The sequence below is a fragment of the Chrysoperla carnea genome, chromosome 3 (assembly GCF_905475395.1).
Source record: "Chrysoperla carnea chromosome 3, inChrCarn1.1, whole genome shotgun sequence".
Taxonomy (NCBI): Eukaryota; Metazoa; Arthropoda; class Insecta; order Neuroptera; family Chrysopidae; genus Chrysoperla; species Chrysoperla carnea.
The window spans coordinates 58,729,871-58,863,091 of NC_058339.1; the positions used below are offsets into that span (position 1 = coordinate 58,729,871).

Here is a 133,221-nt window from a genome sequence, read left to right on the forward strand (position 1 = left end):
ATCAGTTATATTAGTTATGTTTGTGTGACATCTATGTATGTGTAATGTGATAGAGTAATCAAAATTGTCTTTACATGGTTTTTCATCAATTAACTCAGTCAATTGTTTGTTTTCACTCGTTTTAAATATAAAAATTGATAACTGATTTTATGTATGAACCGTATACATGTTTGTAAAACATTAATATATCATATATTTAAGTAAACATGATAAGTACAGTATATGTAATTATCACTGACGAGGCAATTTTAACGACTGCGACTGCTAACATTGTATGATTAAAAACACATATAACAATTTAATACAAGGTCTGTTTAGTTAGCACTAACACAAATTTTGGTGTTTCACGTGTTGTATTGTATCATGTATAGCTTATTCTGGATTCAATAAGTTTTTAAAAAATGCTTCAAGCAAGTTATTAATATTTTTAGAAGAAACAACTATTCAAAGTTTTGTAGCATCTTTTACACTTAATAAAAATTTCGGATTCCATTTCTAAAGGAAACCTTTACGGAGACATGCTCCTTATACAAAAATATTCAACTTGCATAATTTTGTGAAAAAAATACGTTTTAGGACATAAATCAATGTGTTCAAATAATTAAATTGTATATTGAATGTAGTTTAAAATAAAAATGAATACAGTTTGAAAAATGATGATGTGGGTGGCATTTGTTATAGATAGATATTTAAATAACGGATGTTAAATCCCAAACAAAAATCTGGAATAATTTTCAATATTGAAGAAATAAATTGTCAGTACATAGTCGGTGTGGTACTAAAGTCGAGTGAGTGCGACTCCTGTATTTCAGATTCTGTTTATTCAGTTTTTCCAGTTTTTTTTATTACCATTAAAAAACTAGCTCAGCTAATTTATTGGGCGAAAGAATCCGAACGAACATACCCATATACGTACACACACACACAGATATCACATTGAAAAGGTTTGATTCGGACATTGTGGCCTTGAAACCGCGGAAATATGTAAAACTGGAGATTTTCAAAATCGGTCCCATTACATTAACTTCCTCAGGGAAGTTAAAAAGCAATGTGTTCAAATAAAAAGCAACACATTCAAATGAAGCAACACAATTGGCATGGGCCCTCCAAGTAAATGTTAGCCATCCCGACCAAGTTCTTAAATCCAACCGAGTGTAGCCTAAATTTAAACTCACCTAGTACAATGCTAACTTTTACGATATGAAATATTCATACACATATTGTATTCAAGTTTTAATATGTGTGGGTATATGTACAAATGTATATAAATTTATTAACAATATTAAAATTATTTTATTAATTTAATTTTTTTATTAGAACATCATTTATTATTATTAGCTATATAGAAATTTACAATCATTGTAATAATAACTCAAATATTTAATTGTCGGTGAAAATAAAGAAAGGTCGTTATTTAAAAAAATCAATGTCATTTTTTTTTTATAATTTAATTATGATACTTGGTTGTATTCATCAAATATGTCTTCCAAGTTTTATGTTATTCATAAAACATTTTTATTGTCATTAATATCAACATTCTGACTTTTCACCTCTCAAAAAATAGAAACTGAAATGGGAAAATAAAAGTTGTAATTAGTATAGAATCCAATAAAAAATTATTGGCACTTACAAAGCGGGCGATACATATCTACAAATTTTAAACCTTGTCTAATAAGAAAAGCTTTGATATAACGACCTTGACAATAGCTTTTTAAATTTCTAATCGTTCAGAGATGTTGTTCAAATTTTAGCATACAATCATTTTTGCAAAATTTGTCATTATATTTTTTTTTTTAAATCGTAGGGCAAGAGTACTTTTTTGCTTATAACTGATCAAAAAATACAAATAATTTTTGTTGTTGAAAAAATTAAACAACCTCTTCCCCCCACCCTTTTGTTTATTTCTCTCTCTAAAGAACTTGATTGTTTAGACTTGCACAAATTACTTAGACTTATATAGTATAACTTCATAATTTGTATAGAACTATACTCAAAAAAAAAAACAGAAATTAACTGTGTATAACTCCTTATTCGTTGTGTGCATAGTCATTGTAGGGACAATAAAATCGATGCCAGCGCTTTCAGTGAAAAATTTTGGCGATAAAGGACGCTGTTATGACTAATTTGCAGTTCTTTACATGTTAATGTTATAGAAAATGTCAAATTGAAATTATTGAAAAATACTAATTACTTAAACTTAATTTAAATTAAAAATGTGTGAAAATAAGAAATCAAACTGCACAAATATTATTATTCAAATGTAAATTATCATAATTATTTATTTAAATTTGTGAGACAATAATATTAAATTTTCAATGTAAGTCATAAATGCTATTCATACAATTATATATGCATCCATACAATTCTATAATTAGTGTATCGTTGTCATGGAAAAGAAACTCGCGCACGGTGCGAATACATAAATACGAATCATCACACTGAATAATTTGGTGTTTTTAATAACACTTTGCAATCATACGACTTGTTAAGAACATTTTATAAATATGTTAACTTATTTGCCTCAAAGACAATTATTTCTTTTTACTAATATAACTTGCACGTGTTTAATATGTATTGCTCATTTCCGTTTAAATAAATGAAAGAAATGAATCATATTAAGCTATATTTATATTATAATACTTGTGCGGCAACTTAAATGACGCTCATCAAATTTCATTTACCCTTTAAACATTGAACTTTAAAATTCAGCCAAATTTGATCTTCAACTAGAACCTGTGTAAACGCAAGTTTTTACAGAATAAAATACAATTTTAAGTAACTGCACTCACTTCAGAATTGCTAAATTCGAAATTTTTTGTCCGTTAATTAAAAAAGATATTCGTTATTAATTCTTAATCTTTTTACATGGGTTAAATAAATCAATTGACTAAATCTAACACATTTTAAATCATACCTTAGAAACTTTTTTACAAATTTTATTCAAAAACAACTTATTAATATTTATGAAGAATTTTTAAGTACCAATAAAACGTTTTTATCCATCTTGTACAAAAAACAATTTATAAATATACAGCTGTGTATGTATAATTTATTGATGTATACAATGTCTAAGTATTATGTATAATAACACGACTGACATGAAATTCCTTTAGTCGGTATTATAATAATTATTATATTTTTTGAGCCATTATAGTCCTATATTCTAAGTTTCAGCAAAATATGAAACAAAAAATTGTTTGTGATTTGTCACGACTTAGTCTAAGACGAGGACCCCTTCAAAAAATCGGGAAGATATATTTGTTTCCGATTTGAAATACAAATTTTATAGAGAAGTTGGGAGAGTAGTTTCTGAGCTATCGACTTCTTAAGATATTTCTTCAATCAATTACTCAGAATCTTGTTGTTCAATCGAAAAAAAAAACCAAATTTTTTCTGTTTTTTATGAAAAGTTATTTTTTCATTAGAAAGTATTGAATTGTTCATGAAAACTTCCAGTTAATATTGTCTCAGTCAAAAAATTTAAAAAAAATTTAGACAAGAGATTAAACATGTATGTTTTGAAGATAATATTTAATAGCTGTAGCAAAATTCAGTAAATCATTTAAACTTTACATATTTAATTAATTAAACGTTTTGTCTGCGAAAACAAATTGAATTTATTCCATTCACAATAATATAATTATAAATTATGGTTATAGAAATTTTACATGAAAATCGGTGATTTAATGCCAAAGCAAAATAAACCAAAAACAACTAAAAACGTTATTTAATTTAGAAAATACAAAAATAAATATAATACATTTCAATAAAGTGCGAAAAAAATTAATAGGGTTCCCATTACTACAAAATCAAAAATCGAGGGGCAAATTCGCATGAGTTTAATTATAGTCTCCGAGAAAAAAAAACGCCACATTTACAAGAATTTTGATAGACGAAAAGGTATAACATGTGCCTAAACATAATGTAGGCGCATACTTATTTGTAAAGTGGTTTTTATCAATGACATCATAAGCTGACCTGCTGCGGCTCATTGATTAATAAGCATTAGTGAATTGCATCAATGGAAACGATTCTTCTAAAAAAAAAAAGCAAAGAAAGTTCTTTTATAAAACTAATTTTTTCATAATAAAATAAATATTTATTTTGAAGATTTCAGTTATGAAAATCAATTCATGAAGAAGCTCCATTTTCTCGATGAATTCGCCTGTACCCCTAGAAAAACTACCTAAACAATTGTTACGCAACAAAAAATTACCCGGTTTTTAAAAAGATTGAAATTTCTTGTGTAATTAAAGTTTATCGATATTTAAATTATATTCTTATCAAAAACAAAATGTCAGAAAATTTGTCAAATAAATCTTTCTTTTCAAGATATATAAATGTACACTCAATGTCATATAGATAATATGTTTAACAAATAGCTTTTCAATTTTTTTTAATTAAAAAGATTGGAATCTTTTGAAAGATAATTTTTATTACTTACATCATTGATAATTTATTATTAAGACAATTTTTAGACTTTGGATTTTATAAAATTTGATAAGACAAAATTATTCAAAACAATATTTAAGTAAAATAATTTTTTGGGATGGCAGTTCTAAAAACAAACGTCTTAATTTTTTACGTTTTCAAAAAAATCTTGTTCTAAAATAGTCCAAGCTTTTACAGCTATACTAGATTAAAATATATATAATATAGTAAATAGTGAAATTATGGTGGGAGCGCAGAGAACGAATTTTTTATTGCCAAAAGATATCCTCAATGGACTAACACGATAATTAGATTGATTAATAAAGACGTGATGATTTTCGCCATAAAAGTAAACAACCATGTGAAAGCATAAAAATCTTAAACTAATAAGCCAAATTATTAAAAAGGCGTAAAATGTCTCTTTATGGATGAGCAAATTATCTTGAATATTATACAAAATCTAATTAATTCTGAGTTGATCATAATATCAACATCGAAAGTGACATTTTTCATGATAAACTGAAAAAATCAATTTTTACATTAGCAAAATTACACAATTAATTGCAATCGAAAATATTCTAAAAACCAAACTAATGACTAAACCCTTGACTGCCGCCCCTATAATTAGTTTGTAATATAAAAAAAATTCTATTAATGAATGAATACATTTGACTTGATAACTATTATGTTTAGGTAAGTAATAGCAGATTTTATGGTCATTAGGAAAGTATAAATATTTATTCTTTTCAAGAATATAATGAGAGACTGCCTATAGTAAGTGTCGCGTCTGGTTCCCTTTACCTATTAAAATAAAATGTATATACAAGTTGGCCTTTAACAATAACTCATCTCGTTAATAACAAGTCATATCGCTTCGTATTGTAATCATGATTCGATGTTAAATTTTCAATAGAAATATCTATCTTGAGCATTGTAACTAGCTTTGGCGTGATTCTTGTACGTTCGTCCATAGTACATACATATACGCACTTATGCACGTATGTACACTCACTGTCAGAAAAAGTGCCACAGTTAAAACCATTCTAAGCGTACGCATCATATGTTATGTTATAATAGTAACACTTAGAATGTTTTAAAACGAGCATTTTTTGTGACATTGAGTATACATACTTCAATAATCTTTGGCTGTAGAATATTAAAGTTTTGTATTAAGGATCAATGGCCAATTTGGTCGTCGTAGTATGACCAATGAAGGCACGGGTACTACCCCACATTTAAAAAATATAAGTATTCAATGACTAATTCATTTCATATTTCCTGAGCAGGCGTTATATCAAAAAAAAAAAAAGGCAACCCCACCTATACACAAGTTCGCTCCATTTTAACGTTAGGTTTTAAAAATACTAAATATTTAAAATTATTTTGTTATAAGCAGTAAATTTTCATACCAAAACGTTTGGATATTGAATGGAAGGAAATTTTCTGGTTTTTATTTTCAATTGATAAGGACATCCTGTACCTATTTACTTAAATGAAAAGAGAAATTTCTGTACAATTAATTTAACAACTTTACCATAATTTATAAATATTTTACTTTGTGTGTTTATGTATTTGAAAGTAATAAAAATATTTTTAACTATTTATAAATGTGACAATACAAATCTATTTATTATGACAATAGTGAAAATATTATTATTAAAGGTGTTGTTCTTTTATGTCTGGTCTATTTTGTAATAACTAATAAATTTATTATTTTTATAATGAATTGATTTAATATGTCCATTAGACCAGATAAATCATACTACTGTGCCCAAAAAATAAGGTGACATTGTATTTATTTTGAAAATAATTTATTTATTCTTCCAAATCAATTTCATCCCCTTCAAAGTAATCCCCTCCCGATGCAATGCACTTATGCCAACGGATTTTCCAATCTTCGAAACACTGATTGTAGTCCCTTTCCGGGATTGTTTTCAGTTCCGTCTTCGCTGCGGCTTGAATCTCCTCTATCGTATCAAAACGATGTCCCCGGAGCGGTTTGAGCAGCCAGAAGTCGCACGGCGCCAGATCAGGTGAATGGTGGAATGATCACGAATTATGAGTGCAGTATGGGATGGTGTATTATCGTGGTGTAAAAACCATGAATTGTCTTTCCACAATTCCGGTCTTTTTATTAAATGACGCATAACGTTCAAATAATATTCCTGGTTGACTGTTTGGCCGGGCGGAAAGAATTCCTTATGCACAACAAACGCGTGCAGTTTAAATTCAAATGTCATCTTATTTTTTTGACACAGTATTATACCTATAATGTAACGTTCTAATTGTCGTAGGTTCGAGCCTTTTACGTTAATAATCTGATTAGACATAAGAAAAATTAATAATAACTTCTACCAATAAAAAATTATGTTTTATCTTTAAGAAATTATTAATGAAGTAATCTAGAGTAATATGTTTTTATCTATAAAAGACGTCACCACTTTCTAGACAATCGACATCGGTCATTCCCACTAATATTTCGATGAAACTAAAAATAGTGAAGTATAACCGTGTTTGGTTTGACTAAGAACTATATAATATAATAAATGCTTATTATATCATGAAGTGTTAAAAGAATTTGTAAAAGAAACACAGAAAAAAACAAAACAAATGAAATTTTTGATGCCAAAGCATACCAATTTAAAACTAAAAATACATATAGAGCTGCCACATTTGAATGTTGTAATGTGTTTAGAAGAACAATTTGTTATTTATTTTAAGATCTTGTTGGCTTTATTTTGAAATTTATTGCTATGGTTTTTTGTGTTGAGATTCTGTTTTTTTTTTTTTTTTTTTTTGTTTCTTCAAATTATAGAGGTGATTATAAAATGTACGGTCCCACATTCTTAATCGTTTTTTATTTAAATATTTAAATAAGAATTATAAATTTTGAATATAAAAAAACCTGACTCTTACATACAGAATGTTCGATTTACATCTAGGCATATCAATTTCACGAGTATGACAGAATACATGCCTTAAGCAATGCATCTAAGTGTTGTAGTTTCGATATGCGTTGAGATAGTTCTAAAACGCTTGGAGAGTGGGAGTTTCTTAGTTGCATAGATGAACTACAACAGATAAGCCACGATACAAGTCACTTTAGCAATTTCATTTAGCACCTATAATACCTCTTACTTAGACGCATTGCTTATCGTATGTACTCTGTCATTCTCGTGATATTTATATGCATAGATGTAAATCGAACATTCTGTATACAATCAAACGATAAACATAAGTAAACACATAAAATAATAACACCAATTGCTATAATATTGGATTCATTGGAAAGGTAATTTTATGCCATTTTTGTTTAATTTTCAGGGCAGAACACAGTGACTTAATAAGGACTCAAAACACACTGGCCGAATAAACCGTGCTCTAGATGCAAAAACGATACATTTCTTCACTGTTTTTAGTGTCAACTTAATATTGTACTAATTATTTATGCTTGTTTTTTTTTCTGTTATTTCACAGTTAATATTCCAATGCTTCAAAAATATGAAAAATGGCACAATAGAATTACCTCTTGTGGAATTTTGTAAAAACACTAAATTGCGCCGATTTCACACACTTTTGAAATCCAAAGCAAACTGTAATTTTATCGTTATACCAGTAGCTTCTCGCCAAAAAGTAGAACAGTCCCGTTCTTAAGCTCAATATCATATTAAAACAAACGAGGTATAGATTATATAAAGATTAAATTGTATTTAGACACAAATATTCAAATTTTTTTCGAAAGTAGAATTTGTTGTAACTTGAATACTGAACCCAAAACAGTTTTTTGCCCCCATTTTTGCTTATATAATTCATTCGGAAACACAAAACTCATAAGATCAATCCAGCGAAATAATTCATCAAATGTTTAAGATTAATTGATTAAACGATCCACAACCAATTCACTCTACTGCAGCTTCTTAGATTCCAATGTTCGCATAAAAGTTATAAATCGATTATAGTTCATTTTTCAGAACTTGTTTGAATTAAATTACCTACTTTAATTCGTTAAACGGCCACTCGTCTTTTTAGATTTATACATTATATTTGTATAAATATCATTTGTATAAAGATTTTCATATATTAGTAATATTTCAGTTCATAGTTTTCTTTATAGTCTCTAGCAAATACACAAATCATCTCTGCGATAGCCCAGAAATTATATACGAATTAATAAATAATTCACTACGGCTACTAAACATATTGTAACATTGGATTTTTAACAAAATAAACAAGAAAATCATTATACGCAATGTTATACAAAACAGTGAAAAAAGCATCGTATAGTTTGTATTCAAAAGCACATATTAACGTTTCAAACAAGCCGTGATGACAATGGCTTGTAGACTACCCTCGCATGGTCATTATTATTGAATCAATAAATGGTAAAATTCAGCCTTACACGATCAATATGATTAAAGCAATATTATTGAATTAAGTAGTACGACCGCCAAGATAATTTTAGATTTATCGTTGAAATGATTTGTACCATATTTTTAACTTTGATGATTTTGTTATAACTTCATGAATGTAGACGATAAATAAGAATACCCCCTAATATTTCCAGGGCTGATTTAGATTTAATTCATATTTAAAAAAATCAAAACTTTTATCCAAAATTGCCCCGGTGCTCGTACATCCTTAAAATATGGTAACATCAGGTCAATAATATTGATGCATAAAAATAGTGATTAGAAGAGAAACAACATCCATTGTAAAAGAGCGGAGTTTAGGGAAACCATGCGTCCGCATTAAATTAAATTGTTTTATTTTTCTTCAATATTTTTCGCATCATTGCTTTTGTGGCAACATACTCCTCATACCGTAAGGCTAGACTGAGTGACAAAAAACTAATAACTGTATGAATCTTTAACTAATTGTATTCATTGGTTAATTTAAGGAATGATTTAGAAGATATTTTGGTCAGATAAATATGTTCAATGTATATATTTTGAGAAATATATAATTTTGTAATTTTTATTTATTTTACCTTTTTGTTTGTTTCGTAGCCTATAGGCTTTTTAAGTAGGACTAAGATAGAAGATATTTGTTATTCATTTTATCACATTGGCTATAAATCATTTAGTACGAAACAAATGTGAATCGTGATTTTAAAATGAAAAGTCCTATTGACAATATTTGCTTGTTTGGTTTGCTTGAAAAAAAAAATTAAAATTTGGTTCATTGTACAAATAAAACGTAATTTCTAAGATTAGTCGATATTTCAGAAACTATTCTTCTAATCGACAAAAAGACCCAATTTTATTATTTCCTGGGTTAAAGTTGAAATTTCTTAAACAGGGTATTCTCAACAGGTACATTTAGGCCCAAAAAATTTTTAATTTATCGATTGTGTGAGTAGTTTTTAACATATAACTTAAAATCCTATATTTAAAATTCAAAATCCAAACATAAAATTTTCTTAAGAAGTATGTCACACACTCTCTTTTGAAAAGCTCGACCAAATTAAAAATACATTTTTTGGTTTGGAATTTCATGAAACTTTGTACTCTGTACGAAAATCTTTTATTTTAAGTATTCAAATTTGGCACAATTTTTGAACACCTCAAAATCAAGGATTTTATAAAATTTTCAATATCGATTTTCAGGATAAAAACAATAACTTCCTATCAAAAAGTTAATAACATACATATTCACGTTTTCCGTCAAATAATATCCAAGTAATTGGAATTTCACTTCTAGTGCCAACAGTAGATAAAAATAAAAACAAAATAATTATGTGTAGTAAGGTAAATTTGTATGTTACAGTTTTTTTTATAAAAAAAATAAAAATAAAGAACACTTACAGTCATTCGAAAACTGAATTGTAATAGCTTTGCACCACATAATATGTCAGACATATATGAATTCGTCACTAGTCTTTATAACTATATTACGATTTAGACTTAGGGGTAGAAATTGTAGGGAGAGGCAGGGCTGTCGTCGATGAAATTACTAAAAAATACCTACAATCGAGCAAAAAAAAAAAAAAATGAAGGAGAAATCTGGCAGGATCGAGATAATTGTGTCGTTGCTCGAAACTAGGGTCTGAATAATGTTAATACCAGTAAGACATAACGACTACTGACTCTTAAGAAGAACCTAGATTACATAGCACTGAATTCATCACGGAAAATTGTGCCGTCGTGATTAAGGGGAAAGGGAGGGTGGTTTGAAAATTTTGTTTCATTATTTAGCTTTTGATTTTTCGAAAACCAAGGCAGTATCGAAAAATTTTAATCTTATTTTTCGTGTACATACATGAAGTTATAACAAAATTCATCATCAAAGAGTATGAAAATAAGGTACAAATAATTACAACCATAAGTCTAAACTTGCCTTGGCGCTCGTACTACCTTAAAGGATAATATTGATAATAATTATGGTTCTTGATATATCAGAAGACATGTAGATCATATTTAAATCCATTGCCCGTCAATATTTTTCACCGTTAAACTTAGCTTCATATACTTTTGAATATTCCGTAAATGCAGGATATAATAATTTACGCAATGAACTTTCGGCGTAGACTTTGAGTTTAATTCTAGATTTGCTTATGGCCCATAATAATACACTATATGCACATTGCTGGAGACTTCAGATATAAATTAATACGTATTAAAAACGTATGCACCACACACACATCGTGTTAAGTGAGGCTTCTTCATTCTGGCCGTCGTATTCAATTTAATCATTAAGATTTGTACAATGATAAAATTGAACAAATTATGTATGTAATTGCATTTCTGGATAATATTTGTGATATCTTGCCCATCTTTTTTTCATTATTATTTCAGAAGTTTTTTTATATAAATTAATCGTCTCTATTTTATATGCGATACCTTATAAAATTATAATTTTTACTTACAATTGTACACAATTGTTCATATTTTATTGTGTTACAATAAAAATTATTCAAGATATTTACGCCAAAGCGAATCAATTTTGGAATGAACAATGTTTGAAAGAATTATAGAGAGTAAATATACAGTGCAACCTTAATATAACGAACCTCAATATAACGAATTCCTCGATTTAACAAATTTTTCGCAATCCCCTTGAATTGTCCATAAGAGTCAATATAAAATATACCTCTACATTACGAATATTTTTTGCGAACAGTCTCTTTATAACGAATTTCAACTATAATAAAAAATTTAAATACCTCTAAATAACGAAATTCGTCAATTCAAAACCTTTATATAACGTATAAAGTCCCACCAATATATGACAGTTAGTATGCTCCATAGTATGTAATTCATGTCGCGAGAGGTTCCGACACTTTTTTCCTCTTTATAACGAATTTTAGACCAACTTAACCTCAATATTACGAACCTCAGTTTAATGAATTACTTGATATAACGAATATTTACTGATTCCCTTCAGATTTGTTATATCGAGGTTGCACTGTATTTATCAACTTACATTTCATTATATGTGATTCAAAGTGTATTGTAATGAAGTCCGAGATTTCGATGGTGTAAAAGTGAGGTTAAGCTATTTTCTTATTACTTATTTGTTCAATTTCTCTCAGACGAAGTTTTCACTCGTAAGTCGTTCTGAAATTTCTATCGCTAGTCTTAGTGAGTCAAGGAATCTGATCAATAACAAACAAAATGAAATTCTCAGATTCCTAGCAATCGAAAAAAGTTTTTAAATTATAAAAGTCATGAGTTGTTTTCATCCATACAACTGATAACATCCTTTGGTGTATCACCCCTGTACCAGCAAATATCTAATGCGTTGCTGGATTACTAACTCTACATAAGTATTCGAAATGAATTACAGAATTGCCGTGTAGAAATAAATCCGGTAACTTCGGTATCGGAAGTTTAAAAAAATTTTGAACTTACGTCAATTTCCGAAGCCCTACATGATTTATTTCTGTAGGGCATTTATGTAATTTGTTTCAAATACTTATACAGAGTTAGTATCCAGCAACGCCCTACATATTTGCTGGTGCAGGGGTGAGACTTCAAGGGGTGTGCCATTCATATTCTCACCTGTGCTCACCTGTACTAACTAAAACTCTCGCCGTGCTGCTTAACTTCCTTTTACATATAGGAGCATCTCATTCAACATGATTCCTGGGGGTCATTCCATCCAAAAAATTTTAACTTGGGCTTGTAGTCTATCAATTTATAGTCATCAAATGGGAAAAGTGGCGGAACTATATGTATTACTTTTTCGATTAGTGGAAATGCTTCCTAGATATTTCATAAATAGTCTTACAGCAACCTTATTGTTGCATTATAAATAGGCAACAAAATTTATCCCATATTTTTCAAAATTAATGCCACTTTGAAGTTTTGCAAGAAACTTCCAAATCATTTTCAACCATTCGCTTATTTTCATACATATTCAACTCCATCGGTATCCTGCGCTTCTCAGATAGTGAATCTATTCAATAATATTCTGAAACATTTTGGTACTTTTCACAAGAAACTTATGCGTTAAGAAGAGATTTTCGACGTCACATTCCCAGACACCAACAGACATTTCGTTTCGAAGAACTCAAACGTAAAGCTTCACTTTTTGTTCTAAGTTTTTTACTATATAAATATATTATAAATGAATTAACTGCCCATCGCTTCCACCATTTCCAACAGGTTTTGAATATCGCAATACAAGCATTAATTTGAATTTACTCAGAAAATATCTTGCTAAAGGGAAATATAATTGTGTGTATGCCCATAGAAAATTGCTGCATTTGAAAAGTTCAGGTTTAAGGGAATAATTATATAATTTTCTTTCACAAAAGTTCCATAGATAAGCTGCAGAAAAAACTGTATACTTATCTTTTTATATACTTTTTGAAAGAAATTTCAAAGCAAGTTATAAAGTTTTCTATTCACTTTAGAATGAACATTGCAAAACTCCAATGAATAAAATCTATGACATAATTCAAAATTCTCAGAACCATGTTATGTCAACAGCTTTTTAGAATTACTTTAAAATAAAAAAATATAAAAAACAAAAAACGATTTTAATTGAAGATCAGAGCTCATCTTCAGAAGATTCTACTCAGAAATAAATAAATACTTGACCATCGCGATCGTCCAGTCAGTCCGTGGGTACATACATACAATGATAATATTATATATATATATATATATATTATTTTATACAAAATAAGGTATGTACAAATATTTTTCAAACAGGTTATATAAAAACGTTGGCCATAATTTTTATTTCACAAATAATATATTAATGTGCATTTTGTATGCGCAGTGGGACATTAATATGTATATGTATGTATGTATGTGATGTTGATATACACTCAGTTAATTAATATCAAAAAATCCTACCAAACATGAAATTTTTGATCAAGTTAAACCTGTTTCTAATATATTTTTGATTATTTTCTAAATATAGTGTACTTCGTTAGTATACCGTACCAAATTACAATTCAAATTGGGAACATTAACGAATAAATTATTTCACTGTGGCTCACTATCAAAAAGAGCTAGCTAAAAATAACCAATCTATCTTAATTTTTAACTTCCCAGAGGAAGTTAATATAATGGGGCCGATTTTGAAAATCTCCAATTTTACATATTTCCGCGGTTTCAATGCCGCAATAATATGTTTGTTCGGATTCTTTCGCCTCGATTATCTCGCGAACCAGTTATGACATTAACACGTGACTGGGACTGAAACAGTTTTCAGCAGAATTATTTGAGCCGGTTTTTATCGGCAATAAAAAAACTTGAAAAAACTTAATAAACAGAATCTTAAAGTGGATAAAACACATCATTTATCTATGGAGATAATGATCGTTTCAGCATAAGCTGCAGTACATGTTCGAAGAATAATCTATGAAGGCTAACAAGGCCTTTTTTCTAATGTTTTTCCCCCTCTGGGATGTTAGTCGTTTTGACTATGTACTGCCCATTTATCTAAAATTAAGATAAGCCCGGTTTGCGATATATTTTTAATGTCTGAGTGGGTATGATTCGTAATATTACTAGTCAAAGAACGCTAAAAATAATACAACAAAATAGAATTGTATGTAATTCGAAACTCAGAGATAACGATTCTACTATAAATAAATATTTTTTAAAAATAAGCGAACTCAGAAGTTCTATGAAAATTTTATAATTCTGTATTGATTTAAATTTTCGGGCCGAAATAAATTTTTAACGAAAAAGTAATGTTTGATCAGTCTAGTTAACGCGTTAACTTTAATCCAGTATCTACTTTTTTACTGTGAAATATGTGTGTGATTTACCGTCGTGTTCCCCGGAGTTTCGCTTCTAACAATATCTTAGACCGAAGAAATTACGAAAATGGAAACACTATTATTAATATTTTTAGCTAGTGGAAAGCTTACTGTACGTGGAATGAAAATTTTATTATTGAATAATTTTTTTTAAATTTCTAGTTCTACGCAATGAAAAATCTATCTAAGCATATAAGCAATTTATTTCCTCGTATTTGCAAGCAGTTTTTAATGCGATTAATGCCATCATCATTAATTATTCGAAGCTTGGCTAAATTGGGATGGCCTTCCAGTTCTTGACCCAATTTTTGTTTCACCTGAATCCTGGCTTTTTTAATCTACATCCAATTATTGTTTAATAACTAAGAATGATCTAAGGTACTACTTTTTACCCCATACTTAATACGTTAGACAATTATTAATTTTAATAAAAAATAAATTTCAAAATAATTTCGTTTTAGTTAATACTTAATATATCTTTTAAGAACGCTGATTACAAAAAGATTAATAATTAAGTGTATAATGATATATGTGTGTATATACGTATATATTAATGCTTTATAGATTGGTATATATTTGTTTATCAGCTAGCTTCTGATAAGAGTCATATTTTTAGATTTTCAAACCATGTTTTATTTTAAATCATATTAATAAATATTGATTTCAAGATTTGACAGTTTGATCTATGAATTTCATGTGGTTCGTGTTATCTATATTGTTTTTTCTAGATAAAAATGTTTGTGTATTTACCTCTATATTCAACCAAAAAAGTTCCATGTGTTCGATGTAAAAAAAAAACCTATCGATAGTTCTCTTCAAAAGCTATAACTATTAATAATGAAAAAAGCAACCATGTAATTGTTTAAGGTATTACCAACATGAAATCACTTTAACAGATTAACCCTATTTTTTTGTTCACATGCTCAGAATAATATTGGAATAACAGCTGGAAAGCTCGCAATTTCAAAATTTCTGAAACTTTGGGATTTAATAATCCTTATTCTTAGCCTGTGAAAAAAATTCGTTAAGTTCTGTCGAAAAGTGGGTTTTACCATTGTCTTAGCTGTATGGACAATCTATCTTTTGGACTGGACAGACTATCGTTTAACTTTTTAAAATTTTAAAAATACGTTAAATTATAAAGATTTACGTGTATTACTTGAAGCATGCGTGTTGTATTAAGGATTTAAATTTATGTTTGGGCTAAAAGTCTCAATTTCCTATATCAGTTTTTTGTATTTTATAAATACGTATTTCGACTACCAAGTAAGCAGAAGGATCATGCTCATTGGCCAAGCACTAGTCACCTGATGGAAGCTGATTGGCTTACGTCAATGACACTACAATTTGACAGATACTTTGAACAGTATAAATTGTAGATACACGAAAACATCGATGTGCAATCCGCCATCAAATTAGCAACGAATAACATAAGAGTAATTACGATTAGCTAATTCATACTGATGATGACTACTTGGTAGTCGAAATACGTATTTATAAAATACAAAAAACTGATCTAGGAAATCGGGGCAAAAATCGAAATTTATTTCGAAATATCCTAGAGTTCTCATTTATTATCGTTGATAATATTTATATCTGGATAATAAGTATATGCTACACATTAAATGAATAAATATTATAAACAAAAGTGGTATGTTTTAAAAAAAATAGAAAAAAAAAGCACTAACAGGCTGATAAGTCCCCGGTCTGACACATAGATGGCGTCGCTAGTATTAAATGCATATTATTTTTATATAGTACCAACCTTCAAATGATTCGTGTCAAAATTTGACGTCTGTAAGTCAATTAGTTTGTGAGATAGAGCGTCTTTTGTGAAGCAACTTTTGTTATTGTGAAAAAAATGGAAAAAATGGAATTTCGTGTTTTGATAAAATACTGTTTTCTGAAGGGAAAAAATACAGAGTCCGGAAACTCATTATCAAGCCAAGTTTTTGCTTCCACTGTATTTTTTCCCTTCAGAAAACAGTATTTTATCAAAACACGAAATTCCTTTTTTTCCATTTTTTTCACAATAACAAAAGTTGCTTCACAAAAGACGCTCTATCTCACAAACTAATTGACTTACAGACGTCAAATTTTGACACGAATCATTTGAAGGTTGGTACTATATAAAAATAATATGCATTTAATACTAGCGACGCCATCTATGTGTCAGACCGGGGACTTATCAGCCAACCTATTATCATCTCATTCTATATTTCATTATTCTATTTTTATTTTGCATGTTTTGCTTTCTTTAGTGTCAGTACATGGAGGTCACAAACTTTGTTTTTATGTGCCACAGAGACTATTAATTTTTATTTAATTTTTTTCTTACGATTTTACAATTTATTTAAAAAAAAAAAAAAAAAAAAAAAAAGCTTCATTTTTATTAAATATTTTATCTTTTCCTTTACTACTATCTGAATATGACTTAGTTAAACAAAAAAACTCAAAAATTTCCACAAATATTCGATATATTTTAAGCATATTTGGAAGTATTTTTGCCTAAATTTCTTCTTCAAATTGCTTCAGTTACTGAGAGAAAAAACCAAAACCTCTTGCCTTTTGACCATGCAACTTTGGCATACAAGGATGTTTTTTGCTCCCACAATATTTCAGAGAAAGCAGAATTGTAAATAGCAATTCCGTATTGCATAATTTATTATAATATAATAGTAATCCAGTATTTATTATAATAATAGTATTTTTTTAAGATTTGAATTCTTTATCGTTGGTTTAAACGGAAATCAGAACCCACTAATTAAAAATTCACTGTAGGTATAGTCATTTTTGAAGAAATTCTAATATTTGATAATAGTGCCAAAATTAGAGTCCTGACCTATTCTTCTAGCTAAATTCCGGTCTATAATTATTATGCAAACATTTTATTATCATATGAAGTACCTACCCTCTTCATTACAAACAGAACCTAAACTATGAAATAGAAATCAACTTCAAAACTAGGCAATGAACTTAAAACTAAACTTCCATTCAAACTCATTTCCTACAAATTATTTCCATTAAGAGAATATTTTTCAAAAAATTATTTAAAATGTAAATGTATAAATCTTTAAGAAATATCCAAAAAAAAAATATTATCATAATTCTTTATCAAAATAACTGGAAAGTTTTTAAAATAATAATTATTCTTATTTGTATAACACGCCAGATAAAAATATTAAAATCTTATCAACGTTTTAAAGTTATACAAGTCGAGACCCTAAAGACGAAAATCGTTCCAATCCATCATCATTATGCTCTTTGGCTTTTTACATTTTGAATTCTTATCGCTTTGTATATATATTATTTATTTAATATACATATATATTATTATAGACTTTGTTATTTTTACAACAGCAACGGGTACAAAATTTTATCACCACGAGAACTCAACATGCTACAAAAAACATAAATCACTTCCATAAATCAATATTGGCATTAACAAAATTTTTGGCTAAACTTTTCTTTTATCAACATTCCAGTTATTAAATCCTAACTATGTAATAAAATAAAGTGAAAAAATAAATGAGAAAGCACGCCTATAAACATTTTTACTTAAAATTATCAAAAAATTATATTTACGATCTAAAATACAAATAAAGAAGCGTGGGGTGCTGCCATATATTACTTAATTCTATTTAACAGGAAACAAATTAAAAATTTTGTTAAAATAATGTAATAAAATCTGTTTTCTTGATTGAACACAAAAAATAACCGCTCATACTAACAAAATATAATATGCCTTTCCATCGCCTCCACCATTCAGATTTCTACTTCGTATCATGTACGAATCAAAATAGAAAGAGGGGAGGTTGTTTTGTTACAATTTTTTTTTACTCAAAGCATTTCTTTTTTACTTTTCCTCATGGAGTTATCCTCATCGGATACCCCAGAATAATGCATATTTCAGTATGACTGTTTACTCTCTAAAGTAGCAAGTCAGTAGCTTTGATATAGCGTGAGTCCCTCGGGAAACTCAATATCAATCGAAATGAATTTCTAGTCCTATTCGAGACACAATCTTACGTTGGGTTAATAATCTTTGCTTCAATAATGAAAAAAAGCCTTTTTTGTCATTAACAGTTCAAAAGCTATTAACTCGACATTACATTGTGCCTCGGGCGAATGTAGAATTATTTCGATTGATAATCAATCTTCCCCAAAAGTCACGCTGTCCCAAGTCACTCCCAACAACACAAATGTCGAATAAGCGTTATTCTAAAGTCTTCGATGATAACAACTGAAAAAGATTTGCTTTTAGTTAAGAAATCTGTTGCAATGACCATATATCTCATCCTAAATATCAAATATTCTTCGATCATATAACATTAGATTTAAATGACCCACCCTGTATTTATGAACTCTGTAATGATATCAGGTACATGATAACATCATGTCGAATCCTAAAATCTCCACAAAATTGCATCACATTCATACATATATTAAGAAGCAACATTCTGTTTTCAAAATGGGAAGTGGGAAAAGAATTAATTTTCCCGAAATTTTTATTTTTGACTACTCATTAATTACAAGCTATGCCAAATTCAAATGATATACATAGTAATTGATAGCTGAAACTCTTAAATTGCAAAAGTGTTTTTATAAACCTTAGCACTTATTTGATATCTGGCAGGTGCTGAAAAATGTGAATATTTCAGTGATTATTAGAACCATTTACAAATTAACTGCGTCGGATTTTAAAGCGACTTAAGCTTAGATTCATTTAAAGCGACAAATAATAAATTTTCCTAGGAAATTGTTTTTTTAAAAAAAGTTCTCGGACCAAATCGTTTATAAAGTAAATTTAAATTTGGCAATACTGTGGCCATAAAACAATTACAAACAATGTTTAAAAATGTAAAATAAAACAATAATTTGAATAAATAAATAAAAAAATCCAGTATAAATTTTTTTTATTATAATGTGTGGTGAAGTTACTCGATGAATTAACAATTTTTTTTTATTTATTTATTAAATAATAGCTATTATCATCATTGAAGTAAAGACATTTACTTATGGTCTATACGGTATATGTATAATATAATATGGTAATATTTGACTAGACAAATACGACCCTTTTGCTCTTTGACTCTTATATGAATATAATATATCGTGTATATGTATAATATTAATATGTTTCTATGTGTGTGCACTCTTTCCCCCACTCTGATAAGACTACCCCACCACTAGCGCATGTGGCTAACTTAGTAGTTGTCGGGTGACACCGCGTTACCAATGCGCAAAGTCAACTTCGTTTAGATCAGTCGTTATTTGTTATAGAATAAAGATACATCGAGCCAATTACTTCACCAACTCCTACCTCAAAGTTTAGTGTACTTCAACTTCTTAACATCATTATACAGACATATAGTGGTGCTTCATAATTAAATTAATATGTGTTAATTACTAAATGTGAAATTATTTTTTATTATAATTTTTATTTTTTGTAAGTTTAAAACAAATACACTTCATCAATTTATTTATTTTTTTATTTAATTTAACTAATTAATTTTATATTTTTCTATAATTTTCATTTTTATTTAATTTAAATCTAAAGTGTTTTTCGCATTCAAGGAAGGATTTGTAATAATTAGTTGTGCATTTAACGTAATTTATTTTCGATGTGTTTTTATAACTTTTAACTCTCTCAATTCAACCAAAAAGGTAATTTTTTATTCAAATATTACTTTTAAATTTAAGATATTTTCTACCATAATTAAAAATTACACCTTCATTTAATGTGTTAGAACACTTCTGGACATAAACCTGAATTATAAACACTTGCTTGTCTTTAATAATAAAAGTAGAAAGTCGTTATTTATATTCGAATTGATACAAAACACCTACGGACATTTTTAAACAAGATTTCTCTGTATTAAAAAAGAAAAAAAAAAATTTTAAAAAAATAACAGACATTATAAATGAATAATAAATTTTGTAATATGAATTCAAAAATGTATATTTATATGCCAGGCTATGCTTAGCACATCATCAATCTGGTCGGGCTCTGCCTACGATTGTCTCCCACACAGAATGTTAAACACATGTCACCTAAATTTAAAACAGAAAAAATAATACAAAATGTTGCTTTTTTTCTTTTTTGAAAAAGGGCTGTGTATCAAACGTTTAATAATAGCCTAATAGCTGTATAGAAGTAGTAGCGTTAAACAATTACATGGTTCATTTATTTCTTTAACCAATTATTATGGATCAGAACGTGGTTTATTTAATGGTTATAATATTTGATCTATTGCTTTTTTTTACAATACTGTTACGTCATTTTTTCAAAATAGATTTTACACGCCCCAAAAAATGCTGATTCACAAACGTAGTATGCGTTCAGAATAAACAGTAAGACTCAAAATTGATTTGCTTTTTTTTTATGAAAAATTAGTTGCCTAAAAGCTCCGATATTTTTTGTGTGTACCTACATATTATTAAAAATTTTGTATTATTTTCATGTAATTTTGAAAACTTAAGTTTAATGAATTCTTTTTTTAGGAGAATAAGCTACTTACTATATATTTAAAAAAACTTTATAAAATTTAAATAATATATAGAATAACGATACACCTAGCTAATTATTTCACCAACTCCTGATTTCTATAATTATAAATCAGGTGAATGCTGTGTATATACACGGTACAAAATAAAAGGATTATATTGTAATGAAAAATTAAGAAGCCATTTAACATTTTACAATTATCAATTTTAAAATGTTAAAATAAGGTTAGATTGGTTTATGGGATTAAACAAATATTCTTAAATATTTGGCTCATTAACACACGTTAATTACGGTGCCACGTTAAAGAACGTGGCACCGTAATTTATTGGCGCGAATTTCCTGTGCTGACGGCCGATCGCGCTTATTGTTAAACATCTACCAAACAAATTCCAATTCTATGAACTACCTAAATCAATAAAAATTCAAAATCTAGATATATTAATCGATAATACAGCTTATATTTTCGATTTTTCTTGCTAGCGCTTTGAAAGATCAATAGCTGTTGGCCAACTGTTGAGACATGAAATATTTAATACGCTTTGATATGGATCAGGCTTAACGGTTGGAAATTTGAATTTTCGTTGTCCCGCCAATTTCAGGAATGAAGTTTGATGAATAGTTTAATTAATTATACTTGAACGTTAAACTGGAGTCGAATTTTGAGTTCTCGTAAAAGATAGATTTCGTTGAAGGTTGTCTTTTTTTCAAATATAAAAAGCACAAAACTTAAAATTGGGAATTTAATTTTTAAGCAATTGCCTTCCCTTCTCAAAACTTAAAAAGATTCTAACAATTTGAATCTAAAATCTACATTTCATATTGGAAAGTAAAAAAAATAAAAATTAATCAGCTTAAAAATTAATAAATCAAAATAATTTTGGGTTTTTATTTTCAATACAATTAAACAATTTAACTGAAATAAATCTAGCGAAATTTTTTAGTTTTTTTATAATAGGCAATAATAATAGAAAAAATGTTTTAAAAAAAGTTATAACCTAGATTATTACAGAAGATGGCCTTGTACACACGTCAAGTATTAAATGTGTGTGTATTAAATGGCGCCGACGCTACAAATTATTGCATTCAAGGTGTATACAATTTCTTACAGCTACTTTTTTTTTTAACTGCATCATATTAAACTATTAACTAACCAACACGTAAGATAACAAACATATTATTTCCAATACTAAAACACGTTTATGTGTCTTTAAACCATTTTTTTTAAGGTTATAGGGTCATTAAAAATAAATTCGATAAAATTTTTTTAATATAAATTCTTAATTTAGAATAATGATGTATCGCCCATCTGTATGTATGCACTAAGCCCGAAAAGGACTACCACTTAATAGGACTTTGAAATTCATAAGCTCGCGTATTTGAAAAAATTTTGATTGCATTTTGGCTTCTTTCTAACTTTACGAATAACATAGCTCCTCTGAACTAAACGTGTTGCCTATGTGTATAGCATTCGAAAAAATTACATATCCTTCGCACGAGTCCAAAAAAGGGTGTAAGGAATTGAATTTGCATTTCTTTTTGTCTAATGATCTCGGGAACTACATCTTCAAAAACTTTTAATATAGCTGTAAAACAGTGCCAAAAAAGAAGCTGGCTCTATATCTATTTAATGAATATGATGGTAATTGGTACTTAAGTAGTAGCCGTATAACATTCACACTTGATTAAAAACAACTCTGTTTGCATTTACTTAATACGGTTGTATTATATAGGATAAAATACGGCGTGAATAAATGTTTTTATTACGGTTGTTGAACTGAACAAGTTAATTAAATTTTTTTTTTCAAATTTTTGTTTAAATTTTTTTTTCTCAATTTAATGTGTTTTTACAAAACAGCCCATACAAATATAAATTTAATTTATGGTTGGTTAATATACAGAGAAGGCAAGCCCATTTTTGTAGAGAGATATATACCGGAAACTTCCCCCTGATTTGTATTTTGTTAATATTAAAGGTTATTTATCAATTTTATCAGATAAACAATAATTTTATGAGTATTTTTTTAAGTAGCCTTTTTCTGTTATTTTTTTTATTTTTTTAAGTTTTAAAATCTAATCAATTGGTAATTCTTTAGTTGATTGTAGCTTCAAAAATATTTTTTTTATATTTGTATTCGATAAGATAAGTCTACTCTTGGAATATCATAAATAAGTTAATGATCTCAGCAAAATTTATTTGCTTTTTTGGATTAATAGTTTTGGAAATAAAACTATTTAAAATTTATTCAAAATTTGTATATGATATACAGGTTTCGTTCCGTTATTAACGCCCGAATGAAAAGTCGTATAACATAATGTTAGACTATACACGTATGTTTTATGTTTTGATCTTCAAGGCAATAGTAAATCGCAGCCTTTTTTGTTTTCATAAATACGAGGTTTTGGTACGGAATACTAAAATTTATAGACAAATAAAATCTTGCAATAATTAGCATTGGAATATTTAATTCACTTTTTTTTTACTATTATTATATAATTAAGTATGAACGCCATTTTGATGATGCGCAATACAAATTAAAATTTTTCTAGAATTAAATAAAATATATTTTAAATTTAATAAAAAAAATATCAATTTGAATAAATAACCAGTAGATTCTGTACTTTATTTGAATATTTTGAATTGTGTAAACAATATTTAATTGTATAAAATCTTATCATTTTTTAGTCATATTTCGCGCCCAAAAATATAGACTTATGAAGGTAAACGGGGAAGGCTAAGAATATGTTATAAATCTTTTTTCATGGCCCCTAGAACACTATAAAATTATTTGTATCCCGCTACTTTTATGTATCTCCAGCGGCCCTATTTAGTTCAAATGAGCTAAATTTCGGAGGGTAGGATTATTTATTAGGTAGAACGAACTTATAATATATACAATTATGTTGGGGGTGGCAGGTGCTTTCAACAATTTTTAAAGGACTCTCAAAAGAAAAAGCACTTTTTCAACAGTTAAATTTTGCCAATCTTTACTGCACCTCCAAATTGAGCTAAAGGTTGAAAATTGAAATGTCTCCGTCGGTTAGATTAATGTCAAAAAATGCTTTTTACGGGTGTCAACTTACCAGTCTCTTTTTCCCATTTTTAAGAATGGGAAGATCAATCTCTAATAGAATTGATTAATATTAAGGAAAAACCTTTTGGGGTAGTGACGGCTTTCCGCCCTTTTCACACCTTTTATGTAAAAATTTCATGTTTTCGAAAACAAGAGAAGACAAAAATCCTGTTTATATATAAAACATTCAATAATAATAAAGGGGAAATATGACCGTCATGATGTAGCTCTTCTTCTCACGAGTTATTTTTTAAAGATAAAACATACTAAATTAATAATATTTTAATAAACAAGCTGTTTTTTTGTATTTGTTATCAATATATGAAAAAGGATTTAATTAAACATAACCAACAACTATTATGAATGTATATACAGTGTGCCCAATAAAGTCGGCGTCATATGGAAAACTTTTTTATTATTTGATTTATGAAAGAAAGTTATTCTTGATACAAAATACTGTATAATGTAGAACGCAATATGAAATAATCACATATCATTTTTTTTTCGTTAACGAGATTGGTCGACAATACTTATTGAGAAATGTCTACAATGGCGTGTAGCGAAATTGATACTACCCAGAATGTGCTAGTTCATCCTAGATTAAATGTCGATCTGTAGACATAAATTACCAATGCTTACTAATACAGAGAAAAGTTAGTAAAAATAACAAAATTTGTTTTTTCAGGGTAGATAGATAATATTGGATATCCGACCGTTGTTTTCAATTGGAATCAACTTTTCTTAAAGATTGTCGATATTGTAAAAAAAAGATACTTTACTCTTAAGCAAAATGTATATCTTTCGACAAACTTCGTATACGAATCCAAAAAATTGATAGATGATAACAGAACTTCTTTCCAGGAATAACTTTTTTTCATAAAAAAAAAAAAATACAAAACTTTTCCATATAGTGCCGACGTAATTGGATACACTGTATATGATATTAAAAATTATGAATTCCAATTAAATTCTTGGATATGTTATAAAACAAATAGTATTTAAACCCATTTTTTCTACTTTTAAAGTAACGATAAAAATGGTTTTATGAAATTCACTGACCCTTGTTTGAGGTTATTTTATTTTTAATCAAGATAAAAATTATATTATTTATTATCAATTGCAAAAAATTCACGCAAAAAGTAATTTGATTGAAAATACAGCTTATTTATAAAAAATAAAATTTTATAAAACTAATTAAATAAATTCTATACAAAGAAAAAAGATGATTTTTTTTGTAATGTTGTATGTTTAGTTTTAATGCATAAACTCGAAAACTACTTGTGAATTAAAATTATCCAGATCAGGATTTTCAGAAATAACGATTGCCATATCTGAAAATATATACATTTATTTGCGCTCCCTCCATATTTATGTTAAATTTTTGATAAATAAATAATAAAAAAACAAAAAATAAATAATAGTTAAAAAAAAAATAAAAAAACACGCTTTTGTTACTAGCTGAACAAAAAGGTAGAAAATAATTTCTTTAAATTCAAGAAAAAGCGTGGGGTTCTTTTTAAGATATTTTATAATGACTTTACTTTTAACAATATCTGCCTAGAAAATATTTACAACAAATAAAAATTTGGCATCTCACGCTTTTTTACGATAAAATGATTTTTTTTGTAATTTAAAGAAATTATTTTCTTTCAGCTAGTTACAAGAGCGTATTTCTTTAGTTTTTTTAAACTATTATTTTCATGTCTTTTATACTTAACTATAAATATTTGCTTACTAGCTTGTTATATTGCAGCCGCAAAAAAAAAATGATATGCAAATGACTCATCTTCACATGACTTTGGCACAACCATCATTTATTTATATATATTTTTTTAAACTGCATGATGACTGACTGACCCCTTGTTGTTTTTAGGAGACAAAACAAGTCATCAACATAATTTCAAAACATCACAACAAACATCCACACAAAAGGTTATAAAAAATTAACATTCCTTTTCGTTGCAATAAAAGAAAAAAATACACACAAAAAAATACTCCATGTCTACGACATTCTATTTCAAAACACTTCATAATTATTTCAGTTGAATCATCATAACATTTTTGTTATATTATAATAAATAATCTTAGTAATTTAACCTCGAAATTGATGAACAATCAAATTATTAAATTATATTGCAATATTTATGGAAATTTCAGTGTATTTGGACAAATCAATTTAATTACACATCATAATAAGGAAAAATTCTTTTTGACACAATCAATTCCCTGAATACATAAATTTTCAGACCAAAATTTCTAGAATTTCCTTTCTAAAAATTTAATTGCAAGAAATTCTCTTTGTTATATCATTAATATTATCGCGTATTATTTTTCTAATAAAACAAAATTATCGATTGTAGTTTATTATTAATCAGTAAAGAAAGCTACTTGGAATCACAAGGTTTAAGCCAGAACATGAAGATAAAAAAATTTAAGGAATATCCACTCATTACCATTAATGCCTTCATATTAATAATAAGCTAATACCGATGTTAAACTATAAAAGGAAAACGATATTACCAAATTTGACAGACAAGAAATTGGGAGAAGAATTCTCTTGGCAGTTGGCCTCTTTTGATATAATCAATTTAGGCATAAAGTTAGTCTTAAAAGCGACCATCTATGAAAATTTTGTTTTCATAGAAAAGATATTCATACAAAAGATAATTTCACTTGAGATTGATTATAACTTGTATGAATTAACGGGATGCAAAGTGACCATTATTTTTATCAAAGCGGTCTTGTACTCCAAAAAAATTGTCAAAAACCATTAAAACTGGAAAATTTGATTTCCATAACTTCAACACTCATCAAATCACTAAAATCTCAATTTTCTTCATTTCCAAGAATCATAGAGTCTTTTATTAATTATTGACTCAGCTTTCATGTAATGTAAACTTATTCCTGTCGATGCTATGAAGAATAAGGATTAGAGAGCATTTTCTTACTAACAGTGCAAGATTCATTGACAAGAAATATCGATTTGCAATGAAATGAATTTTTTGAAAAGCTTTGAAACTCAATAGATTTGTTGCTCCCTGTCAAACCCTGCCATATGACTGAAATACCTTAACAACAACGAATTGATGAGCGAGTAAAAGAACCAGACCAAAACCTCTTAGGAATGGTTTTGCATTACTAGTTTCATCAGACTTGGTCTTGCGAAAATAAGTCTTGGCCATGCAAAGTTTGGTCTCGGTCTTGCAAAGTTACGTCTTGCGTTTGATTCTTATTTGCTTGGAGCAAGCCAAGACTCGGACTTGGGACTTTGCGCGTACATGAAATGTCTTAGATCTTTTATAACAACAAAATAACAGATAGTGTCGTTGACTATATTTCTAACAAATTGTTTTGTATTGTGATTGATAAATCTCGTGACTAAATATGTAAGTCTTAAATTAGATCTGTCCTTGTAATATCCTTGATATAACGTAACATCCCACTTATTATTACTGTTATTATTATATGTAATTTCATATTTGAGTTGAGTTGAAAATAAAAGTAATACTTATGTAAATAAAATTGAATCAAAGAACATTTATTACAAATAAATGTGTTTAAAATAGGTGGTGTTTGCAAGTGGGTGGTATAATGGTGTAAATACATTTAAATAATAATGTAAGATTACTATAATATACTTAACCTACACAATCACAATTAATTATTAACAGTTTTTGTGATATAGTCTGTATTAAACTTAATGTTATGTTATTAATTTCTGCTAGAATATTATTGTTTTTATATTGATAATGAAAATAACAGATCGGATGTCAGTGGCGTAACTACTGTCGATTACCCTCTCCTCTATTAGACAAATATTATTTTGCGTTGAAAGTTATATATTCATAGAATACATATTTTTACGATTTTTTTTTACATTGAAAAGGCGTTATTGATTCGTTATGACTAAAATTCTTGTTGTGAGTGTTCATATACGCAAATACATAACGTCTCTCTGGAAACGCTTATATTTCTTGCTTCTTCGCTTCCTATAGAAATAATGATCAAAAATCTCAACCTTGTCCCATAATACTTCACAGATAATTTTTGATAAGTTTGAATTTCGAAAAAGATCTTTCCGTGCTTGCTACTCTGACAAGACTAATTATAAATAAATAACAAGAAGTATTTCTTTGAAACTACTGTAAAAGGAAATTTTGAATCAACAGGTATTCAAACATTTCCTGAGTCATTTTCATATTCAAAATATCACCCCTGAAGCAAGTTCTGAACGATAACAGTTTTTGGGGCAACTAATCTAAAATGTCTTCTAACTCTTGTAACCTTTATATACTTCATTGTGAATGAATAAAATACAATTAGAAAGATAAATGCTTTTCTTTTGGACAAGAAAAAACTTTGCTCACTTTATAATGAAATCTTAAAAGTGATAGACATCTTTGTTTGTAAAGAAATGCGAAAACACGGGAAAAATGCAAGTAAGCGATAATTTTAAGTGTACCAGTTTACTATTGAAATCTATTTTTGTCTTAGACAATAGTTTTAATCTTGCACACTTAAGTTGTAAGAAACTAAATGTATAACATAAAGAGAGTCACATTTTCAATCAGATGGTGTTATTTACGTCTTGCTCGTAACTAATATAAGCATAACTATTTACGTTTGGAATCCTAAAAGGATCATTGTATCAAAGAACTTTTGAAATGCTCACGCAATTTTAAATTTTTCGGTTGAATAAGATACAAAATTTTGAAATTCTTTGATAACCTGTTTGTAGAAATAAAATTTACAACTTTGAATTTGCTTAGTCAAAAACGCATTAGCGTGGGGTCTAAAGATCATCTGCACCACTTGTTTATTTAAATTCTTACATACAAATGTTTATTATTATTTTAAGTTAGGTACTTCATACACTAATGTTATAGTATAGTATGTATAGCAAGTAGAATGTGACATTAGCAATTATAATTTAATTTTAGAAATAACAAACTATAAAACAAGAGACGCCACCAACAACATTCTTTGGCATACAATATTAAAAAGCTTAAATGAATCATTTATATATTTTATTATTTTTTATTTCTTTTTATTATTATAATTATTATAAACTACAAAGATCTGTTGAATGTGTAATTCTTTTTTTTCAAATTAAATATATACAGTCTGAATCAGGCAACAACTCAAAGGTTTTGACCTTAATTTTATACATTTAGTCTTGGGTTTGGTCTCACAAGTTCTGAGACTTAGAAAATGGTCTTGCTCTTAGTCTTGCCACCGCAAGTCAAATCTTGATTTTACAGTTCTTGAGAGAAAACGAACAAGTCTGTTCAAAGACTTCTCAAGAGCATAATTATTACGTCCGCTATATGAGGTCAATGCAACAATTCACAAAATTTCAACACAATTTCAAATTTTGTGTCGTAAAACTTTGAAATATCTCTAAATTATAAACTTTAGCTTGTACACAAAAATGTAGCTTTTGGTTGCTTATAGTTTGTTATAGTTTGCAATTTGTTGATTTGCTTATAAGTTGTTTGTTGATTTGCTCATAAGACTCCAAAGATTGTAACCAATGGCTATTAATATTCATTTCATTTTGTTTGCTAAATTAATTGTAGCAAATCCTTTTCCAAAAGTTACATTCATGTAAGGAGACCCTAAAAAAGAAATCAATGAAATTTATAAACAAACGTCCACGGAAACCGAAATCTAAATCGTATTCATTGACACCTGTTTAATATTAGGTACAAATAATGAATGAATAAAGTATAGAAATTTTTTTAAATATGACGCAACACGTTTTGCGGTTTTATGTTGGCAATTGATTAATTTCTCCACATGTTATTTTTCTAAGACTTAGTTCCAACTAATGATTTTAAATGAATTTTCTCATTGATACATAGTTGTAATATATAAGTAAAGTATTTGAGATGTTCATTATACCCCCATATTAAAAGAAAATATGTTTTGAAAATGAAAAAAATTGATTAATTGAAAAATTACAGTCATACATATTATAAGTATTGGTACTACAATTGATTATTTCACCTTGAATATTCATTACACAACAAATAATGTTTTTCTATTTTTACTAAGAGTACAAACTTCCAATCCTTAAACGAAATATATATATATGCTATTTTATTAACAATTTAATTAACTTTCAATTCAGGAATCCAGTGGCTCCCTCAAGAATTAATTCACGTGATTTATAAAAAATTACCATCACACAGTGATAGGTAGCCGGCTTGTAATGACGTCCGTCATATTTTACCATCTTTGTCTAGAACAGACTTGAAGTTTGAGTCCTTGGGATAAAATGTCAATAAGTTATTATCAACAACTACTAAGAAAAATTGAGGTATTAAGCGTGATGCAAGTGTCAAATATATGGAAATCTTTCTATTTTCATGGTTTTGGAATTTGGTGCCATTTCGTAGAAGCCCTTTAAGCTTTACATACATTGCATATATTGTAAAAATCGATAAAATCAGCCTTCAAGTAGATTCTTAAAGCATGAAGCAATAACATGCTAGTTTGATAAATGTCTGCCTTCAGAGTTTTCAGTCTCTAATATCAAAGCTTCTATGGGACTAGGTATGGAAATGCCAATTATATATTTTAAATAATTTTTTAAGGGTCAGTACAAAAGATTATGTTGTTTTTTTCTTTTAATTTCACTTGTAAATTAAAAGCATTTTCTATTCGGAAAAAATAGCAAATATTTATTATATTCCGTTATTCTCATGAGTCTTTCCTCTTTACTTTCTGATAGAACTCGAAGTCAATATGCAGATCTTAATATTAAGGACTCAAGAATGTATAAGTAACTCTCCATTCTTTGTTAAAGATGTGCTAGTTCTGAGTATAATCAATGATCGAGGTTACTCAATAGTACCCCCATAAATTAATAAAACCACTTCAGTAAAGTCCACTTTAGAAAAACGCTTATTATGAATGGAATTTTGACACGGCACAAAAGTTGTTTTGTGGTAACCAAAATTAATTCATTAAAACCACATTTCTAAAGACTACATAGATATCAATTAAACTATTATACACCTACATTAGCTGTCATAATTGAAGGTATGCATAAATATTTTAATTATGTCATATGATCTTTTTTTGAAATCAATAAAAAGTTTTTTACACTTATTTGATAATAATTATAACAATATTAATGAAAATAAATAAACAATTAAAATAAAAAGTATTTCATATCACTTTATAAATATGTATAAATAATTTTTATGACTAGATAAAATAATATACAATATTACCAATTTAGAACAAAAAAGTATTTAATAACAGATAGCAAAAGTCTAATGTTGAAATAAGCATGCACTAAAATTAATAATTTATTAATATTATTAAAAATTTTAATGATAGGTGCAATAATTACACAAGGGTCCATTATTTTAAGACTTCTAAGGCCTCGACAACATACCCATTGTAACTTGTATTATGCAAAAATTTTATCCTTACAAAGTAATTACCAATTTTTATCGAAGGAAGAGATTTTGAGCCTTACTAAACAGAGGAAGTTTTTCCCTCAGAGCAGTAACTCCTCGTGTAGCAAACCTTGCCTACTGCCGATCTATGGCATTGTAACTTCTAGATAGATTGGAAAGCAATTTTACTTTTTTAACCCCTGCATAAGAATGAGAGATGCTATAAGTTTAACGTGTCTGGGTATCTATATGTTTTCTGTGGCATCGTAGCGCCTAAACGAATGAACCGATTTTGATATTTTGTTTTTTTAAAAGATAATTGATCGTTCTTAACTTCGTTTCAAGTGGAAGTTTAGGATTTCGTACCCAACGACGACTAGAAATGAAATAATGATCTTCAAACAAACAAACAAATAAAAATTGGTTAATCCGTTCAGGAGCTACAATGCCACAGATTAATCAATCCGACGTGATTTTAGGATGAGCCTTAGAATAAAATCGTTTGAAACAGCTTTTTTCATAGTTTTGCAATAATCTGATTATGAAATCACTGTTTTATATGGCAAATTTTTTCCATTAACTACTTGTAAAACTGAAGATCTATTACAAGATTACCGGAGATTTTTAATTAGATAAGGAGTTCATTTAAGAACTCATGAAAGCAAATGTAATTAATTCATTACGATTTCTATAATATTATTTTTTCGGGTTAAAAACCTTAGCTAAACTTTCATTTATCTATACAATTTAACACAGAAAAATTAAATTATAAATTTTTCTACTATAAACTCATTGAGCTATTATTGTACCTGTATTAGAAATAAAAAATTTAATCAGATTTTACAACGCGACCCTATAACCTTTTCTTTAGTTTTTTTTTTTTTGTTCTTTCACTATCGAATTGCGTGACTGTCGCTATATTATTGTAGGCAATATGTCTCCATGCGAACACTGTTAAAACAAAATGGTCGAAAATAATGGTATACCGTAGCATAGTAATTTAAATACGTATCAAAATTAAACATTTTAAATAAACATTAAATCAAATGCCACAAGGTTAACAAAGTTTATACTCAACAGGACAATAAATACTCTTAGAGTATTAGCCCTAACAGAATTAAACATTTTACCAATTCAGAAAGAGAGTACATTATGAAAAAATGAACTCTAGTTTTCAACACTTTCGACACAAAAATCATGGCATTTTCTTCATTGTCTCGTTTTCTATTTTACATGCCCTATGATCTTTCTTTTAATTTTTATAGCAAACAAAAAAAAATCTGTGTAAAACACCCAGAAATTCTGTCCCTGATCACTTGATGAATCGTAGCTCACAATGGAAAAACATTTATCGACATTTTATTTTTATAGACCTTAGCTTTTAAGAATATTTTCTTATAAAAGCACTTAAACTTTCCTGGTATGCATAATATACCATTCTTTAAAAACTGCCTTTGTTGCATTGACTCAGCAAGGAGAATCTTAAATAAATTATAAAAATATTTTAAACAACGATATTCTAAGTGAATCGTTTACTTAATATTTTATTAGTATTTAAACTGCTCGGTATTACATTAGTTGCATATTGCCGTTAAAAATATTATATATCCTTAATTATTAAATACAACTAAAGAAAAATTCTTTCAAAATGGATGTAAATATTTTTTTCATATAAATTCTTCTTTTTTTTATTATTATTCTTTTTAATAAATAATTATTTTAAAATATAAAATAAAACGCAACTTAAATAATATTATTGAATATATAATATATTTTTAAATTTATTACGTCATACGACATCTATGTACACATTATAATCATGCCTACACGTATGTATAAATATAAAACTTACCTCCATCTGAAAGAGGCTTCTCTAAAATGTATCATAGACGGTTTGTTATGTTTTCAATGAATGGAAACAGTTTTGGATTCGAGAATATAATTTTTCATTTTTTATTAATCATTTATTAGTATGTACGAATGAACAAAATATCTTAAGAAAACAAATTAGTTATAAATATTCATATTTATATCTCGAATATGCACCTACTACTATCGACCAACTGCGAAAAGAAACTGCTAACATAAAAATTAGTTGGTATTCTAGTTATTAATTTCAAGTACTTCACCGCGCCACCACCATAATTCGATAATTTTTGTATCCACAAGTTATAAAATCAATTCTTTTCTTGAATATAGAGATGATGTGATTATTTCTAAAAAATTTTCTTCACCGTTTTTAATAATATTAGAAATATAAATAATATTATAAATGTATATGATAGATATATAATATATTATTTATTTAAATACATCTGAATTGTTTACACTACAAAAATACACAATTTTATTTATTTAACATTAACATAAATATTATAAATGATCAGTTCAAATAACTTATATAAATTTTTATTACTTGTGTTCGGTTTGTTCGTACATTATTCGTTACTTTCTTGTTAACTTCCCAGAGGAAGTTAATATAATGGAGCCGATTTTGAAAATCTCCAGTTTTATATATTTCCGCGATTTCAAGGCTTTAATATCCGAATGAAATCTTTTCAATGTGATATCTGTGTGTGTGTGTGTGTGTGTACGTATGTGCGTATCTTCGTTCGGATTCTTTCGCCTCGATTATCTCGCGAACCAGATGATATGACATTAACACGTGACTGGGTTTATTCGACGCGTAATCGCGTATTTCAAACTGAAAGAGTTTACTGCAGAATTAGTGAGCCGTTTTTAAATGGTAATAAAAAACAAGGAAAAACCTAGCCAACAAAATTGAAAATTGGATGAAATTCGATATTTATGTATAAAATTAATGATCATTTCAGCAAAAATTGCAAAACATGTTCGAAACATGATCTATAAATGTTAACAAGACTATATAACTTTTTATTATACTGAGAAGGTTTTCTTGTGAACCTCGACGGTCGCACCAGACTCAATTTATTAATTTTCATTAGAAAACCCTTTTCGAATTGTAAAGATCTCGCACTAATATTATGGGAATTGGATTGAATCCAGATGCAAACGTTTTTGAGCTATGGGCATAGGAATTCCAATTAAAACTGCGTAAATATATAGACATTTAAAAAAAAGTTTGTGTTGGAGTATGAATATCATAAAAAATCATTCCTCTCATACCCAAGTACAAACTAAAATCTTGAATAATGCATAATTCCTTTTAAACTATGGTTATTGGCATTCCAACGCCCATAACTCAGAAATCTTGGATTAGTATCATTGTTCTCGTTAAGACTTTTGATCAGAATGCCAAGATCTACGAAATCCCGCTATAAGAGAAAATTTTACGGAGCTCAAACTCTCATAATATGAGCGCAAGGTTTTTTTAAAAAAATTTACAAAAATCAGTTTGTTTTACAATTCAAAAAAATTTTTATTATATGTGAATAAAAAAAAGAATATATATTTGACAGAAATAAAGATTATCAAAATATTCTTGAATTGCAGAACAATTTTTTACAAATATTTTAAAGTGTGAATCTAATCAACTCAACATTCATGTAACAATAAACGGAAGTGGTATAGAATTTATTATCAAATTCCAAAATAATAACTCAACTTTTTCCTTTAACATTATATAAAAAATGGTTTCATAAAATTTATAATATTCGTTTCTTAGCTTTACCTACACTGTTAAAAAAAAAAATTACGGGATTACATTAAACATGTTTACTTTGGCTGTTCATATCCTTATAACAGGTAAATATTTCTTGAGTCAACGATCTCCATACGTAATTCAAAAAACATTATTTAATTGCTTAAATATTTTATTAAGTAACTAGTTTTATATATTTGCATCTAGTACTTTTTTACTGTGTAAGAATAAGTATTCTATCACATAAAATTAAATATGTCAGACGTTTAAGAAATTCTGCATGCAAATATTTATTATTTAATAAATATTTCTCTTAATATATTAAATATTGAATTAGCAAAAATTTTAATTTAATAACATTTTATTTATTGCTGATTTAATATAATATTCATTTATCAAAAAGTAATATTGTGCAAAATTTAATTTATGATCCGTATATTTTTTGGGGGACCATTAAATAGGCTAGTATTTTTATACATCTAAAAATAATTCACAACTTCTTTATTTTCTATTCGGTTGCCATTATTTGCTGATTTCACTAAAACAGATAAATTTGATTGGTTAACAAGAAAAAATGTATGAAAAGTGATTTTATTGGTAAATTCGAGATTATTGATATAGAAAAAGATAATTTTATCAGTTTAATTAATAAACTGAATGTTTTTAAAATAAAAATACTTGCTTATTCATTTTTATTTGTAATTTCGATTATCTCACTTGTGTAAAACAGGCATGGGCAAATGCAAATGTGACTCAGAGAAGTCCCTCGGACTCCTCACTTAAAATACGAGTAAGACAGAGAAACAACATTTTTTTTCTATACCTATCTCATTACAATTAGAGAAATTGAGATAGGTAGAAGATTCGTATACCTGTCTCGCTTCCTCCTCTATGAGCAATGCGGTCTTGGATAAAGAGACATACAATAAAGTTTATGACACACAATAAAGTTATAATAATGGTGACTTCGACTTAAAATAACCCGCCCATGCCTGTAAAAGAATTGAAAAATGGGCAATAAAATTTTAAGTACCTATGCATATGTAATAATGTTTGCTTTTATTAACTTGAAATTCAACATATTTTATTTAAAAAAAAAAAAAAAAAAGATTCAAATAAAAGTTTATGCTTTTGGATATAGAACACATCAGCTTAGCCTATCTCTTTTCTGCTTTACATTATCTTGTACACAGTCAGGATAAAAAGACGAAGAGACTATTCGCTCCGAGCGTGAATTTCGTTTCCATGACAACGATACACTACTTTAATTATAGAATTAATGGATGCATATATAATTGTGTGGATTGCATTGAAAACTTACATTTAAAATTTAATATTCTTGTTTCACAAATTTAAATAAATAATTACGATAATTAACATTTGAAAAATAATATTTGTACAATTTGATTTCTTATTTTCACAATTTTTAATGCATTAAGTTTAATTAATTAGTGTTTTTCAATCATTTTAATTTGACAGTTTCTATATCATTAACATGTAAAGAATTGCAAATTAGTCATAACAGCCCACTTTATCTCCAAAATTTTTCACTTAAAGCGCTGGCATCGATTTTATTATCCCTACCATGACTACGCACACAACGAATAGCTTCACGCGATACTGATACTTTAATCATCGAGAGTCTTGTTTTAATATTGATATAAATTAAAATTTTAGTCTATTTTGTATTGGTTTGTTTGCCCGAGACTACACTAAAAGTAAAACCGTAGAAGGTGTTATATAGAAGTTTAGATGTAAAAATTAACAATTTAAAAATATCTAACATGTATCGATGAAGACACGTCTTGATTTCTGTTAATTAATATACAGAATTCTAGATGACTATGTGTTTCTGTGCTATTTTTAAACTTGGAAGAAGATTATAGACAATTTTCTGATACACATAGTGTATTAATAAAGTTATAAATATATGGTTTTATATATATAATTATGATGCATAAGTGATAATACAGAACAAACAAGTGTATTATTTCTTTAGTTGTGTTAACTATATAAAATAACTTAACTGTCTGATTTTCAAAATAATCATTAAAATAATAATAATATTAATATTATAATAAAGTCAACGTATTATTTTATTGAAACTCATCATAGAATTATTTTATAATTATATGCATATACAAGGTGTTTGCTAAATAAGTATATACTCACATCGAATGTGTAGTTTTATGCTTTTCAATTTTTTATGAAATATATAATATTATATATAATAACAACAATCATATATTGAAATATATTTTATTATTTTTTTTTTTTATAAAAACTAAAAACCACATTTCTTAAGAGAGAGCTTCTAATCGTTGCTTCTGCAACAAGCCGACAGAATATAAAAAAGACGTTTCGTTTATATCTTAAAATCTGTCTTCAGAATTGCTCTAAAAAATTCTTATTAAAATAAAAATTACAATAGGCTTTAGTCCACTTGGAATAAGTCGGATGGATAAGAGTTTCTTATGATTAATCATGATATGTAGATAACAAAGCACAAAATTATTTTTTATAAAAAATAAAGATTATTATTATTTTTAGAAAATAAATTCAGTAAAATTAGGCATTCAGTCATGTGACAGCAAACACCAAGCAGAAAGTGTTACGTCACGCCATGGCAAACACTGTTAACTTTTTAATAGAACGAAGTAGGTTACTTGATTTGTTGACTTGTAACCTTAAAACCACCATAAACAAACAAAAATGATTGTTTAGCACGTCGTGATGTCATTCAAGACGCCATGGCACTACACTGTTTTCGAAGTAAATTTGAACTGGTTTTTGAAAATGCAGAATATATATTTCAAATAATATTTTTTTTAAATATTACTTTTTTAGTGTAAATAAGATATTAATGTAACGTATAAACATATTTTTCAAATTAAGTACAAAAGCTTATTTAATGGAGAATAATTTTGAAGAAATGAAATTTTTTTAATGCGATTGTTGAAAAGACAAACAGCTTACAAATATGCAGTTGTGTGTGTACATTGTGGATATGTATATACACTACGTCTAAGTATTATGTACAGCAACATTACTCTTTTATAATATATTAGTGCAGGTATATATGATCATGTCTTTATTAACTTGACTATAATGGATAAACCACCGTAAAAAAAATATGATCGAATCCACAAAGTAACACTTTAATAAAAGTTATTTTTGCTAGCAAAATTTAAAATAAACAAATTATTTTCGTTTACTTACTGATTAAGTAAATATCCTGTATACATATATAAATAAATTATTCATTTTTTTGTATCAATAAGTCCATTATTTTGACATTGAATAGCAAAAAAAAATTAATTGAATTTAATATTTCTATTGTGCATTATATTCTGATTAAAATTATTTAATATTCTCTATAAGCAAGAATTTTTTTAAATAATTTAATATAATATATTCATTCAAAAATATATGCATGCGTAAGCATTTTTTTTAAATGTTACTACTGTTGCTATAAAAACTTAAGTCCCAATTATGATATAACAACTATAAAACCTTTTAAAAAAAATTATCGTTAAAAATTATCTAATTTTTTTTTTTATTCTAAAATAATAATTATTAAAATTTTGATAAAAATAATATATTTAAAAAAGCAGATACACATTTACTACTTGAAATGTAAATGTAATAATCCTATATTATTTACCATACTTAAATCACAAACCTAACACTCGTTCTGAAAACAATAGACGAAATTTATTTTGTAAGGATTTTATTTTCACAAATCGAATACAAAATTTGGTTGCTATCATTTATGTGTCAACTATGTTGATTTTCTTTTAATTTTACCCTCTAATCCCCTCCCCTATCATGCACATTATCCTCGTCGAGTATACTCGCCAAAATTAGCCCAGTTCAAGCACTCACCACCGCACTCTCAACTTACTTTGCCACAGCTACTTCGATAGTGAGTATAACGCTCTTGCGCTTAACCCAAACTTTGGAACTGAACTACATAAGTAATCACGAGAATGAGAAGATGATACTCTCCTGTACTCGCATGAATGTCTCTAGTTGCTTTTGACTTGGGTACCAAAAAAACGCATTTTTAGCGAAGTCGGGCAAGACGAGACGAATGCATGCAAGAAACCACAAGTATTAAATCCTGATTCTCGTTCCTCAACAACTTCGTACTACTTTGAGAGTATGTGGAGAAGGCTTCCCACCAAAAATTAAGAGTTTATAGGTATGTAAAATTATACTGATTCCAACTGTATATATACTACCAAAAACATTTACGTCAAAAAGAAGGATGAAGTAAAACTGAATCGTTTCTTTTGCCTGTCTACCAAAGACATAGAGAATAGACTGAGCAATACCCGCACAAAATTGACCGCTTATAGAAACAGGCAAAGCCACTGTGCGACCAATACCTGCCTCTTTTCTATAGGTCTGTAGAAATTCTAGAAAGAGGCGGCTACTGGCCGTACATTTGCTTTATGTCTCTCATAGTTTCTTGCCCTTATTTACTATACAGCTGAATAGGGAACACTCTGAATATCATACCTTACAAACAGATTAACCGAATATGTGTGTTTTTTTTTTTTTTTTTTTAAGTGTAATTAAAGTCTAATTTGGCATTTATAGACTTTATTTCCCTCTCTAATCTGTAGCGAACTCATTGCTAATAAAAATAGGATTAATACATTTGTTTAAACTAAAATTTTAATTTTCTTCCGGATTTTCAGGAACAATTAGGTAAGGTCTTAATCGATTATTAATTTTCACTTTCATATAATTTTCAGGAATCATCAGACAAAAAACAAACTAGAAATTGTGGGTACCTAATGAAGAATGAAGTGAACTGAAGAACTTGGCCACATTAAAAAGGAGTGTCTGTTAACATCTTACCGGGCAGCATTAGATTTTTGTATATAATATTTCTAATACTGTCAGGTAATGATGTCCTCCGAGCTCCTTGTACATCGCATCATCGCATCGATCGATCGACCTAAATAATATGCAAAAGCACACAGGTAGAAATGTTCATATGTATACGAGTAGCAGAAGAGAGAAAGAACTCTCTACAATATACGAGTGGTTTATAAAGATTGTATCAACATGCTTATTATAATAATAATATTATTATTATTGTTGACTATGAGTGAATAAATAAACACTGTTGATATTTACACGTTAACTTGTAAATATATTGTGTTCAATGTATAGTTTATACAGGGTGATTCAAGTTATAACAGCAGGACTTGGTACGGACACGTCATAATAGATCTAGTTATATCTTAGTGAATGTTCACTTGTTCTTCTGTATAGACCTACTTACATCGCAATTGATGTACAATAGTACATATGTGTACATCAACAGATGTCGTAAGGTAGACACTGATGTACGGTTATGAATGTTGATCTCGTATAGTACATCTGTTGATATAAAAGAAGACCAACACTGATGTACGCTTACGTACATTGATGTACTCTGCCCTTGGCTGACAATCAAATGTACATATTACTAAGATATAACTAATTATATTATGATCTCAGTTTAATCATTTTTTTGATCACAAGAAATCATATTGATAAATAATACAGTTTTTTCCGGGATATATGACCTGCCATTTTATGACATGTCATACTAGTGAAGGCTGTGCATGTAGTATTTACCATAACAGCATATTTTGTATAAATAATAATTGCGATAATAAATTCAATAACACTCTTTTTTATTATTTTGGGTTTTAGGGATTTATGACAAATAGTAAAAACGTTAAATAATGACAATTTCACAATAAACTTACAACAGGGAAAGCGTTCTTTTTTTAAATACACTGTATGCAAATTTTAGAAAATAAAAGACTGGCAGTCATGAGGATTGCGACACGACATGACAAAAGTGAAAACTTTGGAATAATTTTTAATTTTTAAATAGGTATAGTATGAATAATTAAAATTTCATACTTTATTAATTAGTTATAAAAACTATTATAAATAATAAAAAGACAACTGCAAAGTGTTCCCAAACGATCTCTCTTTCAAGTACTGACTGTGCCAAATGTTTCACTTCTGTGATCACACGTGAACCCGTGTTTTTAACGTGATATTTGTGTCACTTGGTATGCATGTCGCTTCTGAGGTAAAGCGAAACCATAATTTACCATTTGATGCAGTTCTGCTGTTAAAACTTAGGCTATTCTGTATATGTACATGTCGAGATTACAGATGGATAGTTTTTAACGTGTAAATTATGTGCGATACTATTTACACGTATATACACAAATTAAATGCCTGTTCTGTTTTGCCTCGTGTAGAAGGTTAAGAAGGAAACGAGTATTTAGTTTTGTGTTAAAGACTTTTTCTACTTTCATGAAAGTAATTTACTAAAATAAACAGTTCACTTAATTAACAGACATGTGTAATTTTAGAAAAAGGGCTTTAAATATATCAACTATTTTAAACAATGATTTTTATTTTCAGACTAAAAATTTATACGCGCTTCCACCAAATATATATTATTACTAAATCGAAAAGTTCTTAGAAGTTTTTTGATTCGATCATCATAAACGCTCCAATTGTTAAAATTTCACGAATGATATTATTTTTATAATAAGCAAAGTTGTAGAAAATAAATTTAAATACATATTATCCGAAAGTACACAAAGTATAGGTTACAAGGTTCAAAATAGTAGTTTGATGTTGTTTTTATTCAATTGAAAGAGGAAGTTTATGTAACAAAAGAGTGTTTGTACATGCGTTGATCGTTATAGCAGATAGTCCGGATTCTAATCCCAATGGATATTGATTTGCCTTATCCGATATGTCGTTCTTACTTCTTATAGTTCTTACCTCTTATTTATATAGAGATTCGGTTGGGACCTTCTATTTTCATCGTTATAACCGATTTTAACTGTGTTGAAAGGGAGGAATAACAAAAATCTAGTCTTAAAACACGATGTATTTTAACGTAACGTCACCATGGTTACATTCTCGTGTATATTAAACAAAACATTATTTTTACGTTAACGTATTAATAGACATTTCGATAAATAAATGCTATAAAACTGACGACTGAGTGACTAACTTGGTTGACTAAACTGAATATGGGGTAAAGTTACTAACAATAATATGTGTTATAAGTAATCATGAAACGTATATAAACATTTTAAATAATACCTATATTTACATTCATTTAATTCTCTACGCTCGATAACTATCAAAAATAATAATCATTTATTATAGGTAACATTACCTCTGTATATAGATTATGCAATCTTTAGATAATCCAGGTTATAAAAATGGATTAAAGTTAAGATTTTTGATAAACCCAGTGAATTTCTCATAGATAAAATAATAGTAGAATTTCTACATTGAAATCGCAAAGCACGATGTTAATCTCTTTTGTTGGTATGTTATTTTGGACCCAGCAAGGGAGTGTAAAACTACGTTATGCAAACGAAAAGTTGTGCTATTTATGCTGTAATTCGTACAAAAATTTCGGACTTTTTTGGTTTAAGCAATTCAATTTAATACCTACGAGCTTTTGGCATTAGTTATCATTTTGAGAGAATATTAAATTTGAAACAATTGAAGCCAGCCCACAGCTCCGTATGTCTAATAGTGTTGGAGATATGATGCTTCAAAAATTTGCATGGTTTTCAGAAATGTTAAAATTTTGTGTTGTGCTTATGTTAAACCGTTAGAGATAGAACAAAAGTTTAAATGTAAAAAAATGTTTCTTAAAAAAAATTAACAATTTTTCGTAAACATCATTGTGACACTTGCGAACAGAAATAGAAATTTAAATCAAACAAATAAACTACTGCAGAAGTTCTAGAGAAGATCATTTGGCTGACATCATTTTTCGTATTAATATTCGATTAATAAACATATAACTGAGATAATATTCCATTCCTTTTTTTAAATTATAGTTAAGAACCTTAATTTGGATCAACTTATATTATGGAGGAAAAATCTGGAAAATATTTCAATATCGTTTAAAATGGAAAACTTGCAAGTGAACTATGTGGATGATATGTGGAAAAATTTTACATTCTTGAAACACTTAATAATTGGCCATTAATAGATATTATGCCAAAATTTTTTGTGGACCAGATCAAATTTCATACTTTCAACAGACCAAACACTTCAAAAAATTTTCAAACTTGGGTCCTAACCTTAAAAAAGGTCCTTACCTCAATCTTTTTACCACTTACGATGTTGGAATGCGGAAATTTTCCCTGACTTTAAGCAAAATTCATATATTTTACTGCCCTTCTAGACAGAATCTTAATGCCTTTGAATGAAATATTAATAATTATAAAGCTAAAAATACTAAAATATTATTAAATATGTGAGATCGTTTAATAGCTCTGATCTATATTCAAAGACCTGCATTTCTTCTTTCTATATTATTAATTTACTCCTAGGGCAGTGCAGACTAAGTTTTCTTTGCAATAGAATAGTCTTCTGACCCTGCCGTTATCCATTTCTTACAACTTTATAAGTAAAATATTTTAGTATAATAATCGGTGGTTAGCTGAAAGTCTTCTTACGATCCTTTACTGCTACTAACCTGCTATTGTGATACATCTACATAGAGGTCATGTGAATATTTTTTGTAAGCTTATGTAATCGTAGGTATGTTATGTATATATAAAATACTTGAAAATCTAGGAACCGTAAAAATGTTTTGTATAGGCCTACTCCAAGTCAATGAAAATACATCTACATATTAATTTTCTCTTCAAGGGATAGTTTTTTACATTCGATTGGACAAAATTATCAGTATTGGCAAAGTTCAGGCACAAAGACGAACAGTAAATCGTCTAATACAAGCTAGATGGCCAAAACATTTTATAATTCGTTCTTTTTCCTATACTTTAAAGGGTTAAGTGCAAGGTGTATATGGTAGTAAAAGATAGTGGTATTAATATTTATAATAATGTGAGAAAGATAACATACAGAAATAGGTTATCGTGGAATTTGTACTCTCATTTTCAACTTGAACTTTAGTCCGTACACCTACCAGCAAAATTTTAATAGTAGACAAAAATTCTTTAAATAAATAAACCCGATCCATAATCAATTTTGTTCCCTACCTGAAACCATTAATAAAAATTCAAGAAAACGAAAGCAGACGAGAAACAGTGATCTTTACGGGCTTACTATGGGCTATTCTGACACGAACCACTCCTGAATAGCACAGGCAGCTGTCTTCATAATTACGGGACTCGACACAAGCCCTCCGACATAATTACGGGGCTCTCCAAGTTAAGAGATGAGTTAGAGGTTGACAATTACACTCCAAAAAGAAAACAAATGTTACAGTCTCACAGCGACATATTCTTAACGATCACTAATATCAATTATATTAACTACCGATATTTCTTCATCTTTGTTTTTTATATTTTAAAATTTTTTGATAAACCTGAGAAGAAATACTGGCGGACAAATACACATAGTTCAGAGTTCACTAAAATTAAATACACCACTGACGATTGTTTCAAATACGGAATCCTTATTATAAATAAAGATATAGCTTGTCAGTTAATTTTCAATTAATACGGATGTTGTTGCTGCACTCTACTGTGTAAAATTGACATTTGAATAGAATGTAGATATTTTAATGAAGTTATCGTTGCAACCCATATAAAGAAAACTTATGTGCATATTAAACTTTTATTAAAAATGCTTAAATTTCTATACTGTAAAAAATACCTTTATTTTAACACTTGTTTTGGAGAGCATACCCTTTTCGATCCATACCGAAACTACAGATGTTTTATTGGATTGAACTAATCGAACGTATAGTAAATTTCTTATAACTTTCGATTAGTTTCCAATATTTTTTTAGTTTATTGAAAAAACTGTTTAAAATAGCAGTAAACAAGGGTTTTAAAAGATATGCCAGAATTGACAACGCAAGATTTGAATTTCACACCATTTAGGTAGTAAGGTGATAACATCGAAAATAGAAACAATTGACATTTTAGGATTAATAAAAAACTTAACTTGCAATTTTTGTACAAAATATAGCCGGAAGAAATTCTTCTTCAGTACGATCTCAGATAAAGACCAACGAATGCAGTTAGACTTTGAACTTTGTTTTTGCCAAAAAAACCAATGACCACCCACCCACTGAGGGAAGAAATTCAACCCCGCAGTAATGAAATTTAATCACGTTTGTACAAAAAGACCATAGAAAGTTTCTAATAAGGTTTCACCCGACATGCTATATACAGTGCAACCTCGATATAACGAATCTGAAGGGAACCAGTAAATATTCGTTATATCAAGTAATTCGTTGAACTGAGGTTCGTTATGTTGAGGTTAGATTGGTCTAAAATTCGTTATAAAGAGGTAAAAGAATAGATTTATTCACCTCAATATGTATTACGTACTTATACTAATAAATGATAACACATTTTTATCAAATTACTACATATGTATATGTATTTGCTATGTATTTAAAAACAATTAGGTAGATAATAAATTCGTTATATAGAGGTTGTACGCAAAGAATATTCGTAATGTAGAGGTATATTTTATATTGACTCTTATGGACAATTCAAGGGGATTACGAAAAATTCGTTAAATCGAGGAAATCGTTATATTGAGGTTCGTTATATTAAGGTTGCACTGTACCATTTATACTCTCCAATTTTATCTATGTTTATTAATGTACAATTTAGCTGTCAATATTTTCATCTCAAGTCAGTTTTTCATATAATTCAGCGTGTTCCCATTCTTCAATATTAATATAAAAAAATAATGTGTGACAAAAAAGGACAAAAAGAACTTCATCAGAGCGACAAGGCATCCGGGTACCTGCAAAAAAGTTTACATTATGTAAAGCACCAAATTCTGTTTAGTAGTGAAGCAAAGGCACCCGGTTGCCTGCCACTCCATTATGAGGATACAAAATATTTAAGCTTCTTCAAAATATTATAAATGGGTTGACGAGGTCAAAAACAAAAAAATATGGTTTACAAAAAGTTAAGAGAACTCTCAGGAAACCACAGCTATAGACAATACGTAAAATTAACTTTTTCTTTTAATTGAAAATGCAAAATGTAACCAGGTACCTTGTCACTCACATAAGGGTCAGTCAGTGAACTCAAAAAAATGACTTGCCTACATCGGCAACACACCCTATATAGGTATACAATGCACATACATTTTGATAAAAATGTGTAAGATTTAACGTCCCGTGACTAACAGTAGTTTCAATGCCAGTATATATGTTAATCATGTTACGTAAACTAATTAAACATTTTCAAGAAATAAAAAAAAAACCAACAACACGATCATTGCTTATCATACCTACCCATTGAGTCATATTTTTTATGCGTCAAGCAACTCCTTAACCTCATTGAAAATTTCAATAAATTAAAAAATTATCTAAAATAATTTAAAACAAAATGTAGTTAGTATCTCACTGAAATAGTAAAATATGAGGTACCTGTATATACTGTTTCCGTGAACAAATGAACTCCTGTGGTGTCCTGTCACGCTTCAAAAGTACCCACTCTTTTCAATTTGGGGTGAATTTATAAATTCAATTGAAATTCAAAGTGTATGACCTTGAAGATATTCAAAGGTAAGTAGTGGATAAACTAGATGAAGAATAACAATTAAATAAGACTATTATGTACAAATTGATTGGCCTGAAACATTCCTTGATTGGCGTGAAACTATAATATTTTAAGAATCCTCTTAAATATTCATTGGTGAAAAAAAAATTATAAAGAAAAGCGGTTGTCCAGATAAGAATGGTTAAAGATACAATCGAATTTCAGCCACTGTGATTATACCCTTTACCTTATCGATTTGAAATTTGAATATGCTATAGATATTCATTCATATACTACCTGCCCTAGGTACTTTTAATTTTCCCATATTTCATTATTCACGCCCGTGTAATTATTTATTTTATTATTCCAATGAATTTGGATGTGAACTATGAAAATTGAGAAAATTAATACCTATAACATTTTCAAATCGATAAAGTAAAGGGTTAGCAGTGCTAGAAATTCATTTGTAGCTTTAACCATTCTTATCTTCAAAACCGCTTCTCTTTTTAAATTTTTTTTGTTTACACCAATGAATATTTAAGCGGTTTCTTAAAAAAATTATAAAGTTTCACGCCAATCAAAAATTTGTACGTAACAACCATGAGCCATGGCAAATGTCCCCTTAATAAATAAGATCAATACTGTCAAATAGATAAATATTAGTTCAATTATTTACTGAACGAGTTAATTTAAAATTGGAGTCACGTAGTCACGGTAAGTAGCTCGAACTGATCATTCACTCTTTGATTTTATAAAAGTTCAATATTTTGCATGAGTTGTTCAACATATTATGTCATTTTAAATGTTAAAATTATTTTTCTAAAAAATATCTTCAGCAGAAAATATTTTATCAGCATCACATATAGAACATGAGTTGGTGTCTCTATGACTTTTTCGTGGATAATTATTATTCTATCATCAAGATTAATTATTTTTCTATTCAATATAATAATCAAATAAATAAGGATTGCCCCGTTAGAAATCAATTCAAATTTATGCAAATGTTATTATATCTTAAAATGTTATTAAAAAGATCTTTACCTACTTATGAGTTACAACTCATACGAAGGTAATAAATAATAAACTTTAAATAGAAAATAAATTAAATATAAATAAATATTTTATTTCCAACGAATAGCATATTTAGTGTTTAATCAATTAATTAACACAAGTTTCCAATGCATTAGCCATAAAATATACTTTTTCTCAGCAAGTAGACTTTTAATCCTATGATTGATTAAAAGTGTTGCTTAGAAACTAGAACATTTCGTACAGTTGGAAAATTGCCGTCAACTTTTAGGTACACCTAAACAAAGTACAAAGAATTCAATATTTTTTAAAGTTGGAGAAAAATACCAAATACCATACGGATTTAAAAGGCTTTAATGCATTTTTAATCTTTATATATGTACACATAGTGTTCGTTACATCTAGGTATATAAATATCAGGAATATGACAGAGTACATGCGTTAAGCAATGCATCTAAGTAAGAGGCATTATAAATGTTATATGAAATTGCAAAAGTGACTTCTATCGGGCTTCGATGTCTTTTTAGCTAGTTATACGACAGATCTTCTGTTGTGTGCATGTAGAGAGTGGGGGTTTTTGTTGAATACAAATATTATTAATTGATTTGATAACACATGTATATAATACCTCTCTCTTAGATGCATTGCTTAACGCATATATTCTGTCATACTCGCAGTATTTATAATGTCTAAATGTAACGAACACTCACTGTATACTGTATGTAGCATATCGATAATTTTAATACAGGCAAAGTGTGAAAAATTGTAAAATGGTTATACAGACAATATATCTGCTTACTTTTTACATAATTAACCAAACAGAAGCAATGTGAAGAAGATCCAAACAGTCTACTATTATAACTCCAACTAATATCCACAAGGTTACGTATAAAGGAGTCTCTCAAGAATCAATCCTTGGACCCATATTGTTTGTAATTTAAACAACAAATTTTCTAAATCTAATAAATGACTAAACGAAGTATTCGTTTTACGAAATTTTTAGTAGATAACGATAAATTATTTAACGCGAAGAATATTATTTTTAAATTGTATAATTACAAAAATTTTAATAAAAAAATTAGAACTCATCGGTTTTATAAACTTAATAACTAGCCTTAAAAATTAAATAGAAAAAAAACTTATTTACTAAATTTAAGACCATACTGAACTCAAATTTCTATAATTCTGTTTGTCTGCTTTATTGATATATGGATAAAAAGTTGCATCACTTTTTTCAAATTGTTGTCACAAAATCACCAAAGGCGATACGAAAATAAAGAACTACAAGCGATAGCAGGTTAGCAACTCAATTAGCTAGCATCTTGATCTTATACCTTTTATATTGATAAGATTCTGTAAATAAATTAAAGAAATAAAAATAAGTACTTATTATCATTCTTTCATTTATAAAATGATTAAGTATACAATGAATAAACAAGTGCAGATTGCAGCTTGAATTTCAAAGCCACTTTATCATAATTCAGCTGTATAAAATTGAGATCAATTTTAAACAAAGAATCCAATATAAATATTATCGAAGATAATAAATGAGAACTCTCTAGGATATGTCGAAATAAATTTCGATTTTTCGAATAAGCTGAATTTTCGTACAAACCTTTATTTTGATAGCACAAATGTTACACAAAGCACAAATGTAATATGACCCTGTAATATTATGACCCTGTCTATGGCAGGATCAATCGTAAATCTTAGTATATTATGCGGTTTTTTCCCAACATAAATATTGAAGTACGTTAAGCCGATTGCACAATCTTCTGCGCCCTCTTGGTATTTCAAAAACGGTTCAGGATACAAAAAAAATTTTCTGACAAAATTTGTAGAAAATTTTATCCTGTACAACTTGTATAATAAATGTTAATACGATTTTGAAGGCAAAAGAAACGAGATTAACTTCTGTAGATAATCCCCATGGCTGGCTATCATTTTCTTTAGTATAGAATTTTAAAAGGTTCCTATTGCTGAATACCTCGAAATAATCTAACTCAAGTCAATCCTAAAATATGATGCTTTAAAACTTCTACACAGCATTTTTTAAATATTATAAAAAAGTCCTGTACGCTACCTTTACAATTTATGAACGAAATTTATTTAATTTTCCGGGTCGGGAGATAGTGAATTTAATCTAATTATGCCACCGAATTATAATTTTGTTCGATATTTTTGATGTTTTGTGAACTCAGTTTTTCCATAGTTAAATATTTAAATAAATATGTTTCAAGAAATTTAAAACAAGTGAAATTTTAATGTCCTCTTTTTTCCCTGATGCCACTGAGAAACATACAGACGCACAGATAAACACTTTAAACTTATAACACTCCTTCTTAAATCAATATCAAAGTGATGGTCAAGGACATCAGATCAGATGAAAAGGATACTGAGAGAGCTATCATTTTTTGGGACAAATTTTTGGAAACATTTTAATTGAGTTGACTTTGTTCTTTTGAATTTTTGTTTTGAATTAACTAATTATTTTACCATTTCACTTTTCGAAATGAATTGAACCAGGTTTATTTGACCATTTATTTTCATAGTAATTATTTATATGTTAAAATTATATGTCATGCCTTTTCCAAACTGAATCGATTTTGAAAATCATCGTAAATTTTTTAGTTTTTTAGGGTACAGAACCCTAAACTCGCATTGGTAACATTTCTAAGAACACTTTCCGTTAAATAACCTTTCAAATGAAACCAAAAAAATTAAAATCGATTCATATCCGTTTAGGCGCTAAGATGCCACAGACAGACAAACACACAGACACACACACACATAGCGGTCAAACTTATAACACCAATTTTTTAGGTTCGGGGGTTAATAAAAGCTGCTCAGAATTGTCGAATTTACCTGAATATGAAACAAATAATAAAAAAGAACTCTTTTTACTGAATACCTCCTTATACTGAAGAATATATGCTGATATCGAGAGTCTGGAGAGACAACACCATTTCGGAAGTATCTCGATCAAATCTTCAGAGGTGCAACCCATAATTTACAAACTGTATAAATCATTTAAAAGTAGAATTAAGCAAATAAAATTATTGTGTTCTATTATTCATCATATGAATGAAATCCGTTAATACAAAATATTAATTTGGTGGAAGTGCTGTGAAATAATAAAAACGAAAATATATTAGTCAATCTAGAATACACTATTACGTGTGATTAATGAGCATTTTAACATTTTATACCATGTATATATGAAATATACATAGTATATTAAGTTTAGTCCCAAGTTTGTAACGCTTAAAAATAATGATGCTAGGAAAAAAAATTTGTCATAGGTGTTCATAAAATCACCTAATTAGTCCATTTCCTGTTGTCCGTCCGCCCGTCCGTCCGTCTGTGGACACGATAACTCAAAAACGAAAAAAGATATCGAGCTGAAATTTTACAATTTTAATCTACAGCGTACTCAGGACGTAAAAAGTGAGGTCAAGTTCGTAAATGAGCATCATAGGTCAATTGGGTCTTGGGTCCGTGGGACCCATCTTGTAAACCGTTAGAGATAGAACAAAAGTTTAAATGTAAAAAATGTTCCTTATCAAAAATTAAACAACTTTTGTTTGAAACATTTTTTCGTAAACATCACTGTTTACCCGTGAGGGCGCCAATTAGGCGGAAATTTTATAATATGTACTATACTTGATTATCAGTTATGTATGTGTCACATGTTTGTATGTGTAATGTGATAAAGAAATCAACACTGACTATGCATGGTATTTCAACAATTAACTCAGTCAATTGTTTGTTTACACTTGTTTATTTTAAGGTCAAATAATTACCAATACCAATAGCAAAATATTATATGTAAGACTATTTGCCTATTTTCATCCCCTGAAGGGACTGTTTTTGAAAAAAACACGACAAACTTGTTTATTTATTTGTTGACAGGAGTAATCCTGCAAATTTTCGAATTGATACATCTATCTAATATAATTTTACCATACAATTTTTGAACCTCTTTAGTGAATACATGTCTTAGAGGTTGCATTTTCAAAATTCATTCTTAGTAGATTCCTGCGTCATAATATCCATCCATGTACCGAATTTCAGGTCAATGCAGTGTCTGCGCTATATGTTGATAGATCAATCTACCACGATTTCCTTTTATATAAAGAAACAAGTGAAAACAAACAATTGACTGAGTTAATTGTTGAAATACCATGCATAAATAGTATTGAATACTCTACAAATACATATATAATTTATATAATACATACTAAACAATTTACGCCTAATTTTTTGAAACAAAAGTTGTTTATTTTTTGATAAGGCACATTTTTTACATTTTAACTTTTGTTTTACCTCAGACGGTTTACAAGATGGGTCCTACGGACCCATAGGTCAAGAACCAATTGACCTATGTTGCTCATTTACGAACTCGACCTCACTTTTTACGTCCTGAGTACGCTGTAAAAATTTCAGCTTCATATCTTTTTTCGATTTTGAGTTATCGTGCCCACAGACGGTTGGACGGACGGACAACCGGAAATGGACTAATTAGGTGATTTTATGAACACCTATACCAAAATTTTGTTCATAGCATTAATATTTTTAAGCGTTACAAACTTGGGACTAAAATTATTATACATTGCATATGACATATATGCATGGTATAAAAAGAGGACATTAAAGTGTTTGTTGTCTTAATATTTTTTTTATTACTTAGACAAATAAATCGAATTTTAAACAATTTTGAACTTATTATATAACAAATTATTTAATTATATATCTAAAATAAAGTAAATCTCTTATGAGAATCTATCTGGAAGATAAATATATCTTTGTGAAACTTTGAGATGGTAACACTAAATTTACCAACGATCAAATCCTTTTTAGAATTTTTACAATCGTTGATCTTTGATAATATGGTTTCAACAAAAAAAAAACATAATGGATATGAAGTTAAGTATAAGTACAAGATATTATTTTAATGACATAACTATTTTAAATAATAATTAATAAAATATATTAATGTCACAACTATTCAAAAATATTTACAAACATTCATTATATATTTTTAAAAAAATAATATTATTTATAAACTTTCACCATCATAATAATATAATCATTCTAATAATAAATAAAAAAAAATTTTCGTACTAATTGATTTTTCTTAATGTATATTTAACATAATTTTATTCCTATACAATTAAATGGTTGGTATATACCTAACCTAAGTAAGGTAATTTATAAAATGGGGTACAGTGTTGTACCTTGTAACCTTGTATCTTAGGTCATTCAGCTTCTTGAAAATACTGCAAATATGAGATTGCAACTACATGAAGAGAAAGTTTATATACCAGAGTGAAAGCAATCGATAGAGTAATTATCGATGTAATTTTCTTTTCGGATACATGGTTAAGAAGAGAAAATGCGATTTTAAAATCGATAAAGTCTTCAATATTTTAAAATTATTTTCTTACCTTATCTTAAAATACATAAAAAAAAACATTTACGAAAATTAAATTATTACAATAGCTAATAACAAACAATAATTATACTATGTATATATGAAATATATTATAGTATATTAAGTTTAGTCCAAAGTTTGTAACGCTTAAAAATATTGATGCTACGACAAAAATTTTGGTATAGGTATTCATAAAATCACCTAATTAGTCCATTTTCGGTTGTCTGTCCGTCTGTCTGTCAACACGATAACTCAAAAACGAAAAATGATATCAAGCTGAAATTTTTACAGCGTGTTCAGGACATAAAAAGTGAGTAATCGTACACTAGTGGAAGAGAACCTAAACTTAGGTCTCTCCCTTAAGGGTTCATACTACATAATTTTTGGTGGTATCATGGATCAATTAAATATATGAACAGTTTTTATCGATAGAAATATATATATTAATTCTCAAAAAAATACTACTTGTATGAAAATATTGGTGGTATAAAGAGGATATTTAAAAAAAATGGCTTTAAAAAATGCATATAAATGAAATTTTTGTTATCAAGGCACATTAATCTCCCATAATAATATATACAAAATTATTATTATTATTATTATACAAATGAAATCCTTAAAAATGCTAATGTGACCTTATTTTCTAATAATAATGATACATAATTCCACTGTTATCAAAACTTAATTCCTTACCTAATACCTTTACCTAAGAAATATTTTATTTACATATACAAAATTTCCAACATAAAAGTATTATAATACAGGGCGATGTAAGACAAATCATCCCATCGGATTTATTCTCAGGTCCGTAGTTTTACTTTTAGGGGAAAGTGGTGTATAATGATCCCTCAGGGTAAGATGATTCCTCGTTGCTTTAAGTAAACCATTAAAGCCGTCTAGTATATTTATCGATAAATGGTTTATCCAAGCGATCAAATTAATCGTTCAACAAACACTTATGGTGTTGTGTAAGGCAATTTGTGTTTCGTAGCAAAAATATTAATTTTACTGCTTGTGATTTATGGCAACACAAATTTCAACGTAAAATTTCTTTTTTTATATTAGTTTTTGCCGGCTGTCTGTTTTTACTCTTGACTTTTGTTAACTTTTAATAATATTATAACACATTTGCATAGGCGTATAATAAATTTTTAAGTCAGTTTTTATGACGAAATTCAAATATGTCGTTAAGGGTAGAATGATCCCTTTTATATAGGCTAAAATGATCCTTATTTTGTGTGTAAAATTATAATAGATAAAATGATCCCCCATCATGTAACGGGTCTTGAATGTGTTGATTTAGATGAATTTACCAGTGATTTTTGTTTTCATACTAATCGTTGATGCAATGTAAAAGAACAGTTAATATTTTATGTAAACTGTTTGATAAAAAATGCAATGGGATCATTTTACTCACGATCTTTATAAAGTCGGTCAAAACGATCCCTTTTGAGAAATATTGAAAAGTTCTAAAAATTTGAACAGATCAAAATAAATTTACATACCAATATTGTAGCATTTGAATAAAGAACTCGAAAATATTTCGACGTTGCACATAAATCAAATAGTTGGGCTTTAAATTACATTTTTTCTTAGGGGGGTCATTTTAGATCCCCGTCCCCTTCACAGTTTATAAAAAATATATATAATACGGATGCAGAATCTAAAAGTTATCTTATCTAATTTTTTGTCATAGTGTAGTGGTGAAAATGCTCCTACTAATTATACCTAACAGGCTCCAATGGGCACGGACAATTTTCTTCGCTACAATAGTGCATTTTCGATGTCATCGCTGCAATAATACATATTTTATGCCGAAAAAGATTTTTTTGCCAACTTTAAAATTTTGAAAAATCATATTAGCTTACAAAAATAAGAAATGGCTTACATACATATCTTTATTTTAAAATGATAATCAGATTAGGTGACACAGAAATTTGGAATTTTTTAAGAATGAAGAACCATACATTAAAAATTGACTTTTTTTATTTGAAAAATATTGGGATTGATCTACAAGAGGGGTGTTGCAAGGGGTCTTACGTTTTTGTTAAATACTGATTAATATTAACAGCAAATTTTGAAAATCCGGCATTTTCAAATAATATAATTAATTGTGAAATTAATGTATCATTAAAATAAAATAGTTATAGCTGCGAAATATTATTTCCAACATTTTGTAAATAAAAAAGTTGTAAATAAAAAAGTAAACAGTGATAGTGATTTCTTCAATTTTTAGCCAATTTTCGCTTTCAGTGAAGTAAATTCAGCAAATGCTATTTCCACTAAATATGCCCTTATCAAAATTAAAGCTATCTTAACTATGTTTAACCTTTATATGTCTACCTATACATTGAATAAGATTCCATCCAGAAATTCCGCAAAGAAAACATTCCATCCATCTTTTCACTTTCTCCAATATGAGCCAAAAGTATTTTTCCGTATTTCAAGCAAATTTTCACTCTCCTCTACTATCGTTGGTTACAAAGTCTACTCATTGGCTGTGTTTTAATTATTGCTTGAAACACTCTGTAAGATACATGCTTTAAATAAAATAAACCAGTTTATTGATTTAGTCAAAGTTGTAATTTGAATATTTTATAAGATTAAACATACATAGTACATTGCAAATTAAATGTTTTTATTTTGTGATTTGTCAAAATGAGAAACTGGGGACACTTGATCTCCGCCTCTCTTTTACTTATCATTCCTTTCTCCCTAAAATTAATATTTAAATTAGTTGTTATTGAAAAATGGTAAGGAACGTTTTCGAGGTATATAGAAAAGTATCCATTTTATAGATACTCGGTACCTATACCTACAGCATGTAAATTATGCATTTTGATTGTTAATATCTCATTCCACAGACGGGGAATACATTTAATTGAATTCCTAAGAAAAGTCATTTCACGAGTGAAGAGCCTTAAAACACAACAATAGAAACTGGAAAATGCGAATCTAAATAAAAATACTTTACGGGTATTATTTATTTGGCAAACAGTAAACATATATATCGTAGATATTGTAAATATCATAGATATTTAATTTTTTCTTAAAATTTTACCACCCTCCACAAGTTCATATAAACTTTTCCTCATAAAATTGGCTCTAGAATATGCTTATAAATTTTTTGCTCTTATTTAGGAAACACCCTGTTTTTAATGAAAGTTAAGTTTGTACGTAGCAACTTTTCTTCCTAACTGTCCACCCTAGATTCTCGGTTTTGTAAGACTCAAATCATCCATTAGTATTGATCATAGAGATAATACTATAGAGTTGTAAAGCCGCGTATAGCTGAAAAGAGATAGGTAAAGACAGAAAAAGTGTCTCTTATACGCCTAAAATTTCTGTCTCTTTCTACCTCCCTGACTGCGGTCAAGAATTCACTTATTACGTTTCTTATGTCTATACAGTTCCATGGTATTATCTCTATGGTATTGGCTGCGTTAAACTGAGGTAAGCGATCAGTTAATTTATCGAGCGCATGCTAAAAAAGATATTATATTCCATTTTTTCTTTAAGATGTATGATGCAGATCAAAGTTTTGTAGAAGTAAGTCTTCATAGACCTTTTCATTTCAATTACGATTCATTATTGTTTCGGACAGGCAGTAGTAAGTTGTGCAAATATACAAGATATTTCTTATTCATTTGATCACATTAGCTTTTTAACAAACTGTCTTAAAAAAGGTAATCACTTTTAAAATGAAAGGATCTATTGACGAGAGTGGATACAAAATGGTGGAGGCAATGGGAAGTCAATATTAAATTGTTTACATTGCATTTGCAAAAATTATTTTGTAATATTTTTTCTATATTTCAAATAAGCATATTTTCTTAGAAGTTTTCATTAAAATTTAAAATTTGGAACAGTGTGACATCTATACAATTATGAATACACTACGCTATAACTGTATAATAGACCTCAAATATACCGACTACAGAAGTCAAGACTGAAGTATACAATTCACACACAAGAAACGAATGCTTCTCAACTTAGTGCAGTACGGAATGGCGTACGAGTACGGAAAATTTTGATAGGAGATTTTTTCCTTAAGTTTTCTTAAGAGGTCAATAAAGTAGATATGTGAAAATCTATATATTGTTGTAAAGTGGTCAAGTTCTCCCAACCATTGTGTCTAATGATTCACTCCCATTTTCAGTCAAAACTTCTCAGAAAGTTTCCAGGAAAAAAGTTTCCTAATTTCAGCCCATTCATTTTAGTCATTACAAAATTTGAAATGAAATACAACTAGGTAAGTTTCCCTTACATACAGCCCTTTTAGATATACTTATTTGAACTATAATTTAAAAAAAATTATTATGAAATTGTACTATATTGTTTATTGAAGTAATAGATATCTGCCAACATCCTACGAGATAAGTTTATAAAAGTTAATATTTAATACACTGAGTTTAATTTTCTTTTCAAATTATATTCGAATTAAATGGTTAAGTTGAGCTGGTGCGCACAGCGCCTTTTAGAACCTTACGTCCTGAATTTATAATCTAACTTGTTTTATTATCAATGAACGTTTCTTACTTACAAAAGCCTGTGACAAATTCAAAGATTAATAAAATATTCAATATGCCAATCTTCAGAAATATATGTACTTCATTTCATACACTTTATTGACCTCTTGAATTAACACAGAAAATCTTAATCTCCGTCTTCAATATTCCAAGTTCGTCTACCAGCTCACACTGGATTAAGTTAATTTGATATAATAAGTTCCAAAGACTTTATTAATCTTGTTTTGTTATTTTATATTCTTACTTAATTTTTATTCATAGCCATGGAACTTATTTCCGACTAAAGTATATTTTTAAATCCAATAGATTTAACTCAATTTTTTTTCTAGATTCAGTAAGGAATAAGGAAGTTTTCTTAAACACAATAACATAAGTTGAATATACCGTTATTTTTTATAAAATCTCTGTTATAATTTTTTTATTATGAGTACTTACTAAACAACTCAGAAACATTATTTGTTATCATTGAGGTTATTTTATGATAATTGCAAAAAAGCAATTCGATAACTTTCGTGTAGGTACATGAAGAGTATAGAAAACAAAATTTTAATGAACCTATTTTAATAATTTTAAATCAATAAAATCAATGAACGTATGAATAAAAATAAGCAATCTGTAAATTAATAGGTGAAGTTATTGTGTATCACGTGGTATGTATGCGTGTCGAAAGTAGATTGAAAATTGTTTCAAACCATATGCTTGGTTCATAAGTCATAACATAAACAGTCCAGCTGTAAGAATAAAAATATAATAATGGCTGGACAAAGTGCCACGTTCCCAAAAATATTATTACTTTTATCAATATTGTATTGTTTTTTACACTCGGGTGAGACGAACGATCCCAATACAGTTCCAATTACTGTTCCTTGGTATGAATCTCTTCCGGCCGTTGCTATGGATTATAAGGTCCATATAGATCCCGGTAAGGAAGACTGTTATTATCAATTTGTCAATCCCGGAGCGACCTTTTACGTTAGTTTCCAGGTAAGTAATATGAATACATCATTAATTATATCTTTATAATCCTTAATAACAACTGAAATTTGCATAGAAAAAAATCTAAAAATTTTTCTTTTATAATTTAAATACTTTTCAATTGTTTTCGACATTTTTTGTTTCTCGAGATTCAATAAAGAGATATTTTTACAAAAATACATAAAGAAAAGATCCCAATAAGTTTATAACCAAATCTACCGTGAAAATCATGCTAAACAACCCACATTTAATTACATAACGATCTTCGGATATAGAATTAACGAGAACTTATTGATAATAAATATCCTATAACAGGTACTTCGTGGTGGAGATGGTATGGCTGGATTTGCAGTCCGTAATCCAAAAGGAGAAATTGTACACCCATACCAATGGAAACCAAATGGCGAATATCAAGATCAACAATCAATGGGTGGTTATTATTCCGTCTGCATTGATAATCAATTTTCTAGATTTGCTGATAAATTAGTCAATTTATATTTAACTGTAATACGATATGATCAATGGGATCTCTATACAAAGGAAATTGAAGAAATGAACTTAAACATGGAAAATTTCACTGTAAATATCTTTTTCATAAAAATTGATTAGTTTAAACCGTACTTAAAAACTCAAATTAAGACCATTATATGAGATATATTCGTGGAGATTATGAATTAGCAAAATGGGGAAACAATTTTATAAAATTTCTCTAGTTTTGATTAGAATCGATACGATAATATGTTTGCTATTTGTTATGTTGATAATGATAACGGTGAATATAATTCTTTGGCCGAGCAAGACTAGAGTTGATACAAACTGGGAAAATCAAGTATTATTATAGGAATCAGAGAAATAGAAAAGCTACTTGGAAGCTGCTTAGCAATAAAATAATTTAGGATATGTAGCTAAGGTCCAAACACAAAAATCTAATGCATTTTATAACAAGATGAGTAGTTTTTGAAATACCGCCAGAAATGTTTTCTAAATATAGGATTTTCGGCGATAACACGCAAAATACTCAAATAATTCACTCAAAATTAGTGTTCAGTTTGAATTATTTACCGTGTACCACGTTATTTTCATTGGCATATCGACTTTGTATCGTTTGGTAAGAATTTTCAAATCAACCGGGGCAATAAATAATCAAAGGATGTTATCCAACCGAATCTATGATAACGAACCAAATCTATGCGTTTAAGTAATCGAAAAATTGTAACTTTCTTCATAGTTTTCATACACTTGTCACGGCTCATATCTTATACACAAGTGGTTTGATTTGAGCTCACTTATTTTAAATGGAAATTACTACTTTAATGGAATTTTACTAAATATATTAATAATTTTCAAATAAATTAATTTTTTAGGAAACAATTAAAACTGTGGAACGTAATATTAACGATATGTTACAATATCAACATTACACAAGAGGTCGTGAAGGACGAGACTACAATTTATTAGTTGACAACAATGCATATGTTCTTCGATGGTCTGCGATTCAAATTATAGTTATTGCAGCCACAACCGTATTCCAAGTATACTTTGTGAAGAAATTATTCGAAACAAAATCAGGCAGTAGTGGTACTCGATCGAGAATTTAGATAAGTTGTATGTGTAAATTATTTATCGCACTGGTTGTATTTTTTAATACATTCGACTCAACTTGTAATTTTTTGAAAGTTATTTTAGGTATAAAGCTAGTATACATTTTTTAGGCACATTTTTAACAAAAGTTTGTGTGAGCGTAATAACTTAAGTAGTCTAACAACACCGAGCAAGGGTGGTATTGATAGAGCAGATCTTTTTAAGTTATGACCCCGGCAAATATTTTTAATAATAAGTGCCTTTTCTGATTCTAAAAAGATGGTATTCTTCTTTTCGGCATTATGAAGCTTGGTCCGACACTCAACATGGCGGCATGTCTGTAGTCCGCAATTGTAAAAATTTTGGAATTTTTAAATTATCGAACTACAGGCACGTAGCTTTGTTTAGTGTTGAAACAAAGTCAGCCGAGTCATAGAGTCAAATACCTTCTTGTTAGAATCAGATCAAAGGCAAATGTTATTAAAATTTTCCGGGTCCGTAATGTAAAAGACCCGCTAAATAATTTATCTTCTTAAATAAAGAAGAATTAAATACTCATCAATGTTAAGCAGACGGGGAAATATCGCTCTTGTAGTGTTGTTAGACTATCTATGCATTAAGTCCACACAAATTTTTGACTTGTTCCAAATAAGTTCAACGCTGCCTTTATACCTATTTACATGTATAAGTCTGATAAAATTTAAGCAAAATTATATACGTCTACTCTGCCTGTGATTAGCGATTGTAAAAAAAAAGACCAACTTAACTATTAAAATAATTAAGTATAAATATACCACTATTTTTATATTGCGTTTTGGATTATCCTTCCAATGGAGCCAAATGGTGTAGCCCAATTTGTTATTGATAAATATTTTTAAATAAGTTATAATTTTTTAAAAATGTACGTTTTATATATAAATATGCCGTTTGTAACAAAAAATATATATTTGACAGTTTTATAAAATATAAAATATTTTATATTCGAATTTATTTCGTTTTATTTTTTCATCAAGTTCCAAAACAAATTTATAAAAAAATCTGTTTTGAAATTTTAAAATTTCTCCCAAAATAAATGGACAAAGGATATCATCCCAATTTGTTAATTATGGTTTTAGCTATTTTGAAGATTGACGTCTACTTTAGAAATATATTTCATAATTACTTGATGATTCCAGGATTTTTAATTAAATTTTGTAATACTTATTACCTTAGAAAATATATAAATTGTATTCAATAAAAATTCGTCAATTTTCGTGAAGCGATAATACAATAATAAATTAAATTAAAAAAACTTACCTTTTACCAACATTTCGAGGTGCAAAATTTGCGAAAATAATTAACCATCCCTGTTAACTACCTGTCAACTAAACTAACACTATACTATCTTAATTAAAAAAGAAAACCTATATTAAAAATTTAACAATGTTTATTGCATACATACAATCTCTTGGAATATTATTCTGTACAATATAAATATTAACGTAATATATAAAACGTGTATAATAAGTACAAATAATTGGATAATAATAATATTTTGTATATAAAATAACAAAAAATATATAGATAATACTAATATAATATAAATTTGATATCTATATACATTTATTGTAGTTTTAAAATTGGAAAACAATTAATAATACATCATTATTACCTATAAATTTGATATTAAAAAAAAAAAAAGACAACATAAAAATGTACTTTATTTTTTTTGTCAACCATTAATAAAAATTATCACAGTAATTAATATTGTTCGAACTAATTATTTCGTATATACAGAAAATTACTCAATTGGGTCTTGAATGACTATCAAACAAATACTACTAAAATTATTATTTTATTAATTTTTTCAATACTTATTGATTGCAATTGGTTACTGAAGTGATTTGGAATATGATCAACGACTTATCAAGGGATGAAATAGGAGAAGAGGCTAAGATCCTGAATTAAATACTGTAATGTTAAAATTAAATTTTTAGGAATTTCACGATAATATTAATAAATTTGTTAGGATACTCATGTTTCAGGATGAGTTTCTCTTTAAGTATTAACTTCATGTATAAATGCTTCTTCAAGAAAATCAAGTACTTTGGCCTAGGTTCTCTGCATGAATAACTGGAAAGATTCATTTAGAAAACGTCTTAAAAGGGTTAAACTAGACTATTTACTACTTGGGTTCTACAGATCCAATCAATTTTAGAGATCCACAAAAGAAAACGTCTTATTTTCTCAAATACAAAATGTTTGAAGATTAATGAAACCACACACGTTCATTTTCGGTTGTAAAAAAGGACGTGAAACTGTGCACTATAAGTTTATGATTACAAATATTTTCGTATATTTTTAAAATAAGTTAAAAATCAACAAAATAACTGCTTTTCCCCAAAGCTGCAATACGATATATATCAGTTCAAAACGCACCAAAAAATGCTTATTACATTAATACTAATTAACAATATTTATCTTACAAGCGCAACAAGAATCTTGCTTTTATTTCTTCTTTTGTGATTCTAAAAAATTTTGTGATAATGCTAAAAGTCTATATCTTTGTTTTAAGTTTTTCGCACGTACATGTGGACTTGCAACTTCAGTGACATGATTACCAGGAAACCAACCGCTCCTACCATCCCGAATTCGTTCTCCAAGGTACCAACCTATAAATTTATAGTATAAATGCTTAAAAATTGTTCAATAAGTACAAAAAATGATGCTGTTTACCATCTGTCATTTTTGTAGTAACATTAACAATATCGCCTGTATCTAAGGGCAATTCATCAGGTTGTTGAGGAATGTATTTATGTAAAACTATAACTTGAGGACAATCCCAACTTTCATATAGAATTTCATCAGGATTTTGTGAAATCGGAGGTATAAATGCTTCATACCAACGTTGTTTATCTGTAGCCGTACCACAACTGAGTAACTGAAAACAAGAAATTTGGTTTAATCAAATATTTAGTTTGGAATTGTAGAACAAATGAATCTCTGCAAAAATTCTCTGCAGATTTAAGCAAAAACTTCAAACAAAAGTTTTTTTTATTTTCAAAAGGAAGTTCGTGAACTGAAAACCACATTATTACCAAAACACTCTATAAAAATTTTTGCTCACTCTCTCTTTTCTTCTCTTTTTGTTGTTAATGCATTCATGGACAAACAGACAGATTTTTTTCCTTACATCAGTGGTTAAAATTTGGTTAATTATATGGTGGTTCCACTAAGCACTCACAACAATCACGCTCCCTACCGCTGTTTTTCCCGTTCCATTTGCTTGCAAGCGTTACAATCATAATTCCAAATGGAATAGATGATGCCGTTTTTGGATGTTGACGTAAAATTACAAATGGCGAATTTGAAAAATAAAGTCAAGAGGTTACAATTATTTGTAAGCCAGGTACAATTCAATTTTTTATTTTGGTGGAGTATTAAAAATAATTTTCGTTTAAATATAATAAAAATGTTTGCTGGAGAAATATGTAAGTTTCCACTAAAATATCTTTTTCCGAATCATAGCATGTAATTTTTCCTGTCGCCATATTTAAGTTTTAAAAATTGCGTCAACTTCTCACTCACCGTCCACTTTGACCAACCCATTCAGATAGACCTTTTTGAGCTTGTCATGAGTGAAAATCATAACGTCGTTAGGGTCGCCGCGACCTTAACGACCGTGGCCGTCATTTGGAAGTTAAAGTAATATTTTGAGCGTTGTGAACGCGTAGTGGAATGCACATTATAGTAGTATAAGTTAATTTAAAGATTATCACCATTTCAATTGTTTTCTTGTCTTGATTTTCTAAAATTGTAAGAAATAGTAAATGTTTCCCAGTTGTATCTTTTGTAGTTAATTGTAGCACTTCATTTGTTTGTATTTCCACAAAATTTCGTGGACAATAATGAATAACATTGTACAAATCTTCACTTCTGAAAACCCAAATATAAACAATTATTAAATTATTATTTTTGCTCATTTATCCTTCAATTTTTTTTGTAAAATTACGATTCAGTAACACTAGGTAAAGTTCACCTCAGTAACTTTAAATTGTAATGAAATTTTGCAAACACATTTCGTGTTGAAAAACCAATACAGTGAAATTTATCTAGTGTGATTATAGAAGATCAAAATAAGCATACCCTTTGCGTTTAGCTACAATAAATAAATTTGTAAATAGAAACAAATGTAACGGAATTTTTATAAATTTCTTTCCAAATGTAAGTTTTGCATCATCACCACGTGATATAAGTTGAGTGACCTCGCCAGATCGTATCAATTTGTTTTGTTCAAAATTAGCTGAAGGTTGTTTTGATGGGAAATCTAATTTATTCCAAATTCGTTTAAATTCAGTACGTTGTTCAACATTTCGAGCTGCTTCATTACATTGTTGTACAACCTGAAATATTTAAAAGATAGAAATTATAAAACTCCAAGAGAGACGTCAATCCTGAATTATCCTAATAAAATATCAATAAAAAGCATACCTTACTAACAGCAGCTAAAGCCGATTGACAAGATTCATATTCATCATCATCTGACGTCAATCTTTTTAGTATGGCATCTACGAGTAATGGAAGTCTAGTAATTCGTTGCATTGGTAACATTAAAAATGAATGTAAGGGTAATGATTGACAAATGGGACTAGATTCTAATTTATTAAGTACATCGACAAATTGTCCATTTTGTTCTCTGAAAAAGTACAAATAATCGTTAAAATTGTATTAATATTTTTTTTTTAATTTTCATACCTCAATTTTTTAAATGCTTGTTCCAAATTCACTTGATTTTCGCAATACGTTATATAAACAGAGAAATGATCGTTTGCGTGTTGTCTTAATATATCACATATTCCATGTAGAAGAATATTATCCTGCCAACAATTTTCTAAATCTGCTAATAAGTTTTCAGAACATTTTTTAACTGAAACATAAACACAGAAACAAGTTTCAAATATCCGGATATACGTAATATTTCTTATTAGAAATGGTTTCTAAAATATAATCTAAAAATCTGACACTTCACTAACGTCCGCACACAAGCAGCCAAGAATTTATGGTTTTGACGGCTTTGAATCTATCGCTTATCTTGCTTGACTAGATGGTCGATGGCAAGTTGTCGGATGGGTGCTTTCTATTCTGACTGCGGAGTGTAATCACTTTAATGGGCCTGATATCAATATAAGGTTTAATTGTCTTATGATCGACAACCTTCAAGGCTATTTATAATAAAGTGCACACAGATCCTTGTACAATCCAAATGATTGCCGTTAAAGTATTATGTCGCTTTCAATGGTAATGATTTTTATTTTCAAAAATCGATTATCTACTTAACATTTTAAAATAATTTCATCGGCTTACCAGGTTCAATATTTCCAAATAACGTGAAATGATCTTCATCGGGTAACAAATGTTCTCTATGAATTGTGTCTTTGAAATGATTACATAATACATTTAATGATATTAAATATGATGCTTCTGATGTGATTAATTCAAATTTAGCTTCTTGAAGTTTTTTCTGTTGTAGGGTTAGAGAATCTATAAAAGAAAATGATGTCAGAAATATGATTTCTTATATATTTTGATACAGCAAATTCAATTCTTTATTATCAGAAACCGAATACAACCGAATCTGGACAAGAGAAAAATCAAGGGACCGAGGGTAGATGCCAAGACATGATTCCTCCCTTATCATGTTTTCGCTTAACCAGAGTCGGTTGAACCTGAGAACTTAAGCACCGTAAGTGAATGCAGATAATGTTGAAAACAAAATTTGTATGCCAAAAACAACACTTACTTAATATATTAGATGAAATAACTTGTGGTACTTCACACCATAGAGTTCGGTTTTGGCCAGGTGATGAAGGGCGAATTAATTGCATGGCTGATGGCCGTGATTGTTTCTGGTTTGAAATTTCTCCAACTTGTTCGTAGCCATCACTATCGTCATCCTCATTCCACGATGAACGCAATATTCTCATTCCTGATTCCACTTTTTCAGCTGTATAAAACTGATATAGTGGCTCATCTTGAAGAAATTGTGGATGTATTTTTTCACCATTCTCATTTGGATCTTCAGCTATTCGCAAATGTTCTCTGTTTAAAGAATTATAGTATTTTCCATAGGATGACACACTGTCATTTTCGTCTTTAAGCGTTGGTGTAGTTGAAGATGAAAAACTATCACTACTATCCGCACTATTTTCAGTCCTTGTAGAATTATTGTTTGGTTGGGGTGAATTAGGATACAAGTTAATTTCAGCATACCAACATGCCGAAGGAGATTTGGCAGGTTTTATTTTATTTTCTAGATATATTTCATTATCAGTATACCACGAACTTTTCTTATTTGAATCTGAAAACAATTTTACATACATAATAAGTGAATTTATCCTTAAAATTTTTGAAAAATTTTGAGATTCACAAGAAATTAATGTGTAAAAAAGAGATTTTTAACACACGTTCTCACCCGCCCACAGATCTTCCAATTTTCAATTCCATTCCAACCCACTCATAAATATTGCAACTAAACTATCTTATCAGTGAAAAACCAAGAATGTTGTATATACGTTGATTGCGCATTCAAAATTTAGACCACAAAAATTCTAAGCTTACTAAATTTATTCAGGTTGTTTTAACTTATATTAATGCGGATCTCAACAATTATCGATGATATGTTGCGTGATAACGTGTTTTGTATCAAAATTTATCAGAACTGATTGTAGTGTTAATTAGGCAGCGAGACTGATCAGACAATGTATGGTCAACTCTGCCATGTAAGGGTTGAAATTTGATAGTGAATTGGATAGTTTAGGAGTCTTAATGCCTCAACTACTAATTCTTAGACTAACTATTGAGGCTATGCTCCTACTTAATCTCAATCTTACCTATTATTGGAGATGCAGAATTTGATTTTATTGGTAATGCTGGAACCGAGGATGGTTTTTCGTTTGTAATATTTCCTTCTTCAGTTCTGAAAAAAAATTATCATGAATACAATTAAACAATTAAAAATTCCTAAAATTTTTCATACTTTGGTTCTTTATCTATTTGTATATTGTACAAATAAAATGTTGATTGAGGCTTCTCCGGTGTTAAAGAATGTCTAGGTGATTGATGTGCACTTGTTGCAAGTATTTCGCCACTCAATGATAAACTACGTTTAAATTTTGTTGACCATTGTCGCTTTTTGGTTGGTTTTTCTGCACTAGTGTGATCAGGTGTTGCTAAAGCTGAATTACGATGCATTATTTTTGAATCTGAGGTACTTCGATTAGAAACTGACGATTTACGCAGCTTAGCTTGAGGCGATGATTCTAGTTTATCATTATCAAGTGTTGACTGTGCTGCAGTTTGATTTGATAATGATATAGCATTCTCATAAAATACCGAAGATGATTCAAGTTTTGGTTCAGATATTTCAGGAGGATTGATTTTAATTTCTGAAAATAAAAACCGAAATTTTAATTAAAAATTGATAACACACAGTTTTTCCGAAAGTTCGTTTTGTTTAGAAACATTTTTAATGCATGTATTTGCATAATAAACAAACACGGACGTAGAAAGCTGTTTAATTTGTTGTGAGCATTTTTTGTGTAGTAAATAATTTTATAATTTTGATTCTATTACTTTATAGTTTATTTCGTTGCAACCGGCACGACAAAGGCAAATTTTTGAGGTATCAACTGAAATTTCTCTGAGATACCACCTTCGAATATGATTTTAGTGTAAAACGGAGACAAAGGCAAAAAAAATTACCGGATTTCTTTTAATTTTCTTGAGAAGACCCCTTCGAAAATCAGGAAAAAAATTGGTTTCGGAATTTGACAAAATTTGAAATATAGGATTATTTTGATTTAAAAAGTAAAAGTCTAGTTCATTGAAAGAGTGGGGGAATTGTTCTTGAAATATGTCTCAAATTCTGTGCGAAAAGCTTTTATTTCGGTGCGGTTCTAATCTTATATTTAAAATAACTCAACCAATCGTCAATCGTTTGTTGGGTTTTAATTATCCTAAACAATTCAAAGACAACAAAATCTGTTTGATCTGTATTATAAACAAAAGTATTTACACCTACCAGTCTGTGTCTTCTTTCTGGTTATACGTCCTAGAGATTTTGTTAAATCATTCTTTGTCAAAAACCAATTTTTCTTCAATTTTTGCATATGTTTACCAGCTCTATTTGCAAGCCGACTTAACGAATACACATTTGCTTCCGGTGTTGGTGGTAATTGGCAGCTATCAAATTTATCTCCAGTATGATTCTGTTCTATATGTGTTCCTCCTTCAAATTCAGAATCACTATCAAATGAATCAACTATCTCTTCGAAATCTGATTCATGTTCATTGGACGATAAACTCTCATAAAGATGATCAGATTCATCGTCACCTGAAACAAGAATGTAAGAGATATAAAAATTTGTAATTAATATCGATGGTTAGTTAAATTAATAGCTATTTTCGAAAGTCAATTTTGTCATTTTAAAATCATTAAATCATTTTAGATCAATCTTCCTAAAATTGAAAGCGCCCAAATCTTCCGACATAATGGGCCTTTGTCCTCAAATTTTTTTTATTGCTTCAAAAGACGTTCGTTATCGAGTCAAAATATCGTGTAAAATCAATTTTTGGATAACACGAATAACTACGAAAATATGAAGGTACCTACCTATACCTTACGCTTACACATTATTTCCTTCTTTTGTACAAGTCAAAAGTAGGTAATTACGTAATCGATACTTATTATAACTTGACACGTATAATAAATGTATCGTTAATAATCTAATTAAAAAAATAACACAAGTAATGCATTAATAAGTGAAACAAATGATTAAGTACCTAATTATTACTAAGTCACCTTCATAAAATACACACAAGTTAATTGAAGTAAAAAAAATTGAAAGAAAAATTAATTAAAAACTCTTTTAGAACTGTAAATAAACCTCGTAATTTTGTTTTTACTTCATAAATCACGAACAATTGATTCGAACCTTTGAAATATAATGAAAAGTATGTATTACAAAATTACAAATCAACTTTATTATTGGTTTAGGTTTTACACCACAAAATAACTAGCGAATCATATAAAAAAATTAATTATCTTTTGTGGTGTATTGTTATCATTCTTGTTGCAAAATTAGTACATTTATTTAGATTTTACACGTTTTGGAAATGTTATTTCAAAATTATGTTGAAAACATTGTTGTTAACAATTATTAATTATTTGGGCTATCTCAAAAATTTTTTTGAGATAGATTATCCTACCGGGTTACCCACCGAAAATTTGCACTTATCATATGTTTGCAAATAAATGGCTGTAATGGCATATAATGTCTATTGAAATTTTTTTTAATAAATAACAAAAGGCGGATTTTTCCAAGTCTAATAAGTGCTATGTGGATGTATTATTTTTATACCATGCATATATGAAATATACATAGTATATCCCATGTAGGAACCGCCATAGTTGAACGACGGGGCCTAGCCTGGTCCAGTACTGGGGATCCCAGCTTTGGCGCCCCGATATTGGCCCATGCTTGAGCCAAGATGAAATAATTAGCCTTGGCCGACCCAACGATTGCCCGAGCCTGGGACAAGGCTGGGTTGCCCAGCCTTGGCCGATCCAATGATTATCCAAGCCTGGGCCAACATTGGTTTGCCATAGAACGGCCAACACAAGGGAGCCCAGTCTTGGGCCAAGACTTGGCATCCTAGCCTTGGCCAATCCAATGATTATCCAAGCCTGGGCCAACATTGGTTTGCCATAGAACGGCCAACGCAAGGGAGCCCAGTCTTGGGCCAAGACTAGGCATCCTAGCCTTGGCCAATCCAATGATTATCCAAGCCTGGGCCAACATTGGCTTGCCATAGAACGGCCAACGCAAGGGAGCCCAGTCTTGGGCCAAGACTTGGCATCCTAACCTTGGCCAATCCAATGATTATCCAAGCCTGGGCCAACATTGGTTTGTCATAGACGGGCAACGCAAGGGAGCCCAGACTTCGGCCAAGACTAGGCATCCTAGCCTTGGCCAATCCAATGATTATCCAAGCCTGGGCCAACATTGGTTTGCCATAGAACGGCCAACCCAAGGGAGCCCAGTCTTGGGCCAAGACTTGGCATCCTAGCCTTGGCCAATCCAATGATTATCCAAGCCTGGGCCAACATTGGTTTGCCATAGAACGGCCAACGCAAGGGAGCCCAATCTTGGGCCAAGACTTGGCATCCTAGCCTTGGCCAATCCAATGATTATCCAAGCCTGGGCCAACATTGGTTTGCCATAGAACGGCCAACGCAAGGGAGCCCAGACTTCGGCCAAGACTAGGCATCCTAGCCTTGGCCAATCCAATGATTATCCAAGCCTGGGCCAACATTGGTTTGCCATAGAACGGCCAACCCAAGGGAGCCCAGTCTTGGGCCAAGACTTGGCATCCTAGCCTTGGCCAATCCAATGATTATCCAAGCCTGGGCCAACATTGGTTTGCCATAGAACGGCCAACGCAAGGGAGCCCAATCTTGGGCCAAGACTTGGCATCCTAGCCTTGGCCAATCCAATGATTATCCAAGCCTGGGCCAACATTGGTTTGCCATAGAACGGCCAACGCAAGGGAGCCCAGTCTTAGGCCAAGACTAGGCATCCTAGCCTTGGCTGACAATATTCAATTATTGAAGGGAAATCGCAGAATAAATCGTCATATTATTATTATTATTATTATTATTATTATTAAATTAATTACATTGATGACATAAACTCCTGAAATGGACACCTTTGACATTTTAAAATACCTAATACCTGGAAAATTTTAAATACCTGATAACAAAAAATGGCATATACAACCAAAAGGTATACAATGCGCATGTGTAATACTGTTTATGGAGTAGGTACATGTACTTAAAATAACTTCCTCCTTCTCTGTCTTTTAGTCACTATCCTTTTTACAAAGTAATATTTATTTTTAAAACCTCTCACAAGTAAGATGTTCTAGTAATGTGTATATAAACATACAATGTTATCGCTTCTCGTCTCAATGACCTGAGCTCAACGTGCAATAAGTGTTCTTATCAACTCAATATCTGGTACGCCTCGCATTGCGAGACCAGTATATTAAACTATTATTTGGAACACGGTAGATTGTTAGGAGCTTGCTCCTCTTCTACCGCGGGTTGACACAGTGTTGCGGTACAGCTGGGATTGTCCCTGTCAAATAAATCACAAAATAGAATTCTTCATAAAGTAATCTTAAAACTCAACTATGGCCTAGCCCTGCCAACCAGGCATGGGCCAGACTTAAAACTTAACTATGGCCCAGCCCTGCCAGCCAGGCATGGGCCAGACCTAAAACTTAACTATGGCCCAGCCCTGCCAACCAGGCATGGGCCAAACTTAAAAATTAATTATGGCCCAGCTCTGCCAACCAGGCGTGGGCCAGACCTAAAACTTAACTATGGCCCAGCCCTGCCAACCAGGCATGGGCCAAACTTAAAAATTAACTATGGCCCAGCCCTGCCAACCAGGCGTGGGCCAGTCGAGGTAACCAGTCTTGGGCCAGCATTATCATTCCAGACTTTACCCAAGTCTGGGCCAAGTCTGGCTTACAAGTCTGGCCCAGAGTTCTGCATAGTTTGACCAAGACTGGGCCAAGTCTGGGCCCGCCATACTTTCCTACATGGGATTAAGTTTAGTCCCAAGTTTGTAACGCTTAAAAATAATGATGCTAGGAAAAAAATTTTGTCATAGCTGTTCATAAAATCACCTAATTAGTCCATTTCCGGTTGTCCGTCCGTCCGTCCGTCTGTGGACACGATAACTCAAAAACAAAAAAAGATATCGAGCTGAAATTTTTACAGCGTACTCAGGACGTAAAAAGTGAGGTAGAGTTCGTAAATGAGCATCATAGGTCAATTGGGTCTGGGGTCCGTAGGACCCATCTTGTAAACCGTTAGAGATAGAACAAAAGACAATCACGTAAAATTTTATATTTAAGAACTTAATGAAACTTGAAAAGAAACAATTTTTAAATGTAAAAAATGTTCCTTATAAAAAAATAAAAACTTTTGTTAGAAACATTTTTTTGTAAACATCACTGTTTACTCACGAGGGCGTTAATTAGGTGCAAATTTTATAGTATCAGTTGTGTGTGTGTCTATTTAAAAGTGAATAAGTATCTTTTGTTATTTACGTGACGTCGAAAAAACAAACGATTGCGCATCAACACTGTCTATACATTTTTGCATGTGTTATGTGATAAAGAAATCAACACTGACTATGCATGGTATTTCAACAATTAACTCAGTCAATTGTTTCTTTTCACTTGTTTTGTTTACAAAATACACTACTGATGTCACATTTTAATATCATGGACGAACGTGTTTTAAATTGATAAAGGGTTGATAATTTACTATAGCCAAAACAAAAAAATTTACCTACATATATCAATTAATCCCTGAAACTGATACCATAGAAAATAAAGAATATTTTATTTTAATGAAAGCGCTGTAATGGTGTAATTAATGGTTAAACTGGCAAAACCTGTAATGTAAACTTTTTAATTTTAATTAGATGGCGATTTTTTGGTTTATTGCTTTGTAACGATTTTATCTCTAATCTATCACATATCAAAATGGCAGACAAAGTATGTAATTTATTCTCGATGCAGTCCCCATTGTATTTATAAAAACAGTAGTAAATAATTCAAAAGGGGTTTTCTACTGCTTAAGCTCCAAAACTGATATAATCAAAAATAAGGAATATTAAATTTTAATGAAGCTCATGTTGCATTTAATGGCTGTAAAAGTGAAAAATAAATTTTTTTAACTATAAATAAGATGCCTAATTTATGTTAGAGCATACAATTTTTTCACGATACAGTTTCCGTTGTACTTATAAAAACAACAAATAAGTAATGCAAAAAGTTTGATTAAAATCAATTGAAGTAGGAAAATTTTTTAAAAAATAGTTGAGTTTATCTAACAGGGATGGCGAACCAATGGAAGGCGTGCTATTGATGGCACGTGACACAATATTTTCCATCGATCTCAAAGTTCACTATGAATTATGAAGTATTATATTAGGAACGAACGCGAGTGATCCTACGAACACGCGCTCATTTGTTATTGTAGTTACATTTGATATGACGGCACGTTGATCATAAAGGTTCGCCATCCCTGGCCTATAGGTATATAAAATAAATGAATTCAATACCTTGTTTTTTAGGTAAATTATAAGCGACCAATCGAACAATAAATGACCATAACGAAAGAGCAGACATTACACCCGCACTAAAAATAAATACTTGAAGAATTTTCACACCGTTGGCCATGATATGTATATTATTTATTAAATTTTATATTTTTTTCTAAAATTATTAAGAATTTTATATTTTGCATGTAATGAAATAATTATCAAAATTTAATTAAATTTATTAAATAGCATTGTGCTAAGTATAAAATTATTATTTTGTTATGGCACAATTAAACAATAGAAACATTATTTCACTTTCCTTGAAGATGATTCATGTTGATGAATTAGAAATTGTCTTTTCAAGTTTTTTTAAATTTTATTTTATTTTTTATTTTATGTGTTTTTGTGTCTCTATATATAAATTAATCGTGTTTGAATTACCTTGATCGAATAATTACTAATTAAATTATTTAATAATACATACTATCAAATTTTTTATATTTTTTTAAAGAATTTTGTTTATTTTTTTATATACCATAATTATTCAAGTATGTGAGAATTGTACGCTTATATTCATAAAAGTTGATTTAACTATTTGGTTTATTTATATTATTCGATTTATGGTGGCCCAACATTTATGAATAAACTTGGTCCTTGAAATAAAAGCTATGATGACTGATTTCTGATTATTTTAGATTATATTATATTTTTATGGTAGTACGAGAACCAAGGCAATTTTAGACTTACGGTTGAAATTATTTGTACCTTATTTTCAACTTTGATTATGAGTTTTCATAATTAAAGTTGAAATTTCATCATTTTTTTCATAATAAAATCTCCGGGATAAATAATAAACGATAACCTTCAAAAATAGTTACCCGTTAGTTTCAATTATTAAATTAACCTTGAATTGAACAACTATTGTATTCCTGGGAAAACAATTAATAGCTATTATACTTGAAAGGCAAGATATACATCTATGAAAATGATTATATCATTGCATGGAAATATGGAATCTTCTTGAGTAAAAGATTTCCTAAAAGCTACAATTCATGGCACTTAAATTATAAATCTAAACATTTGGACAGTTTTAATAAAAACAAATTAAACTCTATAAGAAAGTTAAAGTTAGTTTGTTATTTATACTTCATTTAAAAAAATTAAATTTGTTTAAATGATTAATAAAAGTTAAGTAACTTTGTAAAATTAGTTAATTAATGTAGCGTGTCAAATATTTTATAATTAAATTGAACAAATTTTTGTACAGACCTAAATAAACTTAATTAAATATGAACTTACATAATATCCCAAAGTATATGGCCCACGTACAAAATCGTGTAAGGCCTAATAGATTAAAATTCTGTGATTGTTTTTATTTTGTATCTTGTTGCGGAAGATTGATTAAGTTTGGCGATGTTGTCTTGCTACAATATTGCCAAAAAGATTTGGACTATATGCGCAGTTAGAGTATATGAACTTATGATAGTGAAATAAGCTACAATTTTTGTCTATACTGTACCACACAACTGTGTAAACATACAACACTCAGTGAGATATCAATCAAATTTCTACTATAGTTATTTCTCTTACAATACTCTAATATAATTGTTTCCATTTAACAATACAATTGTTTAATTTTGCGTTATTATATCTCAATAATGAAACGATCAATGATTTTTGTTTTTCTTTTTTTAACTCGTAATGAACAGTTAGTTTTATGATAATTTCTGGTACTTAGTTTTTTTTCTAGAATTAAAAATTTGTTAAAAACATAGCCTCCTTTTCAATGCTCTCCGAAATTGAATTAAATTTATCTCGTGTTAGAGACGGTTAATCGATTTCAATTTTTGATGGTAATTGTATCATAATATCATTAATAAGTACCTATACAACAATTTAGAATTTTCTGACACTATGCTCATAGCAAGATTATCTTAAAAAAGACAACTGACTTTTGGTAAGAAAAATGTTTAACTCCCTATGTCCGTGCGTCTAAAAAACAAAAAAATTTTGAAGCTAAAATTATTTCTTGTTAAACCCGAAGTATTTAACTTAAAGAGATATGCATCTCTCATTATTATTCTCATCAGATGTTCAATTTGTTTTTAATAAATTCATATAAACAGCTTTTTGTTATTAAAATTAATAATTCCATATAACACAACAGGGATTAGTTTGGTATTGTTTTAATAAAATAACATAAGTGTTGTCTTAAACAATTACATGCATTACGTGAGTGCATTTGTTTTGAAAGTATTTGGGACACATAAAATAAAAAATATAAACAAGATATTTTAATTCATACAATATCGTAGTCGCCACTATAAAGTGTGAATTAATCATTACCTGCGTTGCTATTGTCGCTAAACTAAATAGCGTTCCATGATTGTATACTTTATACAGTTTACAAAACAATTAAATATATAAAATATTTTTATCTACGATTCTTAGGAGTAAAATTTTAGCTTCGTTTTATCGACAAAGCTATGCCCTAAAGTATGCTTGTTTCTACGATATTTGTTAATCGTTCATCACTTTAAAGTTATCAAGTTGGAATTTGATTTTATATCGTTATAATTAAACCCTTGCTTTTTTTCATAATTATTTGGTCAAAACAGGACCAAGAAAAGTCACTATAATTTGTATTTAAAAAATCTATTAAAAAGTTGATGGACATTGTGTATGCGATGGAAAATGTGTGCCTTCTTTGCCTTTTTAGTTTAAACGCAATTTCTTTCTTTTTATATATGTAAATATGAAATATATTAAGGTATACAAAGTTTAGTCCCAAGTTTGTAACGCTTAAAAATATTGATGCTACGCACAAAATCTTAGAAGAGGTGTTCATAAAATCATCTAAAGAGCCCATTTCCGGTTGTCTGTCTGTCCGTCTGTCAGCACGAAAACTCTAAAACGAAAAGACATATCACATAAATGAGCAACATAAGTCAATTGGGTCTTTTTTTCAATTTGGGTTTACAAAATGGGTCTTACGGATGTTTATGGGACTATTAATCGGATTCTTTTGGTCCTATGGATTCTTATCTATGCTTTAAGAAGATAATCAACGCTCCGATACTATAGAGTGTCACACAAAAGTCTATAGTAAAAAACTGTCAATTAATCAAGTTGACTATATGTCCATATAAATTTTTGACTTGTTACAAATAGTCTAAATCTTGGGCAGTAGTTTTAAATCTTGAATTTAATTTAATTCGCGCAGACAAAAATTATTGAAATTCTTACACAATATAGATTCAAATTTACATAATAATTAATTTTTTAGAGAATTACATTGTCGGTGTATTATGTTAACGACAATCAATTTAAAATTTTAAAAAAATAATTAAAACTCAGATAGAAAGTTTAATTATACTTATTTTAGTTTTGAAGTCATACTTATTATGAAAACAAAAACAAAGATTATGATTATGAAACGGAAATAACATTTGTTGCGAAGTTATATTTAGAGGTATTTAAATAAGATATAAATTAAGTTTGCATATATAATTAATTATTAATTTATAGACGTTTAAAATTATAAAAATAATTTGTTATTATTTTTATTAGACAAAGCATTTGCTGCCACGTTATATCTTGAATTCTTGTAATGAGTCGCCCAATGACCTCCTTGAATAATTATTCGATTACCTAAGTACCACGCTACATATATTTTTGATTTGTGTCAAATAATTACAAAAAAAATACTTTATATTTAAAATATATTAAATGGGTCTTATATTATGGTAAGGGTCTATCATAGTATAGACCTTTATTCAAACACAAATATTATTTAAGGATGTACGAGCACCAGGGCAATTTTGTACAAAAGGCTTGATCTTTTTTATATGAAGTTGGACTAGGATTTAAATCAATTCTGAAAATTTTAGAGAGGAGGGGGGGGGTTTGCCCGATTACTTAAATAAATAAATGACTTCAAAAGTAGGCATATTTAACATTGGTCTTATGGGAAAATGGTAGGTGGATGATATGTTTGCATAGATTTCTCCAAAACTAGTAGGTGGAAATTTAAAAAAAAAAACTATTTAAATTAATGTTAAAACCTTCATAAATTCTTGAAAACAAAAAAAACTCGTTGTGCCCGACCAATTACGGATGTATGAGCACGGTTGTAGGGATGTATTTTCAATTTTGATGGTGAATTATGTTATAGTAACTTGACAATATGACGAAAAGTAAGAATACAATTTTTCGATATCTGAAGTAATTTTCAAAATATCGAAAATTGTAAAGTTTGTTTAATTATTTAGCTTTCAATATTTCGAAAACCAAGATTTATTCGTCTATATTCATGAAGTTATAACAAAATACATAATCAAAGTTGAAAATAAAGTACAAATAAATTTAACTACAAGTCTTAACTTGTCTTAGCGCTCGTACTACCTTAATAATGATCTTTTTGTATATTGTAATTGTTATATGTACTAAGGTTATAATTTAATTATAGGAAGTCATTTTCAATAATTATTTTAAATCCATAACATTTTAAATTTTATATCAAGGCTAAATTCAACAAAATGTTTATTAATCATGTAAATAATATTGAATTTATGCATTCATTAATTTTATAATGAAATTTTTATATTATGATTGTTACATTACCGGTCTGGTCACCATTAATATAATCCGGTATTGCAGTGAATTTTATTTATATCGGATACACTTGTCAACTGTGAAAGTTATCATTTTTATTTAAATTATATTATATTTAAATTATATTTGTTTTCACCAAAGAGTAAGAATGACACGAGTTGGAACTGGTATCATAAGGTGTCTGCATAATTTAATTAATGAGTGATTTTCAAACGTTTTGTTAATTGTTTATAGACTAGCAATTCAGTCTTAAAATTGAATCGAAACTTTAATATAGGTATTTCCAGCTTACTTTAATAATTTTCATTGATGTAATTAATGGTAAATTAAAAAATTTAAAACGTTCTAGTTCGAACTAAACGCGAATAAAAATTTTATTACCAACTATTTCGAAAATTATTTCATTATATAATTAAAAAATCAAAAGTAACATTATTTGATTAAAAAATCCGATGTTTTATTATGTAATAAATTTTTTACTGATTTAGGAAGAAATTTTGTCACTTATAAAGTTAAAGTTATGGGATCATTAATGTTACAAAAGTCAGGGCCGAAGGTAGAGCTGAAAAAGCCGCGAAACAAAACCAATTTTGAGAACTTCATCCAAAAATCACTCGTTCTAATAATATTGAGGTAATGCAAAGTAAAATAACAGTATTTCGTCGATTAAAAATTGTTTATTCACATCTTATATTAACTTGTGGAAACAGTCATAATACTCATGATATCCTCGCAATGTTTTATAAGCGCTTTCAAAGCATTTCGTTACATAAAAATGCAAAAACTTATAACTAAAACCTCTTTTTCCTAGATTTTGCAGTAGCAAATTCTTTTATAATTGAAGTTAATCTTGCACGTTCTTTTATTTTCGATGGTCAGGACCGCTAAATTACTGAGTCTATCTCGTCCCATTGAACTAGGTAAAAAGTTTTTGATCAACTATAATTTAGAGACAGTCCATTTGGCTTTCGCAGAAGTGACAGGGGCAGTTAACAACATCAGAATTGCTGTTCATACATTCGGATAACTGGAAGGCAATGACGAATTGTGCATTATCATCTATTTCCTTCCAGGGGCCAGGGGCCATTGTCCCAGTTACCCTTTTGTAGTTTCGGCCCTGATAAAGGTATACAACTTTTTCTATTTTTTTCTAAGTAAACTTTTCTTGTTTTTCCAGGTTTTTTAGTTTCAGCATATCAAAAAAAAGAAGTCATATGATTAAAGAAATAAAATAATGGTTCTTGTTGATTGCAATAATTGCACGTTAGTCATTCTTAAATACATGATGATAAATATTGCTCCAAGGAACAAAACTTTCCCCTATACTGGTTTTTCAACTGTTACCTATTTATCATATACAAGTAGTTAATGAGTTTTAAAAATTATTTTAAATATTTATATACAAATTTTAATAATAAAATAATCAACTTGACAACATATTATAATAAATGAGTCAATCAACACTTCAGTTATGCTAAAATCTAGTCAAACAAAGATCTTTACTAGAACAAAAGAATATTTTCATATATATTTTAGTATAGATATTATGTTCGCCTATCGCTACCCGAAATATTATTCCGCGTTTTTACAACAAATAGAGTTCATTTTTTAAATATCACTGAATCATAATTAATTTAAATATCTCAATTTCTGTAATGATCTTTATAAATTTGTCTAATACAGGTTTTGATTATAATGTAGTCCTGATAAAATAATCGCCATTATTCCAGAGACTTATTATACGTCACTAATTTAGTGCCTTTTCTATTTTAAATTTGTACCCCATTTCATTTATTTGTGAATGTTAAATTTTAATTAATTAAAGAAAATTGAAAAAAATACAGTCGCACTAGGAGACGAATCCTGACATTTTGGACAAAGCGCCTCAGCCAATTGGGCTTAGGACCAAGAGAAAAATGTCTAAGAACTTTTTTTATCCAATTATATCGGATTACCCACCGGCAACCTTTACTATTACGTTCAGGAGCATTTTTTTTACGGGATCCTGGAAAAAATTTTCCAATACGAAAATTATTCATGTTCAATGACGAATTTTACCGGGTCTAATTGTAGGAAAGTCACCTGTTTAAGGTTATTGTAAACCTGCAGTATTGTAAACAATTTTTGGTCTATTGCACGGTACATACATATAAACCAAATGCATGCTTTGTAGTAAATTAATGAGTTATTTTTGGCTTTACAATACCCTGCAACTATTAAAATATATAATATATTGTGTGCCAGTGATGCTTATAAATTTAATAATATAGATATCGTTCTTCAATCATCAATACTCCAACTATAGTCGTCTCTGTTCATCAAATGATGGATCTTCATGAAATCATAATTAAATTAAAATTTTGTTTTTATATCATCGGCAACCTTATATTTTTATGGTATTTTTATAAAAGATTTTTCACTCTAGATTTTTTGATATAGTAATATCCAATTGAAAAGGATAACCTATATGATCATTTTTTCAGCCAACTTTGAACGATAAAATAATAATAAAAAGCCCGGTGACCTAGAAATTTTTTGTGATTTTTGGAAACTTTGTTAATAAAAAGTATTTATAAAGTTTTATTGAAATACCTAGTATTATTCAATCCTACCATATCTCCTTAATAAAATAAATATAAATAAAACTATAATTTTTACCAATAAATAATGTTATTTCTTGATCTTCAATATTTCCACGTACAATATTCACTCTAATTTTATTATGATTGTTGCTACGTTGATGTTGTTGTTCATGTTTTTTATTTTTACACAATTTTCCAACATTTTCATATTTATTATTATACACATCATTGTTATTATAAGTATTGTTCACACGATTGTTTACATTATGTTCATTAATATCTTCATGATTATTATTTGTAAATAAATAAACATGAGATGGTGATGATATTAAAACAATGTCGCCACATTGGGGACGTCGACGACGGTGCACCATATTTAATTTTCATTTGGATGTATTTCATTTATTTTTGAATAATTTTATAATTCTTATAATAACTTCACATTTTTAATCAATCACAATTTTGTTTTTGTTTATAATAATTTTATTTACATATCTCTGATGCAATTATTTTATTTTATTACGTTATTAAACATTATTTTAGTTGTAGAATTTGTTTTCATTTTGTCTTTGATAATTTTAGATGTCTAAAGTTGAGTTAAAAATCTGGATTAGTTTTGAATTTTAAAAATTATTAGCATATTATACTCGTATATGTAAAGAAGGTGTTTATGGCTTGGCTAATCGACGAATTAACTTGCATTATTTGGATGTTAAAATTTCAAATATCGATCTTCGGTATTTGTTCGATATTCTTCAGATAAACAAAACATGAAGGCTGTTCTATACACATTTTTGATTAACGTGAAATCATTCTTTGATTGGCGTGAAACTATATAATTTTTTTAAGAATCCTCTTAAATATTCATTGGCGGAAAAAATTTTATAAAGAAAAGTAGTTTTCCAGATAAGAATAGTTAAAGTTATAATTGAATTTCAAACACTGCGATTATACCCTTTTTACTTTATGGATTGATGAAATTTGAATATGTAATAGATATTCATATTCTACCGGCTATGGGTACTTTTATTTTTCGAAAATCCTGTTTATTTTCCAAATTTTCATTTTTCACACCACTAGGTATAGTGGAATACGAAAAAGTACTTGGGTGTGAACAATAAAAATTGGGAAAATTAACAGGATTTTCGAAAACTATTCGGTAGAATATGAATACCTATAACATATCTAAATTTCAAATCGATAGAATATAATCGCATTGCTTAAAATTTAATTGTAACTTTAAGCATTCTTATCTGGAAAACTGCTTTTCTTAATACATTTTTTTCCACCAATGAATATTTGAGAATTCTTAAAAAAATTATATGTTTCACGCCAATCAAAGAATGATTTCATGCCAATCAAAAATGTTTATAGATCAGCCTTAAAAGTAAATTTATTGCAGCCCTACATTTATGTTTATTTACTGTTTTAATTTTTTTTAAACATAATATCCAATTCTTAGATTCCGATACTATATTTTTTTATCAAGTTTTATTTTATGTAAGGTACTCCAAAATTAATTTGATTCAAATCTATTATTTTCATATTTTCATCAGCGTATACGGCTTTATAGTTTCCCTTAGTTTTATCAAAATGTTTTGAAAAACATAAACCTACACAAAAATACAGCTTTAACAGGAATAAATTGATGAAATATGCGATTGAATAAACCAAAATGTACGTATTTAGTATCTCCAGTACTTCACTATCGATTAAATTAACTTAACATTTAAAAAAAAATAGCTTCGATTGTATGCAATAAGATTTTGAAATTTTTGTTGCGCTCTAATTCAGTATTTTAATATAAAAATATATATCACATGAATTTTCTGCAAAAATGGTAGATGATATTTTAAAACACAGCATAAATACTTCAAAAATATTTACTATTATATTATTAATTTTGAAATATTTTTAACAAACTTAATACATTATTTTAAACAAATTACATAATTCCTTTTGTATAATTCCTACCACAGCGTATTTACGATTTTAGGAAGACCAAATAGGGCCTTATTTAATTTCTTCTAAAAATATAAAAATATCTACATCTTTATGAATTTACAAATGCCTCTTCGATACACATTTCGGAAGGCTCGCTTCACTTGCAAAGTAGGTATGATATTTAAATTTATACACCTTAAAAATATTTTAAGACGACTCAAATATGCCTAAGAAAAATAAGGACTCTCTCCGGGAAAATCCTATCAAAAACCGATATCCGAGATTAGCGAAACATACATGCCTACTATGGCAATTTTAACGATACGAATTCATTGCAGGTAATATTTATACACACAAATTCTAGATTTTAAGTTGTAAATACCTAATACAACTTTTCAATACAAAATTGTCTAGCCCCATTAAAGTCGTGTCCCACTAAAGTGTTTCTCAAAAACATGTATTATGATTAAATCGTTAAAGTTATCAATTAACGTGAGTGGAGATCAATAAATGCAATATCTCCAAATAATTTTTAAGAATTTGTTGTTATTTAAACGTAAAACTGAAAGTAGTACTATCGGGAATAGACTTTGCATTCAGAATTTAATGAAACTTGGCATAGTTTTCCATTATTATATCATAATTAACCAGTTAAATGGGAAATCACAGATTTTATTTTATTTCACAAAACTGAACGTTCAGATTCAGACTGGACGTTCAGTTCTCTGAAGGCCCCCAAAAATTTAACTGGTTAATTATGATATAATAATAGACAAAACTATGACAAGTTTCATTAAATTCTGAATGCGGTCTATTACCGATAATACTACCTTAAACTGTAAATAATATTAAATTTGTTCAAACGGTTTGACTACCGTGTAGTCTACAATCGTTTTAAATAAAAATAAATATATTGATAAGAGAAAATGAGATCAATTATTAAACAATAGTACTGTTTTTTTTCCACAAATAAATTTGTTTTTATCCTTAATTTTTACTTTTGAAAAATGAAATAGGTCATGCTAAATTTTGTTCATATATAATAAAAAATAACACTTTCCAGACGTTGAAAATCGTAAATAGTAAATGAATTCTTTTCTCAAAAACAGTTAACGAAAAAAAGTATAAAAAGGCATTTCTTTGTTCGTTTTAGCTCAAAAAAACAAAATAATTTTTTCAGTATAGAATTCAATTGTATATAATTAAACAAAAAATTAGTTCCAAACCCGCCCAGGACCATTTAATCTCTATGTTGATTTAATTTTGACAAGAATCCCACGCATTTGCATGCTCAATTCCGCCTAGAGTCAATATTAAAAGCAAAATATTATCATGATTATGATAATAATAATTGATAGCTGGGTTACCCTCGAACACATTATGATAGTGTCATTGTTTTGGGGACTAACATTATGATTAATTAATATTAGTTGGAATCCTTAGGCAATGTAATTTTTGGGATTCCTTGTCAGCCGTTTGAAAATCATCAACTCTTTTCAAGTAGATGAAAGGATGTGAGTAAGATGAGACGTATTACAGTCGCTCGTCGTCTTGCCGATTTTGTCAAGGTTCTGAAAGTTTATTTAAAAAAATGCAGAACTCTTATCCCAATTCGTAAGTTTTGAAATACAGAGTAGAGTTTAATTTTTCAAACTAAATCACGGTCACTCAAAAATCGCAACAAGTGTTTCGAAAATTTTGCTTATCATATAATTACACTACGTAATGCATCTAACGAATCGGGGATTCCCTCATTTGAATGAAGTCTGGTACTCATTCAGTCGACCGACCACCCGCTGCGTACCTAATTAATGGTTGTTCTTTATAAAATATCTCTAGCACTCTTATAATCAAATTACGGGGCCTCTAGGCAGTTGCCTGCTCTGCCTAATGGTTAATCCGACCCTGATTATGTATAATTAATTAATCATTTTTTTTCTCTTTGAAAATTCTCGTAATTGGGGGCATTTCTTTCAGGTTCTTGGAAAAGCTTTATTACACAACGTGATGTTATGACAGTTCGTCGATAATTTTCAACTTTATAGGCCACGCGTAATTAAATCTCACAATAATTTATACCGTATATTAAATTTACTATAAGTGTTGCCAACTTTGTTCAGCACCCAATGTATACAAGACTTCACAGTCTTCAAAAGTTCAGTCATAAAATTTTAAAAATAATAATTTTAAAGGAAATATTTTTCAAATTCTTTTAACATTATTTAGACATCATATAATAAATCAAAGTGTTTAGACAAATATTTTTTGAAATATTTGAGGATTTTATTGTGCGTGCAGGCGTATTATGTTGACATCATCGCATAATGCTATGTAATTAATTAAATAGTCAAAGTCCAACGCAATATCGCAAAAAAGTAACAACGTAATATCCAAATAAGTTTTGAGTAATAAATTCCTGCTTGATCAGAGTATCTATCTAATTGCTTGAAATTTTAATTCATTCTGGAATCTACAATAGTTTCTTTGAATTTTATATTGTTAATTTAATATATTTAAAGCCCCCTTTCGATTTGATAATTTTTTGTTTGTTTTCTGCTGGACATATACCTTACATTGTGCCTGCAATTGTGAAACATCCAAGAATTTCAGAACAAGGAGCAATATTGCTGTGCATTAGATTCATTTGCAAACTACCTGTATTAAACTCGACCTTAATATGAGGACGCATAAAAACCACAGAATGGCCCCAAGAGTATACAAAAAAAACTTTACCGGTATAGATGACGATTATATGTATTTAAAATATTCATTTACATTAAAATATATTCATTTCAAGGACTCAACCTGTTTTCAGTTGAAAAAAAAATTATAAAAATTTTGTATTTTGTTTCCAAGTATATATAAATTAATTTAATTATAAATACAACAAAAGTAGAGATAATCACTTTTCTCACATTATTTAATTGATAAGGACGAACGCTTATTTTGAATTAAATAAAAGTGGCAGCGAAAACAATTGTAAAACATAATTATATTATTAAAAAACGAACCTGAAGATTTATTGTCTACATTTATAATGCACCCAAATAGGCTCTCAATACATTAGGTATGCGAAATTTTCACATTTAAAAGATTTGTAGATGATGCTGGTCAATGACTATTTTCACAAAAGATTTTTTAAGTATGCCCATATAAATCTGTTATTTATGGCTACACTGTTTAACTTAAAAAGCTGCGACTTATTTTGAAGAAATTTACTGCTAATATAAACATTAAAATGAAAGTCTTAAAGACAGAACGCCAGTCATATTACTTAAGGGGTTATATATAAAATTAGAATTTTCAATGAATAGATTTTTTTAATTGAATTTCCGGAATGTGTATTTTAAGCATATTCTCTGAAAATTTCAAGTCGATCCACTAAATATTCACGAAGATAAACGCAAAAAAAAAAAAAAATTAACTGAGTGTAAACTGGTAAGCAAGATTTTTCCAAAACGGCTGGACTGATCGGTTTCGAATTTTTACACAATGTTCTTAGATATTTTCCCCAGTTATTGATCGGAGGAATACGATTTATGCAAATTATTTCGATATTTTAGACCACTTTGAAATTGGAAGTTTTCTGAAGAAGTTGGAAATTTTCTGTATTTATGTACCGACTAAACAAATTTTCTAGATGTTTTCATTTTGGATAATCCAGACAACATTTTTTTTTTTTGAAGTCTTCCAGGAGATCGTCTACAGGAGCAGTACCATATCAAATGTATAATATTGGACAACGGGATCTTAAAATTGCTATATGCTTACGTTTTTTATATTTATTTATTAAAATAATCGAAACTGGATATAACCCCTTAAATGTAAAAATAATTGAATAGTTGTCTTCTTTGTTAGTAAAAGGTAACCATATTTCTTAACTAAAGAACGTTGAGGTGGTAATATTTGGTAACAAATTTTTAAATACTATATGGATTTATCAAATTTAAAAAAATATACCTATTTGAACTTATATATTATGTAATGCATATACTCTGATCGTATTCGTTTGTTTAGCATGGTAGCTGCTAAGCGGATAAACCGAATCGAAGTAGTAGCGCCTAAACGGATGAGCGAATGATTTGATTTTTTGTTTGTTTGGAAGATAAATTGATCGAGAGTGTTCATAGCGATGTTTCAAGAAAATCTACTAAGCCGTTTGAAGATCGTAATCTCTTTTTATCGGGTACGGAACCCTAAAAATAGATGGTACAGACAAACACACAGATACACAGACACGTTAAACTTATAACACCCCTGTCAACAGTTGTGGATTAAAAATAAAATTTTAGTATTTTTTTTGGGAACAAGATATTTGGAAAATTCTTCTTGATAAAAATAATATTTTAAAAATCACTTAAAAAAAGAATCATTTAAAAAAACAATTTAGTTATATATTTAGCCAGCCTTTACACGTAAGGTATAATAATCAAATAATATTATAATAAAAACATTAATTTAATAAAATCATTTATTTGGCTATCATAAAATCATTTATTAAAAACATAATAATAAAATGATAAACCCAGACATTGTATACATTATGTTGTTTATAGTATGAGGTAACATTAAAAAAAGATAAGACACTCTCACTTTTTTTTTTCGAACACACAAATCACTATAGAATTAAACAATAGAACACTGGATAATTGATTAGGATTAAACACACATAGAAACTTCTAACTAAATTTTATCTATTCCATATACAGGTGTGTTTATTTGAATAATAAAATTGAAATAAAAATAAAAACACTAAACAGGTACAACAGAATAGAACGCACACAGAATGGAATACTATGTATTTGGTTTGATCTACACGTATGTATATTGTACGTACACGGAGGAGACACACTGAATAAACAACAAAATAAAATATTATTATACGCCATTGTGAAAGTTATTTTCGCCTGACCTTCATTTACCCATATTGATATTACTCGACCATAATTATTATACTTTGTGTTGTTATACAAGGTGGTCTACCATTAAATACATAATTGTTTTCTATTATTAAATTCTTAATAGTGATTATATATATATCGGTATTAAGCTGGAAAAATGAGTCGGGGTTGTGATCGTAACGCTGGTTACGTTAGGTTAGAGTGGCTGTCTAGGGGTGAGACACACTTAGTACGTTGTTATACCGCAAACTGCGTGGGAACATTCCCGATCACTATTCCATGAATCTTTGGAGTTGTTTAGAAAAAACAAGAGTGCTTGGCGTTAACGGACTTCAGATAGGAGAGTTCGTCAAAGAAGGGTGACACAAATGAGCCTCTCTTCATGCAAAAGTTGAACAGTGGCACAGAAGATGATGCTCCCCACTTTCACAGCTCTTTTGATTTGGCTTATAAAGGCCCTTTGAAGCAGCTCACATCAATTATTGAGATTCCTTCAAAAACAGATCTAGTTTACTCCGATAATTTTCATTAACGTTTACACCGAAATATAACAATCCAGAAATTTTGTTTCAAATTAAATCGTTTTTTATTTCAAAGGGGTGTAGTTAAAACCCATGAAATAAATGGTGGAAACGCATATAAATCGTGTATTACGTTACGTCTTACTATTCAAATGTATTTATTTGCGCTCCCACCATATTTATATCTAGAATTGTGAACAGTTATTTGAATAGTATTGAGGTATCATTTATTATTATTCCAGTATTGTGAATAGGTATTTATTAGAGCTATAGGCGACCACGCAAGCTGCGTTGCCCAAAGGCAAGTTATTCCAAAATTTTAATTTTTCACTTCTGTCGATAGTCCCTATGACTGACTATCAGTATTCAGGACTCCATAAAACCAGGGGTGTTATGATTACTGGATTTGTTCCGATAACTAGGCTTGTATGGAAAAATTCATTATAAATTAAATAAAGCATTGAAAAGGCATTATTTGAATGTATGTATTTAAGCAAGATTGTATATACAGCATTAAACACGTGTTATTGTGATGCTATTGTGTATATACAAAAATAAATAATACCATTTTGAGTGGTAGAGAGCGATGTGGACGTTTCCGATTTTCGAGACTCTACTGTAGTTATATTATTTCCTCAGAACTACCTCTTGAAAGGAATGAAAATCGATATTTATAGGTAGAATACACCTATTTTTTTTTAATCACAATTCTAATCATTTTGCATAGCACGCTCATTTGATGTGTCTCCTTGGATAAAAAAGAACATTTATTTTTCCTTCTTGGAATTGTTTGATATCCTTCATTATCCGGAGGAATGATCACTGGAACAGCAAATCGTTTTGTTTCGAATTTTTTACCCTATCGAATTATTTAACGATGTTCCAGCATGGTATTTGCAGTTTCTATGTTAAAGCAATGGTACAATTTTTTTTTTCGACAGAATTTAACGAAAAATTAAATTTAAGAATTTAATAATGCTTACTATTCCCAAAGTTTCAGAAATTTTGACCGTTTAAAATGGGAAATAATTATGCCAACGTCCCAATTTCGATCAATTTACGTCAAAATTAATATCTCGAAAGTGAAAATTAATTTCTAAATTTTTTTTTTAGAATTTTATTGTATAAACATTTTTTTCTACTTTTTCTTCAATATATAATAATATCATAAAAAATAGTTGAAGAGACCGGACATTTTACATGCTTTAAATGGGACATGACCCTCAAAATCGCGAACTTTGTCTTTAAATATCTCGCGATCTAAACGGTCAAAAATTATGAAATTTTAGGAATTCATAAATAAAGCTATTATAAACCCGAGAAAAAAAATTCGGCCAAATCTGTCGAAAAGTGATTTCATGCTGGTACTACCTTAAGCAACAAAATCATCTGAAATATTCAATAACTGTATTTTGTTATTACATTTATTATCCGCCAGGGTTTTTTTTCACATTAATTTTATATTTAGAGTGACGTCCTGTAGTGTTATTATTACCAGATACAATTTACAATTATTATGTACAATAGTAACATTGTTTTGAATACTAAATGGTAGTATATGCAACAGGTATTATAAAAAATTAATCATCTTAAGGTAAGTTAATTAATTAAAACAAAAACAAATTTCTAAAAGAAATGTACGAGTATGTGCGTCAATTGACGCCAAGAATAAATACATTATTCAAATGTGAGACACATTCAAGTGTATTTTATTAAATAACAAAGTAAATTTTAAAATTGTAATTTCTCCTTTTTTGCATTGTAAACATTAAATGTAAAATGCAATGTTCTTTTAAATCAATCAGTATGGTTCAAGGAAATCAAACAGTGTGTAAATGCTAAATCAATGATTTTTCCCCAAGAATTGATTGAAGTTCTAAAAAGTTGGAATAAGTTGACATTTCATTTATAGCAAAGGACATCACAATATTAGATAGGAAAATGGCTTTCTGTGAAATTTTTGTAAACCCACTGTACAATGTTCTTTGGATCATTTTGATAAAAAGCTCTCACGGCCACAAAAACTTTTAAGGATCAGTTTGCAAGCTACGGGCGACTAAAGCTACGAATATATTATATGTATAGTTTTGGTATATGACTATGAATATGGCTTTCTGTGAAACTTTTTCAAGCCACCTCCAAAGTGTTCTTCAAATCTGATCAAAAACTCTTACGGCCACAAAGGTTTTTAACGAATAGTTTTCGAGCTACGGACGATCAAAGCTACACATAAATTATATACACCCATATCACTATGATAAAGGCTTTTTGCGAAACTTTTCAAAATCACCCCAAAAAGTTTTTGGGATCGTTCTGATCAAAAGCTGTCATGGCCACAAAATTTTTTCACTTAGTTCAATGAGTAGTTTTCGAGCTAAAATCCTTTAAATTATAAGTATATAGGTCAGTGATAGAACGAATCATCTCTTTTTTCGAGGATACGAATACGATTGTGAAAATCCAAATAATAATAGTATCATCGCGGGAGTCGGTAATAGTCGAAACTAAAAGAAATAAACATGCTATTTGCTTCTAATGAATTTGAATGAACTAAATTTAATATCTCCGAAATTTTAAAATTTAAAATCAAGGATCAAAAGTTTCTTTTATACAAATATCAAACAGTTTTGTCATTGTCATTTCATGAAATATTTACTTTTATCATGCGAAAAATGTTCGCACAATTTCTTTTGAATTTTAATACATATTCGCAAATTTTAGTTAATAGCCTTTAAAGAATTTTTCGCGAGAAACTTGAAAACTATAAATTTTGTCAAAATAATTAATAAAGGCATTCAAATGAACAGCCAAAAGGAGTCGAAGTCGACTTTTCTTAAAGCACATAAAAAGATTTCCCAAAATATTCTTAATATTTACGTATCTGTCTGTATATAAAATTAAGATTATTGCCTCGTTATGAGCATAGTGGCAGAAATTTCTAAATTTTGGACTTATAAAAGATATAATAATAGAATTACCATAAAAATATGTAGTTGATTGGCCGTCTCTAACTCGAGTTAAACTTAATTAAAGTTCGGATAATTAACATAGAGACAGCAGGTTGTTTTAATTCTAGAAAAAAAACTAACCGTCAGGTATTTTCAAAAAACTAACTGAACATGCTTTATTATTGAGATATAATAACGCAAAGTGAATCAATTTTATTGTTGAACAGAAACGACTATATTTAGAATATTCATTAAGAGAGATAACTGTATTAACAAAATTTTAACACTTCGTAGCCTATATATTATATGAGGAATAGTTGTTTGATACATTAGAGTTAAAAATTACACATTATTTCACTACAAGGTACATCTAGTCCAAAACATTTTTACAATATTGTAGGGAAGCTCCTTAAAGGGGGCTAGGATGAAAATAAAATTGTCATGGCCAACAATTTACTGTAAATACATGGAGGTAAAAATTAAGTTGTATACATTATCGCCAACCAATCAAATATTTAAAATAAAACATTATAATATTAATACTTAATATAATTATTATTACCTATGGACTGAATGGTATTGGCTGTATACACGATTTTATTTTTAAAAATTTAATAATTATTTAGACTAATGACGTAACAACCTGCTAAACGAGATCTGTAAATGCATACCAATTAACCCACACAAATTGAGTGGGTTTTTTGTATTAAGTAAATAAAATTTTATATACCTACTTAATATATTTTATACGCCAAATGAATAATAATAATAATACATATTTTGATTTAATTTAATATTTAATAATAATTGAATAATATTATTTTAATATCTTAATAATAAATAAATAATATTTTATGTGTTAATTAATTAGTATTTTAAATTGATTCTGGTAATTATTTACAAAACTAATGTTATTAAGACTGTTATGTACAAATTTTAAACATCGGCGTGAAACTTTATAATTTTTTTCGAGTGTAGTACTCTCAAACAAAACTACACACAAACAAAAACTTCTTCTACCATTTTAATGGGAGGGTATTTTTACCTGTTATGGGACTATAGAAATTGTTCTTATCTAATTGTACCTAGGTGTGAAAATTAAAATTGGGAAAATTAACAGGAAAAATAAAAGTATCCAGGGCAAGTAGATTATGAATACCTATAACATATCCGAATTTCAAATCGATAGAGTAAAAGTTATTATCGCAGTGCTTGAAATTCAATTGTAACTATTTTTATCTGAAAAACCGCTTTTTGTATAAATCTTTTTTCCACCAATGATTTTTTTTAAAATTATTAAGTTTCACGCCAATCAAAAATTTGTACATAACAGCCTTGGCTAGACATGTCTTTCTGTCATGTTTTTAAAAATTTATCGTTGGAATATTTATTTTGTTTTTAAGATATTGCCCTTTCTCAAAAGTTCTATTTTGTTCTATATCTTAAACTACCGGTATAACTAATTGGCTTCTCAGTTTGTGCGTATTTTTGAAAAATATTCATGAAAATTTTGAAGCTACGTCTGAGAAAACAATATGTTAAGAAAAGCTTTTCAACACACATTTACACCCACCCTTAATTACTCACTGATAATCTTAATTAGTGTATATAGCCTTCCACATATTTGCCGTTTCTATCATAAGATAGACAGATACTTTACGCTCAAAGAATTAAAATAAATTAGTATACCTACTATCGCTATACTTCCTGATTTCGTAGGCCCCCGTTATTTTCAAGGGCTATCTGCCACCACAGCCGTGAATCGACGCACTGAATAGAAGGAAGGATACATAGTATTTTTTTTTTTTAAACTTTAAAAATTGTATGCAGGTAAACATTTCAAGATAGTATTATGAAAACACCTAAAAATTATTTATACAATAAATGTTTGTGTAAATAAGCAAAATCCAAAAAAGTGAAAATGAACAAATTCTAAATAAAAGAATATTCATTTTAAACGCATTTGCTTTAATTAGTTACATATCGTTTCATTTTTATGCAAATTTCAAGCTTTAATTTATAAATTTACTGTTCTATAAAGATTTTTTTTAATTAGCGGAGAACTATGCAAATTATTTATGTTTTTAATACACAGATAAATGAGATACAAATTAAAAAGAATTAGCAATTTTCAGTAACAATAAATTATCCGCGCACGTTCTCCACAGCCTTAAAGATCTTTAAAAAGTCCTTCAAAATGGTTAGTTAGATGATATTTAAGATTGGACTGCTTTTCGTTTGGAAATAATTTGATGAACTTATAATCTAAATTTCGGGAGGACAAAAATTGTTCTGAATAATTACTAAGTAGTCACAGTTTGAGTGATTTTTAAAAGGTTTATTACAATTGTAAGCCTCGGTAATCTAAAAATCTCTATAATTTAATAACATTTTTACTCTTCCTCTCAAAGCCTAAAACCTCTTTTACTTAAAATACAAAGCCTTTATGACTTAAAAGAATAATTTTAATAATTGATATTGGATCTCAGTAACTGTTTTGGCTACCTCAAGAACTTAAAGCATCTATATTTTTATCACAATCATTATCACCTAGTACTTGGGTGTATAATGAAAATACATAGACATAACAGTTCATAACACCATAATGTATAATCATTCAACAAAGAACATAAATAAACCTCACTAAGTAAAAATATGAACCATTAAAAACTCTTTAATTTAAACTCGGTAAATTAAAAACTTGATAATTCAAATTTAACATTTCCCTTGATTTTTAACTTATCGAGGTTCTGCTGTATGTTCCGAAACAAAAAATTATTAAACGACTTTAAATGCCTCATGACCTTTTAATAGATCCTTAAGTAACCTGCAACAATCAATTGTTAGCTTTGTTCTTTCAAATGTTAAGAATTTCTCAATAACGATCGACAGAAATTTATTACATTCATTGTTAAATATGCAATTACATAATCTATTACTTTTTTATATTAGAAGATTACACTAAAAAATATTTCTTTTATTTAGTTTTAAATGAATACAAAGGTATCCCGGAAATAATCTTGGATAAATCATTCAATATTATGTTGCAAAAAGTATGAAAAGTTAACTTCCATATACACGTATAGGTAATAAGGACGTGTAATTATATTACGTAAATTGAAATTCAATCGAGATCCTTAAAGCTCTGAACACGTCTGCAGAGGTAGTTTTTCATTCACAATTATAAGGGCGACTAATTGAATACACTGTCGTTAATGAATAAGAATAAAGTAACCGTCTATTATTGTAATTAAAATAATGCTACTTAAATAAAAAACCTCGATTTGAAAGAAAACAAGAATTTTTAAATCTTAATTAACCAAATACGTTTTTAAAATAACTTTAATTTATGATTAATAAAATCTTTATAGTTTTAAACATTTAATTTATGGTTTATAAAGTAAAAATTTATGGTTTTAATTTAAAATTTTAAATGAATATTAAAGCCGGTTTAATCAAAATTCATTAACATTTGGAAAATTTAGAAGAAAGTTAGATTTGTAGTTTAACAGTTTAATAAGCCAGCTTGATACTTTAATAAGCAATGATGAAAGTGAAATGCGTTGAAAGTTATTAAAGCATAAAGCTCGGGTCTAACTACAATAAATTGAACAGACAATTATTGATAAGATGGTGGAATAATAGGGGGTATTAAATGGGATATATGATTATAATTTATAAGTATCCTGGACCATTGCTGAATATGTAGCGCATATTGAAAAAATAAATTTCCAAAAGAAGCGAAACTTTTTCTCCGAATAAAAAGTAGGCCACATGGTCTAATTTATCTCCAAATATCTCTGGCTTCTGAGCAAAAATTTTAGATAATGAAATCGAATCACCTACCCATGGAGGTATCCAAAACAATGAAAAATCGTCGAATTGCGATTTTATGCGGTCAAAACTACGGGACTAAAAATAAGGGGATTGAAGAAAATGAAATTGTCGAGTAAGAAATTCGATTTATTCACCTTCCGTTTTTTAGACTCTTTGTGATTAACAGTTGAGCGATTACTTTTACCTCATTACCGCATTCAAAACAGTAGAACGTTCAGTAGGTTTATTTAAAAATATTTAGCAGCCATTTAGGATATTTTTCAAATTGCTATTTAACATTTTAACTGTTCATAGCCCACATAGCAAAGTTTTTCTCGTCAATTTTATAACCTATATATATAGAGGTAATTGAAGTCATTAAATCACTTGTAACTGTACTTACTGTCTTAGAATTAAAATAAACAGCAGGAGCCCTCTGTTAAATTTATTAAATAATAATAAAATTCACAATAGTACTAAGCGGGTTTCACGTCTATACCATCATTCAAATATTATTTTATATAGTTATGCAACTTTAATAACAAAAATGATACAAACGTGCCTATATTTGCTACAATTATAACAGTTTGAAATCACAATCATAACTTTTCAACCGTTAACAATATTATCAATTACTTATAAGTTATATGTAACATTATTGTTTTTTTTAATTACTTTAGAAATACGTATGTGATATGATTTTATTGTGTAAGTAAGTAAGCTTTCACTCAATCAATTCAATAAAAGAAAGTTATTAGTAATTTATTGACTAATTGTATAAGTCTTATTATTATTATTCAAGAACTATTCTCATAACAAGAGTACTGTCTTGCCTATAAATTACACTTTTTAGTAACATTTATGAGGACTAAATATAGTCAGATTTAAATCTCTAAAATGTGTTTAACAGGTATTGAAGATGAAAGCATACTTTCATTAAATTGAAAGTAATGAAAATTATACTAGTTTGAAAATGGTAAAATCCTTTTATAAAGATATATTGAAATCGCGAAACTTGAAAGTTTGAAGCACCCGAAGAGTTAAAAGTTTGAAGATTTTTTGTGTTTGCGTGTCCGTTTGTGATGCTCTATTAACACAGCTCTCAGATCGGCTGATTTCGATGTAATTTCTTTAAAAGCTTATTAAAGGATAGACTTATTAGAAAGATATTATCATATTATCAGAAAGCTTATTATAATAATATTAACACAAATTAATGCACATCTTTTTTTTAATTCTGCATCGAGATTAACATTTTATTGTAGTGTTGCTTAAAATGAATGGAAATTAGTGAGTGTGAACATTTATATCTAAAAAAATTTGTTTTCATTTTTTTGCGTTCTTAAGAATACTTCTGTCTTAGAGGTGGAATTTTACTAAAATATTAAATAACTGTAGAAGGACGAAAAAAAGTTGAAATTACAAAGTATATTACGTATTTTTCGTAGAAAAATTTCGTAAAAATATTCCTTCTATGTTTTAAGTTCAATAAATTTTATTAGAGTATTAAGTAAGAAAAATTAATATAAAATGGGAATTAAGAAATGAGTTAGTTCTATTTTTTGCTTAGTTTTGTTAGGTTGGCTATCGATATTTATCAGCTTTTAATTTTTTTTTGTATATTTTTCCAAACATTTCATACATATAAAATTACAACTTTTCGATGACAAATCAATTTTTAATGGGTTTTTTTTAATCATATGCTTGGTTTTATATTTAAACGTTGAATCATTACTTGAGCTTTTGTGGCAATAAGTTGGTAAATTTATGTAAAGAGGAAAAAAATTTAATTAGGAAATTAACTTTTGTACAATGAAAAGATTAATAATAATAGACCACCACACAAATTAATTTCCTCTAAAATAACCAAAATTTTGTTATAATTAAATTTGGATTTTTAAGATTTTTTTGTAACGCTTGCACGCAAAAACAACCAAATGGATTTGAAGGAAACTGTTCAATAATATAGCTCATACATCAAACTAGCACATGAACTATAATTTATAAAAATATATTTTTTTTAAATCAAAAATGTAAATTTAGCCTATGACATTTCACTACATCATGTATGAACATCATTTTGAACCATAGTAAAGATTTCTGTAAAATTGTGCACGAGATTCATCGGTACATTTACCTGTGTAAAACAATCACAATTCCTTCCCCTATTTAGGGGGATAACGAAGAAAATTGAGGCTATAACGCGGTGGTCTTTACTTTTAAGCCCGGCGAAGCGGGCGGGTATCAAGCTAGTATTTTATAATTTCTTCAAGACACAAATCACCTCACTTTTTTGGAAACTTTCAATTATAATGCCAAATAGTGTGTGTAGGTTATTTTGATTAAGAGCATTTCAGTCTAAAAACGCACGAAGAAAAATGACTCACCGGATGTACATACGCAGAACTGGTTTGCATGTCTTTCAACTCAATTCAAAAACACCTTACGCAATTAAAATTAACCTTAAGAAAAGAGTATTGTCGAATATAGTGCATTATATATTTATATATGAATCATAGGCTATTATTAAATTACTAATTAATAACATTTATGAAATGACGCGTCTATAAAATAAAAATTACAATAAGTATTGAATATTTATTTATCTCGAGGCGAATTTTATTTTATGCTAATATTAATTATGCAGTAATAATTACAATATCGAGTCACAAAGTGTAAATAAATGTAATAGAGCGTGAGCCCACAACAAGCGAAATTTCTATGATTCTTTTTGTCGGCCATTTGGAGGGTAGATAAAAGTTTGAGAGATCTTTGTCGATTATCTGATTTTGACGAATATTTTTTGTTTGTCGTTTGTATTAAAACAAAGTCAGTGACTACACAATTCTCAAACAAAAATAACAGTAAGTTTGTAACTGCTAAAGGGGTTGATAAAATATTTCGAAAAATCGAAAAATTGCACTTCATTATTCAACCTCTTCAACTTTCTTTAATATTCGGAACATAACCTAACCAACTCGAATATTGAAAGGTCTGTGTTAAATTAGCAAACTAAAGAATGCAAATTATGAGGCGAAATTTTTTAATAGTTTATGGTGTAACATGTTTTATGATTTTTTAGAAATATATCACCATTTATTCTTAGAAAATTGTTATCAAAAATTTATATAAATTATTATTTAACATTATAATCATAAGATAAGAAAAACTAAAATAAATTTATAAAATAGTACTTATTCAAACAAATCGTTAATCAACCTTAAGCCAGAATTATAAGTTGGTATTCTACCGTCATATATTATGATGTGGATGGAATCGTTTACTTCGTTCTTATTCTAGCGGGGATAGTGTGATCAATTTACCGCCCAATTAATTATAATTGATCAGACTGCCGCTGCTTGGATTCGAACTCCTAACCTAAGTCTAAGTAGTCAAACGGTTAAAGTCGATTGCCGTTCAACTCGCTCGGTCACTTAGACTTTTAACTCATTTTTATGTACCTATTAAGGTATTTCTATCGGAGTGAGCGAGAAAGCGATAGAAACAGAGAAAATATAGCTATTTAAATAGTCGTTGTATTAATGCAATAAATCTGTCAACGGTACAACGCATACTATCATATATTGCTCATCTGCGTATACGCTATAACAAGCAAGGTCAAAGTTGCCGCTTGTACAATTCACTTCTAGATTAGACTAAATTTTGACGTTTGTTTATTATTTTTCGTAAACTAAACGGTCAATTACATTCTATTTAGGCTCAAAGCATCCTTTATTTTTTTATTTACGTAAATTTAGTTGTGTTAACAAAGTTTCTTTGACTAGCAAAAACGTTTACTAAAAATGGTCAAAAAAGTCTTCTAAAAAGTATGAATTACTATCCCTTGAGTGTTAAATATCGACAACTTGTAGCAAAATTTGTAGCCGCCAACAGAGATGGTGATTGTTGAAAACCACTTCTTTGCACAATTTCGTACAATAACTACTTTTAGTCTCTTGTCAGAAATACCTTAAATGTGCAATTCCTAATCCTAACGTTCAATGCCAACATGTTTATTTACTAAAAATAAATATAAGAAAAATCTATTCGAGATAAGAAAAGATATCTACCCTTTTTTAACAAATCCCCGAACAAAACAATCAAATAATTATTGCAGAGATCTAGTTATAAATGTTTTATTAACAAAACATTATAAAATTTAGATTCATAAATATTACAATCGCTATAAATAATATTAATGTTTTGTTTTTGCACTGATTAATTTATTGAAATTCAATAACTTAGTTTAATTTTAATTAACTTTAATTAGACTTTAAAACATCTCTAATAAAATTAAATGGAATAATTATATTTACCTTTTGAAATAATACTTTTTGAGGAACTCTTTTGATTATGACAACGAACTTTATCTGACCATGTTTTTTCAGCTTTTTTCTGAATAGGCCTCTCATGAATGCTGAAACAAACAAAATAGTTGTATGATTTTCAATTCAATACTTTTTTATTTTGCTACCCGTAAGACCGTCAATGGTAATTTGATAATTACTATACTTATAAATGCGAATCCGGAACATTTTTAGAGAGGATTACATGAAAATTTTTTGAGTAATTAATAGTTATATACTTCTCATGTTCTGAATTTTTTAGTTTGTTACGTTGTCTAGTGACACTGGATCTGTAGTTCGGAATATAGGTCGCAGACATATTGACTGAAATGGCTCCGGAATATCTTCCCCTTGTTTGCGATTTTAATCGATATCTCAGAAACTAGTCTTCTAAGCGTTAAATAGATCCAAATTTTTGTCAAATCAGAGACAAAAAAATATTCCCAATTTTCGAGGAAAATCGAGGCAATCACATTAAAAGTTTTATTTCGAAATTTGTTGATATGTAAGTTAACCCTGAACCAAAAAGTAAAAAAAAATCGAGTTTATTTAACGAGTTTTTCGTTTTTGAAATATCGCCTAAAATCCGGCTTGAAAAGTTATTATTTCGAGGCGATTATGGACATATCCCAAAAAATACTTCTATCTAAATACCCTTAATAATCAAATGACAAGAATTTGGTTAATTTTGTGATTAAACAACAAGTTGATAATGTATGTCTGAAGAAATTTATTGGGAATTGCACTCCTCGCACACGATTGTAGCCGTCTCGGTTGCTACATGTTCGATTGTCGAAGGGATCAAATTTTGTATGTTTAGAGTAAAAGCTATTTGAGATATAAATGATTCTTATTCTAAATTTGAAAATTTCGTTATTTTGTATCATTTTTATGGAAAATTATTTGTAATTTTCTTCTTTTAGAGCTTTTCTTCTTTATTATTATTTTTCTTTAATATTGTACTTTTTAGTTGTACATAATGTACGAAAGTAACAAATTGCAACTAAAAATCGTCACGTGAGATTGCATCTGAAATCCCATACACATTATACCCGTACCCTTTCCCGTCGAAAATGCCGAGAGATTGCATAAGTGGTTAAACACCAAATATTATCGGCGGGAAAAGTAAAACAGTAAATATTGATTCAATTAGAGTGGTTTACCATCATGGTACATTAAAATTCAGTTAATAGTTACATTGAATTCCAGATCAGATTTCTAATTGATTATTTTAGGAATACATACATTATAAAAGTAGAAGATTCTTCATTATAATAATCAGTTTTCGATGAATCCGAAACATCAACCCAATCATCACTTTTATCACTATAACTAATATCACTCTCAGCTTTACCACCCTCCCAACGTCCATACAAACTATTACTTTGTTGATCATGTGAAATAGTTGAATTACATCGAGATGTATTTCCTCCACATATACTTTCATAATAATTGGACGGATCAGTTTTATCCTCTTTATTATTCGTGACATTATTATTATTGGTTAATGAATTCCGTTTAATAACATTTGCTAAAATCTCAACATCAACTCTTGGTGGAACAGACGGTGGTATTGATTTTGTTTCATTAATAATTGTTTCAGTCTCTGAACCAATTTGTTCATATAAATTACTTGCATCCTCTTCTTCTAAACGACTTGTATTTAAACCAACTTCCTCATAACTTGAATCTGAATCACCAGCTGTATTATTAGCATTAATACGCTCAACAAATTCATAATTATCGTAACTATGTGTACTAGAATTATCATTTACATGTTTTGAATACAATTCAGATTTATATTTTGTTATTAATGCATCAGTTTTTGCAATCATTTTCTCATATTTTTGTACATAACTTTCTGATGATGAAACTATTGAAATACTATCAATATTCTCATCAGATTCAGGTACACTTAACATTAATTTATCATATACTTCAGCTGGTTTACGCCATAAAAATGATGTATTTGGTGCTATTGGTTTTTTGGTTATAATTATCGGTGTTTCTTCCTCTTTAGATTCAATTTCATCAATACTTTGGATTTTTATAATATTATTTGTTAATTTTATTTCATTATCTTCTTTAACTGGTAAAGTATTTTGGATTTTTTCTGTAACAATTGTCGTTATATTTGGTTTTTCTTCTACAATTGTCGTACTTTGGGTTTTTTGTTCCTGAGATTCTTGTTCATTTACATTATTTTTTTCATTTTCAGTACAAATATTTTCTAATGATGAATCGGTTGATGATTTTAATTTAACTTTTTTCTTTCCTAATTCAATTTTTTTACCATCTAAATGATCCTGTGCTTTTTTTATTGTTGAATTTCTTGTTTTTAAACTATCAATATGTTTTAACGGTTTATGAAATTGCGATGTGGTGGTATTACTTTTTAATTTTTCAATTGTTGATGTAATTAAAATTGTTTGTTTAGCTTTTTGTAATTTATTTACAGTTGATGGCACATTTTGTTCAAATAATTTAATTGTTTCACTAATATTTTTTGATGGTGTGATACGTATAAAACTTGGTTTCCTTTTAATACTAGGTTTCTTTTTAACATGTTCGATTGTTTTGGCAGTCATTGGTTCTTTGTTAATTAAATTTGTTGTTTTAATAATTTTTGTGTTATACTTTTTTGGTAATTTTTGTTCATCAATTGTTGAACATAACTGATTAAATTTTGATGTTAATTCTTGTACACGACTAGCACTTATTGTTGTAATATACATACGATTTTCTAATCGTCTGGGTGGTAAACTTTGTTTAATTTTAAAACTTATACGTCTATTCACATTTTTCGTATTTTCTATCGTTGATGTTGATGATGTTTCTAAATCTTCGTTATTCTTTTGTCGAAGATTTTTTTGCATACTAAGTTTTCCATTAGCGCCATGTTTTGTTTCCCCATGAATTGTATTATTTACTTTGGTACGTGTAGTCATTATGGTTTATGTGTTATATCAATCGCATTATGCTTTTATTTTTGAATGTGTCACATTATTAATCTGTAACAAAAAAAATTAATATTAATATTAATGAATCATTTATTAATTGTTTTGTTATCAAATAATTTATTAAGTTTAAGTTTACTTAATAGAAGTGTTGTATCAAATATGTTATTAAGTTTAAGTTTACTTAATAAAAGTGTTGCCGGGAGACAATATAGATGCTTTAAGTTATTGAGGTCGTCAAAACATTACTTAAAATTATTCGGATTATTCGTTTAAGATATAGAGGCTCTGTATATTAAGTAAAGAGTTTTTAATCTCTCAGGGGAAGGGAACATTATAGGCATTTACTTAAAACAAAACGTTTCTAGATGATATTTAATTTTTAACTTATAAGATATTGTATCTAAAAAAATATTTAATAAATATATTCCCGTTCCATAAGTCTTTAGCCCCAGTTATTTTGATTCGAAGTACATGATGATCATTCTCAAAATTTTACATTATGTTTAGAAATATGACAAAAGAAGTGATTTAGATAGAATGTATTCTTTCTTATCTTATTTATTTATTTAAATTTTTCAAATTTTGTGTATCATCAAAGTATTTTTTATGAGCATTCCATATCAAGAAAATATATACAGTGTGTATCCAGAAAATTAAAGATTGTAATCTATTAGAGATTTTGCAATCATGATATATGTTTTATCCAGTAACTATCTAATTTAAGTGAAAATACACATACGGGAATTTGTTCCTCATTTTCCATTTCCCTTGTTTTATTGTGAAGGGTTAAACTTCATTTCTTGGTGAAATATACTGATTTATCGAATTTTCGATTAAATAGAAAGTTATTAAGCCCTCATATATGATTATGAAAATAAAAAGAAGATTTTTACAAAGTCTAACTAGCAAACTAAGACCAAAACTGAGAACAAAATTAAGTATAAAAGCAAGATAGCAAGATCAAGACCAACACTAAATATGCTAAATAGGCACTCGAATTTCGTTTTAATCCTCAATAGTTTGATTCCTGAAAAACGTGGTATATTTCTGTTCCTCTCAGATATTGACTCCAGAATTAAATTTTCTCGTTTTGAAAAGTCAATCTTTAATAAGTTGGGTGGCCAACCGGTAAATTAATTCGTTTTTTTTCTTAAACCGTATATAATTATTTTTTAAATATCATACTATAAATTTAAAAAAATTACCGCATTTTTACCTTATATGATGAATAAAAATTTAAAAATAAATATAAAATACTACTTAAAAAAGTTCAAGGTGAACAATTATATTGAAATAATAATCACAAAATATCATTATTGATGAGGATACTAAATTATTTCCTACATTTTACAATCATATGATCTTTTAATGGGTGGCCTAAATGACCGTCAAAGTTAAATTTTATTTGATCTTTTAACAAAGTCAATTCTATTTCATTTTGTATCATATTGCCCTGCATTGCTTGAATAAGTTTTTAAATTATTTAAAATCATTTGAATAAATCCTACCTAAGTCTTCTCAAGAGTTGAGTGATACTTTCACAGTGTGTAAAACTTACAATTTAAGCTGCCAGTAACACATACAGTTCAACCTGGTGATGACTACCTTGCAGTCGAATCATAAGGCGGATTTGATCTTTTATTTCAAATACCAATAGATAATTCCGACGAAATTTAGATATGAGTCTAAAATATTGTCCTATCTCCAGTTTTGCTCCAAGATTCGGTCCCATAGCCCAGTGAAGAAATATAATTCCCCAAATTTGAAATAAATTCGGGAACTCTTTTTTCATATATGGTTACATAATGAAACAAATAGAAAAGCAATGATAGGCCTACCTACCACTTTGAACCACTTGTATCCAGCTTCCTTCGGGAACCCATGAACTTTAGATACATATATTTTCCTTCTGATTGAAGGTAGATAGACAAAATTTGATGAAAAGTGGTAGGTGGATGCCATCGCTACTTGTTAAGCCACGTTTCGCGAGACAGCCATGTCCAAAAAGTCTCTTCAAAAATATCTGAAGAGGCATGAAGATGGCATTAAAATCTCCAGGCAATCGTTTTGTACAGTTTTTATATAAGAAAAATTCCCTTGCTCACATTTTTCTGAGCTAGATCAATATTTCGCCTACGTTGAAGTGAAAAAAAAACTATTCAGCAAGTTAATAAAAGGGTGTTCCCCAACAAAATAATGAATGTTTAAACAATTTGTCCTATTTCAATTATTTATAAAGTTTGTTAACCGTTAAGTAATAAAATTTTATAAAAAAAATATTATGAAGGTGTAACATGAAGTATTAATATTTTAAAATTGTTTTTATTTGATACTCATTCAAGTGTAATTACTAACATACATACATACACATACAACGTGCAATGTTTGTTATGTGATTAATGATTTATTGATATTTTCTATTTTATATAATTTACATACAGGATAAACATTTGTTATCATTTAATTTAAAATAAATTGTTATCTAAGCATATTATGTTATCTCTAAGTATTAGGTAAAAACTGGTTGAATAACACATAAATTAAAAATTTAAACAAACCCCCGACACAAAATCAGGTCTGATCGATTCGTTTGTGACATCACCTCTTTTCTAGTTGTTATCGAGTACGGAACCCTACGCACTTGAATCATAACTTAAAACATTCAAGATAAAATTACCACCCAAACAAAGAAAATGGAAATTGGTTCACCTGTTAAGGCGATACGATGCCACAGACAGACATGCAGATACACAGATGCGTTAAATTTACCTCTTTAGTCGGAGGACTGAAAAAGAGTTGTTTTGTTGTAAAAGAATGACAAAAGCCATTCTTTGACTTGCGTGCACCAAGTAAAAAAATTTCCCTTTGACCTCGCCAATTGCGATAAAGACATTCCTTATGATGTACTTAAGAAAGATTTTCATGAACATCTAGTAGATTCCTCAGAAATACCAAGCAACAGCAGAAAGCTTTTGGAATATGAGAAGATTTCTAGCATCGGTCAGTGGATATTCCAAAGAATTTAATATCTAAAATTCTCTATCATTCCCGTTAAATAGCATTACATGTCATTTATTAACAGAAAAGGAAATTCTAATGAAAGGAAGTGCACGACTATCTAATCGATTTTATTTTTATGATTCTGATTTAATATAAAAATGTTTTAACAAATTCTTTAAAAACTATAATTAATTTTTTATGAAAAACTGCCTATAATTAGAGTCTGTGGTCTGCGACTTGATTCGGAGAATTTAAATAGCTAAAAAAAGTTTTATAAATACTTATTTACGGCAAACATTTATTTTACATAATGAACTAGAAATAAATTTTTATGAGCTAAAAAATACAAAACGTTTTTTACCAAATCAGTTTCCTAAACATTTTAAAGAATCGGAACGCCTCCAGCATCAGATTTATAGTTACACATGAGTAACTAAGAAAAAAAATTATTTTCTACTTTAAACTTAAATTTTTTTGGGACAAAATTTTAATATCTCATAAATATCTGGTAGAAAAGTCTAATCATTAATTTCAAAAAATATTTAATTATATTATTCAGAGAATCAAATCTTCTGAAAAACTTTTTTCCTGAACAATGGTTTTCTGGTCCTAAAAATTAAGCGTATGTAAAAAATTCGTTTCAAAATAAGTAGATTTTTTACTCAGAGAAAAACTTTTTTAATTTGTTTTATTACTATGACAAAAGTCTAACAATGAAGAAAAGTGGTTTGCGTTTTTTAAATTGTTTTTATGGAACGATAAATAAAAAAAACTTTTAACAAAAAGAAAACCGACTTCAAAATAAATTAATATGCACTAAAAGAAAAAAAGATAATATAATGTAGTTAAAATTACTGTTATTTATGGAGACGGTGTCAGCCAAGGAAACAACTTTGACAGAACAATTTGCTACATTAGCTTGGCTGACACCGACTCCAAAAATAACAATAATTTTAACTACATTATATTATCGTTATTTTTTTACTTTTATTGCATATTAATTTGTTTTGGCAAAGTTTTTCTTTTGAAGTCGGTTTTCTTTTTGTTAAAAGTTTTTTTTATTTCGTGATTTTTAGTGAATCTGAAGTACACTAACTAATTAGTCACTAAAAAAAGAATCATCAAAATATGTTGGCATGATATTGAGTTATTCGCCCTCTTGTCGTGCATACTTAATGCAAATTTAAGACTTTTATGGTTTTCTCATAAATGTCGTTGTCAAAACTGGACCAAACTGAAATGGGAACACACGGGAAGCACCAGCTTTCAAATAGATAAAGAATCATCAAAATTGGTTCAATCAGTCGAAAGTTCTGAGGTATGATTATCCATTTATTGTCACCAGTTATTATCCTATTTGACCAAATTATTACTAGTGGAGAGTTAATTATCTTCTTTGTGTACATTGGAAAAACATTTTTTTCGGCCATGGAATTTAACAAAGCAAATTCAATACACACGGTTATCTATAATTGGTAAGTATTTCAAGGTAAATTCCAAAAATAAACAAATTATTGAAAATTTTAATTATTGATTTTTATTCACTTTTATACCACAAGTATTATACGTTTTATCCGTGTTTAGAGTCAGCTATTATAACAAAAACATGTATTTGAGATTAAATATTGGACACAAAGCTTGATAGATTCAAATGACTCAATCACACATTTCTAATATTATGTAATTTAATATTATTTTCTAATAAAAAACTTCGCCTGCGTGACATACAAATCCCTAAGAATGAAGCAGCTTTCTACGTTAAAAAGTAGCTATTTTTGTCTTGCCATAATGCAGCTATGTAAAACACGACTGAGAGATATCCCTCAAATATGAAGAAAAAATCAGCCGTTACAGGAAAACAAACATCTGTGCACTCAGGCGCATTGATATTACCAACTAATACCCGTATTCATATGCCACATTCAAGTCCTTAAATCTTCTGAGGCATCAAGTATTTTTTTCTATGCCCCTAACCTACTATCTCTGCCTTAAATTTATTCACTATTATAAGTTGCCGGAGTAATCAGGATAATACTTGGGCAAAACGGAGATAAAATTATTAAACTTTCATACGATTAATAGAAACATAAGTATATAAGCATTAGTACAGTAAAAGATGTAACAAAAATCGGCTAATAAAAGAAAATGAAATAAACCGCTTTGCTGAAACCTGGTAGAATGTGTTTCTTAGGGGTCAAATATCGTTCGTAAACCATGAGTAGAATCCGCAAATGTTTCTATTTGTTAATAAACACTAAATTCAAAATAGTTAATTAAAAAAAACTGCCCATGTAACAGTAGAATTAAAAAAATAATAAATAGGCAACTTGTATTACGCATATATGTTATAAATGTATAAGATCGTGTTTTTCATAGCTGTGTGTTTGTCAAATAATCGAAAAACTCTTATACATGTATAACATAAACGAAGTACTAGTTACCTATTTATTCAACTCTTTTAGCCATTAAGTCACTTTAAAGGCTAAGAGAGTTGAGGATTTATTTGGATTTCGAAATTTCCTTGTTCCGCGAGTGGTTCTCATATTGAGTCAATATATTCATAGGGATTACATACTCTCACAAAAGAAATAGTTTTCTTTTCATAAACATGAAACGTGACTCAGTAGACAAATTGTTTGTTGCATATTTCTTGTTCAGCGAGTTAAATTTTATGTAAAATAGTATTCTGGGTTCCAAATTTTAGTAATAGAAATGTAATTAAATTGTTTGCCATCAGGTGTTATATGATGGCATGTTATTATTTAATTCTTAATCGAATCATTTCAAGATTTCAAGTAGTTGTAAATAAATATATCTGGTTGTAATTTTACTTGTAACACACGTAACAATTACACCTAAATCAACTGCCTACACCCAAACATAAATTTTAATAAAAACAAGGTTTATATTATTATATTATATACACAAATATTGTACGAGGTCAATAATCTGTTATTATTATAACGTTTGTTTGTTGACAGAATCTTATTTTTAGCATAATATTTGTTTACAAAAAAACATGAAGATTATTAAAATTAATGATTATGTTTCTTATAACTTATCGTTGGTTAATCAAATTATCACTCTTACGTATAACGTGTTAAAATTATTGTATGCAAATGATAATATAACTTTATTTCTTACTCTCAATTATTGTCTTATTGATAATATTTATACCTAAATATATGATCATCCTAAATATCACTATCTATGTGTCTAAATATTCGCCAAAGATTCAAAAATATTAGTTTATCCTTTTTATTACAACTTGAAACATGATTTTTCAGAATAACACGTATTGGGAAATATTAACCAATCAAAGGAAATCAACGTTTTGACAACACCTGATATATTTTTTATGTGATAAGTTTAATTTCAAAGCTCCAAAATATAATTGTTGCGAGTTTAAATTATTACGCTTAAGAAAGTTGTAGTGTTGGATGTCGGACATCATGTTCTGACATCAGATTGGACCTACTTTTCCGGGTTGCTTTAATAGTCAATTTACATTCTAAAAGGTAAGAGATAGAATAACACTATAAATTAGAAAGTTGATGAAAAACTAACTTCTTTTCTTTTTAAACATTTTTTCGAAAATCGTTAGCTTTCGGAGGAAATGCGACTGAAAAATATATCATTATTGCACTTAATCGAAAAAAAAAACACGCTAGTTACATAAAAATGCTTTAGCCTAAGTTGTCAAGGGCAATAGAGGACTTTCGCCTGTGTCCAAGACTTTGACCTACAATTCTAGCTTCAAAGCCTTTTTACGTTGATTATCAAATGATCTTGAAAATTTACTTGGAATTAAAAGTTGGTAACATAGACGAATGAATTTTATTGTCCTTGATGACAAAAACATTTCATCTAAAACATGTTTTTGGCCAGATTTTTGACATTACCTCGAGAACTACTCATTAAGTTGTCAAATGTTGTCAAATGAACTGGTAGTACAGGCTTCTTTACTTTGTATATTGAAAAATTGAGACAACTAGTACCAATCGATTTGAAATCTCAATTAAGTTAACTAGATAAACGCTTATAAAAATAAGATTAGATTTTTGTCAATTATAGAAATATGTAAATACTTTCTCTACAATTATTATGATATATCTGCAGTGTACTCACAAATATATCGTTATGAGAAAGTAATTATAAATCTGAATCATTTCGGTATTTTATTTAACAATTACACCTGTTTTGAAACGATTGTAAAATGAAACACTTTCTAAATTATTACATTTATAATAATTATATGAATTATTTTTATTATTTTTATTTTTTAATATTATAAGAATGATTTGAAGTATCATTTCAATGGAGAGAGAATGTTTTGTCTCATATTAAAATATTCTATTAGCACATATTAATGCGCATACCATTCATTAAGAAAATGGATAAATTATGTCAAGGGATCATATACGTATATCGTACAGGATGTGTCACGTAGGTGCCAAAAATTCTGAATACTTATTATATTCCAACATACAGGATGATTTATTTCTAATGACACTTCATAGTGAAGGTAACGAATAAAGGCAATTCATAATAAAGGTAACATCACCATATCGATCTCCGAATATGCGCGTTTATTTTTGTAAAAATTTGGCACGATTTTTACCCGACTGCACCAGAAGAAGGTTTATGTTTTTCGAGTATGTGTATGTATGTATGTGTCTGTAGCCTAAACGGCTTGGTGGATTTTAGCTGGAGAGGTGTCGTTAGATTCGTCTTATTGCGGGAGCGACACTGGTTATATTAAAATTATAAAAATTGAATGACCTATTTTTAGCGCCGTATTATCCGCGTTTGATCTCTAGAACGTCAAAAAGGATATGAAATTCGGCGAAATATGTAGGGTGAGGTATTATGGAATAGATAATGATACTTCACTTAAGATAGTTCGATGTATATGTTTGATTCTTTGTGACGCTTTGAAAATCTATATTTAAAAATCCTAACTAAATAGTATAAAATTAAAAAAAAAATGAACTTAAAAACCCGACTGCGATATATAGAAACTGAAACCAAAAAACAAAACACATAGCGACTTGAACAGTTGGCTCATGAATTATTGGAAAAATTTTAGCTGGTCTAGTTTTTAACGGATCCCGGCTGTTAAAATCGCTATGCAATAGCTATATAGCTTCTGTCAGTTACATAATAAAGTTACCTTTTCTGTGTGTCTTCTACCTAGCTTCTATTTGTCTTTCAATTATATATTGAAATAAACACGTGAAATAATAAATCAAATATTTGAACCTTTTAGCAATATTACTCATTATCAGATCATTTTTTAATTGAATGATATCAAGCCTCTGGTGTTATCTATATGTGAGTGAGACATCTTGTATGAAAGACAAAGATGCAGTAAGCGAAAGAAAGAGAGTCATATTAATAATTACAATATTAAATCAAACGTGATGGAAACACGCAAAAGACATCATGTATAAATTCTTTTTTATTATACAGGCGTGTAGAATTATAATCAATTGTCTTACCTAATATTACAATTTCCTTTTACTTTAAGGAAGAAACTTTTTTAAATGGCGTGATACATGTAGAGAGTATATTGTACACCAAAAAGAAAAAGTTTTCATTATAACCTTTCTGGAAAAAATAATTATTGATATATGTGTACATCTTAAGTGAATTATGAAAATGTCAAAAAAGTTTGAAAAAAAAGTGCGTTCGTAGGACTACCCCGTTAGGAACGAAGTTTTTTTAAACTCAAATTAACGACCTATTGTTTGCAACGGCAGTAAATTAGAAATACCTACTATTTAATTTATAGGTGTTTTCTAGATGACCCTTTGATTTACATAGGGATTTACTAATAAACTTCCTTTCTGTATTATACAGTCAATATATACCCTTCATATTAAAGTTTTAAAATCATTTATATTATTAATTGTAGCTTGTAGCAAATCTTGAACTAAATTTCTAGGAGCTTTAATCGGTTCGGACCTTAGGCGATTAATCGGTTTCCGTTGGTCTATAATTTTATAATTATCCAATCCATATCTCATTTTCTTACGTGAAAATTTTTACCAGTTCGTTCATCCTTGCAAGCCACGTTAAGGAACTTCATTCCAATAATTGGAGATTGATATAAAAAGTATCATTTTTTATATAGTTGTGATCATGAAGATACTAAGAAGGAAAATAAGATTTAGGTGGTTAATTATGTGCTCATGTCTAAGTACTTTTAATGAACACAGCTTATTAAAATATAGATTTGGAATAAGATAATAAAGACCAGTCTCACATGAAATGAAACATTAAATGGTTCAAATTAGTAACATTCTTCATAGGGCTCCTGCTTGAATCTAAACTTACATGGGCATGAAAATGATTTTTTTTTTAAATGTCTTAAAATAAATTGAAAATCAGAAATTTTTAGCTTTTTTTTCGGAAATATGCACCAGGATACGAAACCGCTCTTAGGTGCCAGACGTACTCCATCTCTAGAGAAGAAAAGAAAAATCAGAAATTCCGGCTTTATGAATTCTTATGTATAACCAATTGCATTTTTTTTAAAGCTACATTTGAAATTTCTCATGCACATAATAAAATCGTCTGCATTAACATTCATTTCACAATTTTACATGACACTTATATGTGGTTAAATGTCTATAGATGCTTAAGTTTTTTATGATAACAATATTATTATCTACCTGTGTTTAAACATGATATACAAACTGTCTTTTACAATATTTGATATACATTAATACACTACTTGTTTGGATACCAATTCCTGCAAGACAAGCGTTTTAATATTTTGGGTTAAGGTTGTCTAAACGAGGAAGAATTGTAAAAGAAGGTCAACACAGCCTCGTTTAACTTAACCAAAATATTATCTCGTCGCTACTCACTAAATCAAAAAGAAACTTTTTTCATTTAAGCAACGTACTACCATATCTGGAAACTACTTGATAAAAGGAAATATATAGTCAAAAATAGAATAAAAACCTCTTACACACCAATTTATTGATCGTCACCGTAGCATGACGTGTTTACTTAATTGAAATAATCATAGAATGATTAAAGAATTAATTTTTCATTTCGAGAGCGGCTGTAATAGGGGGGAGGGTGGCTCAGATGTTCGGGCCATTCAATACCTGTGTACGGATCACAAAGGCTGATTATGGTACTGTCTCTGACTGGTTAGGTGATCAATATAAATGACGCGTGACCTGCGGATCATATCTGGTACTGTCAACCGTGCCATGGTCTGCGTATATTTCGGAGATATTACCAGTTACTTCGCATTCCTATAGTTCTGAGCTAGCCAGAACCCGAGCGATGGCCAAGTTGGTTATATTTTTCAAGCTTTTGCTGCCGAGCTACATCTAGGGCATCTGGAGCACCCTAAAATGGAATACAGATGTCTTTGATTTTCACTTCCTTACTAGTCTCATCCAGGATCATCAGGTCAGGATGAAGAGTACTCCTTACGCCGAGTACTTGTCTGTTGATGTTTAATAAACAGGTTTGGCCCCAATTTTAATCGGTGTATATACATTAGACTTGGCCAAGACTCGAGAAAAATTCGAGGAAGGCTGGACTACAAATCCTTGATTTATTGCCATTGGCCGTGTGTTAACATTCCAAAGATCGGTTTCGTAGGCGTGAAAAAGGATTTGGCAAAGGTTGGTAAACCAATGTTTACTCAATGTCCTCAATATCAATTCTATCAAGTTTAGCACATCCTAATGGATCTATGTCAATGAATTGATAATATCAATATACATTTTATCTATTTCGCAGCCATATAGCGCCGTATAGGACCCAAACAAAAGCGTGGATTACGTAGATACTTGGAGTGAAGTTGGAAGAACGATATTAAAACATTTTATTTATTTATTAAATTATTATATAATATAAAAGACATTAGGTAGTTCAGAGTTATCTTGCAACGAATGTCATACACAGTTATTATAAAAATGTTTTGACGTCATTGAATTTTGTATTTAGGTATTACCTAATATATTCTTTATAAAACAATAATTACATATCTCTCCTAGTACAATATGTTTTTATATGACTGACCTTCAACATAAAACAATACTTAAAGAACACGTACATAAGAAAATTGAATGATCATACATCGATTAGAAGAGTACGTATAAAACAGGTCACTAATGTTAAAATAATTTATTATATTAGTTTTACATCCTGCATTCAACGTGCTTCAACAATTCAATATAATATGACAAGATTAGTTAAGACCATCGATCAAATTAATGGCAAAGTCGGGGAAGTCCATGATGTCAAAAAAATTAGTTTTAATTAACTGATTTTCTGGCAATGTGTAGTCTTAAAAGCTTGCAATGTATAAAGTCAGGTCAGAGATTAACAAAATAGAGCATGCAATTAATGATTTCTGAATCACTAATTTTTATGACTCTTTCCAAATAATGGACTCAATAGAATTATTGTATATGAAGTTCGTCAACTATGCTTTTGATTTCTGCTTATAAAAAGGAATTTGAGAAATTCGAGCAAACTGCTAGAAAGTTCTGATTTGCTGAATACAGCTTTTTGATTGGATAAAAAAAAAAAAATTCGTAAATATTTATGAAATTTTAAATCAATGATATAACTTAAAAGCAAGGCAATAAAAAACAACACCACTGGGAAAACATATCTTCCATTTTTCCCCCAAAAAAACCTTGTTTATTTTGTATGAAATTCAAATCTAAAGGGGAGAGTTGTCTTGGTTGGCATATTGTCATTTTCGATTAACTTTCATGAAAGTTGATTCTTTATTTGGCTTTCCTAATGGTACTTTTTTCGTACCATTACAAATTTGGAAAGTCTTATTTTTACTTACGGTTCGCTTACGGTATCAGATTCATACTAAAATAGAAATCATCATGGTAAAACTTATGAAGGTGCAATCAGACGGTAGTGTGGCAAAGAGACTGCTAATTTTCGTCAAGATTAGTTTTTTTTTTTAGTCAGGGTTAGCCGATCTATTTTTTTTTTTGTGGTCATAAAAGCCATAAAAGTGAAAGGTCATTAAACGCACCATGAACTTCATTGCGGCTGTATTTAGAAAATGTTTCGTCATTTTCTGCACATAATAATTTCAACATGTATTTCGTCGATTTTCAGCGTTGGGTCTCAACTCTCAACGTAGGCAACAATGGGTCTAGCATTAACTACATTTGTTCATTTTTAAATAGTTATTACTTTTTATTTTTCTCCAATTTGGGATTTATGGGTAGATACTCTTTCCCCAGACCTTTTATGTACCTCCACCTATCGGGCCAGTTTTTTTTTTAATGTTCAGGAAGGTCCATATATCAAAATCTACATCTAACTTCTTGCCGCTAGAAAGTTTGGCCATTGCTATGGGCCAAAAAAGCCCATTATTATAATAGGTGATTTTTGAAAATTTCAAAACTAGAAAAATGGGCCAGAAACGTACATTTGAAGGTTTTCGGGATCGCTGATCACTATTAAGAAGTCAGAATTTCGATATTCTTCCCCCTTCTTGGGGTAATTCACCCCGCTGGGGGGGGGGGGAGATTATATCGAAATATCGAAATTCTGATTTCGGAATAGTGATCGGTGACCCCAAAAACCCTTGATTATACCTTTCTGGTCCATATTTTCAAGGTTTTAAAATTTTCAAAAATCACCTCATGGATTCTAATGATTAGCCTATTGGGCCCATAGCAAAAACCAAAACTTTCTAGCGGCAAAAAGTTAGATGTAGATTCCGATATATGGACCTTCCTGATAATTTAAAAAAAAAAAAAAACTGTCTCGATAGGTTGGAGTACAAAAAAATTCGCTATGAAATGGTAAAATGACACGACTAATAAGTCAAAAGCATATAGAAAACCTTGACAGCCTTCCCATATATACGATTGTAGTAAGTTTAAACTGAATACATTTTATTCAATATTGAATTATTGTATTCATTTCTCCCACATTATTAATTACATGTTATCATAAAAACTGTTTTATGATGTATGGAAGAGCAGCTCTTTGTAACTCTCACTTGATTTTTTTTTTAATTGTAAGATGAATGCAACGTTTTATGGTTTTGTAAAACACTAAAAACGTGTATTGGAATAAAGTCATGAAACCACGTTCTTTTTGTGATTTTTTTATTTGATAATGGATAAAAAAATCATTACATTCGTCTCGGCAAAGTGATAAAAGAATTTTCACCATATAATAATTTTTGTTCACAGAATTTGTAATTATTATTTGGGTTTTTCCTGATTCGATTTCAATTTATCATGTATAAATAATCACTGCACAAAAAGAAATCTAAATCTAAATATAAAATTCTTCTCGGCATTTATTATGTCTTTTAACTTTTAATCAAATTTCTCAAACTGTAGATTCTGAAACTCCTTGATGAGTAGATCAAAAGTTTCTATGAAAAAAAATTTCTACGCAGGATGACAGCTTAAACATGCAATACTAATGGCACAAAAATTAAAAATTTTTTTGAATTCTCGCCACAAAATCATGCTTGATCGATTCGTTTGTGACATCGCAGCTTCTAAACGGGTGATTTATTTATTTTTTATTTTGTTTTTTATGGTAATTTGATAGAGATCGTTCTTAGTTATGTTTAAAGAATATAATCAGTCGTTTGGAGATCATCACCTATATATAGTTGTTATCGGATACGGTCCCCTAAACTCGAACTTGAAATACAGCTAAGAACACTTTCGATCAAATTACCTTTTAAACTGTGTTAAACTGTTTAACTTATAGCATCCATCTTAAATAACCCGAATATTTGGATAATAAATAACCCAAATATTTAGGATATTATAAATGAGTAGATTTTGAATCCAGTTTCAAAAAGTTTGATCGTTTACCATTTCCAATAATGAAAATAAAGGATCCATAAACTCATTGTCAACAAAAAATTTTCCAAAATGCGCAAAACACGTGTAACAAGATCTTTTATTGCCTATCGTGCGTTTCCATTACATTTTGTTACAAACTAGTCTTTTATTTTTGAAATAAATAACTTGTTAAATATTTTGCAGACATTAAAGCAATCCTTCAAGTAAATTAGTATTCATATGTTCTATTTGACATAAATTAAAATACCGTTATACTGAAAGAATTTTAAAAACAAACAGGTCAAAGTTTACATTATAAAAACAAATATTTAAAAATAATCTAGTAACTTTTACTGCCTAATTTCTCTATATGAAAGTTTTTTTCTTCATTAATTTCATAAAAAAAACTCAAATGATGAAATTATTTAATATTCAATATGTAATATTCAATATAAATATTATATTCTTAGCTAGTAATACTTTAAAGTATGAAAACATTATTAGACGCGGTTGAATAATGAATTTATCAGTCAATCAATATATAAGTTGTTCCATAAAAATCGCCAGTGTAGTTATTCTGTAAGTGAAAATTCCAGCTAACGGGGTTAAGTGTTAAAATACTATATAGAAGATACATTAAGTATTACGAACAAGTAAACGATTACATTAAGGATTTGACTTTAAGTTTAAATTATGGCAAATCTATAGACTTGGAAAAAACACGTTTCAAATAAAGGTCAGCAGATAAATGTAGCCAATCTAACACGAAAATGGTTATCGAAAAAGTAGCTGGTAACCGAAATTAATGAAAATTAAGTGCATTCGACCTGTTGCAACATCTTTGTAATCATGATTTGTATGAATCGTTTCCTAATGTTAGTATAGCTTTAAAAATTTATAATACACATACTACCAACGACATTTGCAAGCTGTGATCGAAGCTTCAGCAAACTGAAAATAATTAAAACCTGTCTGCGTTCAACGAAGATACTACTTTTAAGATGAACTTTAATGACCTAATACATTCTTTCGCAGAAACAAAACTACGCCGTGTACAGCTATAGTAAGATTAGAGAGGGAAAAATACCGGATCGTAAAGATGATTAATTATCAGTTTTCTTTCCTGGTTGCATATTTTCTAGGCCTAATTTTATGTCGCTCAAATAAAAATTATTAGTAAATAGATATTAAAGAGTGCTAATTTATTAAAGGGTTTTTATTTTCCCCAGTGATAAACACCAAGACTAAAACCAGACTAATTTGACTGTCTTTAGCTAACTCACTTAGGCTTGAACTATGATGTGTCTTAAACATTAGTCTTGGCCCTTTTGTAATAAACTGCTTCGGTCTAGCATACTTGTAGTTGTACTTTAATCTTGCACTTACACATATGCAAGACCAAAAAAGACGTACAAGACCAAGGCCAATGAGTAAGACAAGGGCGCTAAAATCATTACACCAAATTCGTGAAACAAAGATAGGGAAATACAGTTTTGGTCTTGGTCTCGCTCATCACTATTTTCCCATAAAAAATGTCACTCATTACTATATATTTTTTTTTAAACAATTTATCTCAAACCTTGGAGAAATGAGGGCACCATTATCAAGTTCTTTCCCCGCTTAAAGAAAACGTAGATTCGGGGCTGATTAATTTTTCAAAATTTTTTTTAGTTATAAACTTTATATTAAATTAAAAATATCTCTGATATATTAAAATAAATATATGTAGGGTATAAATAAATAACTAATTATTTCAAATCAGCCTATATATATTTATATAAGTACTTTGAAATTGTCAAAAGAGAATAAAAGAATTCATACGTGCCAAAAATTATTGATTAAATATATTAAAAACATTTATTTTATTGATCATTATATTTGGATAACGTTTGAAGGGCTCATGTTTTATTTTGTATATACGTGTATTGCAAAGTGTACATTTTACAATAAATTTTTTTTATAATTCCATTTTTTTAAACATAATATCAAAGGCCCTTCGATAGAATTTGCTACGGTTCCCGCTCTTGCTTAATCATTCAATGCCAAGAGTCTATTTCAATCGGAATGAAAAATACCCATAATTCATCAAAAAAATATATATAATTCTTCCAAACACAGCCAATTTAGGTAGCATTTCAAGGAGAGTAGAACCTTTAGTTACGAAATGAATTATGCTAGTAATTTCAATTCGAAATTCGTTATCTGTGCTTTTGTGAGTATCTGTTAAAATATATTAATTCTCAGTTGTTAGTTTGAAAGGGTCGTTCGACACTGCCGACGTTCATTAGATGGTCTGAAGATGATTTTGCTACCGTGTATAAAAAAACCAATAACCTCTGTTAAATCTTCTCTTTGAAGCATTTTTCAGATTTCCAGACTTTGGAATACATTTTAACCGCCTCTTCCAGACTATTTAAAATTGTTGGAACGCCGATTTTCCAGTGACTGTTATCGCCTCAGTTGTACATTTTACCCTATTCCATAAATAGAAAATGTTATGCCTCCGTTATACACTTCAGTTTATGGCATGAATATAAAATGCTACAATCTTGGTTATACATTTCTGTTTATTGTATGAATAGAAAATGTTACAATTTACAGACTATGGGATTTTCTCTAGAAAATCTAAATTTACGCCTACCATTGCGGCAGTCGGATCACTGTAGCGTATCAACCTCAAGTGATAGGTATTTACGAGTTATGTGAGTGTATAAGACAGAAAAATCTCATGTGCAGCGACATTAATATCTTAACAAACAGGCAAGCAGCGCTAAAATCTTTCACCTCTGTCTGCCTAACTCAATGTAAGTCTGGTATGGGTACCTGGACACAGGGAAATTGTGAAGCCTGCGAGCTTGCTAGAAATGGCAAAATGCTGTCGGACACAAGCATCAATGGACATCTAGGAGTTTCATTTACGAACTGCAAGTTGCTCCTCAAAGGGAATATGTTAAAAAATACCAATCTCAGATGGTGGAGTAACGTGGAGCAACGTGCTTGTGGTACTACAAGAAGATATGGTCTGAGTACAATCGTAGGTGTTTCGAAGATCTTATATCACTTCCAAGGGCCTCTATTAGCAAAATGGTTGAGGCTACTACTGGACACTGCCTAGGCGGCAGGCACGCTGAGCGTCTGGGCCTTACAGTATATAATGACTATTGCAGAAGTTGTTACAGTGACGAGAAGGAAGAAACCATGTCTCATCTTCTCTATCGTTGACCAGCTCTTGGCACGATGAAGTTGACTCACTTGACTCAGCCTTTTTTGACGACCTCTCCGACCTGAAGTCCGTTGATATCAAAGCACTTCTGCTGTTCTTATACAGCTCCAAATAGTTCATGTAGTAGTGCATTTAATCACACCTTATACATTCAATGATATTATAAAATGATTTTACATCAACAACTTCATTGAAGACGCCAAGAGGCCTTTAAACTCCAACTTTAATCTAGGCTCAGACCAATCTAGCATTATCATAACTTGAACACAATAGCACTTGCTATTGTGTTCAAGTTGGATGTAAATGATTCCACCAAAAGTCCCTATCCATAAAAGACCCCAGATCTGTTCACAGTCTTGTCCTTTTTTAACGTTACCTTTTTCATTAAATCAGCTGTGACCAATCTGGTGAGTTAATCATACCCTAAACAAGTGATCCCTGTCAAAGTCTTCCTTCGTAGCCAACTGGGATTTAATTGTGATACTATTAAAACGATTTACTATTTGAAAAATCAAGAAAAGAATAAATTATACCAATTATATAGATATAATGAATAAAAAAATTTAATGCTAATTTATTACATCATGCAATAAGCAAGTTTTGGTTTAATTCGTTCAACCGGAAGTACCACTTTACACTTGATGTAAACTAGCTGCACATGGTCTACATTTTGATATTTATAGTAATAAATATTAATTTAAATATAGTTTCAGTGATAAATAATAAATTTAATTAATAATTAATATCTTAGTAAAAAAAAATCATCAGTATACTTTTATTTTTTGGAAATTGAAGTTAAAATATTATCGCTTTGACCCAAAATCTACTTTTTATTAATGAACAATTTTTATTTATTATTTTTTTTCTACTTATGTCAAACAATTGAAAAATATTACAAAACATCTTTTAAGTTATTTTTTAAGTATAGTTACGTTTGTGGGGGGTCTTTTATATCTCTGTTTCCAACGAGACGTGTTGAATCAAAGAATCTTTAATATTTTAATGTGAATTACATGATTGACTTAAGTGCCAAAGTTGATAGAGCTTAGTCGAATTGGGCAGTGGCGATTAACGGAAAAGATATCTTTGGAATTTTTAAAATAAGATATATCTAAGACATACCATATTGAAAACACTAATCAAAGGATTAAAAGAAAATAAGGTCATTTGAAAGGTGAATAAGAATTAACTCTTCCACTCCTACATTTTATTCTACTTGAATCAATTATAAAATAATTAAAAAATTCTCATAATATTTTTTTATTTTATAATAATAAATGTGTGGCTTATGGCATAAACAAAATATGACAAAATCAATTAAGAACACTTAACCAATAGCTATGAAGTATTTGAAATTATTATTATGCATAGATAAGACTGAATAAAAAGACGTGTTATTGACATTTTAAAGACAATGAAAAACCAGTATATTCATTTATAATTTTTCTTTTTATTTTCATAATTTGTTGACGTGTCATATTATCACATAGGTATTTTTAAAAAAAATTTATATCATTTGTTTACCTCTTCACAACAAAAAATAACATCCAATCCAATCACATAAATAAATAAAACACTAAAAACACCTCAAAAAATCACTGAAAACAAATCACACACACGAAAACGTATAGTATATATCTTTTTAGTGTTTAAAACAAATGCAGTCTAGAAAAAAACAGTTGGAAGAAATACAAAATAATACTTTTTTTGTATAATAAAAAATATTTTTATAAAAACATGTCAAACATAAAATAAAACTTTCACAACACTCAAACCCCAATTATTATACTGCTCTAGCACATAACAATTAATAATAATATATTTATTTTTATTAATATGAATTATTTTACCAGAGTTTCAAATAAAAAATGATTATTATTAATGGTATATAACATAAGGTCAGTAAACGTCAAACGTGATTGAAGAATATATGAAGTAGTCTGTCCGAGGCAAAGATTCATATGTTGTTGACTGCTTGCGTTTTGTAAATTATCCAATGTATACGCCACCATCTCAACACAAATTATAATATGTGTTGTTCAGTCCAGTCTATCCATACTCCATCCATACTGACTTTACTTCATTAAGTTTGTTCTTCGTGATATGGTGTAGTATACTAAGCCTAAGTAAAAAAAGATAGTGTTATTAGACTATAATAACACTGTTTTTTTTACTTATACTTAATGTAGTAAACCATATCAAAAAGAACACAAAATTGTGTATGAGTATGTATTTTTGTGTTGTATTGTATGCTTAACTCATCTCGGAATCAATCGTGTTGGTTCGGTGTATTATATATCGTTGTATTCACATGCATATACACATTCCATACATTCCAATAATGTATTCATGTATATAGTGGTGGTTAGAACAACACACAACAGGTAATTTATTAAATTCTATACTGTTATGTTCAAATAACTAGAGCCAAGATTATTACACTAAAAAATACCTATATTTAATATCAAGTATATGTTTTACACTCATCATTTGTTGTTTGTATCAAAGTATAATTAGGATTGCCTATAATTGAAGATTGAATACGAATTCCAGAGTTTTTACTCTAAAAATGTCTCAAATAACCAACCTATTAATTGTGTTTAAAAGGACTATAACAAATATTATTATGGACAGAAAAGAAAAAATACTTTAAGATATGTACAAAATCCTCCAAAAAAGTAGGTACAGATCATCGGGATGAACAGTGGAATGAAACAAAATCGAAAAATTTTGTAATAATAAAATCCTTAACAAATTCTAAGTGGAGTCTGTATCTTAATAGTAATTAACAAAATACGAAGAAGAGCTGATAAGAGAAATGTACACACTGGCAAAATGTGCTCGAGAAAGAATGGAAAATGAAGAAATATCAGAGAAATGGAAAATAACAATAATTTTCTCAATTCATAAGAATCATGATATACATATTTGATTGTCAAAATTAAGTAAATACTATATGGGAACATTTTTATTACCAGTGACCTAGCTTAAAATCTACCATATTATGATTTGGATATACTATACATTTTTTTCTTATAACAACTAGTGCCAGAAAAATCCATAAATATATCATTTAGCTAGTACCTATGCATTGAATTTAGCGGGTAAAAAATAGAGTCAGCCAAGAAATTCATAAATGAATTTGATGGAAGAAAATATGTATTAGCATTAAACGAAAACTGTTTTGGACAAAGCACATTAAATAAAGAACTTTACGAGGTACGTTTAGAGGCATAATTCGAGAAACAAGACAAAAAAATAGTATGATGGATATTTTTAAAGAATTCAAAATGGACAGAATACCAAAAAACCGTTTAAAGCAAAACATAATAACTTAAAAGTAAAAACAGGCTAAGGAAAGGATGATTAAAGGAGGCATGAAAGATAATTCTAAAACAATGGAGAGGATGAAAGATAAAAAACAGAGCAGTAGATCAAAAATCTGAAGGTCACGAAAGTAAAAAAAGTGTTACTTTATGGCTTCCTATTGCAAAAGTTATCTTATCCACAAAAACCGAACATATCTTAGATATAGTGTATACATATATTTTGTGTGCTACAAAAAATGCTTAGAAAATTTTCCATGAAAGTAGAATGGCATGAAACCAAAACACCAACGAATGATTATAATATAGCAAATGTAGAAATCATTTTTGAATCATATAGAAATAATAAGGGGTGAATATTATTTCATTACCCTTGTGTATGAAGACTATAATATCATTAACTTTTTTCTATTCACACTCAGTGTTGGTACTTGACTGAGGCAAATAGAACAATACAATACATAGTCCCAATTTGTAAACAGTTTCAAGTCCTTCCTTGGAAAAATGACTATCCTTCCTTTCTTGAAAAAAAGAATTCATAGAATATGTAACAGCTTTATTGTCCCTTTGAACATATATCAAACAGGCAACCCTATGCTGTGTCATAAATATTTCACCTGCTACCTGTGTACATTCAATGACCGTTAAGTCATTTCGTTGAATTGATGATGATTCATGATTTCAAATGATTTCTTCTTCTTAATTTCATCTTATACGCATTATATTCATATAGATTATAGACAACATTACATCTCTCCTTCTTGTAGATCAACTTCTACGCATATAGAATTTTCTAGTTATTATCAAAGATAAACTATTCTAAGAAACACGTCTCTGATCTCTATGTACATGTATACATGTACTTTGTAAGTATGTAATAATTATTATTTTGTATAACACTTGTTCAATCAAATTGAACATCAAAGTAAATTATTAACAATTACATTTTACTTCTTAAAATAGGCACTTGTCCATATTTCTTTGGCTTGCAAAACAATAGCAATCAGAGAATGTACCCACAGAGAATATCACATAGAACCGTCAAGGTGAAACATGGTTTGCTTGTTAATAGATTCAATTATTATGATCAATCTCACATAAAATATTAGACCGTCAGATGATAATAAATTAGCGAAACAACCATCCATTTTTTGACTTATTTGCAAAAAGTAAAAAATTTGTATGGATCTAGTCCTTAGGTAGTCTAACAACACTGAAAAAGGGTGACATTGAAAGAGATGCTTTTTTTATTCTATACGAGTTTACGAATAACATATTGAAAAATGTATTTTCCATTTTTTTGGGCCCTTAATTTTACTTGAACATTATATTTTATTCCATTATTGTAGAAATATTTTTTGTGAGGGGCTCTATTTACACTTCCAAACTTTCGATTGGCAGAAACTTAACTAAGCTGCGATAAATTGCCCATGTATACTCATAAAAAACAGGTTATTTTTATTATCATATAAAAGAACCATTCATTACATACAGCCCCAAAAGGATGTGATGTCACAGGATCTAAGCGGCCAACTCTCGAGTCCGGAGCGTGAAATTAACTATTCAGCGTTCTCGCAACGAAGCCATGGTTTTTCATGGCCATATTATTGGTATAAAAAGTCCTAAAGATCACGGGCTTCAATTTCAGAATACAAATAGTTCGATATCATGGCACAATAATGATCGCCCATTGACAGGCACGTTTTGGACAAGGTCGTTTTTGAAGAAAAATGGACCGATGATTACATCAGTCCATAAACCACACCAAACCATTGTTATGTTGTCTGGATGTAATGGTAGCTCTTAAATCTCTTCAGACCAAATATGGCAATTTTGTTTGTTGACATATCCGTAAAGACAGAAATGTGCTTCATCACTAAATAAAATTTTTTATCGAAAGCAGTGGATTTCCTTCACGTTTTTCAAACTATACTGAACAGACCAGAAAAAGAGCCCCAAAGAAATTTCAAACTATACTTAACAAAAATACCATATAAATACAACTGGCGCTTCATCTGTGAATAATTCTGTAGATAAAAAGTGCCTCTAAATGAATCACCCGTTATTTTTCAAAGGTAGAAACGAGAAAATGGAGCACCTTGATCTGCCATCATCTTACGGTCTATCTATAATATCTATATTTGTCGAAAATAACTTGTACATGTCTTGAGGTCTGGTTTGTTCCATTCTAGTTACAATAATAAATAACAAAAGTAAATTTTTATTTCTATGAAAACATTGAACTTGAAGCAAGCTAATCTTGTTTTGTTTTCTCCATGAGTTTGTTTAAAGCGAAATCAGTTACTCATTGCAAAAATAATTGCAAATAATTTCCTTTTTATAAAAAATTCATTTGTTCTTATAAGATTTATGATCGCGATTTCAACTTCCCGTTAATCGAATTCTCGTAAATGAGAAAATTAAGCAATTTTACCGGAGTGATTTTCGTCAGCTAGTCTACAATTTTCAAAAACTCGAAGAAAAAGATTGCGTTTAACTTTTTACTGGTTCTTGTTTACTGAAATATTAGTTGAAAAATTTATTTTAAATATTACGTAAAACCACGAGCTATATTTATCAATTGTTAATTATATACAAATATGATAATAAAATACTAGCAGTTACCCGTCTGCTTTGCTGAGCAGTTAAAACTTTATAAACAAATCACCCCACACGAAACGACATTCCGTCTTCACTCTTATATGGCCTACTTGTTCCCCTTTCCTTACCAACTAAATGACTTCGAACCTGACTTCAGCCTCCGGAAACTAAACTCGTTTCGCTAGAAACATTGTTGTAGATATTTATCTTTACATCCCTAGACGAGTGTGAAAGAGGAAAAAGAAAGTAAAGAAGGCCTTTGACTTTGTTTACCCCATCGGTTTTCAGCTTACTTTGCTCCTAAGATTTAAACCACTGGGAAAGGGAACGTCAAAGTGTATCTGTTGAGGCTCCCACCTTTATATATTCTGAAAAAAAGAAGTTGAAGAGAGAACCATCTTACATATTCTGTAAATTTTTGCTTCAATCAGAAGTAACACGATTATGGGCAGACGCATTAATGGACGCATTTTAAAGGGTGTGAAAAATTTAACGCAAGGTTTAAATGTTTCCCCATTTGCATGGTAAATTGTTGTCAATGAAACAGCAAAGACAGCGTGCCAGCTGGCTGTTTAGCGTTGTTTAAAATGAAGGGCTTGACGCAAAAAGGATGCATTTTCACTGTTGGACAAGAGAGATAAGTGTGGGCAGGGGAAGTAAAGGCTATAGCAGTAGTCTTTAATTTTAAAGTGGAAATTGAAGTTCGCCAAGTCAGCTAGTGAATTAATAAAAAATTTACTTTTATTTAAAAAACTTTACTTCCTATCAAAATTGCTTCAACTTCTTACGTTAATTTTGGGACACTATAGATATAAATATATGGTGTAAATACTTAAAATACTCTAAAATAAAATAAATATTCTCTAAACTCAAATATTATTTGATGTACCAATCAATACAATTATACAAATTCCTTTACCACCTTCATAAATTTTGTAGATTGATGTCATCTTGAATATAATCCATTCTCTTATACTTACTTAAATTACTTAATACACCCTTGAAATTTAAAATAATTTTAAATTTAAATTCTTCTACCTTTATAATAATAATTTACATAAATTTGTAAAATCGTATAAGAGGAATTGTATCCTGGAACAACTTCTTCAGTCGATACAACTCAATTAAACACAAAATCAATTAAATTTTCAATGCTTTGGATAATATCGAGTAATTAGCACATAAAAATACCCAAAAATTCAGCCCATTTAACGACTATGTGACTGTTTCTAGAGTTATCTCCCTCAAAATCGCTTTGTAACAATAGTTGTTCGTACAGGATTTTAGGCGATATCTCAAAAACTACTCGCTTAATCGATAAATAAACCCCTTTTTTGCATTCTTTGGAATCATCAAAATCCCAAACAAAAAATTTTTTGTGATCTTTTCGATTTTTTTAAAGGGGGAAATAAGAAAATATTGTTAACTCCAATTAGGATGATAATCTAGAGGTATTTCAACGCAGAAAATACAAAAATTGGATTCATTTAACGATTAGATAAGTAATTTTTGAGATATCGCCTAAAATCCAGTAAGAAAAGCGTCAGTTCGGAGCGATCCAGGAAACAAGCATGTTATAATATACCTGTATAGTTATAGTTTCATATATGTTACACATTATTCAACAAAGTTCTTTAGTGTTATAGCTTATAACGCTTGCGTTATAAATGAAATTCAGTTGTCATGGATACCAGAACAAAACATATTTATAAATAAACATAATTTCACAGTACTTTGTTTTTATAAATCATGGTTTACTTTGGGTATGTATTTAATTTTAATATTTTGCTTATAATATACGATTTAATACACGAATATCGTCACAAATTATTTGATTTATTATACGTTTTATAGACAGTGTTTATTACATCCTTGTAAACATCATGCATTATTTTGTTTCTATAAAATCGCAACTCACCTCCGTTGTAAATACAAAAAACTCGATTTTACACTTTTTATTTTTTATGAATAAAAGTAAATTGGTTGAAATCAAGAGAACTTTTTAGAGTAGCTAAAGAATATCCATAAAAATCTCTCTGTCCAAACTCTTGGGTTTAATTTTAAACAAAATTTTATTTTAATTACAAATTTTTATTTTATTGTCAAAATTGAAGCTTATTTTATTAATTTTCATACAATATCAACATATATGATTATACGGTTGCATAGTTTATAAAAATGTAATGAACAAATTCATTTATTTTAGCGATGAAAATCATGGTCGTTGGCTACATGCCTTCTCAGATAGTAGCTTAGGAATTACCACAATTACACCATGTATGGTTCTTGTACCCAGTGAAGATGGTCATCAATTAGTAATAGCTGATTTCAAAATAAGAACTGATTCCAAACCACGCTTAAAAGTATTTTCAGGCACATCAATGATCAGTGAACAAATTATTCCTGATATTCCAGCAGGCATCGTTACATTTCCTGTTGACAAATATCAAACAATACCATTAGGTTTGTATACAAGTTTTAGTATTATTATAAAAATATAAACTTTATGTTTGTCTTGTTTCCAGCTGTTGGCGTGGCTTGTGGATCAGATATTTTAGTTTTTCGTAATAATAAACCGTATTACAAGTACACTTTACCTAAACTACCAATGGTCGATCTTGAACAAGATGTCTGGCGTCGATTAAGTGATGCACATGTAGATGATATTCCGGTTTTGATAGAGCTTTTAAATGCAATACCATTTGAAGATTTAACGTCAAGATCGAAAACTTTCTTATGTATTCCAAAAGAAAATCGTGAAGCGTTTATTAAAGAACATAAAGACCTTACTCTAGAGAAGAAATCAACAATCACATGCATTACAACGTTGCCTAAAAAAATTAATGACTCTTTACAATGTATTTTTGTTGGGACAGAAATTGGTGACATATTAGTAATAGATCCATTAGGATTTAGTGTTATACACCAAGTAATTTAAACAGTAATACCTCACAACATATCACCGTGTAAAAACTTTAAATTAACCAACAAACGAGAGAAAATCCGTTAGTGTTAAATCACTCAACTATTTTTATCCAAACAATAGGGGATTGGACTAGATATTTTGTATCACTTTAAAATTTTAAAAATCTTTACTAGTTTGCAAGATATGAACGTTTAAAATTCCTAATTAAACAAAAAGGAAGATACCGTCTAGTGACTACATACGGGTATCGCCGTAGAGCTTACATATAAAACTTAATTTTCCTAAAAGGAGGTGGGCAACCTTTGAATGCAATCGTTTTATATTCAATTTTAAATTCACTTTGAAATTTTATCATCCTATCAAGTCTAGTTTTATATTTTTTTGGGTAATATGGCCAATTCGACATCAGGATTATTCCCCATTTTGCCATAAATTAAAATAAAACTTTAAAGTCTCGCGATAACTTGGGTGATATGTTGTATGAAGGTCACCTAGAAATTTTTTTTACAAAGTCCCTTTTAAAATTGATATTTATTTTAGGCACGTGTATGTGCTGCAAATGTGACACCATTTATAATATTATGCTCTGGACAATATGATGTAGACTTTCGGTGCGTGATTGCATGCCGAGAAGGTGTAGTTTCTGTTCTGAAACATGGATGGTTAGAAGGAAACGTGCTGTTTACAGTCACCGATGGTTCAATTGTTTCTATGACATTAGTACCTGATGAAGCTACCATAATTATTGCCACGAGTACCGATCTACTTTTATGTTATACAAAAAAAGTAAGGAAAAATTCTTGCTATTGACAAGGACTCGTAAATTATTAACCCAAAATCTAATAAAAGATTTTCTTAATAAAAGCTCCTTGAAGTTAGGGATAAAGGATGTTGCTCGAAAATTGTCACAGGCAGAGCAAAACTTTAAATGTAAGTACCCTATCATCACTTGTCAAGGCCTTTTCCTTTTTAGGGAAAAAAATTATGGAACATAACATTACCGGGCAAACCGATAACTATAGGTACAGTCCCACTGAAACATTACAGCTGTAATTTAATAGCAGTGGCGTTACAAGGTGGTAGTGTTTACTTGTACAAGGGTCGTAAACATATTGATACAATTATTGCATCGAATACAGTCAATGCATTACTATTTGGTCCATTGGGTCAAGAAGATAATGTGATTATATTGAATACGATGGGTGAGTCATCAGAACTAGTCCGTATTGTTAACACGTCATACCTACCTCTAAATTAACTTTTTTATTTGTGCAGATGGTTCATTGGTGATAAAAATATTAAAACGTACTGCTGATTATGATCATGATTCAATTGAAAATGAAGGTAGTAACAAATCAACGCAACCAGTTAAACCATTAGCAATACCAAAAAAGAATAAGTTATTTGTAGAACAAACAAATAGAGAACGTCAAAATGCAATCGGTAATTTTAATACAGTTAATATGACAATCTCTTTAGCTTTTTATCTCTCAAAACATACAAACAAGGTGAAAGTAGTTAGAATAATAAACAACGGCTGCCACCTGAAAAGTATCCGGAACTATTTCGTTAATTTTTCTACCTGCAAAATTGGAAAAATGTCCGAAAGTATTCAAAATAGTTAAAAGAAAATCGTAAAAAAAAGGATTTTCATGAAAAGTTTTATACTTTTCACAACAATCTGGCAACATGCTATTCAAGTGATTGTCTATTAGTATATACAGTGAGTCGCATTTAAGATGAAGACATCCTCATATTTTGATTATTTATAGGAATATCGATTTGAATTTTTGCACAGTCATGCAAGGTGATAGGTCACATTTTTTAAGATCCTTAACCGAAATCAGAATTTAAAATTCAGCCTACTATAAAATGACAAATAGGGCCGATTCTTAATATTTTGTTTATCGCCATAGGTGGTAAGAGATATCGAAAAAAATTATTAGAAAATGTTCCTTAGGATATTTTTGTATACCCATATACCGATTTTCATGATAAAATTCGCATTTTCAATTTTTCCAGTATTTTGGTCCACGCTCATAATTATTACAAGTTTATTGAAATATTTGAATACATAACACTATTAAATTTTCAGTTTGTCCAGTTTTTACATTCCCTAGCACATTAAAAATAAAAATAAAAATAATTTTTTATAACTAGTTGGCTATGGAATGTTAAAACTGGACAAATTGGTAATTTAATAGTGTTTTAAGTATATTCAAATATTTCAGTAAACTTGTAATAACTTTGGGAAAGACCAAAATAACGAAAAAATATAAAATGCGAATTTTGCCATGAAAATTGTTATATGGTTAAAAAAAATATTCTAAGCAACTTTTTCTAAGAATTTTTTGGATATGTCTAATCATCTCTGATGCTAGGAGAAGTATTAATAATCGGTCACATTTGTCAATTTGTAGTAGGCTGAGTTTAAAGTTCTGATTTCGGATAATTATCTTAAAAAATTTAACTCATCACCCTGCCTGTATGTCTGTAAAAAATTATATTCCTATAGATAACGAAAATATGAGGGTGTCTTCATCTTAAATGCGACACACTGTAGATTCTCATCGCATAGTTTTTTCTGAAATTGTGTCATCACTGTTTACAAAAACACTTTTATCTTGTAAACAAAAAAATTGTCCGGAATTAAATAAAGATAAACCAAATCAAAGATAGAAAAACAAGGCTTCAAATGTTTCGGCATTTTATTTTCATATCATTAGAAACAAATCTTGTGCTACATTCTACAAATTTTTTTAAATTTTAATAGAAATGCATCAAGTATTTCAACAAGAATTATGTCGATTACGATTGTTGGCTGCAAGAACCACAGCTAATTTTATGAACACAACGGAAGTATCAAAAGCGATACAACTACATGCACAGGTATTTATTTATCCTTATTGGAAAAATCCTCATCCAAGTTTAATTTTAAACAAATACTAGCAGCTCCAACGATCAGAACGTTGAGTCGGGCTACTAGAGTTTCAATCCTTCGATTCTCGCTCTGGCGTAAATTTCTTTATAATAAACATTGGTGTGAAAGATGTTAATGCCTATTGTTAACAATTCTAGGTTGTAGGTTTGGGACCATCATTTACGTTAACCATATCAATTATAATTGCCGATTCAGATAAACCACTAAGTGAATTGGAATTAATATTCCATGTTTCTGCATCTGCATACACATTATCACAATCATTTATGCAATTACCAACATTACACCCAGGTATTACATATACTTTTAACACTCAAATTATCGAAAAAGAACCAAAAAGTTGGAATAACGATGGTGACATACATTCAACAGATGAAATTGAAGAAATGTCTTATACACCGTTAAAAATATTTATTGTAAAGAAAAATGAATGTCAACCATTGTCAGCATCACGGATTCATTTACCATTAACTGAACGTATTTTGTATTAATTTAAATAGATATTAAAATTTGAAGAAAATTGATGGATGAAAAATTATTTAAATTGATTACCTAAATATTTATTTCTTATATAGATTTTAGCAAACTTAATAGTCCATTTTTCTTGATAGAAAAGCTAGTAGGCATGCGTTCAAAATGTAGAATTCATTTATTTATATTATATAGAGGAAGTTAGTGCAAATGGCAAAACCCATAGAGATAGTAGAGCTATACAGGCATAGGAAGCGAAAAAAGTGAAAATCGACTGGGAAAAGTAGAAAGAGGTAGAAATTATAGATGTATAAGAAAGACGAAGACAGCTATACGCGCCTACTTTAACTGGCCTCTCTCTTCTACAATCAACCGTTTGGCGGTGACTTTACAGCTCTAGGGTTTTATCTCCATGCCAAAACCAGATACCTAGTTAATAATAAACTCGACCTACATAGAAAATGTAGTTATCGCAGAAAGTTATAAATATTTTACGAAGAAAGTTATACTTATATGTTCTTGTTACCTAAAGAGACAAAACTTTTACCGGCTAAATCATTTTCATTTTTGGCAAATAAAAACTTAAGACAACATATCAAACTCTCCCCTTTGACTTGGCTGAGAGGAAAGAGATAGATTATTTCCTATTAAGTATAGATTTTAACATTGGATTAGATGTACAGAAGCTATCGTAGACGAAATTTAATAACATGGAATCGAGTGAGATAGAATTAAAAATTTGTAGTTTAACCTTCAGCAGACCAATACTATAACTCAAATTTCTTCATTGAATGTAGGGAATAGAGACGCAAAGTAAGAAATTTAAAGTTTCCACTATTTACATAAATTATTAACTGTTTAGGAAGTACATGGTAAAAACTCTATCAACCATACCTTATTCGAAAATTTCATACCTAAAACTAATTAGTGATGTTACATAACTTGTTTGTTTATTTAGGAAAATGAAAATTTTTGGTTTTTAAACTTTTTAGTTTAAGCAGTAAAAACTGAATCCATTATCTGTCCTCTTTTCCCTAGAATCCTATTATGCACTGTTTTCTTAAACCATTTTGAGAATTGCACAAATATTTTGTGCAATTCTACACTATTTAAAAGCGAGGCTGGAGTATAAAAGAATTGTTAATAGAACAAAAAAAATTAAAAAAGTGATATAAAATTACTGTTAATCCAAAGCGTTTTCAATCATATTTCCTAGTTTTTACAAGTAGAAAAGGATAATGCTATTACAATGTTAAAAGACAACCTTTTTCTCCTACTAAAAAAATACCTACTTATTGTAGCTATTATCAGGACCGGATTAAACATTAGGCAGGATAGGAAACTGTATAGGGGCTCCACATCGTATACGAGCCCCGTGCTCGCACAAAAGATTTTGAAAATGTTTCATAGAGAGAAAACTTAATTGGAAAATTTGCGCCCGCAATGACAATAGGTAATACAGTAGAATCTCGATAACTTAAACCTCGGTAACATAAAAACCTCTGTTACTTCAAAAAATACTATGTTCCCTTCCCATCAGAGCCCAAAACCTCTATAACTTAAAATACGCAACCTCTATAACTTAAATAAATAATCTCTGTATAGGCCCTCAGTAACTACATAGAAACATGTACATACCTCTATATTAGCTAGCGTACATAGAAACATGTACATACCTCTATATTAACCTTTACCAAACATAGACACTTGATAACTTAAAACCTCTATAACTTAAAATATTTTGTGTTTCCCTTGGACTTTAAC

General features: G+C 28.9%; 3 protein-coding genes and 1 non-coding gene across 6 annotated transcripts; 3 read left to right on the forward strand and 1 right to left on the reverse strand.

Moving 5' to 3' along the window:
• The first annotated feature begins 58,364 nt into the window (after positions 1-58,364).
• LOC123294827 (transmembrane emp24 domain-containing protein 5) lies at positions 58,365-61,239 on the forward strand. Its single transcript, XM_044875993.1, has 3 exons — positions 58,365-58,782; positions 59,089-59,352; positions 60,138-61,239. Exons 1-3 carry the CDS (start codon positions 58,552-58,554, stop codon positions 60,369-60,371), a joined length of 729 nt encoding a protein of 242 aa, XP_044731928.1. The 5' UTR covers positions 58,365-58,551; the 3' UTR covers positions 60,372-61,239.
• An 833-nt stretch (positions 61,240-62,072) lies between these two features.
• On the reverse strand, positions 62,073-120,733 carry LOC123295048 (MATH and LRR domain-containing protein PFE0570w). 3 transcript variants are annotated; one of them, XM_044876257.1, is made up of 14 exons: positions 120,717-120,733; positions 100,432-102,197; positions 99,157-99,257; positions 68,414-68,725; positions 67,370-67,778; positions 67,224-67,309; positions 66,134-66,691; positions 65,698-65,874; positions 65,089-65,260; positions 64,825-65,029; positions 64,480-64,736; positions 64,113-64,269; positions 63,070-63,274; positions 62,073-63,005 (listed from the first exon to the last, which is right to left on the reverse strand). In XM_044876257.1, exons 2-14 carry the CDS (start codon positions 102,132-102,134, stop codon positions 62,842-62,844), a joined length of 4,506 nt encoding a protein of 1,501 aa, XP_044732192.1. In that variant the 5' UTR covers positions 102,135-102,197; positions 120,717-120,733; the 3' UTR covers positions 62,073-62,841. The 3 variants fall into 3 exon arrangements, with proteins under 3 accessions (XP_044732192.1, XP_044732191.1, XP_044732190.1); XM_044876256.1 differs by lacking the exon at positions 120,717-120,733 and adding an exon at positions 110,320-110,324; XM_044876255.1 differs by lacking the exon at positions 120,717-120,733 and having other exon boundaries at positions 100,432-102,207.
• On the forward strand, positions 71,346-71,539 carry LOC123297029. Its single transcript, XR_006535215.1, has one exon. It is a non-coding gene; the product is annotated as a U2 spliceosomal RNA (small nuclear RNA).
• A 6,115-nt stretch (positions 120,734-126,848) lies between the features above and the next one.
• On the forward strand, positions 126,849-131,477 carry LOC123296145 (Bardet-Biedl syndrome 1 protein homolog). Its single transcript, XM_044877607.1, has 8 exons — positions 126,849-126,882; positions 127,326-127,582; positions 127,645-128,048; positions 128,586-128,831; positions 129,019-129,247; positions 129,321-129,488; positions 130,819-130,934; positions 131,124-131,477. The coding sequence occupies exons 1-8, from the start codon at positions 126,869-126,871 to the stop codon at positions 131,475-131,477; spliced, it is 1,788 nt and encodes a 595-aa protein (XP_044733542.1). The 5' UTR covers positions 126,849-126,868.
• The last annotated feature ends 1,744 nt before the right edge of the window (positions 131,478-133,221 follow it).

Excerpts from the sequence above, each read along its gene's own strand:
- LOC123294827 (XM_044875993.1), top strand. The coding sequence starts at position 58,552 with ATGGCTGGACAAAGTGCCACGTTCCCAAAAATATTATTACTTTTATCA. Across the intron at positions 58,783-59,088 it reads CCTTTTACGTTAGTTTCCAG|GTACTTCGTGGTGGAGATGG; the intron begins GTAAGTAATATG and ends ATCCTATAACAG. Across the intron at positions 59,353-60,137 it reads TAAACATGGAAAATTTCACT|GAAACAATTAAAACTGTGGA; the intron begins GTAAATATCTTT and ends TTAATTTTTTAG.
- LOC123295048 (XM_044876257.1), bottom strand. The coding sequence starts at position 102,134 with ATGACTACACGTACCAAAGTAAATAATACAATTCATGGGGAAACAAAA. Across the intron at positions 63,275-64,112 it reads ACAAGAAAACAATTGAAATG|TTACTCAGTTGTGGTACGGC; the intron begins GTGATAATCTTT and ends TCTTGTTTTCAG. Across the intron at positions 63,006-63,069 it reads TACTACAAAAATGACAGATG|GTTGGTACCTTGGAGAACGA; the intron begins GTAAACAGCATC and ends ATAAATTTATAG.
- LOC123296145 (XM_044877607.1), top strand. Across the intron at positions 128,832-129,018 it reads TTTTATGTTATACAAAAAAA|GGAAAAAAATTATGGAACAT; the intron begins GTAAGGAAAAAT and ends TTTCCTTTTTAG. Across the intron at positions 130,935-131,123 it reads CGATACAACTACATGCACAG|GTTGTAGGTTTGGGACCATC; the intron begins GTATTTATTTAT and ends TAACAATTCTAG.